Source organism: Melospiza georgiana, chromosome 13, assembly GCF_028018845.1.
Source record: "Melospiza georgiana isolate bMelGeo1 chromosome 13, bMelGeo1.pri, whole genome shotgun sequence".
In the NCBI taxonomy this organism is placed as follows: Eukaryota; Metazoa; Chordata; class Aves; order Passeriformes; family Passerellidae; genus Melospiza; species Melospiza georgiana.
In genome coordinates, this window is record NC_080442.1 from 17,359,436 (window position 1) to 17,479,233 (window position 119,798).

The 119,798-nt window shown below is 43.2% G+C and overlaps 2 protein-coding genes across 6 annotated transcripts; one reads left to right on the forward strand and one right to left on the reverse strand.

Annotated features, from left to right (window-relative positions):
- Positions 1 to 17,897: 17,897 nt before the first annotated feature.
- Positions 17,898 to 96,177, forward strand: MEF2A (myocyte enhancer factor 2A). 5 transcript variants are annotated; one of them, XM_058033812.1, is made up of 12 exons: positions 17,899 to 18,201; positions 51,519 to 51,716; positions 56,161 to 56,364; positions 73,078 to 73,209; positions 73,275 to 73,412; positions 76,287 to 76,506; positions 76,710 to 76,769; positions 86,468 to 86,658; positions 88,222 to 88,245; positions 91,786 to 91,915; positions 94,633 to 94,759; positions 95,168 to 96,177. In XM_058033812.1, the coding sequence occupies exons 2-12, from the start codon at positions 51,663 to 51,665 to the stop codon at positions 95,511 to 95,513; spliced, it is 1,626 nt and encodes a 541-aa protein (XP_057889795.1). In that variant the 5' UTR covers positions 17,899 to 18,201; positions 51,519 to 51,662; the 3' UTR covers positions 95,514 to 96,177. The 5 variants fall into 5 exon arrangements, with proteins under 5 accessions (XP_057889792.1, XP_057889795.1, XP_057889790.1 ...); XM_058033807.1 differs by lacking the exon at positions 73,078 to 73,209 and having other exon boundaries at positions 17,900 to 18,201; XM_058033808.1 differs by lacking the exon at positions 73,275 to 73,412 and having other exon boundaries at positions 17,902 to 18,201.
- A 3,530-nt stretch (positions 96,178 to 99,707) lies between these two features.
- LYSMD4 (LysM domain containing 4) lies at positions 99,708 to 106,337 on the reverse strand. The gene is made up of 3 exons (XM_058033813.1): positions 106,274 to 106,337; positions 104,861 to 105,151; positions 99,708 to 101,502 (listed from the first exon to the last, which is right to left on the reverse strand). Exons 2-3 carry the CDS (start codon positions 105,131 to 105,133, stop codon positions 101,008 to 101,010), a joined length of 768 nt encoding a protein of 255 aa, XP_057889796.1. The 5' UTR covers positions 105,134 to 105,151; positions 106,274 to 106,337; the 3' UTR covers positions 99,708 to 101,007.
- Between the last annotated feature and the right edge of the window lie 13,461 nt (positions 106,338 to 119,798).

A 119,798-nucleotide genomic window follows, 5' to 3' on the forward strand; every position in this document is an offset into this window, starting at 1 on the left:
TTGCTCTCCAGTGTCACATCATGTGTGACACACTCTTTCATACCAACAACTCGGAGCGCTCTGCACTCCCGTGTCACTCAGCATTTGTGAGCCCGACCCTGCTATTGACAGATTGCCGGTCTGTGAGACGGCTCTGACAATACAACCTGGCAAAAATGAGCCTGCAAATACTCAGGAGCTCGTTGCCATGGGCAAACCTGGGGTCCCCGAGAGGTCGATGTCAGCGTGCGGGTGAAGCCATCCAGCAGGATCGGTTAGAGCTCGCACGGAGCGTGAGCTGCTGAGAGGGGACTTGGCACTGCCTGCTGCTCAAGGGCAGCGCTGGAGCAGCCTGTGAGCAGGCAGCTCGCCAGCCAGACAGGGCACGGCTGTGGACAGCTCACAGAGCGTGTGTGTGCGCAGGGCAGGCAGGATGCACAGCTGGGAAACGGGAAAGGGATTTCTGTAAACTTCTGCTCCGAGGGGGAAGAGCACATTCAGGCGATGCCAATCCGTGGAGGAGTAAAGAAATGATTTCTGGCAGCTAAGACAGGTTTTGGGTCTGGCTAAATCTGACAGAATGCTGTGGGGGAGAACTGGAGATGTCATGGTTAATGAGTATGGAAATTATATCAGTAGCTTGGCCATCTAGGTTTTAAATGTTGTCAATCTATAACATGCAATACTTCAGTGTAACATTTTCTGGCTGCCTAGTTTAAGGCATAAAGACAGGCAGCCTCTCAGTAATGAGTCAGTATCTATAGAGAGCAAGCTGTTGATAGCAAAGCAGAAATCTTGGCTTCTCATCTCAGCAAGTTTAAATTAATCAAAAAAGATGGTGGGCAGGAGAAGAAGAGGGGTTGTTTTCTTTTGTTTTCACATTTTTGACACACCTGACAAACTGAATTCCCCATGATTTTTCTGCCTCCCTGCTCAGCCCACGGGAGCATTAATTCCTCTCTCCTCTCTGTGCACTCCAGCCCATGAGCTGTGCAGTGACCCTCCTGCCCAGTTCACCCTGGCATCCTGGAGTGCACTTAGACTCTGCACCACGAATGCTGGGAGAAGGCAAAACCTGTTTACTGTAAACACTTTCTCCCCAGCACTGCAGTCCAGCGAGGGATAATTACCGAAACTCCGGGACAAAGGTGGTGTGGATCTTTTTACTGGTGGATGGAAAGGATCCTTGTCAGGTCTAATGAGTCTGTGGCTCTTGCAGACGTCCAAGTGGGCCTTGCTGTCTCCAGAAGAGACAGAAAGTAACTCTGGGAAGGCAGAGTGTGGAATCTGACACTACTGCGTAATTGAGGAAAAAGAGCTATATGCATTATTTATGAGCAGAAGGCTGGGCTCAATGTTAACAAGTGAGAAGAATGTGGCTTCAAAACACTGGCTTTCTGCTCTTCCCTGTAAGAAAGGCTTCTGATTTAAATTGCTTGTATTTGAGAGCAGGAGGGGAGACAGAGCTGGTTTTAATACCGAGCCTCATTCCGTGTGTGTGGAGCTGTAGGAGATTGAGGGAGAGGCAGGGATTGCCCGAGGAGAGCAGCCTCTGCTCACTCAGGCTGTGGCCAGGATGTGTCATACATGCTGCCCTGTAACGAGCTAATCCCGATCTGCTCCAGGCAAAAGATTTCACTGCAAGACAGAAGCCGGCAGAATTGCTACTCTTTTGGCATTTCCATTGGGCAGGGACGATTTTAAAAAGCTGAGGAATTTTCTCTGAATCACTCTATCCACCCCATGCCCTCCCTTGGCAACCACTGCCCAGTTTTGGGGTTGGATGAGTTGATTTTGTGGCTTTTGTCCTCTTATGGGTCCCCCACCAGCAGGGTCTGCCCTGTTGGGTGTTGTGGTCGGAGCTGGAACTGGCATGAGCCATCCAGCTCAGGCTGTCACAAAATCTCAGTGTAAAGTTACACAAATGTGCTGGGGCTTTTGGGTTTTAGCTGTTTTCTGATTATTTTCTGAAGAAACCAGGCCTGGCTGGCTAATGAAGTTTTGCCCTTCATGATGACAACGTGTGATTATTATCAGCAAAAGATATTATGTTCCAAAGAGTACAGGATGCTGAGCTGCCTTTTTTCCTAGGAAAACACAGCGTGGGCTGAGGCAGGGCAAGTCCCTCCCTGTGGAGAGATCACCTTCATAGCTGAGCAAATTATCACCTTCATCACTGTCTGCATGGCAGTCACACCTGGAGGCAGGAGCAGGAGCTTGAACTCTCCCTGGACCTTTTTGCAGCTCAGCACATCCATTAAGGACCCCACCAGAAAGGGGTAAAGGCTCTTCCCACTCCACCCAGCAGTACATGACATTTGCTGCAAAATATTTCCCTGCTGCTGCTGCAGCCCTGCTTGGGCTGGGAGTCCATGCTTGGCATGTTTGTGCTGCAAATCTGGTACCCAGCACTGCTTCATGAGCTTGTATTTGCAGAAGTTCCATGCTTTCATTTTCTGCAGGTCCCAAAAGGTAAGAGACCCTTCCATTTTCTTCCCTTTTTAAAGGTCAGCAGTTTCTCCCATCCCCATTTCTGCATTATAGCCAATGTCCTTTCCATGGTATAAAATCCTGACTCCTTCCTGCTGTGATCTTGAGCAGCCAGGACTTTATTTCTGGGAGGAAAATTAGCTCAGTGGGATAAGATGAGAATAACTAGGCCTCTGTAAAAGTCAGGAAGCAAGAAGTGAACAGCATTGCACTGGAACTGATGGGGGAAAAGCACTCTGTTCCTTGATTTCTAACACTGGCTCATTGATTCTCCTCTTGGTTCAATCAGCAGTTACTGCTTCTCCTTAATCCAGGTTCATAATTTCTTAGTGGAGCGGGTCCTTAACAGAAATACCCCTGAGAAATCATAACAATGGCTGGAGGGGAAGCTGAAGAACACTGGGATCTTGCCTGCATCCCAAAAGGATGTATTGGAGCAGGAATTGCTGCTTCTGATGGGGTTCCCTGGAAAGCCCCTTGGCAGCCAGGTTTGTGGCTGCACAGCTGTGTTTGGTGTCCAGAGGAGCCAGCACACCTCGAGCTGGTTGCTGAAAATGAGCAGCACCTTTTTCTAAGGAGTACTGCTAAGTTTTCCCTGTCCCCAGGCTTCTCATAGCAAAGAAGGTAAAGGCAGGAAGGACTAATGAATAAAGATGATTTTTGTAAAGGTGGGATTGGAACAGGAGAGGCTGGAGGTGAGGCACAGCGGTGGGGGAGGAGGGAGGCAGCCCGTGTGGGGACTAGTGAGTCATGCATCCTCCAGCAAGCACTGACTCACTGGGAAGATGATCGCTCTGCTGTTCCCTTTCTGCTAAGCATGAGGAATAGTCAGTCGGCACAACTTTATTCTGCGAGCTCCCGGGCTGGAGAGTGAGGTGTGGAAGGGAGGGAGCTGGAGAGCTGGAGCACTGAGGTGGGAGGCAGGGGTGAGCCCTGGGGCACAGCCTGCAGCTGGTGCTGCTGCTGAGGCTCCTGCAGCAGCTGAGGGGAGATTCCCCGAGCACGGGCTGCCTGTGGAGCAGAGGCTCAGCTCCCCCAGCCTGGCCGGCACTGGGGGCTGCAGCCCCCCTTTGTGTCCTCTCTGCTGCAGGGGCAAGGCTCAGGTGCTGCCAGCACTGCTGCTCCCTGCGAGGCACACAAACTGCTTGGAGTGTGCCAGCTGGGACAGGTGTCACCTGGCAGAGATGTCACATGGGAGAGGTGTCACCTGGCAGAAATGTCACTTGGGAGAGTTGTCACCCTGCTCCCCTGTGGCCAGTTAGGTACAATCTGTGGGGATGCAGTTCTATATTTGTTATCTCCTGCCCAGCTCATTATATTTGACAGATGAGGAGAGCCACCACTGAATCTATATTATCTGCAGATTTCTAAAAGGAAATACATCTTTTTACCTGTTGTGTACACAGGAGAGTGATTCTGCAGGGCTGAGGAGAGGGACCAGAGGCCCATGTGGTTTCTTCCTCTCGGAGAAAAAGAGGAAAGAAAATGGGTAAGAAGAATCCAAAATGACCCCAAAAGCTGATTCTCACTCAGATTGTTGCAGTTTTTGTATGAGTGAAATGCAGAAAGCCTTGATCCACAAAATGGTTCTGTCAGGAGTTTTGGAGCAGTGAAAGGCTCCAAGTGTCTCTGTGCAGCCAGCACTGAGGGCAGGGGCTGGAACTGCCCAGCACAGCCAGTGCCCAGAGCTGGGATCAGAAACTGGGAGAGCAGTTGTAAGTCAGAGCTGCAATTTTCTTTTGCTTTACAAGTTTCATGTTGGTAATGTGAAGTAATTAATGAACCAGAGCAGTGCTGCAGAGGGGGAATAATTTTAATGCTCCTTTTAAAGAGGCTACTAAATCAATGGGGCAGTTTAAAAAGAAATGATAGCCTGGAGATTAGGAGACTTAATGGGAGAAATTAGTCAGGGGTTTGAGAGTGATCGAATCTCAAGTAGGCAGGTACTTCATGAGCTGCAGTGTGGGCATTTGCATGTTCAGCACAGGCAAGGACTCACTGGGTTTTAGGCCTGACTGGTCAGACTGGGCAGCCGTGCTCAGACGTGAAGGTCCCCAGCACTTGGAAGAGACACTGAGAGACTGTAAAGCACAAGCTCCTCTCCTGCTTCCTACTGTGCAGGAGCAGTATTTTTCCACTCCTGTCACAGGTCTTCTGCCTACCAGGCTCAGCAGCGATGTCTACACGGGCTTTTGCAGGCAGATACGAGCTTACTCTGGCTGCTGGCCAAGAGAACCAGAAGCCATGGAGCTGCAGCTAATGTGCTATATGCCCAAATTACTGTGGCCTGCTGAGAGGCAGGATATTAGCTTGAGCTCAGGGCTCTGGCCAGCTCAGACCATGAGTGAAATAAGTTTTCCTCTGTGTGCAGAAAGGCATGGAGACAAGGATAGACAACTTGTATAGGATTCAGAAAGCCATTTTCATAAGGGCTGGGGCAGGTTAGCTGGGCCTAGGAAGATCAGGCAGACACAGCTCCCTGTGCACCCTGCCCCAAGCACAAAAAGCAGCACCACATGGTCGGCCTTGGAGCTAGCCAGATCCTCCTGGCCAAGGAAAACTGCTTTGGGAGCTGCATCCAAATTCTGTGGGCCTCCAGTTGGCTCTCCCTGTCGCAGGCATACCCAGCGTTTCTGCTCTGTTTGGGATGGCAGGGACTCGCTGTGGACAGGGAGGGTTTGAATTCCGTCCTCACTGGCTCTGAGTTTCTGCAAGAAAATGTTTGTACAATGTGACACCTGATGGGCCATGGTGAATTCTGAGCTCTGAAGGTGGACAGACATCTACATGTGTCAAATTTGGACTAAGATGAAAGGCTGTCTCCATTTTAAATGCATATATTAGCTAGCTGGATTAGCAAAATTTTTTTTTCTATTCCTAAAATTTTTTACTTTCTCAATTTTGGAGACTGCTTTTCGTGAGAAATTTTACATGTATTCAATGTTAATGGAGGAGGAACTGTGTCTGTGTGTGCATGTATGTGCATATGTACACACGCAGTGTACAAGAAAACAGGGATCTTTATATGTAAGTACACACGCAAAATTCAGTCTTGGTTATCTTAGAATGGTACATAAAGATTTCAAGGATTTACAGCAAAAAACTGTGTGCTAGGCAGTGTCATGGTGCAGTGAAGCATTTTAAAAGCAAATTTGAGTAACTGCCTCAGTTACTGAGGATAGAACCATAATTTGAGCAGGAAGAAGCTTTAATTAAAACAGACCCATCAGGTGAAATCCTGGCCCTATCACGGTCAATGGCACGACTCTGATCCTTCATGGAGTCAGGATTTTACTCAGATCTTGTGACATTTGCCTTTTCTGAATCTGAGGCATTAGTCCTCGAACAGAATATATAAGCTAAAAATGGAAAACTGCCTGACCTAAAATAGTTTGACATCCATATCATAGTGCTTATTGTCTGAGAGTACATCTAAATGACATGTTGATTAATCCTGAAGTGAGGAAAATGCGATTCGTTGGAAAGAACTGGGATTGTACCAATAATTCAGTACCAGAAGCTACACAGCCATCAACTCAGTGTGCAACGTTTCCAGGAAAACTTTATTTGCAAGCTGTCAGATTCATCTGCCATTTTCCCAGCGACTTTGCTTCCCTTCTGAGTGGCCCGGACAAAATGCTCCAATCCAGTTCATGTGGGCTATCAGCTACTTTGCTAAAGCAACTTTCCTCCTGCCTTTTACTGAAAACAAAACAGTCACATCAAGTCAGGTTGCTGTGAGTGGCTCTTAAGAGAGATGTCAGCTGCACTTAGTGCACAGCTGGGGCCAAAGTGAAGCTGTATAAGTGCCTGAGCTGTTCAGCTGGAAATTACATCTTGTGCAGGAGCCTAAATGTCAAGTTCCCCAGTCCCCCTCACAGCCAGAACTCCAGCAACTCCCCTTTTCCCATGACTTTCTTCCCTTTCCTACAGATGTAGCTGTGTTTTCTTTCAGACACAATAAATCTTATATGGGAACGCTGCAATGTAAAGCAAAGCAAGCTGTCACCCAGGACTTCAGATGACACTTAGCCACATTAACGAGTAAACAGAGCCCACAGGAAAGATGCCTTTTGAAATGCACTGTTTGTGTCAGCAGTGCTAAATCTAACGAACCAAAACAATGAGGGGAAAAAGGGGAATCATCAGATGCACCTAAAGCTATAGGCTACAAAGTCAGATCGGCTGAGAGCAGCTCAGATACAAGCAAATCATTGGGACAGTGCATAAATTATGATTTCCATAAGCAGTAAGACAGCGACTACTCCCAGCCTTGTGATGGGAGGAAAGCACTAAAAGAAAGGCTAAATGCAACCATGTGAAAAGAAGGGAGCAGGAATGAATGTGCTTCTTATTTTGGAACCTTCTCATGGCAAACAAGCAAGGCTGGAGCCAAAATCTCCAGGACACAGAAGGAAGTTGGAACTGTTACCCCAGCGCATGGCTCACGAGAGAGCTGGCACGGAGAGAGGGATCAGCTCTGCATTGTTCAGGAGGAGCCTCACAGAGCATGCAGCACAACATGCATCCCCAGGGCCTTTGGAGGCAACCACTATCAACAGTCAGTGGAATCAGTCCAAAGTCAGAGAAATGTTACTAAATGATAATTTCACCCTTGATGATGGGGAAGCAACACTGTGCACCAGAAGAAAAGAAATGAACTGATGGTAGGGTATAGAAATGGTGCTGTGGAAATGGCTTTGCTCTGCTTGCTGGAGGTATTTACTCTTCCATTGAACCAGTTCTTAAACAATAATCCTCTGAAGGAACCTTTCAGATCACTGACATGGTGAGAGGAAACCAGTATTAGCTACAGTGCTTACATTCGTGGTTGCTTCATGTTGACACAAACAAAAGCGCTTGGTCTGGAATTGACAATAGCTATGGTTTAGGTTTTCTTCTTTCAGTGATCCCAAATTATGCCTGCCTGAATAATTTGGTACTAGAGGCAGAATAAACATCAGCTCTTAATAGCTGAAGTTTTAAGGTTAAAATTGAGGCTAAGTACATAACATTTATCTTCCTCTGAAGAAAGCAAGTGTACCCTGGTTAAAGGGGAAGGTGAAAACCATGTCTGTGAGAGCAATGGCTGATGGCTTAGTTCTGCATGATAAAATAAATAACTTCGATTAACTTCAAGCTCCAGTACCTCAGATGTTTGTTGTCACAGAGGAGCAGCTTGGCTGATTGGCAGCTCTGATTTAGTCGACATGTGTTAACAGAAATTGCTCAATTTACATGGAGTACTTCAATCTGCTGTTTTAGGAGTTTTTGTCTTCCATAGACTGGCATTTCAGCTTTTGAATAGATGGAGGACTTGTAAGGGTCATTAAAGAAATTGCTAAAGCTTCTGCAAATGCTTGGGCCAGATTGCTGACTGAGATGCAGAGCATGCACGTGTCACTGCAGATACTTCCCAGATAATGGTGCTGATTGAGATTTTAATCTGGACAGAGTGCTGGAGGCAACTTTCTTTCCAACACTCAATTATCCTGATAATAATATGCTTATTTTTTTCCTGTGTTCAAAATGTGTGGTCTGCTGCAACTGTGCAGTGTGAGTACAGTGCTGTACGGAGGGGGAAAAATCAGGGAGCAAAAGTGACTCCACGGCAAAGGGCAGGGACAGCACAGTCCCATAGTGTGCAGGGTGCTGTATTTTTACCTTGAATGGGCTGAGTAACCACCATGAGAAGGGGCTGCATTCCTTCCCACAGGCTGCAGGACAACTCCTTGGTTCTCAACAGCCACAGAGGAATAAATCTGGAGCACAGCCTGCAGCCAGGACTACGTAGCATGTTGTAGGGGCAAGACTCTCATTTTACTGTGCATTTGCATCTCGTATCCTCCCTGGTGGGATGCTGATCCATAACAGTCCTCTAAAATCTCACACAACACAAAGAATCCAGACTAGTTTCCCACGGACACTCTCCATGAAAGAATTTCTTAGAAGAGATAACTCAGCCAGGAAATGGGAACTAGGGGGCCACATTCCTTCATTCAAATCCATCTCCCTTTGGTAAAGGATTAAAAAAATTGTCCCTATATGACTAATCCCAGCTATATTTCCCTAATTTCTAGGGAAGCAGCAGTTTCTAGAGATGAAGAGTAAAACCATTTGAGGAAATGAAGCTTTATTTGCTTTTTAGTAATTAGAGAATTTTCTGCTAGATCAAATTACTAATAACATTTTGGATATTAAAATGTATGAAACCTAGATTTACTTTTCAGCCTCTGTATCATCTTCTGATCCTTAATACTTTTCATCACGCTCAAGGAATGAAAACAAACTCAGCTGTTTTGTGTTTGTTCACAGTTGACTTTTACCAGGGTTGTGTTAGGGTTGTTACATACTTGTTATAAGTAAAGGCAGAGCACACACTTCTGAGACAGCACAGAATATTCACCCTCCCTTTCAGCAGGTCACAGCCCAAAACAAGTGTCACAAACCTGCCAGGAGAGCCAGAGAAGGTTCTGCTGCTTCTCTGATTGCTGTTTGCAGGGATAGCTGTGGATTTGACTCGCTTGCTTTATGTGTCCAGTTGTATTTGTTGTTTGAAGTGAATGCACGTGCCCTAAAGCAAGGAACATAAGATTTTTGGCTTTTTATGATCGGTTGAAAGTTTTTCCATATACATTAGATTCAGCTGTATTGAATTTAGTTAAGCTAGTGCTGGCTACCCACTCTTACTCCGGACTAGGAGTGATTTGGGTCAATTTGCTTTCAATCCATCCCTGACTGACTTGCCCTGCCCTGAGCTCACACCGGATTGAGGCTCTCAGTTACCGCTCCTGGACCAAGAGCTCGGGGATGCTGTTGGCTGCCAGCACCATCAGGACACCGCAATCGCAGCATTCCCGCAGCAAACGTGAGCTCCCCGTGTCAGCGTGACCCCGGGCCAAGGAACAGAGAAGTCTGAACGGGTTTCTTCCATCGCCGGTGGCCACGGGCTAAGAGCAAACACACACGGTCAATTAGCGAGGCTCAGCTGATGCGCGGTGAGTTGTCAGGCACGTCAGGACCTGAATGAGATCGCTCATTCATGGATCCAGCCCCTGAAAGTGTCCTTTTAAACTGCTGTTCTATAAACAAGTGTAACTATGGCTGTGGACACCGGACAAATTAGTGCGGGGATAAGGAGGCTCTGTGTGTCAGCTGTTCCAGCTGCATACCTGCCGGGTGAGCCGAGGTAGCCTCTCCTCCCTCCCCAGGGGAAGGTGCAGCTCGGGCATGGCACATCCAGAGCCTGCCTTCCTCGGCAGTCAGGGGTTTAGCCTAGTTTAGAGCAGTTCAGCTCGGTTTAAGTGGAGTAAAACAGATTTAAGCCACTTTTACACCAATTAAACTGTACTTATTGTGGATTTTGTTCATTTGCTCAAATGGTGCAGTTGTGCAGGTCAGATCTTTGAATCAATGAGACTTTCCATTGACTTTCTGGAGCAGTGTTTTATGGAGGAGTTTGAAGGCCTTTCATTTTGGAATCTAAAATGGGCTTGCATCTCAACAAACCAACCACAAGACAACAAAGAGAAACCCCACAATCCCAAACTTTCAGCTTTCCTCCCAAATAACACTCTGTTTCTTACTCTGCCCTGTGGGAGATGGTCATACTTTCCAAGAAGAAATTTGCTTCTTCCCAGTGAGGAACACAACAGGATTTGCTAAATTGAAATTAAAGTTTCAAAAGCTCCAAACACAGTATGTGCTTGGACCCTTTGAAACTGAGACCAATGAAATGCAGGATCAAACACTGGAACTTTGGGTTACTTTTCTTTCTAACTCAAAAACTTGAATTCAATCTCAGTTCATCTTTCATATGATGAAGGGGAAGACATTTGATTAGGCTATGTGAGATCACGTGGATGGATTCAACACATGGCTGCAGGACCAGGCATTATTATCTTGGACACATTTTGAACACTGCTTCTCACTCTGCTATCAGCCACCGCCACCTCTGCAGTAATGTGACAGCAAGAGAAAAAGGATGGGAAGGCGATAAAGTTTGCCCACGCAAGGAGAAAAGAACTTTCTGTCCAAAGCCAGCTGGCTTGGCTTGGGAATGAAATGGCATTTTAGGGAGAGGTGACCTGTTTACATGAGCTTTGTCTCAGAACACTTGGCCTCGGTGCCACAATGGGGTCTGAGACGCAGTTAATCACAGAAAACCACAGAAAACAGGTGAGCTGTCTCCGTGCCAGTTTGTCTTCTAAACTGTTTGACAGATAAGAAACCATCCTCAGAGATTGCAACAAATGTGCTGCCGCATTTCATGGTAAGAACCGAGCATATTTTTAGTAAAGGGTTGAGAAAGTATGCAATAATCCAAAATCCCAGCCAAGAAAACCACAAACCCCGTAACAAACGCCTGGTGGGATTCAGAGCTGGGAAACGTGCACCAGTTGATCCACGTTAACACTTCACATTTTCAGCTGATTTTTCCAGACTCCAAGAGACAATCCATGACTTTTTTTCCTTTACATGGAAGGGGCAGGGGGAGCAGGGAAGATGCTGGGTGCTCTTTATCCTGTGGGATACAGACCAACCATCCTGCATGTGCTCCCAAAGAAATCAATGGGATGTGCACCAATGAAATATTTATACTGAGGAGTCTGTTCACCATTATAAAACCCCAGAATATACCTTGTAAACTGCCCAAGTTTAAAAATTAATCTTTATTCCATAAGTTAACTGCTTTAGAAGTTTCTTTGTTGTGCCTTGCACACTCTAACAGATCCTGCAGAGCCACGGTGGGCTCTGGGTATGAAGGCTACCAGACCAGGATAAAAAAATGTATTTTATCCTTTTTGTATTGCAGTTTGGTCAGTGAGTTTAAAGTGAAGCAGACAAAATGCAGGGGAAAAAAATAACACTTAAATTTGCATTTTAAGAGCAACTTTAGCTGATTGCAGAGGGAGCTGAGGATGCTCTGCACAACTCAGGAGAAACTTATCTGGCTTTTAAGAGTTCCACAAGTCTTTTGTCACTTGAAGAGGCCCCATCAGCTTCAAATCTACTTTAAAAAAGTAGTTCAAAAACGTTTCAGGTATTATGGTCTCCTATATCTATTTCTGTCCCTTTTGTTTCCTAACAGCATGAGATACTGACCACACATACTGCTGTCAAATATAGAAATTAAACTTACAGAAAAAAGGAGCCATTTTCTCTTTAATCTCTTGGAAATTTTTCCAGACTAAAGCATAGTTCTTAAATTGATAATATCCCTTTAAGAATTTATTTGCCAGGTAATGTTAGAAGAAAAAAGACTTTAAGGTCAGTTTGAACATTAAAAAGATCCCCTTTAAAATAAATTTCAAATCTATATTGGAGATAATGGCAAGCAGTATTTGAACAGCTCTCCAAATTATAAAATATATTTTACACCTTAAAAATGCAAATAGCTTTAAAATCCTTTTAAGTGATTTCCAGCTCCTTGGAAAAAGGTCAAGATTTATCCTAAGAAATACTTTGTTGCATAAAAATAATACAAATAGTTTAGTGTTGCAATATATACCAGTCATAATATGTATAAAGCTACAAAATTATTAACAGATGAGGGCCTGTAAGTTTTGAATAATGCAGTAAACATGATTGTTTTTGAGGGGTGAAATAACACAATGCTGTCAGAAGAGAAAATTACATTTTAATAATGAAAATATTGAACATAACTATTTTTCTTTAGATCTGCTAAGCAATCTGTGTGTTCCCTATGAGATGTCAAACTATAGAGTGCATATGAAGGCTTTGCTCCCTCTATAAATATACATGTGCACGACACATTGCTAACAGCAGCAAGCGAGTGCTGGGGAAATACAGCAACAATGAAGTTCCTGAGAGAGGCTTATTTTTTCAAGTTATTAAAAGAAGGTGGCAAGCGTTCATGAGGATATGAAAATTTAAAGCCGTCTGCAGGAAACTCTGAAAACCTCTGGTTAAGGCTGCTGCCAAAAAATCTCAGCTATGTTATGTCAGAATGTTTAATTGCAAGCTGCAACTTTAATGAATGGAAAGATATGGCAAAAGCAGGAAGTTTCTGAAGCAACATGGAGCAACCATGAAAATAAAATACCAAAGGTTGTAATCTGGAGTGCTGTTGGAAGCAGGAATTTCCATCCACGCTCTGCCTCCTTTCCCTGCTGTGCAGGGGCTGCCAGCTGAGGGGAGAGGTGAGAGGCTCTGGATATCATCTCCTGGGCTCAAGGCAGCACTTGTTATGGCCATGTGAACAAGTCAACCTCTTTGCATTTGTCATTAGGGGTGTTTACAGGAGTGCAGCTTAGGAATGAGGGGAGGAAAGGCAAATGTCAGAGTGCATTAAATAACGTATTTTCTTTACTTTCCAAGAAGCTTGCTCGCAGCATGATGTTGCTATTTATAGCCCATCTCCTAAACCCAGCTGTTGGTTCATGTTAACATGCAGAATGGTGAGAAAATCCCAGCAGAAGAGCGTGAATCCCAGAGAGACTTGTGGGACCTATAAAATATCACAAATTTTGCTGAGGTCCGGGCTGGGTGTGCCCTCGGTGAGGCAACGCCAGCATTTCCCTGTTGATCCTCCAGTGTTAGAACACCAAAATGTAAAGTTCCAAGTGCTGCAGCAGAAAACTTCAGGGAACTGAGCTCACACCCCTGGCTGGAAGAATTTGAAAGAGTACCTTTACCTGTAACTCAAAACTAGCAAATACACTGTACACCCACATAACAGCATTCTTAGACAAGCTGTGTCTGATCTAATCTTATGTACCTTGGCCACAAGTTTTGGAAAAACAAATATTCCCAAGGCAATCAGATTAGTGAGTATACCATATAATGATGTGGAAGTACGAGTGGTTTATAGGGAGCAGTTTATGGGCTGGATTGAGTGAATTTAATTCATGCATTGTCAGGCAACTTGGACTTCAGTAAAATAAGGAAATCTTGATTTTATCTGTGTGTAGTGGAACACAGAGAGTAAGAGCAGCACTCCTGAGCACAGACAGGGAGCCCAGGGGACTTTGTTCCCAGGCAGCTCCCCGAGAGAGGACAGGCAGTGCTTGTGCTGAGGTGACCACGGGGTTAACAGGGTTACCCAAAGCCTTAATGGCCAGGAACCATTATCTGCTCCTCTCTGATTTCCTGCTCCCTAGGTGGGAGTCCCCCCTGCCCCTCGCCTTTGTTTCTAATGCGAGTTCCCATCCTGAAATGCTGTGAGTACAATTCGGTTTTGTTGCAATCAGTAGTCCCTTACAAAATCTTCATTCACAGAGTGTTTCCCCCATTGTAAGAGGAACAATGTTAGGAATTAATCTGGCCTGTGATTTGTAGAAACCTTGTTCTGAAAACCTTGTTCTTAGACCCCCCCCTTCCCTTTGAAGGGTAACTTAATTGTTTGGCAAACATGCAAAACCTACATAACATCCCCTACTCCTCTTAGCTATGATTTTAAAAGTCCTGCATTTTGGTTTTATGTAACATTCACCTCTAGAAGCATGGGGATCAGATTCTCTGCTCCAGGACACAAGATTAAAAAGCTGATTTCCGGAATATAAGGAGCATTTGAAAGGAGGAAAAGCCATGGTACATCTCTGGAGTGGATTGTAAGAAGGTCCTAAAATGTAAGTTGAAAGTTAGTAGAGGTCTGATTTTGGTGGTAGTGCCTCCAAAATACCTTGAATGGGTGGGTGGAAATGCACTGAAATAGAGATGCAAGGGAAAGCTTTATTGCCATAACAACTGCTGGATGATGACTCTATGCAACTCTGAGGCTATTCAGTTAAAATTAAGAACACTGCTATCTTTTTTCCTTATCTTTCTTTATATTTGCTATTGCTCTGCTCTGAGTTTATTTCTCTTTGGATATCATGGAAATTGCAGTGCCTGCTATTTGGCCAAGGGAAGAGATTTCAGGGGGCTCTTTTCAGTCTCTGGGTTGTACCTCGGATGGGCAGAAATGCAGTCAGTGGTTGTTCCCTTTTCTCTCACAAGTGATCCTGGCAGATGCTTGTGGTAATTTTTCCCTTGTCATATTGACACTCCAGTGTGATGTTCTCTGGGGCTTTCTTATGTTGCTGCTTCTCCAATCTTACAAAGATTGCCATTTTTTCTCAGCAGTGTACATTTTTCTTTATTACCTACAGTTTTGCACCCTTCGTATTATCCAGGAGAATTTGGTCTTTGCAGTTGTCCTGGAAATCAAACCCACTGCAGCACCATCAGGTCAGGGAGTGATTTCAGGATTTTGATGCACCAGCTCCTCTGTGACTTTATTTGTGTCAGCCTGAGGGGTGGCATTTGTCACTCACTGTGACACATCAGGACATCTGTGCCCTCCCCACCACCCATCCTGGTTCCCCACCAGTCCCAGGAGGGTTCTGCAGGAGCAGATGCGGCAGCACATCATCACACATGGAAAAAACATCTGGAATTTCAACTGCAACCTGAATTCTGCACTTCCTTTTCTCAATTGTTGCACAGGGCAGTGTTTCCAGCAGGGCAGGAAAGCATTTCAGTGGGAAGGAGGCTGCTCTGTGCCTCTGAGGCATTGTTTGCAAGGCTCATAGAGAAATCCCTTGAGCAACACATGCTCTGCTTATTCTTGTGGTGCCACTGAAAAGGACAGATTAGAACCAATTATTTATCTCTTTGGCTTCCTGCTCTATTTTTTGCCAGCTTGGAATAATATGTACTGAAAATAATTCATGAGTATATCCAGAAGTCCTTGCTCAGGCCTTGCTTCAATGTCTTACTCAGATTCCCACTGACTTTTATAAGTTAAATATTCAGTATTTTATCTTAACATCTTCTCAGCATATTGCTGTCAAGAGAGGATTTTGTGGTATTAATCATTAGATTCTAGTAATAGACCTTACAGGTATTATGGATGATAGGTATAGTGAGGAAGGAGAGAATAAATCTTATTCATATGAAAATCAATGACATTTAGACTGTTCATCTTGAAATTGAAACAAAACTGTATGGATTTAAATATCTTCCTGATTATTACAGATCAGCAATAAGCAGTTTGGAAATATGATTGTAGATGGCAAATATTTATATTTTGTTGTCTTTTTCACTTCTTGCAATCTTTTTCCTAGATCCACAAGAAGTGTCTATTCTTGCACCTCTGTTTTGAACAAAAGGTGGATGTTTCAGAAGCTGTTCAATTTATTCACTAGCTGCACTCTTAAATCCAGACGAATCTGTACATTACAAACCCTGAACTCCAGCATTTCTGAGAGCTGAGAACTGCTGTTTCCATTTGTGCTAAACTTCTGGAAATGGACCAGAAATTAACATTCACTTTTTGGGAATGGTCATGGAGGATCCACCTTTTCCCATCCCATGGCATGGTCACCACCCTCCCCGATGGGAGTTTCTGTCATCATTCCTGGCATCCTATTCCCAACCTTTTGTGGAGCCACCTTTTTGTCTTCAGTTAATGACACCATTCTAAAATACAAAGAACCCCTCTGATCTCTGTTTTTCAGAGACAGCCCCCTTGGTTCTGGTGTCCTGATTAGAGATGTGCCCTTTGCAGTGATTTGGAGCTGTGAAATGGCTCCTGTCGCTCCACTCTGAGCCTGTGGGTATCTCACAGGATAAATCTGGAAGAGCTGTAGAGCGCAGATGATTTTTGGCAAGTATCATTTTATCATCAAAATTTTATTTTTGGGTCGCTCTTCAGCTGCCGCCTTCTGTGAAGGAGAACGACGCCCATTTGATGGCTTTTATTCTGGATTCCCGAGCAGTCTCCTCTGCTTAGAGCACAATTAATGGCAGCTCTGGCTGAGATAATGGGAGGTGGGGATGGATGCATGGAGCTGGAACTGAGGTGGACTGTCACCTTTGTCTGAACGTGGAGACACAGCTCATGTCCTCAGAGCTGGGAGAGTCACAGCAAGCCAGGCAGAAAATATATTTAATTTAAAATTAATTTTAATTTTAAATGAATTTTAATTATTTTAAAAAGTATTATTTTAATAAATTAATGTTAATTTAATAATTTTATTTTATTTTAAATTATTTTTAAAATATATCTGTACAGTAGATAGTCACTATACTTACAATTAGGTATATAGTATACAATTAATATTTAGAGTAGAATTAATATAGTGTGTATTTACTGTATACCACATGTATTTATAATGCATAATATGTATAGTATATATGCTATATAAAATATATATTTATATATTTAATAGTGTAATGACTTTGTATTAATAGTTTCGCTTTTACAACCTTGTCCTTGTTCAATTTTACCAGTGGCTATTTCTCACAATTATATAATATCCACTATTATATATATATATAATATCATCTATATAATAGATACGTATATACCTAGTGTGTATATATGGATAATACATATATTTTATATATTGCATATATACTCCATATACTAGACACAGTGTATATAGATACATCGTATATAAAAATGTATCTATAGAGAACAGAGTGTGTATTTTTATATATACACATACACTATATATATGTGTGTGTGTTGGGGAGGCGACGGTGGTTTCAGAGGGTGACACACAGGGCCAGCTGAGCTGTTCATCCGCGGGGGCAGCGCCGTGCAGCGGGCTCGGGAGGGGCACCGGCCCCACTCCCCGGAGTCGCTGTCACTGCCCCAAAGCCTCGCTGTTACTGCCCCAAGCCCTCGCTGTTACTGCCCCAAAGCCTCGCTGTTATTGCCCCAAACACTCGCTGTTACTGCCCCAAGCCCTCGCTGTTATTGCCCCAAAGCCCTGCTGTTATTGCCCCAAAGCCCTGCTGTTATTGCCCCAAATCCTCGCTGTTATTGCCCCAAACTCTGGCTGTTACTGCCCCAAAGCCTCGCTGTTACTGCCCCAAACCCTCGCTGTTATTGCCCCAAGCCCTCGCTGTTATTGCCCCAAACACTCGCTGTTACTGCCCCAAAGCCTCGCCGTTACTGCCCCAAGCCCTCGCTGTTACTGCCCCAAGCCCTCGCTGTTATTGCCCCAAACACTCGCTGTTACTGCCCCAAGCCCTCGCTGTTATTGCCCCAAGCCCTCGCCGTTATTGCCCCAAGCCCTCGCTGTTACTGCCCCAGAGCCGCCCTCCAGCCCCGCAGGCCCCGCGGTGGCGCAGGCGCCACTCGGGGCGGGCCAGGCTCGCTGCGTCACCGCCGGCCCACCCGGCCCCGCGCTCTGCGCATGCGCGCCCGCCGAGCTCTGGCAGGAGGGGCGTTCCCTTCCCAACGGCCCTGCCCCCACTGGGCTCTAATTGGTTGTTGCTTCCCTCCCTCCCTTTCTGATTGAGCGCTCCCATGTCACTCAAGGCGTCCACGTTTCGCTACGCCCCGCCCACCAACTGCGCGCTGATTGGCGGGCTGTCCCGTGCGGGCGGTGCGATTGGCTGTGCACGCCGTCACTCCGGGGCGGGTCGGCGGGCAGGAATGTAGGCCCGGCCGCTCCCCGGCCCAACAAAGTAATCCGGCAATGCCTCGAGTGCGGAGCACGGCCGTGCCCGTCCCACCGCCCGCCGCGGGAGCACCGCGCCCCTCCCCGCCATCCCCGGTCCGTTCCGCCCCTGCCCGGCGCCGTTGAGCGCCCTTGGCCCTGCCGGAGCTGCGCGGAGAAACGTGCGGAAGGACACTGAAGAAGAGTGTGACGAGCTATAGTTCCGGCCGCGGTCGGGCCTTGTTTCCCAAAAATAGCGCGGCGCGGTATCCGTGCGCCGGTGTCAGTGTCTCCTGAGGAGCCGCGGCGGGAGCGGAGCGAGCGGGGAGCGGCGGTGAGCGAGGGGTCCCGGGGTTCCGGCTCCGCGAGGCCAGCGGGGCGCGTTCCCTCAGCCCGAGGCTCGGCCGGGGCCGGGGACAGCGGCCGAGGGGCTGGCGGGAGGGGAAGGGGGAAAGGAAGGAGGGTCCCCCCCCGCCGGCCCCATCCCGCTCTGAGGGAGCGGAGCGGGGGGAGCCGGCGGGGTCCCGGGGTGGGCGAGTTCCCGGGGCCTCCACAGAACTTCCCGCGGCAGGGGATGGGCATTTACGGGCCAGGCCGGTAGAGCTGCCCGGGGACCGGGCGGGAGGGAGCCGAGGAGGGTGGGGTACGCGGCCCTGGAGCGCCCGGGGTGCGGGGAAAGGACCCTTTGTGCTGGGTGTCGCTGGGGAAGGCGACATCGCAGCGAGCGGGGAAGCGACAGGAAAAGGCTCCCCGGGAGCCCGTCCGTGGAATGCGGGAGCGGCCGGGGGTCGGCCGGGGGAGCTGCGAACGCTTCAGGAGTTGAGTGAGCGCCGCAGGAAGGTGTGCTGGGAATGGCAGGGGGACAAGCGCTCCGGGGTGAGAGCCCCAGGCTGTTGTGTCCGGGGGGAGAAGGCTGAAGGTACAGCGGGGCTGTGCTGCCGGCAGGATTCTGTGTTCGGCGGCAGAAGTCGTGAGGAAAAAGGACTGGTCCGCTGCTGACTGGGAAGACTAATTTTTTTAAGTTTATGGAGCTGTCTTTTACAATAAATTTTTACCTGCTTTTGAGATGCTAAGCGGCGAGGAGAGTGGAATTGCTCAGAAAAACTGACCATAGTGCCTTGTTTGACAGGTGACTAATTTCAGAGTTGAGAAGGGGAAAAAAGAGATAATTTAAGAAGAGGGTTTTTAAAAATTGTTTAGTGTAAAAACATTGTGTCCCATAGCCATACAACGACTAAAATTGTTATGAGCGGTGGGGGAAAGGGGTTTTGGGAAGTACAAAGGAGGAAGGAAAAGGAATAATTTGTAAACAGTAGTAAGGAAAATAAAGTGGTTTGGTATGGAATTGATAATGTAAATGTATTTATTTTAAACCGTTTTTACAGTCTGGGAAATTTTTATCTAACATGAAGAGGGCTATGAGCTTTCAACCTTTATTATGTGAACTGTCTACACACAATTGTTCCTTATGCAATTTTTTTTTTTTTTTAAGAAGTAGCTAGCTATATTTTGTTAGATAATTCTGGTGTCTTCTTATTGGTATCTGGTATTGAAATACCTGTGCAAAAGATGTCAGGGCAACATTCCTGTCATCTCTTCTGTCTCTACTTAAAATTATTTAAAATGCCTTTTACGTATGAGAATGTAATATTTAGGTTTTTTCCTCCTATCTCACAGGTGATTTGCATTTGGGGGAGAAGTGTGAAGTTCCTCATTTAAACTATTTTTTTTTCATTGAGGTGTTAGAATATGTGCAAAATGACATGTTATTCAATTACATAATTTAGAGGGATTATAATAAATTATAATAAAGGATGTAATGTCGGTGCCTTTGTTCACTAAAGGGTATCATTATTCAATGATATTTTAAAATTCTATACTTGTTAAGCCAGCAAATCAAAAATAAGAGAATGGAACAAATTGTCAAGATATTAAGGGATTATGATGGTGCTGTGCAGCTGGAGATGAGCCTTTTTTGACTGAGGACATTCAGTTTGGAATTTCATAAAGAAAATAGCCCAGTGCCCTGGTCAGTTATTTCTCTCCTCCGTGATTCTCTCCCACATCTGGAGCTGGCGTGGTCCCCGTGCAGGGGCAGAGGGGGAGAATCCCTCAGTGGCAGGGACAGCTCTGGTGTGCACGGAACTCCTTCTCTGAGGCAGCTGAGCCTTGCAGCGTTCCTGGGGTTGGTTGTGAGCAGACATTTGCAGAGGGTGGTGGGAATGCCTCAGCTCTTTGGCTCTTGGCTTGTCCTGCTCTGTTTTCTCGGTGTGTTCGAACCGATGTGGTCACTGCTCACCTCTGAGCGAGCGCTGCCATGGAATGCTGTGCCTGTGTGCAGATCCCTGCTTTTACAGCACTAGAATGTGAGTTTCTTTCTCTGGGAAAGCACAGATGGAGAAGAAAGCGAACATTGAGTTTTATGAACTTAGAGAAATTGAGTCATGTTGGTCTAGCACAATGAGGAGGACATGGCTGCATGAAAACTTGAAATAATTCTGGAGAACAAACCAGCTCATTATGGCAGAAGACTCATCTTATTTAGGAACCTTTGAGCTGAAGTGTGTGTGGTTCACCTTAAACTGGTGAATGCGGGCAGCAGAGATTTTATGGGTTTATTTTAGAATGTTGGCCACGTTTCTCAGATAACTTGTTGATGTCATTCTGTATATTCTGGGCCCAAGTGCTGCTTCAGAGAGCCTGGAGGCACCACTCTGCTCTGTGAACAATGCCATGCTACCTTGCCTGCTCCCAGCCATGCTCTCCCAACAAAACACAGCTGATTAGTTCTCCAGAGTACTGAAAGAAGTGTAGTTTAATGCTGTGTAATGAGCAAATCTGTATCACTTTGGCAACTTTTTTTCCTAAATAAGGAATATCTTGAATTAGTTATAACTGTGGTTTGTTATGCCTAGCTTGAGAGAGGTCTGTGGGGTTTAGTTGAATTTCTAAAAGTATATGTTTTCTAAAAATTACCATTAGCACATTTTACTCGCCTCACCAAATTCTTAATTTTTTATTTTTAAAGGACTAAATATTCTGGTAAACCTTGGGCTTTAGGCCTCCTCAGTTCCGACAGCAGCCTGGAAATGTGTGCAAAGCACTGGGATCTCCTTTTCCTTCTCATTGCAACGAATCTTCCTTTGAATTAATTGGAACATCCTGTGGCAATGGATGTGCTTCTTATGCACAAATCACTTTAAGGTTTCACATTTATTGTGTTGGAAAGACATTATTTCACATGTGTAATAATGTGTTCTTCAATGGATCAAATGGAACAAAAGTCAGAATCTGTCTGTGATAATATGGGTGAATTTGGTGCTTTGTGTTCAGGTTTGGTTCCTTCAGTACCCAGGGGACATAAACACAGCACTCCCTTTTGCTGCTGTGCCTTCCTGTGCCCTGCGAGGTGAGCAGTGATGCCTGGATGGCTTTGTCAGGTCACTGAGGTGCTGCTGATGAGGGGATGGATGGTTTAACTCTTGCTCCTGCCACTGGAGTCAGTAAGGACTTTGAAGGTGTGTAATGCTATGAGGTTTTCATTTAGGGGCCTTGCATTTGTACTCACAATCCCCGTGGTTCAAGGTGCAGTCAGATGTGAAATAACTAAAGGCTGCTCTTTCCCTGGATGTTTGCAAGGTGGTTTGGGAGATGACACAAGACATTCTTTCACTTCTCCCCCGAGTTAGCTTTGTTGGCCTTCCAGTAAAAAACTTGAGGAATTTTTTTTGGACAGCTGATGAAAATACATGTGAGGTCCTTGATGCAGTGTCCAGTGTAAGAGGACAGAGTGGGATGACTGAGAGTGGAGCCCAGCCTGTGTGAGAGGACAGTTCCCCTCCCCCTGCATGTGTTCTGAGGCACAGCACCAGCTCATAAATAATGACTCCTATCTGCAATAAGAGATTCTGCTTCATTTATTTGAAAGTAAGCATCTGATCTAGATTTCTACCTCTGACCACTCCCCTCATCTGGTACTTTCTTTATTTTAACACTTGATCTTTCAAGTTGCTGCTTAGGGAGTTGAAAAGAAGAAATTTTTTTCCTCCATATTAAGGCATTGATGGTTTTTTTTAAATCAATGGTATTGTTTTGGCTTCTGTTTAATTGTTCTGCAGCAATGTTTCTAGATTTCTGTATATTTAATATATAACTTTCTTTAGAAATATAAACCCCTGTACTGTGTGCTCTCATTTCTATTTGACACTAAAGAGGAATTAATGTCTTGCAAGACTCCTCTGTTCCTGAGATTTCACCCCTGCCTGTCCGAGATAATCACCTAGTTAGAATATTTTAAATTATACATAGAATATATATTTATATATTTTCTGATTTTATTCTTAATGTGTGTCTACAGTGAAGAATTAGGAAGGAATTTTATTAGAATAAGGCAGGCTAAATTTTGTGACCAGTCTTTTTCAAAATTGTAGTGCAGGGGAATGCAGAACCTTTTCTGTGGGAGCACTTTGCTTTTTGTTCCATGTGTTGTAGCAGTACAAGCGTGCCTCTATGATCAGAAGAAAATACATCCCTCTTAATAAGAGTGTGATTAATTGAATTATTTTTCAGGGAATTAACTACTTTATATTCAAAATGTTAGTGATGCTTAATTAGGTAGGTCTCCCAGTTATATTTGCCTCTGTCCCTGGAGAGGTTTTGAATTCTGGCAAAGTCCTTATGGGCCAACCTGGAAACTTGAAAATGTGTTCTGCATTGCTCTGTGATTTCTCTGGGAGCTGCTGAGAATTGTTGCATGCCTGTTTGAAGTACAGCAAGATAGAAAGTAGGTGCTGGGAATTAGCACCAAGCTGAGTCGTGGAAAGGTGCTTGCTGTAGGTGTCTGTGCACCAGGCACTGATGACAAAGCAGCTTTTCCTTTTTTTCTAATCAGGAGCAAATTGACTCAGAGAGAAATGTGTCATGGTCAGAGATCACCTAGGAGTGGGTGTGTAGTGTGGATGGGTTTGTGCTCGTGATACTTTTATGATGATAATAGAGGTGAAGAAGGATTTTTCCCATTTATTTCAAATCTCCTTGAGTGTTTGTGTAACTCAGTTTCGTTTGAAAACCAGATTGCTTCTGATACTGTAATTTAGGATTTCATGGACTGGACTGGTGTTGTTTTTATTGTTTGCAGGCTCACCATAGACCTGTGACAATATGTAAAGCAGATGTGTCATCTGTACGTGCAGTGACACTTGCAGGCTGTGGTCAGGACCAGAGCTGAGGTTTCATACCAATGTACACAGGCCTGATCTTTTAGTTTTGTGTGATCACTTCGTGTTTGGAAGGTCAAGGGGATTAAATTATTAAACTTTTAGCTGTATAATTGTGTAAGCATGTCTGTAACTGAGCTGTGCTGGGGCTGTGCTGTTACACATTTCTTTCTTGAGGGTTGTGGCATACAGAATTGAGAAACAGAATTCAGAGGAGATTGTTTTAGTGTTCTTTATGATATGGAAGAATTAGAAACAGTTGGAAGAGAAGAGAGTAAGCAAGAGGCTGAACCTTCAGGGGCTCAGATGCACACACATGTCCTAAAGGTGAGGGGTCACAAAGGGCACAACAGCCTTGTCTTGGCAGTGTCCAGTAGAGAAACTTATGGAAGCTGTCAGGATAATGTGACTTTACACCCTGTATCACACCAAATCTGCAATAATTGAGTCCAAGAGCTGAGAAAAAAAAGTTGTAATATTTCCCCCCCTCAGATATCAAAGAAAGTGACTGTTTTTAAGTGGTTATCTTTCTCCAGATGTTTTGAATTGTATTTAATAGACAGTCATGTGGAAAACTTGTATGGTATAGCTCAGATGCATTGTATGAGGTTATCAGCATGAGGGACATCTTGGTTTTGGTATCATTCTTTCACAAGCAACTGCCTCTTCCTGATATGAGTGCATGCATCCTGTTTTAAAAGCTGTGAGCTGACAAGAATGACTGCTAATAATTTGGTGTATAGAGCAGTTTTAAAATGTTGCTTCTTCCAGTGTGAGCTTTCAAAGCAATGAGTCTTCTGAGAGTGTTTGAGAAAAGGGGATGTTCCATCATCATTGTTCTTTTATTATCTTGTCAGGCACTGAGGGTAATAAACTGAAATTTTCAGAATTTTTATTTTTCCTTGAAGCTGTTGAAATTATTGTGTAATGGTATGAGGTTTTAATTAAGTCAGGTGTCTTAAATTTATATTCAGAATCCCCTTGGTTTCAGGGTGAAGGAGGGGAAGTCAGAGGTACAGCACAAGATAATTTGTTTCATTTGATGCCCACAAAAAAGGAAAAGCGCTTTCTTCTACAATTTTTGAGCCTATAGGCTGTCAAATTATGTTTGTTAGTCTGAGTTTAATAATACACATATTTACTTGAATAGTTGGCTTCAGGGATTTGAAGCTTTTGAGTGCAGGAGAAGGATTTCCTCCAAGAGACTTTGTTAATATCCTCCTGTGTTTCTTTTGAGTGTTGGGGTTTTTAATGTTTTGTCTTCTTGTTGTCCTCCTTATCTTTGTTCATAGCATTCCAAATGGTGGCGTCTTAAATTTTTGTCATTGAAATGTATGTGAAGATCTTTGCTTGGAGAGATGTTGGGCTATGAAAAAAGTGCCAGCAGTACAAATATTAATGGTTTCCATTAGGAAGCACTAAATTAGAACTCCTCCTTCAGGGAAAGGAGACAAAGTCGTGGATGGCTGAAGAGAGATGTGGTCAGTTGATGGAAGCAAGAATTTGTTGAATATTGGAGATATGGAATAAGGGTGATGTGCAGAAGTTGTAATTATGAACACAAATGCCCTGAAAATTCCCGAGGAGCATGTGGAACATGGAATGGCTGTGGATGTCATAGAATAATCATGAGTTTTAAATAGGTGCTTGTTGTTTCCTTTGTCACAAATATAAAAACTGCCAACCTGAACAGCTGTTAAAAAAAAGGAAAAATTATCAATTGGAACAACTGAAATTTAAAAACTATTTTATAAAATCTGTATTACAAAATCATGTAGAAAGCACTTGTTCTTAGGGAAGCACAGAGAAATCTAAGACGACTCTCCAGGCTTTGTATTGGGTTTAATACGAGATGAAATTTGAGGAGGGCAGAAACAGCAAGAATTATCTTAATTGATAAATTATATTTTTTTTTCCCCTAGAAAAAGGAAAAAGCTAATGGTCAGTGTTTCTATTTATCACTGGTAACTCAGTATCTTCGATAAACTAGTAAAATGTGGTGTTGAAACGATTGGAAACTCTGGATTTTCAAACGGAACGTTCCTCATTATTGGAGTCATTTAGGTGCCGTATGCAAAACAGGAGGAAAGTACCGTAGAGGACGGAGGGTTTGTTCGGGAGGTGAAGCGGTAATGGCAGAGTTGCGGATTCCAGCTGTGTCCTGCCGTGGCGGTGTGATGCTCCCGGTGCCTCCGGGCTGTGTCCCCGGGCTGATCTCCGCAGGGCTCCCGGTGGCTGCGGTGTGACCCGGTGTCCGCAGCGATCCCCGCGCTGCTCCCGCTCCGTGTCCCTGCGGATCCCGGCCTGCCCTCAGCGCCCCGCACACCCCGGGCCTGGTCGTAGCTTTCCCCTCGTGGTTTCGCTGAGGAGCTGGGCTCCCGTCCTGCCGAGTTGAGCCTAGTGGTGACATCCTTGTTTCTACACTTCTCTCCTGAGGATGCCCTGAACTAGTCCTGTTATTGTCACACACGTATTTACAACCGGTCGAGTGTTAGCACAAGGTGCTTATGTAAAACTCGCACCAGATTCCTGCAGGAAGTGACAGAGTCATTCCCTTGAGAGGGGATCGGAAGGTTCCTACAAAGAGACTCAAGCCAAAGCTGCTTTTTTCCCAAGCTGAGGGCAGGGCTGGCCCCCATCCCCGGTGCGGCCCCGTGGGAGCCCCCGCAGCTCCCTCTGGTGATGCCGGCGTGCCCGTGCAGCCCCGGGGGCTCGGCCGGGCCGCGGGTGAGCGGAGCCATCGGCTCCTGCCGCGGACCGAGGAACCGCTTCAGAGCGAGCCGGGCTGCAGCCAACCCGGCGGGACTCCTGGGTGCCATTGGGTCTTGCTGCCTTTTTGTTTTATTCTTTTCACCACCTGGTTTTTGTCTCGGGGGAGATGGAAGTCATTAAAGGATCTGTAGACCGTCCTGTTAACACTGGCTCTAGGCGAGCGTAACCAGTGTGATTGCATGAGATAAAAGGATTCCAGCTCTATGGCTGGGTTGCTGAGGAGCATGGTATGGGGAAGAGGGAAGAACAAAGACAGTGCGTATATGAAAATTTTTATTCTGTATTCTGTAGCCCATTTCATTTATGTTATTAAAATATGGAGAAATGGTGGAAGTACATTTAAAAGTGGTCCAAACTGTAATAGTAAATAAGTGATTTTGTAAATAATAAAACCTGGAGAATTTCCATTTCCCTTATTTTTCAACTTTTCTGTTATTCCCTGATCTTTTAGAGTGCCCCCTCTTTTCAGTGTGTTTCTGTTCAGTTCTCCACATATGTTAAGTGTGTGCCAGCTGTGGCCAGGCTGAGCACAGGGGCCTCCTGACTGCCCCAGCATCCCCCAGGACCTGCTGCCTCTGGGCACCGCAGGGCTCTGCTCTGCCCAGGGCTTCTCTGCTAATGCCAGGTCAAAAATTCTGCAGCACTTTTGGGAAATCTCAGAAATAATCGATGCATTTGCTATAGCACTTGGCTGAAAGTGACCAATATAATCAGAAACCATTAATGAGGGAGAATAGACTGTGGTCAAGCAAACCTCATTTTATTAAAAAAGTTATAAAGCTGTGGAAATAGTTCTGTCTTCAGGGTTTTAATGCCATCATTGATGATGCTCTAGTCTAATATTAGCAAACTCTTATTTTAAGTGTTTTTATTTAATTTTATTAAGATAAAACTTAAAGTTTAGGGTGATTTAAAACTGCATTCAGTTTCTTAATTTGCTTTGGTTTTAAAGTATTTGATTTGTTCTAAATATCATGTTAGGCTGGAATTCATTCATTCAGCAAATAAATATAGCTTCATTTTGATGAGGCCTGCTTGTAAGTGTATGGGAAGATAGTTTATGTGATGCTCATATCTGTGCTTTATGTAGGACTTTCTGGATCCAATTTTTTTAACAAGTTTTTTTTTTTTTAAGGGCTGAATTGTTCTGGAATAAAACCTATCAAAATATTGCTGGGTACTGGCTGAGTAGTTCTCAAAAGAAGTTTTTACCTGCTTTTCAGTCATTCAGTCCTTGAATGAAATGTTAATGAGAAGATGATCTGATAAACTTCTTGAAATCTTTCTGTGCAACAAAATCCTGATTGAGGATTTTCCTTCAGATCTGTTTGTTTTAAGGCACCTAAGTTGGTTTCTGTAGCTGTCTTGCATGCATGTAGATAATGCCTACACGAAAACCACAAAGGCCTTGGTGTGTTGTTTTTCTAAGGCTTGAATGACTAATTTTCTGAATGTGTAAGGAGCAGCAGCCTTTTGTGTGAAGTTCCTTTTGTGCTTGTTAGGACTGTAGAAGCAGGAGAAAGTAAGCACAGCCTAAAATTCAGAGTTGCAATCTGCCAAGGAATCCTGCAGGCTTATCTGCAAGAGCTGAGATCACAGTTCTTGCTTCTGTCTAACCTGTGCTTCTCTGCTTTTAATTCTTCGTGGTCCCTCTGCTTAGTCTTAGTGGCTTAGAAGATTTTTCAGTGGCATAATTAGCTTATCTTAAAATAGTCTGATCTGGTGGCAGTATTGGGACAATGCCGGGCCAGCCCAGCCCCAGTCACAGCTGTCAGCCACAGAGATGTGTCAGTGCTTGGGCCACTGGCAGGAAGGGAGGAGTAGGTGAAAATCTTTTGAAGATAGAAGTGGACCTTGAACGTGAATGATTCAGCTCACCTGTGCTAGGATTTACACGTTCTCCTTCAGGAATTTGGCAACAGCCTGATCAAGTAACTAGAAAGCAGCTTCTCTTTGGTTTCAACCAAGATACAAATGGAATGGTAACAAAAAAAAAAAAAAAAGTTCCAGTTGAGTTCCTTTCCTTGGGTTCTTTTTTATGTTTGTAGCTTTAGTGTCTGGCTGTGTTTATCAGCTCACACTTCAGAGAGAATCATTTTACCTCAGATGCCTTGGTTCAGGCTTACCAGTGTTTCAGGTCTGAGACCTTTAAAGTTTGCAGTGTCCGACCATTAACATTTATACTTCCTTGAGACTGTATCTCTGGGTTTCATACTTTCTATAATTGTCTTGTCTTCTGGCTTCATTTCCCTCTCTCTAGACAAATACAAATTTAGATAAGGGCACAATTGCATGTGTTATGAAGATTGTTGTAGGTGCACCAGTTCTGAGGGGTAAATCCACATTTAAAATGCCTTTCTTGGAAAAGCTGCTGCTGCAGTTGCTATTGTGGTTGCTACAATCTTGAACAAGGGATTAGAATACTTTTTGTTTCTTGTTACTATGCAGGGAAAGGAGCTTGATCTACAGTACATTCAGGATGTTGCTTGTGATGTGATTTGTTTTGTATTTTCTGTCCCTTTCTTTAGATTTCAGTAGAGGAGCATTTTTTCTGAAATTCATAAACTCCCTAAACTTATGTGCCATTACCATGCTTTTTTTTGTTGATTAAAAATGGATTTCAGCATTTCACAGCTCACTATTTGTTGAAATAGTGGCTCATTCTAGGGCACTCCAATACTGGCTAGTCTTGACTTCAAGGAGAAGATTTAGTTCTGTTATTTCTATGTGTAAAATGCTTTTTAGGGAAGGTTTGCTTTCTTTGGCTTGATACCTGTTCATTCTGGAGTCTGATGAAACTTCTGTGTTTACACTTCCAGGTTCTGCATTTTCATCTCTCAAACCCTGCAAAACAATCTACTAAGAGATGCTTTTGTTACATTTGAGTTTGCAGACCTTCATTGAAAAACTAATTTGGACTCTGTAAGACATAGTTAAAAACAAATTCTTCTGGTAATGTTTGAGCTCTTCTTCCAGGTGGATTTGATGTTCTGCCTCCATGCAGGAGCTGAGAAAAGGAGTTTTAACTGTGCATTAATGTCTTGCAAATGCTGCAGTGTTCCTTGAGCTTGTTCTGTAAGTGGCTGTAGCCAGGCAAGTCCTCTGTGTAGTTTAATGTTTAACTCTGGTTTTATTTTGTTGCAATTGCTGGTGCCCTTATGCATGCAGATAGAGTTCACTGTAACTGAGGCTGGGAGGGGGAACTTGCTTCTCTTCCTGTTTCAGCTGTGGATCCCAAAAGCTTGGTCTAGGCATGATTTTAGTCTGGTGTAGTTTGTTACTAAAAACTTAGTAACAAATACTTTACAAGGTCCACTTATTCCAGTGAAACTTCCTGGACTACTTTAGATCAAGTCAACTTCAGTGGGATTTGGGACATTTCTTGTAATGCTTGGTTCTTTGTGTTGTGTGTATGGAGTTGGGCTTTTTCCTTTCTTTTTTCCCTGGTTTCTCCCACATTCATTAACTGTGCTTACAATGAGTTTTCAGTGAATTAGTGTCAATGTTCCAGTGAAATCCTTGGCTGTCCTGATGATGTAAGTGATGGAGATCTTATTCTGGAATTCTTTCTGCTGTCGCCTTGTGTCTGTTAGACCAATTTAGATGAAAATGCTGCAGGCCAGGGCATTGCCTGTGTGCTGTAATGTTCATGTTTATATCTTAGAGGTATTAGTGGAGAGATTATTAGGAGGGGAAGTCTAGCACAGAAAAGCTTCCTGTGGATGACTTGCAGTAGTGGTGAATTCTGACAGGGTTCCCATGGTAGTGAATGTGTTTTCTTTAATACACATTACTCAGATCTTGCTATTGTCTTCTGTATAATGCAGCGTGGTGCCTGTATTATTGTCAATACACAAGTTGCCTTAGCAAAACCTTTTGAAGCGCTGTAAAAAATACGTGAAACCATGTTTGGCAAAAAATGCTGAAGGGTTGTAATGGTTCCTGAGTGTGTAGGGAGCAGTCTTTTTTCCCCTTTTGGCAATCACAAGGACTTTTGAATCCAAGTCTTTGTCTCCTTCTCCTCTGCTGTATTCACATACAAAATTAAATAATTTAACTTTCATTTTAGCAATAGGAGACAATTTGAGCATAATTAAAGAAATGTATCTGTCTAAATGAGTGATACCTAATTGGATTAGCATTGTTTAGAGAGCATGTGTGCAGTCATTCTTTGTGAATCTGTACATTTCTCTTTTAGATCTACAATAAATATTGAAGTCTCACTGTTCAATCTAATGAACAAAGCTTTAGATCTGCACTTTGATTGCCACTCTCAGGTTCCAGTGGGTTGAGATGCTGTTCTGCAATTTCTGGTCTCAGCCTTCGTACTGCCTGGGGTTCATTTTCTGCCTGTGGGGAGATGGACTCAATCTGGAGATGCTCAGAGTCATTTGGATAATGAGGAATGATAATATCTATACCATTTTAAGAAAATTTTTAAAAAGTGTTTCTGAGTTCTAGTGCTCTTTTGCTAGTCTCAAGCAGTTTATGTATGAAATCTAAACTAGAAGATCCTTCAACCACATCTGAGGTCTGTGTATCCTATTCACAGGCCTTGCCTATTTTTCCTGTACAGTGCCTTCCTGGACTTATCTTAATAACACTGTCATTTGAAAGACTTGGCAGGGCACTCTACTGAAGGAGAATACAATAGGAAAAACATTACTCATTAGATCTGCCTTCTGGATTAGTCCAAATTTGGGGAAGTAGTCTGTGTGATCCCCTCAGAGCTCAGATCCCTCTGAGATCAACAGTAAAGCTCTGTTTGATAAATGTAGCTGGGTAGATGCATACAGGACACTTTAAACTCATTTAATGTACCTGTGCCAGTCAGTGGCATGTTAGGATAGCTCACAGAAAGCATTTAGCTCATTATCTCTCCTGCTTGAAAATCCATCATTTCACAAAATGCTCGTTAGTTGTAGCACCTAAATGGGGCAAACCTGTTTCTTAATGAAGAACATGTTTTCAGTGTCATATTTGTCATCATTAAGGCTTTGGGAAACTGGGTTAATATGTTCAGTTGTGATTCTGCACTAGCAAGATGTGCATGGCAGTGCACCTGCTTTTTGAGGTGGATGCATTTTCTCACGTGGTCTCGTGTGGTTTGGAGCTGTGAATTCCTGTCTCAGCTCTTCTTTACATCTCGAGCGGAACAGTGCTGAAATTATTTGATGTGTTCCAGTAAAGCAAATGACAGCACCCACCAACTTTTACTCTTTTTCCATTTGTTTCTTTATTAGGTGTGTTTTGGTCATTTTTTGTGTGTTATGAGAACATACTAATGTTTTTTGGTGTAGCAAGTGTTGCTGCATGGAGTGCCTTCAAAAGTAAATTAATGTGGCAAATTTAAGTTAGTCATCCTTTTAAAAACTGAAATCTTGTTTATGTATTTAATTTAGGTGATTAAACTACAATGAAGCTTGTGGCTTTCAATAAAACTTGCAGTTCCAGAACTTGTCTGTGGTCTAGATTGATGTTTCTGTTCTAAGAAGGATTTGGCTCAGATGGCCTTTAACAAATTGGGAAAAACAGGGGATGGAATAATTTCATTTAATGTGGGTATTTGTGTGACAGAGGCTTCTGGAGTGCAGCACACAGGTCTGGGGGTGTGGCAGTGGTTGGGGGGTGATGGTGGCACTTTCTGCCTGTTGTAATTTGACCTGACCAAGTGGATGCCTGACTCTGAGAGCTTTAACTGAGGGTTGTATTCTGCCAAGTGCTACTTCCATCAGCTCTTGCCATTTATAAATATGCAAGATAAAAAATGATAAATTATTTTGTAGTGCAAGTGCTGTGTTTTTGCGTTGGTTTCCAGTTCTCTAGTTGATACCTGTAGGTTGAGTTAAAAGTGCAAATTGTGACCTGGAAGACCTCAGTACCTCAAACTTGCCTGCTGATCCATTAGGTTAGCAGCATGTTACTGCATTGGCAGAATTTGCCTTGTTTTGAGTATTTTTTTGCCTTTGAGAACATTTAGATTGGTGCCTTGCCTCTGCAGTAGTGGATTCCTTGCTGGCCCTGTGCAAATGCCTGAATTTCATCTCCCTCCTGGGTGCAGCTGAACAATCTTGAGCTCTGTCCTGTGTCAGTGAGACAGGGCAGGAGTACGGGAGGTGTGGGGAGATGTGTGACTTGGCTGAAAGCAAGTGCTGCAAGCAGCTGAAGCTGTGTTGCCTGAGATTTTTGGTGTGATGATCTGGATGAGTGAATATGTTGGATTTCAGCTGTTTATATGTATTTTTTTAAGATAGTTGCCAGTAAACAAGAAGTATTTCCACCACACCCCCTTCTGTTTTCTGTGCTATTTTTTGGGCTTTCTTTCATTTCACTTCCTGGTGGGTAGAGGGTGAGTTCTCTGGCACATTTACCTATTAAAGTGCTGGTGTATTTTCTCCTGAGAAAGCAAATATAGTGGGCTCTACTCTTGGCAAGTATGTATTTTTATTTTTCTTAATATCCTCCATTTCTGGTATGGCTTTTAGCGTTTCCATGAATACAATTCTACATCTGTCAGCTGGGTATGTTACAGTAACAGATTTTTGTTTCTTCTTTTCACCTGGGGTCTTGAAAAGCAGATGCTCCAAAACTGACTGATTAGGTACCAACACTTCTGGAGAAATAAAACTATTATTATCTGCTCTGAAAGCCAGAGCATCTGCCTAGTTTTACATTATGCAAGCTCTACTTTGATTGATAATCATGTTGGATAGATTTTGATTTCTGCCTGTTGTTGATGGTTTTTGTTTGATTCTCAAGTAACAGTAACCTGTAGCACTTCACAGCTGCAGATAATTTAATTCCAAGTCCTTCACCAAGGTCAGTGGGATTTTTTTGTGCTTTATATAATATTGAGCATTTATTTTTCTTAGTCAAAACTTGTTGCATGTGATATGTAAGATTGTAAGGCACCTTAATATTATTTGCTTACAGAAGAAACAGTGTTTAGTTTTAGTTTTTACTGTATTGATAAAATTTGGAAGCTGCTTTTTAATTGTGCAGTCAGAAACATGTTCTTTAAAAAGATGAAAAATATGTTTTCTGTAGACAAGTTGTAGATTCCTAGTTTTGTCTTTGTATGGAGCCAGCAGACTGGTTCACTTATTTCATGACTTTTCTGTGGGGTTTCTTTATCAGTGCAGTTCTTGGGTTTAGTTCTGTGTGTTTGTGAAAGGAATCCAGTGTGTGTGTGAGTTATTGAATGCTCCTGGTGTGCTGGGACTTTGCTAATAGCAGGTCACAGTGTTTGCACCTCTTAAGTCATCAGTGTGGGAAAAATACCAAATAAGATGTAATGAAAAAATGGGTTCAGCTCTGGTGCAGGTAGGAAAGGGATGGCTTAAATATTCGAGCAGCAGCAAGTCAAATGCCAGGTTTGGAAGGTGGCAATTCAGCCAGGCTCACGTTAGTGACAGCTCTGCAGAGGTGAGGAATGCTTCTCCAGGAGGATTTTTCCTTTGCTCTTGGCAGCGACAGCCTCGGTGCTCCCCTGGCTCGGGGGGCGGGGCGCTCTCCCAGCAGCTGCACAGAAAGCCGGAGTGCAGCCCTGGCCCAGATTGCGGCTGGGGCTGCAGGCACAGCTCTGCTCTGTGAGCTCCTGGTCCATGTGACGCCGTTTGACCGGATAAAGGCTCTCAGTCATGTGCTCATGTGTGACACTGCATGAATGCATCTTCTCTGGGTACCTAAGTGTTTCTCCTGCTAAAAAATAACTGCCTCCTATATTAGAAATGATTTTGTGCCTCCAGCATGGTGCCTTAGAGCAGAAGTTCTAATGTCAAAATGAAACCTGGTCAATATATCAGGACCATACTGCAGATATTTTACAGTTTGGTGCTTAACCTTTGGGTGAATAAAATTAAAAGTGTTATAATAATTTCCTTCTGTAAAAATGTGGTATCCTGTATCTTTGTGACAGTGTATTATTTGATAAATGCTGGTGTGCTCTGCAGAGTAATTAAGGGAGGACTGAATAATGAGTTACTTTAAAATATCATCTGCTCAAAATCCAGGCATACCTCTACCTTGGTTCATAGCCTGTTCTCTTGGTATGCCCACAGCAGATCTCTGTTGTGGGTAAGCTGGTGCCTGCTGGTAGTTCTGTCTGGTCTCCAGCTGTCCCCACCAATGGAAAGGGAAGATCAATCAACTATGAACCATCTCACAAAATTTCTGTTTAGGAGGAGCAGTGTCAGGATGTGCTTCTGGGTTGCAGCAAACAGGCAATTGCAGCTGAAGTAGGTCTGTGAGAACTTTCACCTACCCCCTGTGGATATGGTTGCACTAGAGAAGCAAGAGTCCAGGATTTTTATGTGGGCTAGCTGCCTAAATATTTCCCAAAGGTCTGTATGATTCCCCCTGCCTCCAATGTCAGCTGGAGCTTGTTGTGATTACATCCTTACTGATAAGTGTTGGAGTTAGGCTTTCCTCTGTGCTTAGGAAGAGAAGAGGATTAATGCATATTCCTCCAGCAGAATACAGATAACCTCCCTTGACCCTGTGATCAAGTCTGTTCCCCTTTTATCTTTGCATTCTGCAAGGCACCAATCTGAGGCTGTGGAATACTTGATCCTCTGTTGGTCTAGAGGCTGCTCTTAGAAGAGTTTGCCTTCCTTACCCCATGGTGCTGGCATTCTCTGCAGTGGTGTCCCTTTGTAGTATGACATATTAAAGCGTTGTAACAGAGGATGATGAAATATTTTTAGGGTGTGCTCCATTAATTTTGACAACTCAGATTTGTTTGTGCTTTTTATATGCCAGTGTGTGTATTTCTAGACATGTCAATATATATGTACAGACAATATGTGGGATTTTTTAATATATCACTGTCTTTTATGGAGAACATCTGCTCTGAAATTGTTACAACAATATGCAATGATGCTTATTTAAAATGTGTTCTAGTAGTTACTGTGAATCCAGGCAGTTTTATTAAACCAGTAAAAGATTTCAAATGTAGTTGAATAGCCTACCCAGTTAATGATACTTAGTGTTTGCAGTTTCATCAATCTGAACATGTCACATATTATAGACTATAATTGTGTGACCTTTTCCTTAAATTTTCATAGCAAAAAACTATGACAAAGCCATTAGCTTTGGAGTCTTGAATCTGAAAAATTCATAATATAGATAACATAAATGCAAGGCTTGCGTGTGTGTGTTAAAATAGTAAATGGGTTAAAGTAGCACAGGCATACTTTGTACTGTGTTGGCATAGTTTTCCCCTTCAGATGGTAGTTTGGAATGTGAAGCCTCTTCCTATATGTGCTGGAGCAGAGCTGAAGTCTAATGTCACTTACAGGAGAAATTTAATACAAGCAGCTTGTGCAGAACTGACCTGCTGCCATGGTAGCATGTAATATATTTAGCATGCATGTGTCTAGTAACCATGTGATCTTATACAAGTGAATAAAACAGAGAAGCTCTCAAAAGTTAATGTTTCTCTGAATGTTTTCAGAGTTCTGTTCATTAAATAAAATGTTATAAAACTATTTAAAGAGACTCCATTTATAACTGGGATGTAACCAACTCAAAATTTGGAATGCCGCAGCAAGGTCTCTGCATATCAGTGTGAGAGAGATAGAATTCCAAAATAATTAGATTTTTTTTTTAATCCACCATAATTTTTGGAGTGTTTTATTTGGCTACTACAGTTCAGTTTTCTGCTGCCATGATGACCAAAGATTAAATTCTAAATAAAATCTGAAAATAGCAATCTGATCCTCAGGTACTTAATCTTTAAGAAAGCCCACAATTGTAAATTTTGGCAGTGCTGTGATATTGTCAGACTGTCTTGGTATCATCTGTGCTTAAGAGCTAAAGTGTCACTTATGTGCCTTCTGCAGATTTAGCAGGACACCATTTGGGAGATGATAAGCAGGGAAGAGTGGCACACATAAGTCCTCTATCAAGACAACATTAAAAAGTGGATAATCTCTTTAATGGAATATAATCTTGCTTATGCAAAATCCTAATAAAATTTAGTGTTTTCCCTGCTGATTTGTTGCAGGAAGTGTGATGTTGATGTTGGTTTACAATTTAGGGGTTTTGGATGTTTGGTGCTGAGCATAGTGAGGTGATTTGCTCATCATGCCGTGTTTTGTTGCACAATCCCATTTTCCCTGTGCTTCTTGCACAGCAGCTGTGGGCCCAGGTGAGCAGAAATGTCCTGGGCTGGATCCAGGCAGCAGAGTGGAGTTCAGTACTCCATGTGGGACATGGTGTCTCTACCAACACATTGCTGAAGGATTTCCTCAGCCTCAGGCCTGCGTGGTTGTGTTCCTTAAGCTGGAGGATTCAGGTGGGTTCTCAATGCTTTGGGGGCTCCTTCCCTTCCCTTCCCAGGCTGGGTGGCCCCATGTCCTGCCAGTGAGGCTTGTCTGAAGGCAGAGGGGTGAAGGGTTCCACCTTCCCCAGCTGTGATTTAACATGCCTCTTCCAGCTATCAGCTTTTCCATCTCTTCCTGGTGAGAAGTCTGTGTAGGCACTTTCTTCTGAATAACTGGTTGTTGGATTTGAGTTTTTATTGTATTCCAGATGCACTGTCATTATGGACCAGTGAACTCCTTCAAAGATTGAAGATGCTTTCTGTGGATTTCTGTAGTTTTGGTAGATACTGCATTTGCAGAAGAATTGCAAGGAAGCACAGTAGATTTTGTGTAATTTAAGGATGCACATAATAAAGTGGCATTAAAATGTCTTAAGCATAGTGGAGAACTGAAATTTATTCCATAAAGCATCCATTCTGTCCCTTAGCAATGTCCTGTTTCTAGCCCTGGAGGGTGTAGCTGTGTTGGAAGCTGTGGTTGGTGCTCCTGAGTTAATGCCCTATGAAAACAACGAGGTCCCTTTGGAGTTCCCTTTTTTTTTCCATAGCAGCCTGGATCTGAGACACTGCAGAGCCACCACTGCAAACTCAGACCTCTGGCAAAAGCTCCAGCATCTTTCTTGTGGGTTAGTCAGTGTTATTGACAGATATTTCTTTGGTTTCATGATATGCTTTTCCTTTCCTCATGGATGTTCTAAATAATTTTTTTTTTACAAGAACTGAGTCTTGTGCTTAATTGATTTAATTTTCAGAAGGCCAAGGAATGCCATGTGCATCCTTGAAAGACCTTCCCTTAAGGTGAAATCCTTGAAAGTGAATGAAAATCAGTTTCTTCTTAATGCCTGTTTGAATCTACTAAATTGAAAACTCCAGGTCTGTGTCTTTGTTCTGTGCTATCAAATTAGATAAAATGTCACAGACAAACTTATTGTTAACTCTTTCTGCTGCTGTCCTCTGTCACACTCCTGCTTTTGAGAACCTGCTCTTCCCTTTACTGCCTTTCTCCCAGCTGTGCATGGTGAGCATTTTCCCTGAAGGAACTGGACTAATTGAAAAAAGAACAAAGCACTGAGTGTTAAGAGCGTCACTCCTCTGTATGGGAATTTTAAGGGGATACTACCATCCTCTTCAGGAATATTGTGGCTTCAGTTCCACCTAGGCAGGGGCACAAATCCTCTCATTTTTGAATCAGAGGATTCACTAAATGCACTAAATAATTCTTCCTTTCCATGCCCAAGCTGACATCTTGCAGCTAATGCAGATGGAACGATTTGGCAGCAGCAGGGTGTGAGAGCAGAGCTCTTGGTTTACTCTGTTTAAACCAAAGCTCAGTGCTGCTTTAAATGCTGTTATTTATCCTGTGCATGGATCTGGTTCATACATGCAGATCTCTTCCTGAACTGGACACTGGTGGTGGCCTTAAGATTTTATGTGGTGCTGTTTCTGTTGTGGAATACTAAAGGGTTTGTGTTATTTTGGGTAAGTGAAGCTTACAAAGGGGAGTGCCTGCCACCTCTAAAGGCTTGCTGAGGTTGTTAATCAGATATTACCATCAAAATGAAGCACATTCAGTGGTAGACAAAGAGGAAGGAAACCTACCAGAAGCTAGAAGGAAGAATCTCCAGAAGTGTTGGTTGATGTAACATGTTAAGAGTGGTGTCTGCTAGAAGTACAGGGTAAGCTTGTTTTGATTCCTATCTTGCTTTGAAAGTAGGCAAATGTTTATAGTGTGGAGAATGTCTCCACCCCTCCCTCCGTGGAGCTGTGTGCTGGAGAAAATGATGACACTGGATGTTGGTGAATTCTTACAAATCTAAACATAGCCCATAATCATAGGTGTGTCTGTGCAGGGATAAAAGTGTATGAGCTCCAGATGAAATCATAAGATCAGGTTTTGAGAGCTAGGTCCAACTCAGTGCTCACCCTTCTGGGTTATACTAAGAAGTCTTTGTTTCAAATCTCAGTTTAAAAATCTGTTAACTTGGCAGCAGGATGGAGTCTGCTAAAAAACCAACTAGCAATCTGTAATTCGTCTGAATTGCTGGAAAAATCCCTTTCTCCCAGTGGGAAGACAGAATTTTGTAGTCACTGTGTTTTGTTTTCAATTTTCTTTAGGCAGGTCTGAATGCATTTCCTTGCAGCTTCTATAATCCTGCCTCAGAGTAGAGAATATGAGGTGAGAATTGAGGGAAAAGTAGAACTCAGTCATCAATACAGTTTCCTAATTAAAATCCACTTCACTAATTCCAATTCTCATGAGCTGTCAGGAGTAGCTTGTATTTTGGCATATGGTTGTTGCAGTGTTTGCTCTGAGTTGGCTGTTCAGTTTTTATTAAGCAATGTGTGGCCTCATGTGCAAGACTTGCAAAGCATCACCAGAGAGCAGGACAGGGCGGAACTGGGTGCTGGAAGTTTCTCTCAGTATAATTTGTAGCCAGTTAAAACTTTGTTGCTGTGTGTCTGTGTGGCAGTGAGCAGATTCAGGCTCTCAGGGTGGTAGAGAAAAGCAGGTATGATCAAAGCTACACCAGCATTGGAGGGGAAAACATTTTCAATACAGGCCAGAGCAGCAATAATGGAGCTGAAGAGGCCCTGGGTGTGCTGTCCCTTGCAGGCTGGGTCTTTGCTGAGGCAGGTGAAATTGGAGAGCACAGCACTGCTATCTGCTGTTTGCCAGCTTGCTGTCAATATTTATTGCTTCAGCTGCTGCAAGACTTCCAGTCAGCATGTGAGAGAGAAATGCTTTAATGTCCTGAAGGCCCAGAGTACTCAACAATGAAGTTTTTTGAAGAGGAGTTAGGGTTTCTTGCAGGTGCAGGAATGCTTCTCAGCAGGTTCTTGAAAGCTGTGTATAAACTGTGTCAATTTGCTGTGGTTTACTTTTTGTTCATATAACTCCATATAATCGTGTTCACAGGTTAGTTACCTAGAATGAGTAAAATGAGATAATGTGAAATAATTAAATTAGCATCTGATTCTGTACAGAATCCACTTTAATAAATGCATTTAATATCTAATATCTGAGTGGGTTTTTTCCGCAGATAAAGAAGTACATAGGGTTTTTCAGAAAGACAAAATTCCTTATCTTGTGAGAAAGGAACAGAAAAGATTGCAGATGGCTTTCATGTGTGCTCTGATGATACTGGTAGATAAATGAAAATAATTTCTGTGTCTACATAAGTTTGTCTCTTCACATGAGGAGTTTAATGCCAGCTTGATCTCACTTGTCCCAGCTCATGGGTTGACTGAGGTGAGTGAACTTACCCATTGCACACTTTGAGCTGCCAGGGCTACAGGCAGCATCCAGGTTTTATGGTGGAATGCAACTGCTCTTAACCACAATACACCTTCAAGAAGTCATTCACAACTAACTGCTTTGTATTTGCTTTGCAATTCAAATAAGGTTCCTAAGGGCTCTTAGCTAGGGTTCTGTCAGGGATGGAGGGGACCCAGCACTGTGTGGAAATACTGCAGTGTGTGTGTATGTTCCAAGCAGGTTTAAATCAGTGATTCCTTAATTAAATGCTGAGATCTCCCCCTAATAGTGCAGGAGATCATGCAGTGTTCTCTTCTGTCAGGTTTCTGGTTGATGTTTCTGGCAGTTTGTTTTCTCATTTTTACTGTGTAACTGAGGGTCTGATGGAGAGCTGTAGTTACAGTCTGACTCCTGGTGGAGCCTGGTCATGGGCAGGTCTGGGCAGTCGTTGCATCAGACACTGCTTGGCCAACCAAGTGGTGAAGATGAAGATGTCTCTCTTCCAGTTTCAAACAGCTCACATTTGCATCTGATGTTTCATGTCAAAGGGAAATGAATATACTTGTTTAAACTAAGAGGTTTTCAGTAAGGGAAGTCTACAATAATCTGAAACTGTCTGAGCTTTTGCTGCAGATTCCTGGCCACTTAATGCAGTTGTGAAAACAGCCCAGCTGCCTTTCAAATGCATTGAGAGCCAACTTCTGTGGCTTTCTTTTCTCAATATTCCTTGCTCTTGTTGGGCTCCTCAGTGATGTAATACATTACTCATATAGTAGTTTATCAGAAGGAATTTATATCTATGTGTGAATCACTTAACTGGTTCTTGTTGAGACCTTGTTTAAAGTTTTTCTGGCCCTTCACTTAAACTTCTGTCAGCTGCATGTTCTAATTCACCTTTTTAGTGGCCTCTGCATGCAAGATGTTTGTTTGACAGGAAAATAAATTGAGATATTTTTGAAGTTTTGAGGATTTCTGTTATTAATACAATAATGGGAACAAATGGATGAGAGTTCTCACTTCTTTTTATAGTCATGGAGTATTTCACTGCAGAAGCTGTTGAATCAGATATTTGAATACATGTTGCTATCTAACACTTGAATCACATAGCTTTGCTGTGAAGCAGTGATGTTACTTAGGGTCAAGCAAGTTAATTTTTCCATTTGCAGCAATTGGCAAGAAAGAGCAAATGGTAAAATCTAATTATTTCACCTGTCTTACAGGTAATAACAAGTAACAGAGTTACTGCAGCAGCCTGAATTTCAATTTCTCAACTAAACCATATTAACTAACTGTGTGTGCTAGTTCCTTGCTAAGGACACAATAGTTTTGAAGTATTTGACAAATCAGTGTTCTATTATCAGTGCAGTTAAATTGACGTTTTTGCAAGAGAATCCAGGTGGCTGGGTTAGTCTTAATGGCTTAAGAGTGCCCAGACTACAGACATCACCTGCCAAAAAAGAAAAATGTTTATGAGCAGAATATATTTTGAATAATATTCTTGGTAAAAATGGAGTTTACCACACTAAGTTTAGGTGTTGGGGTATGGATCCTAATGTACTAAACTTCTAGTTTTAATGACTTACCTGTACTTGATTAGGACAGTCTTAGCTCTTGATTGATTTTAAGAATATGGACATCCAGATGGAGAGCAGTAACTCCGTTAGGATGGAGCACTTGTACTTGGATCAATAAAATGTTTTGGGCTGTAAGGAATTTCATTCTAGGCTGCTTTTAAAAGTGGCTGCTGGCACTGGAGAGGTCGTGGGAGTCAGGCAGTTCCTTGCCTGTGGTGCCCAGCAGCATTTTCCCCAGTTCCTTGATGCTGCCTAAGTTCTGCCTGTGTGGAATCCTTTTGCAGATTATCACAGCTGGGGTGTAGCTGAGTGGATTCATCTCACTTGTATGTTGTTTTATTATTTGCTACCTGTCTGCCTTGGATTCTGAAATGTTTAGATTACAAGGAAACTGTCTCCATGCATGTCTGGAGAGGACCTGCTCTGTGATCTGCTGTAGCTCCCCCACCACCAACAATTGTGGTTTATTTTATTTAAATGTGATGGAACTATTTGCTTAAAACGGTGCAGAGACAGGAATCATACTTTGAAATGTGGTTTTAATATCTTAGAAATACTAAGTATATATAGTATATACTTAGTATAGCTTTTAGTAATTGTTATTTAGAAGTTTGAACTGGTGTATCTGAATTTTAAAAGCAGAGATTGATTTTTGAACAAAGGCTGTGGCAGCCACAGAGTAAGAAACTTGCCACTAATCTTTGTTAGAAACACGTAGGCGTCTTTATGGTTTGCTGAGTGTCTTTCTGAGGCATGCAGGCTGCTGGAAGCATTATGTTGTCGTGTCTGTCTGGTTTATAATTGTTGCACTTCAACAATATGACTGCATGCTGTCATTTAATCAGACATCGAATAAATTATCAAGAAAGCTTTCTGGATAATTGTTCAGTGATTTAAAGCTTCTTATAGATCATTGATGTGTGTTCTCTCTTGTATTTCTTCTTGGGTTTCCTGTCCTATTTCCTCTAAAGGGGGGGTGCCTGTCACATGGAATCCTTGGGAAGACTGGAAACGTGTAGTAAGAGAGAGCAATGGCACAGCCTGGCACAGCAGGTAAAAAAAACCCTAGCAAAAAACCAACACAGATGGGAGTTGTGCAAGAAGCTTGGAGCCTGTGGCTTGTGCAGAGCATGAGGAGAAGCTGATCTATAACATCAGGAGGAGGCAGATAACTGAGGGTGAGCCAGACCTTGGGAAGATGTTTCCCAAGTACAGAACAGGAGCGCGCAGCGCTCTGCGTCACCAAGCCACTGTTGACTGAAGCCAACTTGGAAGCCAGAACCCATCTTGCAAGGGCACAGTGTGCAAGGAAGAATCTTGTTTATAATCCTCCTATTTTCCATTCTCTCATCTACTCACATTTGTCCCTTGCTGAGAACTCCAGTGAGATCTGGCATTGTTGGGTTTGAAGGCTGACTCGAGGAAGCTCTCTGTAGGATATAAGGTATAAGCAAAGCCATGGAATGCTGTGGCTGCCTTTGGATCCCATTACATTCCTGGAGTCAGCTGTAAATATTTTTGATTGCTGTAATGTTTGTTCAGGAACATGTGTTGAAGTTGCTGTCCTGTGGCTGTTTGTTGTATTACCTCAACAGTTTGTACTTTGCAGGCACAGGGGACTGTTTCCCTCTTCGGAAAAGGTAACAAAGAATTACTAGAAGTTTACTCACTAGTTAGTGCTCACACGTCATGGACTTCTAGAACTCCTGCTGCAAATCCAAAACATCAGTTCACTGTAGTACCAAATTGGCTCAGTTTTCTACAATAGGGAAATGCTGTGTTAAATAAGATTACCTCTTAATTTATGTTCTGTTTTTTTTTTTTTTTCCCAGTAGAAGAAAGTAAAATACAGACAGAAATGCCTTTTATTTACACCTTTCCTAGGGAGAAATCTGCTGTGGTTTCTGCTCTTTCCTTGAGAAAACTGTACCAGTTATGCACCAGTCAGTTTGAATATACTTAGCCCAGACTCTGCTTTACCTGACTGCAGAATTGCTGCTTTGGCATTTGCTATGAGGAAAGTGAAGTGCAGCCTGCAGAATTTGAATGCAATGTTAAAGAGAGTATTTGAAGGATAAGAGTAATAGATCTCATAACATTGCCATACAGTATGGTCTGTATTCTGAGTTATTTTTTCCTGCCTGTCTTAATTTCTATGCATTTCAAGTCTTATGTCAGGTTGCTCCTTGATTTAGCTCAGCTGGCACCTTGTTTAATTTTGAACTGTGTGTAAAATAGTGCACTGTGTTTGTGCTTTTTGGGTGTTGCTTTTGTGTGTTTATTTTTTCTGCAAAATAATCTAGTGTGAGATGTGGTTATGATAAGTCAGAACTTGTGTAGATGGATATTTTTATATAGCTTTGGTTTATGAAGGTTCAGTTCTTTACATGTAGGTTATTGGTTGAGATTCTAAATGGTTGTACAATAGTGTTCCCCCTCCAAAACATGCACACAAAAAGCTTCAGTACTCCTCAGAAAGGATGATCTACTTAAATCATGTTCTCAGAGACAAAAGGAAGATCAGTGCTCTGTGTAGGTAAGGATTTCTATATAGAAATGCCAGGAACCTGAATTTAAGTTTAGTTGGACATATTGTTGCTTATGTTTAAAATGCTCCACCCACTGAATTCAGCCTGGCATGACCATGTTTAAAAAAAAAAGAGCAGAGCAAACCTTTAAATTAATTATCTACAAAGGGAGGAAGAAGATTAGTGACCACATAGGCAAAAAGAAAAAAAAAAAGTATGCTGCTTATCTAGAATTTCACAGAAATCTGGCCAGGTGAATTTAGGACTTTGCAGCTGAGTTCTGTTCCAGGAACTGTGAACCATCTCCCGTGTGTGTACAGTGAGCAGCTCGGGGATGGCAGTGCTCTGTGCTCTGCTGATTGCCGTGGAGATAACCAGAGATGTGACAAGTGGGGCAGAGCCATTGAGAGCACTCGGAGATAATGAGCTGCACCTTTGCCAAATGCATGTTGCTGAGCAAAATAAGATTATCTGTATTCTCTGATCTATTGATAAAGTTAAATTGAGATGGGAGAAGTAATGAGCCAAGGTAGCAGTAATTAAAGCTTGAGTGTCACTGCTGTAACTGATGAAATATGAAGACTTCTGCAAAGAGATTTCACAATGATAATATTTTTTCTTAAAGCCATGACTTAACGGTATGTTAAGTGTTATCTAAAGATGCATCAGTGAGCCTGAAAAAGATTAATGAAGTATAAAGATGTTGCAAAACCAGAAAGTTCCGTTCTGGTTGGTAAATATATTAATAAGAAACTGAACAGTGCTGTGTAAGTATTTTATTCTCTCTTATTGTAAGATGAAGGAAAATATGAGAATTAATCTTTTAATTGATCACTCTATTAGTTGTTGTTCATTAATGACCAGTGCTGTGTGAAGGTGTTTTGTTCACCTGACTCTTACCCAGTCATTGTTAGGCTGCTTTTAAACCATGAAATTTATTTTCCCTGCTGAAAGGGTTTGGTGATCCCCATCCCAAGACAAATATAAAAAGTACATTTCACAGGGGTTTGTCTCCTGTACAAAGGAGTGCTGTTTTGTGGCAGCTTTTTGTTGTGGGTCCAGGGGTGGATAATTTAAAGCCATCTCTGGCAGACGTGTCCTTATCAGCATTTTGGAAGGTTCCTGTGGTGGCTCCCTTGGTTTGAGCCCAAGAGGAGCTGTAATAACACAAACGTGGCTCGGTGCCACTTTTTGGCCACATGGTAGTTAAGTTCCACAGCCATTACAAACTCCTGATAAGAATGAGGCAAATGCTTTTGATCTTGAAAAACATTGAATGTGTTTTATATGTATATTTTGCTTCAGGAAAGAAACTTTCCTTCTGTGGCTTATAATGTACAGATGTCTATGGGGTTAAAAGCTGGGTTTAAATGCTTTGAGTTGCACTTTGAGCTTGTCATTGTGAAAGCTGTCAAACGTCAGTTTTGCACTAATTAAATAGCTGCAAATGCTCTTCTGTTATGGAGCAATCATATCTAAACTTAAGTTTAGATTTCTGCATCTAGTTCATTACTTTTCCAAGAGCTGTAAATGGAAAAAAAGGGGAGAATTTATCTGATCAAAAGTTCTAAAATTGTGATCAAACTGACATAGTTGTTGTAAAAGCTGTGGTTCATTCACTAGGAAATCAGTCCTTTTGCCCTCAGCTTTTACATACTGGGGTTTGTTTTGTTAACAGTGTCCCGAATCATCTTTGTTTGTGGCTATTTTTGTATACCGTGGAAAAGGCACTTCTTTCAACAAATTACATGATAAATTAGGAGCAAGTTTCTTGAGAAACTCTCTGGAGCATGTTTTCCAGACAGCTATTCAGTCATGCAGTTATTTTCTTAATCTGTTTGTAGAAGTCTGGCAGGAGAATTCTTGTGATTACTTAATATTTTATATTCTACTTGTATCTAAAATTGGATTTTAATCCAGTATTGAAAGTTTAGTTCTCTTTCTGTGGTCTTTCTCCACTGTTAGCTCAGCAGTTTCCAGATCTCATTTTCTAACTATATGCTAATGTATTTTTGAGAATGCAATGATAAATTAGTTTAGAAAATGCCCAAGTTATGGATGGCACTAATAAAATAGAATTTAGTGTTACTTGAAAAGATGTAGTAACTATGTACATAGCTTGATAATGGCTGCTTTGGTTCCAGGGAGTATCAATTATAAATACTCAGAATAGGGTGATAGAGATTTTTTGGACTGAAGAGTAGGCCAAGAAAAAGTGTATAGTCCGAGTATTGAGTATTGTTAAATCTTAAGCCATTTAATTGAAAGTAACTGAGCAGAGTTCCTGGCTGCCCCTGGTCCTGGACAAGGCCACATTTGTCACATTGTCTGGAAATGCATGTGCTGTCATAGGTGATGCTGATAGTTCTGGAAAACTGGTCCGTCAGGTCAGGAAAATCTAACCTGAAAGTGTATTCTAGGAGTAATAAAACTTGTTTTGAAACAGACATTTGAATCTTCATTCATTTTTGATACAGTTCAGATTTCTGTAGTTCTGTGTGCAAGAAAATGGAGTTCCTCCACTTCATGTTAGACAGGACTGAGTGCATGGAGGAAATGGCAGAAAGAAAAGATGTTGCCTTTTCCAGCAACAGTCGATTTAAGGAGCACTTGGAAGGTGCAGTTCTTCAGCAGAGATATTTTTTGAAAAAACTTCATGATCTTTTCTAATTCCTTCAAAATATAATTTGAAAAGCTCTGTTACTTACAAACCAGGAGCTCAAAAATAGATTTGATTTTAGCGTGGAAGCTGAGACCATGTTTGGTTGCAAAACTCCACAAATCTTAAAAGTACAATTTATTTAAATTGTCTTGTACCAGAGATGTGCATTATTCTTCCCAGCTGAAAGAAACAAGTATTTTATGATGCATAAAACCAGAATATCAATAAAGAATTGTTTATGGTTTCCTGTTTTTTACATTGTCCCACTTTAAAAAAAAAAAAGTAATTTTGGCTAAGGGTTATATTATTGTTTTATAACAATGCTTGTGTATCACTTGGTGGCAGAGGACCTTGAAGCTGTGAGGCCACTCTCATTTACTGAGAGGCTCTGCTTGGATGGAGAAGAATGGCTTCTAAACTCAGGATGGAAAAAAGATTTATTTCCTAAGATTGTGGTGCAGCAAGTAGGGAGAGATAAATGACAGCATGTACCCTTGTTTTGGAAGGGGAGCTGTGTGATTGTTTAACAATTACATCTGACATTACTTACAGCAATGTATGGTGACAGGGCTATAGAAATGTGGCTGCAGGAAACTGCTTTGGGACTGGTTTTGCACACCTCTGCAAAAACCCCAGCAAGGATCTGAGTGTGCCTCTGTTAAGAGCAGACATAAAGGTATGTAAAAATCCCTTTGCTGGGAATTTTCATTTTCAGATTTAGCTTCCAGGTGGTAGCAGTGAGTTTTGGAGCAGGGCTGGTGGAATGCCTAGAGCACAGAGGTGACGTCCCATGGACCTCAGTGTGTGTCTGTGCAGCCATATCTGAGTGAACATATTTTGTGTCATTGGTACGGCATTTAGAAAAGAAAGGTGTTTGCAGTTGTGTACTTACTTTATATGGTTTGCATCTCTTTGAAATTCTGAAGAAGAAAATGTTCTTCTTTCTCACTTCTGGACAGTGAAATGGAGTCTGAGGATCATGTTTGGCTGTGTTCCACACAGCCCTTTAACCTTTAGATAAATTACTTTGCTGAAGACACTCTTTGACTCCTTTTTTTTCCCCAGCTACTTCTACTCATTGCTGTGGGGCAGGGAGAGAGGACACTGACATTTGTCCATTATTAGTAGTGTGGAAAAATGAGATACTCTGTGTTATCTGCCCTGTTGGTGTGCAGCAGCCAACACGTGTGGGACTCATCTCCGTGCTGCTGTGAATGGGAATTTTTATATTCTGCTGATGTGAGTGTGCAAAATGTCAGAATAACCAGCAACTGTGCAATTCAGCTGTGATCAGGCTGAGGGGCCATATCTACAAAAATATCTGCACAGCTCCTTTAAGACTAGCAAAAGACCTATTAATCTTGGTTCAGTACAAATGACTCGGTGCTGTTTAGTAAGGCATAGCCAAGGCTTGTGTAAGATGCATCTCTGCGGATCTGTGTTTTCATGCAAATGATCTGACGTCAGGACACTCGTTCCTTTGTGTGCATTGCAGTAAATGAGCCGTGAGGAGACGGGACTGTCAGATGGAACCTGTAACCATGGTGGTGAAATGGAAGTTTCAAGAAAACAGAGTCAGAGGGAAATAAAAGGAAATTAAATGGAAGGAGTATGATTCTGACACAGTTTTTCCTAACCTGTTCTGCCAGGAGGCTTCCAGACCTTGTGCAGTTTTGCACAGATATAATGTGTTTCCACTGAACCCTTGAAAGAATCTTTTTAAATAGGTCAAATACAGTTTCCTTGCTTTAAAGTTACATCTCTCTCAACAATCTGTGAAACTGAAAGCAATCTTGACAACAAATTCAGATGAGCTCCTGAGATGTGCAGTTGTGAGGATATGTTTCTGCATGTGGTTCTGTTGTCTGTCAGTAATTAGTGTGCTGTTTTCACGGGTTTTGGGGAAGGGAATAAATCCAGAAAATTTGGAATCATTTACTTTGAAACAAATAGGCTGTTATTTGGACAAGACAAATATAATTTTTCTTGCCTTTATTGCAAGCTGACATTATGTTCTATTTGAAGTTCGTAATGAAACGTGGGATTTTTTCCTTCTTTTTCTCTTCTTACTCTAATTATTTTGTTTAATCTATACCTGAAGTCCTTCTTTAAGACAAACTTATTTTTGCTTCTGTGTGCCCATGCAAGTAATGTGAAGCAGCTTTGGTGGCTGTGATTGGATTGTGTCACTTCAGGAAGTAGAACTTTACCTTCATTGAGGTTACTTTGTGTTAGTTTCAGATTTAGTCTCAGATGTAAATGTGGGTTGATCTTCATTTGTATATCAGTAGGTTTTCCTTTATTTGGGCAAAAGTGTGTTATAATCTACATGAAGTGGCTTTGTGAATTAAGAGCTTCACCTAATGTGTGTTTGTAATGCAACTATGATTTAGCAAAATGAAACCTTTGCTAGTTACATTTCTGATGGAACCCAGTGTTGGACCCAGTTTTATATTTTATCTTACATAGTTTTGTTGCTAGTCAGGATAGAAAATAAAACCACAACTGTGACATGATCAAGGATGAGTAAAAGGAAAAGTCACTCTTCTCATTAGAAATGTAAGGTGCCTTTGTCACTGGCAGTAACTTCCCTTTGGGATGTTCTGGGCTTGCATGGAAAGTGCCTTTTTACTGCACAGTTTTCTGTGATTTTGCAGCTGTGTCAAGGTCCTTTCTGCCCTGAGCTCAAGCCAAACTTGTGTTTCAGTTCTGAGCTGTGCAAATCACCTTGAGTGGGACTGCAGGATGGCAGGGATGCTGCACCCCAGAGCTGGGCTGCCCTTGGAAAATGGGGTTCCAGGCAGGGTCTGGTGTCCACAGCAACCTGTGGGAGGGAGGAGAGCCCGACCAGGCTGGGCACTGCACACAGGAATGGGGAATTTCTGAGTGGTACAAGTGCTGAGGGCTAAGGAAAGTCAGCCCTGGGATGAGGGAACACTGAACTCTCATAAATAGGGGAATAGCTTGAGGTTTTTATGCCTTATAGAGCATAAGCATTGTAAAAGACCTGAAATGACACCCCAAAGCTGTACAATGTTGGTGAAAATTACTGTTTCCCATTTCCCTTTGTGTGGCAGTGCACAGAGCAGATAACAGTGCTTCCCTGCTACTGTGCCTTCCATTATCTCATACAAAGCATTTGTGCATCTCTTATTTTGTGTTCTTTAGTATATATATTGCATAATCTCACATCATATTTATCTTCCTCTCTCCCTTTTCCCCAGAGTTCCTTATTTTATTCACTGCATAGACTTGTTTTTGAGTATGTGTTGCAGGAGGCAGAAAAACTCCACAAGTTCCTGATTCAAAAACCACCTAATATGCGGTTTATATTTTTATTACTCTTCCTGTGTTCTTCCTTGGCCATCCTAGTGATATCTACTGGTAGCCACAGATAAAATGCTGCACCAGATGGATCTTTGACTCGTGCGGTGGCCATTTCTGTGTACTGGTGATGATGGGGTGCTTTTAAAAGCAGAGCAAGGACCCTGGTAATTCTGTTCTCACAGAACTGTTTCAATAATACATGGGAGGTTTAAAAAATGAAGCCACACATGTAGGAGAAAACAAATTTTAAGAGTTGGTTAGAGATCCTTTGATTAGGTATGTTCAAGGGATGCAACCAGATTTTTCCAGAACTAAATTTAATGTGTGATCATAGCATGAGCTGAGAAATTTTTTTTAACCAAAAGTGAGATAAATCGATATGCCAACTGTTGTTTCCCTGGAAGATATTCCCTGGGTGCTGTTGGTTGTATAGAGGCTGATTCATCTGGTCTCCACTGTCTATTAATTACCTTCTTAGCAGCACCTTGGAAGAAATCCTTTTCATGAAGAAAACAAAAGCAGTGCAGTGTTGATGGATGTTTTCAAATGCTTTGCTTTATAGACAGTGTTATCCAGTAGACCAGTGGACATCATACTGTGTGTTGTTTTAATTTAAATTTCATTAAATAGTATTTCTAAATACTCTTGGGCGTTTTGTGATGTTTTTTTAAAGCAGTCCTTTGTTGCTGTCAGGTAAATAGAAAATGACATCCCTTCATTTTGTCATGTTCCTCCACCTCTGTGTTTTCCTCCCAAGAACATCATGTCTGTTTCCTCGGTGTAAATTGAATGTATTGTGAAGTGTAGCCTGTGACTAATCGCCTCTTGCTGTCTCTGCTCATTAACTGGCTGATGGTGATGTGGTTGCACCACTTTCTACACATGGCCTCAAGGATATGGCATGGTGACACCCAGACTAAAATATGCAAGGCTTTACTTCACAAGATGTTTTGGGTTGGGAAGTTAGAGAGGTTATCAGCTACTATTGGGGCTGCTTTTACCCCTTTGAATGAGTATTAGGTGATAATAAGATAAATAGGTTGTACTTATTTCATGTCTGTACATTCTAGTATATTCCTTATGTTCTAGAAACCATTTGATTTAAATTTATCTCCACTTTTCTTCAGCTAATGTTGTCCTACAATTTAAGCAATATGTCTGGATTATGGTTTAGCAATTATTTACTGAAAACACATTAGAAGTTTGTTAAATATCAGGTAGTTCAGTGCAGATTTAAGTGTGGTGGCACAGAGGCTTTTCAAGTTTCCTGCACATTTCTCTTGGCGAACAATAGAACAATGAAACAGGTGCTGGGCTGCAAATGGGTATTGGCAGATGTGGCACTTAGAGGTTATTGGAGAGAGAGAGAGAGGAGCTGTGTTGGGTCTCAGCTCTTCCTTGGTGTCATGGTAACCATGAAATACTTCTGTTGCAAAACTGTTTGCTCTGGTCTCTTTTAAGTAGGGAGATTCTCTCTTTCCTTCTCCTTTTTGTTTCCCAGTGGAACCCCAAGAATTGGCTCACAAAAGGAGATGTAATTTGGCTTAGGGACAGAAACTTGATATTCTCATGGCTTTGTTTTGTTATTTTTGTGATAATTTCAGAAGAGAAAACAAGCAACGCAAAATGTTTCTTTATAAGGTTTTCTAAAATATTGAATGGAGTTTACCAAAACTTGTAAATGTGTGAAACCTCAGATAACTAAAGGCCTAAAGCTTAGAGTGATGAGCACCACCCCTTTGATAATTGTATTTTTGAGGCATTCAGTTGGAAGTGTGTGAAATTATTGGTCATTTAAAGTCTGTAGTTTGTACGTGGAATGCAGCAAACCAGTGGGAGTTTAATTAGAAGACAGTGTGTAGTATAATACTTTAATGAAAACACTTGATTTCTCACTGAAATTTCATGTTGCACATGTTTTTTGACTCTATGGGTTTTTAATGATACTTCCTTTTTAGTAATTTGTACATTAATATTTTCGATTTTTTTTAGGTGCTTATAAGAAGAAGTAGGAACCATTTCTCAAGCTGAAGACAAAGTAAAAGAAAACTGTATCATGTGTTAGAACACTGAAGAGTGACATTTCTTGGATTAGTTTATTTCTGGATTGCTAAACAAAAGAAAGAAGAGGCGAAAATGGGGAGAAAGAAAATACAGATCACGAGAATAATGGATGAACGGAATAGGCAGGTGAGAAACAAGTCTGCATGAACAGGTCCATCAGTAATCTTAAAAATTCATGGAAAGTTTGAATACATTCATCCTAATTCATTGTTCTAAAGCTGAGCTTTGTCTTCATATATCCACAGATGCCCTTGCCAGAATATGAATAAGAAACCTCAATGATTTTATGTCTGTTTGAGGAAAAAATGTTATTTATAAGTAATAACTCTTACTATTTAAAATTTAAAATTGCTGTTCCTATTTAAATGGTATCCTGCTGTGCTAGCAGTAGAGTGGAGGGGTGTTTTAAAGACACATGGCTTGATCTGATAACTACTAGGAACACTCAGGAAGGATCTAGTAAAGATATTTTCTGTAGCACTTTGACAGAGGACTTTGAGGTAGCTGTGGGCAGTATCCTCAGTCCTTTGGATACAGTAACAAATTCTGTTAACATTCTGTTTAAAAGCATCGATTTGTATTTCTTGTAAGAGCTGTTTGCTACAAAAGTCTTTAAAAATTGTCAGTCAGAAGGGAAGAGGGCTCAAAATGAATGTTCCAGGGAAAGCTGCTCACTTGGCTGCTGGTGCCCTAACAGAGAGGTGCCCTGTGAACTTGAAAAGCACCAAAAATTGATGACTCTTGCTGTAATGTTTCCTCTTAATTTCTGAATTGCTGCATGAGATGCAAAATAAAATTTTAATTGGATACTGAAATATAGTAGTGGGATAACTGGAAGCTGTTGTTTTTAAGGCAAATTATTACAGGAGTGGCTTAAGGTCTTTAAGAGCAGTGCTGGTGGCTGAGGCCAAAGGTGCTGCTGGGCCAACGTCTTTTGTCCAGCAATGGTCCTGAGCAAATCCCTGTGGGCTGGAGATGCACATGTACCCGACCCTGTAATCCTCTTCCAGCTTTTAACTATTCTTAGCTCAGGGATTTCCTGAGCTGGATGTGGTTTCCGTATATTTAGTAACCATTAATGGGTTTTTTTGTTTGTTTTCCCCACCCCCCACCAGGGAAGTTGTTCAGTTATCCTTTGAGCCTTTATAATGTTGCAGCATTTACAACGTCTTTTGTCAAGAATCTCCTACAGGTCTATTGCCTGTTGTTTCAAGAAACACCATTTTATTTGCCTTTTGTCATGGTTCTGCCAGTTATTTAGCTCTTGTATGGAAGAGCCATCAGTGACTCCCTATCTAGGGTCTGTCCACACTTGCTTATTTTCTCTTAAAGTAAATTTTTTCAGGCTGTAGCTGCTTAGTTGTTTCAATACAGAATTTGTTTCACACTCCTTGCTCCTATTCCCTGAAACCTTCTGGAGTATTACTCCATTACTTTGATGGCCAAGGGACCCAGAATTCAGGGTGCAGGCAAAATATGGACTTGTATAGTGTTGTGCTGCTGTTTTGTTCTGTTCCCTTCCTGCTGTTTGATTTCCTTTTTTAACTTCTGAGCAGCAGCTTGACGTTGGGGTACTGTCAGAATTCCACGGGACTCTCTTGCTGCTGACACATCAGCTCAGAGCCCATTGTTTTGTTGGTGAGATCAAGATTGTTTTTCTCCCTGTATCACTTTAAAGCAATGTAAACTCTGAGAAGTCTATATATAGCAAGAAAAGTATTATTGGAGTTTGGGAGAAAGCCAAGTATTGTGTTTGAACAGCTTTAATCACCCAGTGACTTTATGTTTGATGTAGATAAATGTCTTAAGTACACGTAGTAAAAGTAGATGAATTAAGGACTTCAGTTCTTTTCAGATCTTGCTCTACAACTTAAAGCACATGGAAGAGATGGGAATTGATCCCACTTACTCCTTTCTTACATGAATCTGGATTAAGTTGGGCAGCCTTGGTTTTGTTCTGCTTGAGGAACAAATAGTGTTACACTTCTACCCTGACTTTGGGATTTTTTGTTTTTTTTTTTTTTTTTTTTTTTTTTCCCAGGAGAAATTGTTTTTTGTTTTTTTTTTTTTTTTTTTTTTCTTTTGAATCCCCATCCCATTGTTCAGATTGAAACAATGGAGAGGAAGAGAATCAGTGCATTTGTATAAAATCTTAGACCACTTACACCATTGCTGTGACTGAAGCAAAATAGGGAGATGAAATTCTAGTTTTGTTTCTGGCAGGTTTTTGCCTAGCACCTTTTTGGGCTACTTAGTGATGAGGAAGAGGATTTAAGCTTTAACTTAAAAGCAGAATTAGGCTTGCCTTACCCTTTTTCTCTGGAAACTCAGATGAAAACACACTGCATCTTTTTAAAAGGTTTTAGGGAGATTAAGTAGTTTTTGTTAGTGGAATCTTACTTTTTATATGTAGAGGTATTGATGGCCTTCATCCCCACTGGTGTCCTGTGGTTTTGGTAGCCAGGATATGAAATTTGAACATATTAGAATGCTCTGGTGCACTGGGCATTTATAAGATATTTACTGGAGATACTTTTTTTCATTGATCCAGATAAGGAGGGCATGCAGGGTTTGTTCTGGACTGAAAGTGTAGTTCAGTCATGTCCTGTCAGATTTTCTATGGCATGTCTGGCTGGTGAGTTGGTCACTCATGGACATGCCTGTGATGTCCTGGTTGGGTGTTTAGTTTGAGGTTTAGATTTTCTGTGTTTGCAAATAGAATGGGACAGAGCTTTACCTGCAAAGCAAGTTCATTTAACTTGTGTGGGAAGAAAAACTACTGTTTTGTCAGAAGCATCTTATTTCTGATGGGATTGTATGTGAGCTCAAAACAGAATATATAGACCATTCCTCAGGGGGATTATGATTGTCATGAGACTGTCATTGTATTATTAATTAAGCAGCTTTATCTTCTTGAATGAGCTGTAGGACATTTATCTTCATTAAGCTGAAGAGAATCCAGCACAGTAAATTAGATATCAAAGGAGCTCAATCTTGCTGCCTTTGCTGTCTCCTCCTCACCCATTTTTTTGCTAAGCAATATTAAAATAGTACTGGGGAAATGATTTACCTGCAGTAAGGAGACATATTTTTTGAGTTTGATGTGGTCCTAAATGGAGCAGGAAAAAAAGAGAAATTTAGAGAACCAAGACTGCTTTTGGGTTCTGAAATGAAAACTGAGTTTAAAATCATCTCTGTGTGTTGAAGTAAGGCTCAGGGTGCTGTGGTAGAGGGGTTTGTGCTAAGCACTGTCCAGGCACCAAGAGAGAAGTTGTTGCCAGCTGAGAATCTCGCAAGTGAAGCAGCCTTACAGGAGGTGAGAAAGATAAAATTCCAGTAAAGAAATGGAGGGCTTTTGTCCAGGATCCTGCTGGTCCTCAGTGGCAGCAAACCTTCATTCTTTTGTCTGAGGACTTCTCCAGGTGACACAGCACACACACATTTTGTTTATGATGCCTTTTTCCTGACAAACACTAAGCAGTAATACCTCTCTATACCTGCTCATACTCAGGTAATAACCTTTTAGGTGTCAGAAGAACAACAGCTGTGTATCCTCTGAGACAGTTAACATGGTGGGAAGAAAAGAATATACTTTGTATTATTAATGGTATTAAAAAAGTAATATGTGTGAGATAATGAGGAGAAAAAAGCCTTCAGGTGTGTATATACAGAAGAAGTTTCCCATCCATTTTCCCAAAAACTTGCTGTACAGCTTGGTAATTAAAGTAGAGACACCCAGAAAACAGGTTTGATTGTTTCTTGTGTCTTACTTCATTCCTCTCGCAAAATCTCACTGGCTGTTGTCTGTGGGACATGGGGATCACTCACCTGTCACAGAGGCTCGTGCTTGCAATTGCAATGGGGGGTGTCAAATGCAGTGACACTTTTATATCCTTACCTGCTGTCTTATGAAAGGAGTGATTTTTTAAAATTTTTTTTTAATCCTAACTGATGATCACTTCCATAACTTTCTCCTTCCCTGATGGGCAGGTGCTCCTGTGTGATGGTCTGTAATGGATTTGTTTCCCCACAGCAGTTCTAACTGGACAGAACAATTGTTTCTTGATGTTTCCAAGTGGCAGAAAACAAGTCAAATTATAAATGACTTAATGGCAGCAAAATAGCAATATTTCTTAGCTGTACATAATTAGGAATCATAGTGCATAGTAAGTGTTACTTCCATTGATTGTTCTGTTTTCTTTGATTTTATAATAATTAAGGTTGAGCACTACAGAAGAAAATATTGATACCTGGAAAAGTCAGTCTATTAAACAGAGGAAATAAAGCTAAATTATCCTATTCTAACTAAAACTCTAACTAAAATTTAACTCTTGGTAGTTATTTACCAGTGGAAGAGTTGGGGTGTTTTGTAATTGTTTAACTTAGTCTAATAGAGAACATTGGGCCCTGAAATGGGCACCAGATATTAAAGGCAGTTTTTGTGTTAAGCTGCATATTACAGTAGGAGTAAATGCTGTAGGCTCCCTCAGTGTATACCTTGATTGTTTTCCTTCAAACCCTTGTCATGTGTTTAAAAAAAATAAATCAATCATTCTTCTTTCTTCTCTAGGTCACCTTTACAAAGAGGAAGTTTGGATTAATGAAGAAGGCCTATGAGTTGAGTGTGCTCTGTGACTGTGAAATAGCACTCATCATTTTTAACAGCTCTAACAAACTCTTTCAGTATGCCAGCACTGACATGGACAAAGTTCTACTAAAATACACAGAATACAACGAGCCCCATGAAAGCAGAACCAACTCAGATATTGTTGAGGTAACAATCTGAGAAGACACATCAGTCTTCTTATCTCCTTAATAATTAAAACATAGAGCAACATAGAGCATTTTAAGATATTTTAATCAAATGCTTTTAAGTTATTTAATACTGTGTTATAAAATGTAAATTACTGCTTTTAGTCTGGTTTCTCTAAGGCAATAACTTCTCTTTACAGCCATGTTGTTTTCCCATCTGCCCTCCACCCCCTGCCAGTTTCTGGGAAACATGTTTGATTTCAATCACATTTGGCAATGGAAATAGAGGTGTGAAAAATGGTTGTTTTTCTGGGGAAGGAGAGGGAGAAATGTTCAAGGTTTTAATGGGGAGAAAAAATTGACTGAGTGGGAGAGAAAGGTCAGAAGAGTGCCCTCAGCCTAACAGACAATTATAGTTGGCCCCTTTTCTCCTCTGAGGTAGTAGCCACTTTACCAGTCATATCTTGAACATGGATCAAATCAGCCACCACCTCTGCTGCCCCTTGTTCAGCAAAAAAAAAAAAAAAAAAAAAAGCCAAAAAAAGCCAATCTGTGGAATAAATAAACGAACTTAATTAAATTTGTTGTCCAGTGACTGACAATTAAAATAGCAGCAGAACGACTGCAGTTTCTGCAGTAATAGAAGAACGTGAATATATTTACTCCAAGGTATTGGTTTCATCTACTTTTATAATGCTTGAGCTTTAAATAGAAACTCTTTTCAGTACATAATTTCTAAATTAGGTGCAGTAGAATTCAAGGATTTTCTTGGCAATTGGAGCCTTGATGTACTGTAACTGCATTTCAGAGCATGTCTCCAGTAGTCCTGTAAATAGACCAAAACAGGTGGCTGACTTAAGGGTTTAATTTAAATTCTGAAGTTGTCTTCTGAACAAATGCCTCGCTTTTTAGGAATGATTTCAGAATAATGATCAGCCTTGAATAGCTGAAGAGTCTATTGCCAAGGGGATCAGAGTACAGGGATGGTACTAGCTGATCTTGTACATGAGTGTGCAAGCAAAAAATCAGATTGACAAAACTGAGATACAGACAAATGCTTTATATTTCTTTCTGAGAAGATTCTCTGCTAATTTGTCAACTGTCTTTTATGATCAGAAAAAAACCCTCCCCAACTTCTGTCTTCAGCACTGAGTTCTCAGGAGAGGGATAATACAAGCCATGAAGAGCTGAAGGCTTAGTCACTGGATTAGCATAAATAAGGGATGGCCACTGGAGAGGAAGGGAAAACCTAATTCCTGCAGAATGAGCTTTGGATGGTGACAGACATGGGTTTGAGACAGGGATGCAAGTTCAGCTGGGTTTTGTTGTGCATGCAGGGCCTCTCTGTGTTGTGACTCATGGTAATGGTGCTTCTTCACATCACGAGGACTGAGGACCTCATCCAGAATATTTCTGTGCAAGGCTGCTTTTTGGGGTTCCTCTTGTTGGTGGGTTTTTTTACCAGAGTCAGTTTGACCCCTGACTGGTACATTAAAAGTGCACTTAGCACCCCAGGGCAGATGTGCTCTGGGGGAACATGCAGGGACTCATCTGCAGATTCTTTCTAATTTTCTGCTCTGAATTTAATGTTTTATGATAGTATGAAATTCAGGACTTTATTCCCATTTTTCAAATACAGTGTAATTTAGGAATGCAACCTCCTATCTTTTCAGATAAGCCCTGTGTGCTCTTTAGCCTGGTTGTGAAATATTTTTGGGTTTTTTCTTTCTGGATTGATGGGTGCTTGGAGTGTGATAGATGTTTAGTGACATCACCAGCATTTTGGAAACATGCTGAAAGAACACTGTAAAATGGCTTCTCTTTTTTTGTAATGACATTGAAATTCTATTTTAACAAATGAAAATTACTGCAGCAAAGCACCTAAAATCTGTCAAGTTCATACTAAACTGAATTGTAAAAAGTAATTCCATTGTATGGAGTTACAGCTAATGTATAGATGTTTAGTAATTAACTTGCCTCCTTGAATGTGACAAATGGCATTTATTGGGACATTGGCTCACCATGGAACTATTCTGGAGCCACTGTGGTCCTGATGTGCATGACAGGAGGGTGAGTTTTCCTGGGCTAGAAGGAAGGTAATTCCACACAGCTCAGAAGCTGGGTGAGGGTGGAAACAAATCTGCTGCTACTCATTTCCAGTACTGGGTAGATAGCAATATTGTAAATGATTAAGTGAAATCGATGAGACATCTTCCCCTTGTAGTTGTCTCCTGCTTGGTTTTGGCATAGGAATTGCTTTCATATGCCCAGAGCCTGGTGTCTTCTGTTGCTGCTGGAATGTTTGTGAAAACATAGTGGGAGGGAGAGCACTGGCATCTTAAATGAATATTAGAAATTTTTTTTTAATGCATGCAGTTATGTCTTTCACTGAACATGTTATTGTAGATGGCAATGATCTGTTGCTGTCCTGTACCTGTTCTTTCATGAGGTTACTGGAGTGGAAGGTAGTGCTCTTGCACAGCATAGATGTGCCATATAGAGATACTGAAAAGAATGAAATTTTTATTCAGTGTGTGCTTTGAATTCTTGCAATACTGGGATCATGTATTTGGTTTTACAAACCCATAATGGCACAGTTGTAGATTGTTATGCTGAAGTGCTGTCTGTGATTTGAAGGACTTGCTGTAGGTGTTAAAGCATTTGATGCTTTAATGTTCACGGACTTTTTTTCTGTAACAGATTATTCTTGACAAGTAATTATTTTTCCTGAAGAAAGAAGTATTTCTGCAAAGTAAAATGGGAAGAATTTCAGGTTTTATCAGGATTCTGTATCCATATGGTCATCAAAATGTTTTCATGTATAAAAGACAATTTGAGACCTTGAGCATTCATTGTTTTAAATCCAAAGGAAAAGAGGGAGATGAACAGGCACTGTATATTTTCTTTAGTGCAGGATGTTAAGATTATTGCAGGCTATTTACAATAAGATATCACTTCCATTTTGGGTCCTTCTGCCCCTCAGTAAGGCCTCAGAAAGCAGCAGTTGCACAGTTGTTCCCTCTCTCCCAGCCTCACTTCTGGGAGTCAAGGGCTGAAGATGGCTCTTACTGCCTGTTTAGCTCAGCTTTTTATCTTTTTTCCATGTTTTAATTTTCCTTGACTGATACAGAAAACAAGGGTTTATTTCACCTACACTTGGCCATGGTGGGTTTTGCTTGTTCCTCATCTCACCTCATCAGACTGAGGTGATTTGATTTTTAGGAGCCTGTGTAAAATGTGACCTACTTTCCCAGTTGGCATCTGTGCCCAGGAGAATTCCGGGTGGGTGTCAGTTAATGAGCCTCTCCTGTGCTCTGTAGCTCAGTGCTGTTTTCAGTGTGGAGTAATGTGCTGAATAAGGCTTAGGTTATACCCCAGATATTGACAGCTGTCCTTGAAATAGGTAATGATCTGTAATAAAAATTGTAACTAGAAAGTACAAAAAAATCTCTTAAACTATGGCACATAATTATTGCAGTTGTGCTCGTTCTTGTGGAAGGACTGCTCTGGTGTAAATTCCAGCAAATGATTTGGATGTTTTTATTAAATACCTTACCATGGGAATAGGTGGCTATAATGGGCAGTAACATTTTTGATGGTTTGGTGTGAGAGTGGATTTGTCATAGTTCAGCCAAAGCAGGTAAATGACCCTGCTGCTGCTTTCAGCAGGGTCAACAAGCCGGTTTAATCTTCTGCTGGAATCAGCTGTTTTCTTGCATTAAAATCCATTTCATCTCTGCCTTTTCACCAAATGTTAATGGAGCTGTTAGAGGAGCAGTGCATGTTGTGCAGTCAGGAGCATCTCAGGGATCAGAGCTGGGATTGTTGGCTCCTGGCTCCGAGTGAGCACGGAGAGCTCAGCTGCACGTGGAGAGCCTGCAGCAGGAAGAAGCAGATGCATCTCCCCAGCCAGATGGAGCATATGCCAAGAGACAAGTGTAACAGTGTGGGGAGCATAAACAGAAAAGTTGGTGTTGAAACACTGTGTTTATAAACCAAAAGCTCTCTGGTTTTGTTTTTCATCCAGCTTTCTCCACCTCCCAGCATTGCTTCTTTTCCAGGCTGGGAATAACCAATGTGTATTTTGAACTGTTGTTGGTGCGTAGTAGTTTGTTTTGGTAGCACTTGAATTGGTTCATTGCTTCCTTTTTTTTAAATTTGGGTTGACTTCATGTGAAAATGAAGATCTGGGAATTGTATCTAAATATATACTTGGATGCACACATACAAAATTAGATGAGAATGACCTTCAGTTAATTGATCTTGTTTCCTTCCTTGGTGGATACCTGGTGTATCCGATCTAGATAAGGATTTGCAAAGCAATTTGGGCTTCCGTATCTTGCTATTCAAAGCTAAAAAGTAAGATGGTGGAAACTGGGCCAAATTCTTAAATAATTATTCCTTTGAAATGTTTTATAACACAAGCTGCACCATAAGTTTTTAAATTTATTTTTAAGAAGAAAGTGCCCTGCAACCAAAAAAATGAAAACTGATACTGAATGTATGTGACTAAAATCTCCAAATCTCTGTGAAATATCAGCACAGCTTTACAGAACTGTGAGGTGGCACCAGGAATGCTGATGGTTAAACACACACTGGAGATTGGAGGGAGGCTGGCACTGAGATGTGTTAACATTGTTTTGCATTCCTGCCTATTTGATAGATGGAGAACTGCCAGAAGTGAGCAAAACCTGGGGGAATAAAGAAAGAAAAAAGCTTTGGGCTGATAAAAGAACATGTATTGGTGTAGTATTATGTATTTTTGTAATTCAAACCACTTGATTTGGTCTCCAAACACTGTGGGAATAAGTGGTGCACATTTAAAAGAAGGAAGAAGCTTAAAAATTATTTCAGTGAAGGAAGGAAAAGACTTGGTAATCTGCCCATGATGCTGAGAAAATGTAGGCATTATTGGGCTTGATTTGCTAAATGATTATGTAAATGTAATTATACTGCATATAACATTTCAAATAATTTGAGATGGCACACAAATACCTTTGAGACATTTTAAGGAGGTGGTTGAGGAGGATTTATGTATGGTTAAGGACTAAAATTTTCTTTTAGCTTACCTTAAAAAGAGGGAAAGTGCTTGAAAGCTGAAGTGGTCTGGAATGAGTCATCAAAAGCTTTTATATATATGTATGTATACATACATATATATACACACACATATGTAAATTTTTATGTGTCTGTGTATAGTGGTTTGAGTCTTATTTTTTTTCTGGTAGAAAAAAATAATTTTTTCTAGTATTTTTTGCTATAAACCTGACTTATAAACAGGTTCTACCTAGGGATTTTAGTTCCCGCTCATGGTTTAGGAAAAAACTACCTTGAAAAATTTAAAATGTGGTCAAGATAGCACATATTTATTTTCAGTATTGTGACAGAAGACAACTGTGCATTTTGTGCTGAACAGAACAATTGCCCCTCCTGATGATGTCTTTGTCTCTCATTTCTCTCCCCTCCTCTTTCTTTTTGGTTTGGGAGATTAAATTCAACTCTTAATTCCCACAGTATTTTTTGTAGCTGTTTACTGTTATTGATTTTTCCATATCTTGCATTTGGTAATACCGTTTTACTCAACAATGTTATTTTAATTCTTTGGCTGTGCTGAAATTGCTTTGTACATACACATGATTAACGTACCTCTTTATTTATTTATTTCAAAATATCAGATTACTGGTGACTTTAGGCAAGCTGACAGTACTGGCAAAGAGTTGTTGTTCTGAGTTAATGTTTTGCATTCCTTCATTGCTGATATATAAAGAATTTTCAGAAGTAAGATAGATTTTTGTTTTTGAAGCAGCTTTGGTTCGCCTGCAAATAATCTAAAACTGTGCTTCCCTTGTATCTAAAGCAGTGAATAAATTTAGTGTTTTAGGGTTAAGAATACATTATTTCTTCTACCTCTTTAAAACACTGCCGGTGCCTTAAAATTACCGTGCTCTGCTGGTATTCTGAATTTTGATGAATTCCAGATTTAGTCACTACTTAAAGCATATAGATATTTGAAGTTTGTCTAGAATGCATCTTTTTATAGAAATTTCTGAAGTCTTGCTAATAATGACTGTACTTGGCTGCTGTATTGCCAGCAGTGATTTTATGTAGCTGCAGTTCAGGGTGCTCTCTGTCCTACGCCAGCCCTGTCACAGTTACACCAGTGACATGACTTTAAAGCTGTGAACTGAAATTCGCTGTGATGTTCTCATTTTTTAATAAACTACCAGAAAAAGCTGATCACTGAGTGATGAGTGGCAGCTGACTTGGCTGTGCATCATTACAATCTCAGATTGGATCGGATGCTCCTCTGGAGGCTGTGCTGCTGGGAGGGCCAGGATCCTAAATCCCTGTCAAATACTGCTACAGAGCTTTTGTGTGCTCTACCAAAAATTGCTACAGAATCAGCCCTGAAATGGGCAGGGACTGGATTCTCCTCTGTCTGAAAATTGGTTTTTTTTTTTTTTTCCCAGCTGCACAAGCAGTGTTTTTCCAACTGTTTCTGCTCTGTGTTAAGAGAATATTTTTATTTTTGAAATTTATAGGGCAGACACACAAGGTCCAGTTCTCACACCCACTGCTCGGGAAACGCTTGTCAGAGATTGAGTTCTGGGTTTAGCTGTTCTGGAGACATTGTGTCAAGTAGGATTGAAAATTGACTCCAAGAAAATCCGCAACAGCTCATTGCTTGTTAGTGCTGGAGTTCATGCAGGCAGTCACACAAAGACATAATTATTGTATGAACAAGTTCTTCAAGCTGTGCTGGTCTCGTGTATTCTGCAGCCCTTGTGTTGCTGCAGAATTCGGTGCTTTTGAAATTCTGTAGTGACAGAAAAGTGTATTTTTACTTTGCAATTTCAAAGTGAGGACCATGGCATCTGTTGATCAAGAGAGAGTGACTTTACACAAGCTGTGCGTGGAAAGAATAGACCCAGAACAAAGCATCTCCTGCAACTACAGCAAGATGAAGGACTGTTCTTTGTGTGGTAGGCTTGATTTCAGAGGACACTTAATGTAATCCCATCTTTTGACTTTGCTACAAGACTTGTGTCTTGTGGCAGGGATTATCCACCCTGCAGGAGGGACAGCAGCACTGCAGCCTCTTGATCGTCTCTGTTCCTCACGTTCGTGTTTGAACATGAGCTGCCCAAAGGAGGGGAGGGTCATCTCCTGTGCTCCACTACTCCCTGCCTTTTGGCCCTCACCATGTCTGCACTTTCTAATATGTTGCTTTTGAATAATTTTAATGTGTGGGCCACGAGCTGATGGTGCTTGTGCAGCAGAAGGCTCAGGGAGTTTGGGCCTTGTTCCGTGCCAGGGTTTTACTGCAGGTGCTGTGGCCCATGGGGGCTGTAACACTCAGCACCCACCTGGACAAAACACTTCCCTTGTGATTGCTCCTGGGGTGGTTTGGGGACCAGCTGCACCTGAGGAAACAAAATACTGGTGGTGGCAGTTCCTGGGGTACAGACCTCTAAATACCCTGACAGCCTGTCACATATGACAGGTGACACACAACATGTGACATGCTTTTCTTTGCAATACTTGCAGGCAAGTGCACATCCAGTTCATTTAGTGACTTACTCAGTTTTTTTTTGGTACATCTTATTATGTCACATCAGTGATATGATATTTCAAATGGGAGCCCTGTATGTCATAGTGTAGACTGTGCAATGCTAGGCAAGTTAGTTCAATTGGCAGTAGGGCGAATTTTAATTTAAATTTTATATTGTACTGGAAATACAAGGTAATTTCAACAGGAAGTGAATAATACATTTTTTATTAAAAAATCCCAAATATTTTGGGAATGTTGTGAAGATTTTTTAGATCAAAGCTGTTATACATTGTCCCATTGTAAACTCTTCTATAACTGTAACAAATGGGTACCATTTAAAGCCCTGCTCTTTCCTGCAAATAAATTAAAATTCAATGCTTGCTGATTACAATGACTTCAAAAAGAAAAAATCAAGCATTCCAGAGCCAGTTTTATCTAATGTTGACATGAATTACATGATAAAGCTTACTCAAATTTCTCTATCCCTGATTCCTGTACAGCCTTTTCTTTCTACCTCTTAAGGTCTCACCTTTGATTTCTCACCCCTTTTCACATCAAGTCAGGACAGTCTTCAAAGTGGTGCTCTGGCTTTTGAATAATTTGCACTAAATGGAGGCTATGCAGAAAAAACTTGTTAAATGTATTGTGTTGACACACAACTGAGAAGTTCTGCATTTGATACATGAATTGGGACATTATTAGAGCTGTATCTGGAAGTCCCACATTCTCATTATTTTAGTTCAGTAAAACCAGAGATGTAATTGCTTGTCCCCTATTTCCTTATTTTTGGGGAGACTCTCTGTTTCCTGTTGTACACACTGATCTCAGCTGGTGCTTTCAAATACCTGCTTTCAGTTGTCTTATTCAGCTGGATTATTTTTGGGGTGTTCTTTGGTGAAACAAGGTGGTTGCTCCATACAAATATTAAAGGTGTTAGAGTTTATTCTGGGAGATGTAGCCAGTGCCCATAATCTTACATGTGAACACTGTTTTAACAATGGCATAAATCCTTGGAAATATTTTCTTTGGGAATGGTTGCCATTCGTGTTGTAATTACTGTTTTGATAGCACTAAATTATCTTGAGTACCAATACTCTGAAACAGTTCTGTTATCCTTTCCAATTTTAAAGCTGTAAAGAACTATTCAGGACAAAAGGTATTTGTAATTGCAATACTACATGGGCAGGTAGACCTAAAGAACCCCATTCTTTTTATTAAACGAATTCTAATCAGAGTTAAGCCATTTTTTTTCTTGGCAAACTCTGAGTAGGAGATAATATTTTTCCTAAAGAACTTCTAAAAGATTATGAGGGATATTATGCAGATGGATTGCTGCACTTGGAAACTTTTCATGTTCCATATGGCTTATCTGCAGTGCACTGTTGCTGAAAGGAGGCCTTCAGTCAGCTACTGCTGCTGCTGATTTATAATTTAACCATTGCAAGTACATGAAGATCTGCATTTGGGAGCTGAGTTTGTAGCTCTATGTGTTGTTATTTGGGTGAGGGCTGAAGTAAAGCATTTATGTATCATGAAATATCTCTTTGAATGTTCTAACATAGAGCTGTGTTTTGCCCCATTTTACCATCAGTTTTGTTTGTTGGCAAATTTATAATTCCTGGAAGGACTATAAAATGTATTTAATTTATATGCTAGGGAGTAATTTTTGCTTCTCGAAGATGAATATCAGTCTATTTTGTCTTTTTTGTTTTAATAAAAAGATTGAAAAAGATCGAGTTAAACTGGCACTTTAGTACTCTTTAATGGAAAAATCTAGTTGATGGTTCTGTCTGTAAAACAGGTAAAATGCAAATCTGCTCAGTGATATAAAATTTAATGATCTACTGAGTTGGATAGAAAGTGAAACAAAGACAAATGCATCAAAAATTGGACTTTGAGAGCTTGACTAAGCTGTCACTGTGGAAACAGCATTATCAGCGCTAATGGATTACTAATCATTTTAAGTCTCAAGGAGTTCATTTAGGACCAAGCAATCCAGCTTGTTTGTAGGTCAGCAACTGCTTTAAAAAGTCCACAGTTCACAGATAGTGTTTCTCTAAAATCACAAATACAAGCATGCAGCTGCCTTTCTCATAGCTTCTAGTCCAGAGCTGGGTAATATTCTGGGGGTGAAGAGTGGATTTTATAGCCCAGAAAGTTCTAATTCTTTAGTAATTAATGCTTGTGGTTATCTACTTAAAATAATGTTTCACAGCAAAGATGCTTCAGGCTAGAATTGAAACTTCATGCCATATCAAGTCTAAAAACCTTTTGTATGTGTTATTTTATATAAATGAGAGTTTGAATCCTGAGTGCCATCTTTATCATATCTGGGAGGAATTTGACAGCTAGCTTTCATGTTTGGCAAGCCAGGGATACATGTTAAAATTTGCCAGATACTGGAAGTGGTCCAACATTTGAAACAAGACAGTGTCTTTTCTTAGAGTGGTTTATAGCAGGGACACTGATAAAATTTCAAATCATGAACATTTTTCATTTGTAAATGCTGAATACCTTTGCCTGAAATTGAACATAGAGCATGGCTAAAAGGGCTCTTCTTTTTCTTTGTATTTGTATGGATAATGCTAGGCAGGCTTTAGAAGTTTTTTATTTGTAAAACCCTGGAATAAGTAATTAATCCTAAACCTCCTTTTTTTTTTCTCCATAGCAGGCTATAATATTTGGCCAAGAAATACAATAGCTGTAGCAAGCTTTAAGTACTGCACTCAGAATTTTTCATGTCCGTGTATTTTTGCATAATGTCAATTATTTGCTTTTTAAATATCACTACTAATTGAGCACAAGTATGGAAAATATTATTTAAGTAAGCTGAAAGGAGAGTAAGTCAATAGTTCAGATTTTCTTTAGCATGCAGTATTATGGCTGGGGAGCCTGCCAGAAAGATTGGGAAGGTCTTGTTCTTTAAGAAGTTAAGCTCTCCAAGTTGCTTAGCTCATGGAAATGTCTGTCATAATCTAATTTGGCCTCCTGTGCGTTTCAGGGAAGTTTTGAAAGCTGGGCACCACTCCTTCCCTGAGCTGGTTTGGGATGGATGTGTTTGTGGCTATAATTAGAATGTGAAATTTGAACTGATAGCGTGGCAAAATGTAATTGAAAATGTGTCAAGGATACTGAAAGGAGCAGTATTAGGGCTAAATGTAAGTAGCCTTCCAACCCAAAGGACAGGAAAACAGCTCCATAAGGAAATTTGCAGATGCTTCAGTGGTTGAAGTTGAGAATATTAATAGAGCCTGAGGAAAATCTATCGAGTTTGTAAACATCACATAAAACAATACACTACATCTATCTGTGAAAAAAAGAGTTTCAGCCTACAGAAAAAATGTTGATGAGTTTAAATAGACAAAATGCCATTACTGAGTTGAATTATTTGGTTTTTCTCTGGCTGTTCTCATTTGATGTTTGTGGGGATTCACTCCTGTTTGGATTTTAGACAGTGGTAAATTCATGTACAGGGCGCTGTAGGGTCAAGGTCTGACTCTGCAGAGCTGTGTTGTTAATTTAGAGAAAAGAAACAGCAGTGATGATGCTTCTGTAGCCAAACTGACCCGCAGGAAGTTTAAAAACTAAAAATAGCTTTTGGTGACTAAGAATAGTCCTTGGGTACTTGAATATGTTTTATACATAATAGGGGAGACATAATGATATCTAAAGGATGAGACACCTTTCTATTGTTCAGGCTGATGAAAGTGGAATATATTGTGTTTGAAAAGAAGAGAAAAACAGCCAGATTTTAGGCTCAACTTCTTGGCAATAATATATATCAGGAAGCAAATAATAAAACAATTGTCCTGCTTTCAGCAGGATGTTTCTGTGCATGCAGAGCCTGTAGTGGTACAAGTGGTCCTTGCCTGCTGAGGGAAGGGAGCTGAGCTGCAGTAAAGGAATATGCCCTGCTTTGTCTCACTGATCTTTCATGTATTAAGAAAGAAAACTGGGTGGGAATCTGGTGCTGTGACTGCTTTATTTGTCCTTCTTTCTGTGACTATCACAGAAAAAAAAGGTGTGGCTCTTGATGTAGGATGTGACTGTCAGTGGTGGTGTGGCTGAGGTTTGCTGCTGCCAGCGGGGCTGGGCCAGTCCTTCTGCCTCCTCTGCCCACATGTTGGCCACCCACCTATTCCTGCTGCAGATGAGGATAAACCAGCAAAACCAAGTTAAATAAAGAATGGACAAGGAGAATTTTTTTTCATTTTAGTGAGACAGAAATACTCTCCACTATTGAATGGCACCTCCAGAGCATCAGGGAACTTTAATCATTTGTCCTTTTGATATCTGTGGTGGAGGTGCCTACCAGAGCAGCACTAATACTTAGCAGTACTGGTACAGGGCTTTTCCATTACTTCAGGCCTGAGGAATATTTACACTTTAAAAAGTTATGATATTTAAAACATATTTACTCTAAATTTGTGCTGCTGTGCAGCTTTTCCATGCTCTGATTGCAAGAGCAGAAGGAGAACTAGCCACAGGATTTAAGTGAAAGGGTTTGTCTTTTCCAAGGGAAATCACTTTTCATTTCAGTCTTAGTCAAATTTTGGACATGGTTTTCCCAGTGATTTGGGATGAAATACCAACAAAAATCCTCTCTGGCCAGCTCCAATAGTAAGTGCAAAAATAGAGCTGTTAACATGATACATGGTAGCTTTGACAGCAGCAACCATTTCCTTTTTGTGTAATATTACAAGAAACCAAGCACTGAGTGTTTTGAATGACCTGACACTTTTTTACACTTCATAACACTTTTTACACATGAGGTCATCCTAAATTCTTGCTTTAAGGCAGAAAAATATCATTTCCTGATGTGACAATGAACATAATCAAGTTCTTTACAGTTCTGCCAGGGCTGGTAAGGAGCCCAGATCACAATATCAGAAGTCTTGGCTTTTTAACCAAACTCACTGATGGGAGCACAAAACCCACTGATTGTGCTCTTTAATCATCTGCAGCATTTCCTTTTGGAGTGCGATGGAAAGCCAGGGTCTGGCTGGGAAGGGGCCAGCTGGGGCTGTCACTTGCCCTCTGGAAGCAGTGACCCATCCATGTTTGTGGGTTCAGAGTTCCTGCTCCCCAGAGCTGCCCCTGAGCAGTGTCTGGAGCCCCTGGGAGCCGGGCTGGAACAGGCCTGGAGGAGGTGCTGCCTTCATCTCCTGCTCTGGGGGCTCAGCAGCCTTCGGGCTCCTGCCTTCCATGTGTCTCTGTTGGATTTGTGGAAGATGAGATGGTTGAATATCAGCTCTGCTTCCTCAAGAATCAAACAGTAAATGACTTTATTGTGCTTTTATACTCTTTGCTATTTGTATTATCAGTTTCAGTAAAATTTATATTGAATCGTAGAGAGAAGCCAGTTATTCCTTTCTGTTGTTGTTTTGCAAGAAGCCCTTCTTCTGTTCCTTAGATGCTTCTTGCCAAGGCATGGTTCTTTTCTTAAATTAGCAAAATGCTAATTTTAATTGCAAAGTGCAATTAAAAACTACTTTGCATATGTGTGGGGAAGTTCAGGAAAATATTGGGGCTCATGCACCATGTGCTTGACTGCAATATTTAAACCCATCATAGCTGGTCCAGCCATTCTCATACAATGTTTTCTAAGCTCTGCCATTCGAATCAAAATAAATCAGTACTAGACTAAGAGTGGCATAGAAGCAGTTCACAGCTCCTGGGTCATTCTGCAATATCAAGATGACCAAAACTGTCTGGAACACTTGTGTAGTGACTTTGTGTGTTGCAAAAATGTATTTATGTGTTTCCTTCATTCTTTTAAAAAAGAGATTTCACACCTGCATTGGTTTGTTGTAAATACTTAGCATTATTTTCTGAGTGAAACCAATATTTTTCTCTCATCAGTTAGTGCAGCCTGAGATCAAAGCTGCACAATCTTAGTTACTGGGGCACAATGCAGTGTGTTGGCAAACACGTTGGAACAATTTCCAGTAATTTTGGCTAAGTCTTAGAGGAAGTGGAAAGTAACACAAATTTACTGAAAGGGCTACACATTCCCTTACATGATCTGGAAAACAAGACTTCACACCAGAAGGTAATTGCAATGAGCATCCAATAACAAAACCTGAAATTAATGTTCTTTTCCCCTCTTGCTGTGGTAAGAAAAAATTATGCCTTATTTCTATTAGTCTCCACTGCAAATACTATGATTTTGTTCTAAACAAGCTTTTGTATCAGAGCAGAGAAATAAAACTCTCTTCATGTTACACAATTTGGTCTCACCAAATTTTTCCTCTGAACAGCCTCAAAGTTAATAACATTTTGATCTCTGTGTTAACATCTTGGAAATTGCTCAGGGAGCCGAGTTATTTACATTATTTGGAGAAACAACAAATTTTAGCCCTGGAGAATCTCGAGGGCGGAGTCAGCCCTTGTTTGTGGATTTGGCTTTGCCGGGTCCCCGCGGAGCGGCTCCCAGAGCCCAGGGCCGGTCCCCGCCGTTCCCTGTGCCGGGCTCTGTGGGGCCGTGCCGGGCTCTGTGGGGCCGTGCCGGGCTCTATGGGGCCGTTCCCTGCAGCCGGGCCGTGCCGGGCTCTATGGGGCCGTTCCCTGCAGCCGGGCCGTGCCGGGCTCTGTGGGGCTGTGCCGTTCCCTGCAGCCGGGCCGTGCCGGGCTCTATGGGGCCGTTCCCTGCAGCCGGGCCGTGCCGGGCTCTGTGGGGCTGTGCCGTTCCCTGCAGCCGGGCCGTGCCGGGCTCTGTGGGGCCGTGCCGTTCCCTGCAGCCGGGCCGTGCCGGGCTCTGTGGGGCTGTGCCGTTCCCTGCAGCCGGGCCGTGCCGGGCTCTGGCGGGGCTGGCTCCCCTCGGCCGCGCCTGCCCGTGCCAACAGCTCGCGGCATTCCGTGCGCAGCCCTGGCCACCGAGCAGGAATGTTTTACTATTGTGTTACTGGGACTGATAAAAGTTCGCAGGCTTTTTATGGTCAGGTCCTCCAAGTGGCACTTGGTGTTTTGGTGATAAGGAGGCAGAGCTCTGGCTGTTGGACCCAGCCTTATTATCTGTGACAGGGAACTGTGGCTTAAATCCCTCCACAATGACAGGAACCCCATCTGGAGTGACGGTTTCCAGAGCCTGAAACGGGAGATACTGAGGCATTTTCCTTCCTCAGGAGTCAAAGCAGAGTTAACCCCATTGTTAGCAAAAATGACACACAGTCACCGAGAGGAAGGAGGCATTTTTACATTTAAATCTCTTCCTTTTTGTTTAAATCGGAGGAGGATAATTTACCGTTGGGGGGGAACGAGCTGGCAGCATTACATTTAAAAGCTTTCACTGGATTGCTTTAGACAATCGAAAGGAGCTCTGCTGAAGCTCCTTGCTGCAAGACTTCAGTTGCCTCAGCGTGTTTGTCACAGAGCTGCACTCTGTGCATGTCTTGCAGCCCTTTCTTTGCAGAGCCTCCGTGCAGCTCCGTCATCGTGTGCCGGGCACCGCGCGCTGACGCCCAACGCGCCTAAAGACATTTGGGTTCTATTTGCAGAGCGCTGTGGGCTGCAGGGGTTAAGTGTAATCCAGATTACCCAGCGTTAACATTTTCCCTGCTGATATCAAAGTGTAGCAGACTGGCAGGCTGACTTGTTAGGAAGGGCTGCGAGAGGGATAACAGGCTCCGACCTTGAGAGGCCGAGCAGCCGGCCCTTGTATGGCCAAGTCCATTTGCGTGTCCGGCTATTGGTTGGAGGAGCGGCATCGGAGCTGTGACAGGTGCTGGAGGAGCCTACACCTGTTTTCCCCATATGCTGATTTAGTGATTACATTTTTGTGGGAGTTCCAGATACTGTGTGGGATACGTGGAGCAAGCCAGGAAACTTGAGAAGGAATTGCAGCTTATGGTGAACTGTGATATTAAAGAATTTCAGGCAGCGAGTTGGATTTTCAATTCCTGCTTTCAAAGTGCGGTAGAAATAAGCAGGATTTTGCATATATATGAATAGTGAGGAAGTAGTATGTATTTTTTATTGTACTAAAAAATCAGTTGATGGTAAAAAAATGCTGGTGAATACTATGAGCTAAAATGTTTTGTAAATCAGAATTTCGGTGCGTAATGGAAGTTGCTTCTATAGGAAAACACGGGGGTTTTTTACGGCACTGGAAACGGCAGCTTGCCGATTTCTGATCTTTAGGGTTTTTAATGTAAAATTCATGGAATATAGAAAATTTCTGACAGAAAGAAAGTATGCAACTCTCTTGTCCCTGTACAGTCCTACTGCTGCTTTATGTACGAATAACATATATCTGTTTAAAATTTTTATTGCTTTACATTTGAAACCTTAAAAAAAAAATTAAAGATTTTTTTTACAGGTAGTGCTTTAAATACTGTTTTGTTACAAATTAGAGCTTGCAGAGAAAAATTTCTGATTGTGTAATAGGGTATAAAAGAAAAACAAGAAATACAAATATATCTTGTAATTTGGTCACGAGACCTGTAGTTTCACATCCTTTCTTTAATGGCTGGATTGTAGACAAGCTTGTTTTTTTTTTTTTTCCAGGGGATGTTGATGTGAGTTCTCCATCAGAAAACAGGAAGTAGCTCCATAAAGTTAGTCTGAAGGACTCTGAAAAAGCTTATATTTAGCAAACTAAGTCATTTTAGAGAGGCATTATGTAATTTCTTTTTTGCGGTTCTTGTTATCATGCAGGATGACAGGAAGATCCTGTCTTTGTCAAGTTTCGAGACCGAATGTTACAGATATTAATGTTCTGCAGTTAGTTAACTGGATCAGAATTTTAGCCACTGTGTTTGTCACAATATAACTGTATGCTCTTTAAAATGTGAATATTAAATTGGGATGCTAAAATCAATTCATTAAAGATCCAGTAAACCGGCTTTTAATTACCAGTGAATACGTGAACTCCTTTGCCACAAGCATGAATGTTCCTTGTCAGGCGACTTCTCTCCATCGGCCAGTGTCCAAAAATGATTTTGCTTGCAGTGCTGGGAGATGAAGTGGTTGTAGGGGGAAGTTACCTGCGAGATGGAGCCTGGGTGAACCTTTTCTTTTTGTGTACTTTGCCACTATCTTGAAAGACTGATTCTGTCTGTTGCACAGTGAGTTTTGTCTGTGAAATTTTAATGTAGTTTCAGGGGCTCTGAATGATTCAGTAGTGTACAAAACTTCTTGGCAAGTTAGTATGATTTGTATGTGAATTTTCCAATTGTATTTCAGACCTTAAGAAAGAAAGGCCTTAATGGTTGTGAGAGCCCTGATGCTGACGATTACTTTGAGCACAGTCCACTATCGGAGGACAGATTCAGCAAACTAAATGAAGATAGTGATTTTATTTTCAAGCGAGGCCCTGTAAGTACTTTTATTTTATCTCTACTTTTTATTTGTTGATCCTTTTTATTAACTTCATTATTTAGGCTCTGAACAAGAAGGAACACAGAGGGTGCGACAGCCCGGACCCTGACACTTCATATGTGCTCACGCCACATACAGAAGAAAAATATAAAAAAATTAATGAAGAGTTTGATAATATGATGCGGAATCATAAAATCGCAGTGAGTACTAAAGTATGGTTTGTGCTTCTCTTACATGCATGAGAATTTTCATGGTGTTTGCTTACCACTGAAAACCACTTCAAAGACAAGAGGATTTAATGGCTTGAGAAGGGAAAAGGACTTCTGAGGAAAAATGAGGTTGTGATACCTGATCTTGTTAAAATACATTTTATTGTAAAGAATAAGAAGAATAATGTCTAGCTTGGATTTTGCACTCCCAGTTTTTCATACCTTTGGAACAAAAGACAACATTTCAAAATTTCAGGAGCCTACTGCATTACCTAATCCTACCTAAAATATATTTACCAAGATAGGTTTTTGTTGTGGGGTGTAGGATCATTTATTTACATCTTGTAGGTCTTCATCTGTCTGGTGATCAAGATTTTACAGTATGTGACAAGCAGGCACATAGAATTGGATTAATTTTGTCATCTAACTAGTAGAATTTATTTTGCTCAAGTCTGGATGTAGAAAGTTATTTAGATATTTAAAATCAAGGCTGCTGCAGAATGAGAGCCTCCAAAGATTGCTCCTCTGAAATTCCAATGGATATTTCCTTGAACACTGAAGGATATTTTAAAATTTTCTGCCAGGTGCCAACCCAGTGTGCAGCCATAAGTCACTTGGCTCCAGAACTTCAGTTTGGGGATAAAAGGAGTGGAAATGTTGCATGTTTTTTGTGGAGGTGTTCACAGTGACATTTAATTTCCACCTACAAAAATCAGTTAGTGTTGAGTATTACTAAGTATTTTCTAAGCAAAATAATACAGGGCTCTGGCACAGCCTTTGAATATTTTAAGAATGCAAATCTTGTAGCAGTTAAAGGAGATGAACTGGGTGGGTTAATCTGCACAGACCCTGGGGCACTTGAGTAGTGTCTCCAAATGACTGCTGATATTGGAAATCATTTCATCGTTCAGGCCTAAGAGATCTCTGGGGACTGAACAGCAAACTGACAGTCATGACACCCAGCATCACTTCTGTTACGTGATGAATAAATATAAAGCCAATATATTTTGGGTTTTCTTTGTTTTGAAGATTCTCATATCTGACATTTCCGTGTTGAGACATCTTTGGGCCTCGTGTCTCAGTATGTTACAGCTAAATGGGTTTTTGGGGAGAAGCCCAAATGTCTGTGTGAATATCAGTGTAAATAGAAAGGGCAACATTATCTTTTAGCTCTACAGCTCTGTATTTGTAACTCAAATCTGACCAATTATGTGTTTGTTTCCAGTACTTGTGGGGCTGTATAAGAACACAGTTTCTCTTGTTCTCGAGCACTCATTGCTGTCAAGGGATAGGAATGAGGCAAAGCGTGAAGAATTCGGTCGTAACCAAATGAACACCATAGATGGGCAGACAGCCTTCATTGTAAGGTGTGGGGGGAGGCTGTCACTTATTGGTTCTGTATTGAGAAACCTACAGAAAAAATGTTCCAGCTGTTCCCTCCTAGCAGTGTGTTCAGCATACTTCAGGTATTTCCAGTTTAGTTTGAGCTGCTTGACAGTGTGCTGTGTAAAAACACCCTGGGTTTGGTAGATACTGAGTAGTTTCCAGTAGTTTCCCCTGAAAACAAGCACCAGCAGGGCTTGTCATTGGTTAGATACTGTGAATGATTTGCTAGCTTTGTGTTGTTCTGCTTCATTAATTTTTCCTTCCATCTGTGCCAAAAATTGATGATTATTCTTAGAATGCTTCAGTAGGGACATTGTTGTTGGCTCTCACTAGTAAGAGGTTTTGTTTCTTGTAGAGAATATATTCTGCTCTCTGAATTAGTATAGTTATTGTTATATTTCTTGTATTATCTAACTTTTCATGCAGAAGTATCAATCTAAGTGATTTTTAAGCTACAGATGATGAAATTGCATTTTTTAAAGTGTACTTGCTAGGTCATGTGTGTTGGTCATTTGCCTTTGACCCCTTAATCACAGCCATCACCTCTCTCTATTCTGTCAATAAATACTACTAGGGTTTTGTCCTTAAATTATACCTGTCATGGTTTTGTTTCCAGTAATTATGAGAGTTGTGAAAAAAAACATAGTCCCTTTTGTTTCAGAAACCCATCACTGTCAAAGGATAGGAATGAGACAAAGGCCAAAGAAGTTAGTCATGACCAAATGAGTACCATAGATGGGCAGGCAGCTCAGCTTTTGATTCAATAGCTGTTGAATAACAAACATATATACTGCAGAAAAACAGTTGCCTTTTAAATAATGCTGTAAAAACTAGAATTAAAAAAATTAGATTTGCAAAAAAGATGGAATGGTTATTAAAGCAGGGGTTTGGGGAGCCTGAAATGTTTAAATTCAAATTATTGAACTTTGTGATTTTCTAAAGATCTGTTTATTTTTTTAATCTGTTGAAAAAAAAAAGTGTGAGAGATTAGTAGCAATATATTGGCAAAGTTATTACTAGAAAATGTTATTACTAACTTGTTCTTTTTTGTGTGATAATTGTTTGTAATGTGCATGTTTATGCTTACATTTTGAAGGTACAACAGTTCATTGATTTGTAGACATGTTTAGCTTGTCATTGCTTTGTAATAATCCAAATTAACTGTTAGATTTATTGTATTTATAAGCTTGTGAATTCATGTGAATACTTTTAGTTTTCTCTGTTTGAACTTTACATATTTGAGAAGTTGGAGTAATTCTTTGGCACTGTAAATTATGTGATGTATAAGAATTTAACACCATACTTTACAACAAATGGATGTTTTAAAACTGTACGCTTAATAGAGTTTAAAAACTAACAGAATTAACTTTAATAAAAACCAACAAACTGCCATGACAGAATTTTTCTGATGTGCTGTTTGTGCAAACACAGTTCATGCTAACGGCGCTGTCTCCTTGTTCCTCGTCCTCTCTCCCGCAGCCCGGCCTGCCCGCCCAGAACTTCTCCATGTCGGTGACGGTTCCGGTGTCCAATCCCAACACTTTAACCTACAGCAACCCCGGGAGCTCCCTGGTGTCCCCATCCCTGGCTGCCAGCTCCTCTCTGACGGACACCACCATGCTGTCCCCACCCCAGAGCACCCTGCACCGCAACGTGTCCCCCGGGGCGCCGCAGAGACCGCCCAGCGCCGGCAACGCAGGTGAGGCTGCTGCTGCTGCTGCTGCTGCTGCTGCTGCTGCTGCTGCCCCTCCTTCCACACCTGCCCATCCCTGCCAGGAGCCCTCCTGAGTAACAGGCTCCCAGTGCTGCCAGTGCATTTGCACAGCTCAAGTTTTGATGTACAGAATTCCACGGTACTGTAATGGGGCAAGTCAGTTTAATGCTCTGGCTTGTTTTGATTAGGTGGAATGCTGGGGACAACTGATCTCTCAGTGCCAAATGGAGCTGGTACCAGTCCAGTGGGTAAGTGCCGTACCGTGTCTTTGTTATAAAAAATAGTCTCGTGGTTTCAGTTTCTCAGTTTTTCAAAAGCAATTTTTTATTTTTGACTCTTTGGAAAAAGTGGCTGTGGGAGAGCAAAGGTCGTAATTTTTTTAGCTGCACTGTTATTGTCAAGTTTTATAAATTATTATCAAGCATTTAACTTTTTACTGCTGTGCCCTTTCCACTTCAGTAATATTTGCCTTTTTTATTTTAGTTGTTTTCAGTAGTAGTGTGCTGCTGCTTTTGTGTTTCTCTACAGGTGTAATTGCAGCATTCTAGAAACATCTTATGTTTGCCAAATCTGAACTATTGCACTAAAGGCAGCTCAGCTCAGTTCTCAACTCCAGTATTTGCAGGACCTGGATGTTTGATGCTGGTTGTGGTGCCAATCAGAATGAAGCAAATACAGACTGTGTTGTTTGTATTGCCATGTGTATCTTGCTAATCATTTTCTAGCAATTACCCGAAGAAAGCAATAAATCTTGGAAACTGATAGCTAGGATCTGTCTTAGTTTTGGATGATGATCAGAATTTCTTTTGAAAACAAATTAGAGATCTCGCCAAAAATCAAATCCACAATATTTTTTGGCCTTCAGTAAAAATATATGATAGCACTTTTTCATTTCAATAATATTTTGTCTCCCCTAAACAAAATTTAGCACTCTGATAGAGGGGCAGGCAGCCACTGAAATGTGTCGTGCCACAGACAGACAAAATAAATGACAGCTCACCCACTTTGGTCACATTCCTGCTGTGCCTCTGGAAGCTGTGCTGGCTGAAGGTCAGTTTTGCAAACACACCCAACTCCCCTTGGGAAGTGTTCATAGCATGGAATTAGAGAAGCAACTGTTGACCTTTCAGTGTTTGCCCACTGGCTACTTAGTGTGGCAGCTGGGAAAAAGTTCTTTGAACATAAGTCAGGCAATTGAATTGATGAATAAAAAATGCTGCAACTCTCCAAGGCTGAAAGCACAGGATTGACTTTCCACTCTTTATCCACTCCTTGGCTATGTGCAGCAAAGATATGAAATATTAAAGAGTGGTTTCCATCAGGTAAGCAAGATTTTAAATGGAGGAAGCTTCCTCAGTTGAAAAAAGATTACTATTTTTAGAAACTGTAGAGGTCAGATGTTGATTTCTGTAGAATTTTTCAAGTCAGGCTAAATAAGTTTATTATCAGGCTGTTTCAGGCCTCTTTTCCCAAATCAGGCTTTATTAAGAGAACCTTCAGATTTCAGACTCCTTCCTTCAATAAGCAAGTAAAACAGTGGTTATAGGGTATCAAACTCTAGAAATGCCCAGTTATAGCAGCTTGGGGGACATATTTAATGCAGTAAAATGTTTTCCCCCTTGCATTTATTAATAGTTTATGTAAAAAGTCAAAATGCATCACTTATCTCTTACATTGCAGAATATCACACCCAAGATGTTATACATATACCCACTCACTTCTAGAAAGGTTTGTCATGCAAGTGAGAGTTGTGACTGTACAAGAACAGGGGAGCATCTTTAGTGAAACTCAAATACCTGCTTAACACCAGAATGCTAAATTAGAGGGGTACCCAAAGTTGTCAGAGCTCCACTTGCTGTAAGTTCTGGCATAAAAACTTTGTAACTATTGACAGGTGCACAGGAACCTTCTCAGTTACAGCCACAATCAAGAAATCATACGTAACCAGATTGACTAAATCTGCTGTCAACTTGAGCTTGACAGCTGCTGTTGAAATGTATCTCATGTTAATTATGTCTGCAGACAATAATGGTTTTAGTTTCTTACTGCACTTATTGTAGAATTCACTTTTAAAAAATGTATTTTCTGCTTTTAGCTTCCAGGTTGTTTTTTTTTTAAACTTCTCAGGAATGGAGAATTCTCCTGTGGGTTTAGTGAAAGGTCACGTGCCAAATTCGCAGCTCACAATTTATAGGAGTGATGTCAGAGGTAAAGATGGAGTACTGGCATATCCATGTTCCCATATATTCTCTTACAAATAAAGGAAAACTCCATCTTCTTCAATATTATGAAGTTCTTGGGAATCTGAGGTTTTGTTCTCATTTTCTTGAAAGACACTTACATGCCTTTATCTCTTAGTAACAAGCAAGTAAAGGTTATCTTGCTTATTTGGGACCCAGTTCAAACAAAGATGTTGCATAAAATGGCTCATATTGAGTTCACACAAGTCCTTTTCTCAAGTCCTGTGTAACTTGATTGGAATGGAAATGATTTGCTTTAGCAGTCAATCTGCCAACTTAACAGTTTTTCTGTGGAAAATAACTTTGAGTAAAAATATCTGCATGTTGTAGCAAAGATTGGTAGGTGGTTTTTTATATCCAGAACAGAAAATTTTGTGATCACTTTATAATACTGAGAGCTTACTTCACATGCAGCTGTCATAACTCTGAAAAAGCATTTTCATTTTGTAATATTTTTAAAATTCTACCCACCACATAAAAAACATTTGCTGAAAATTTTTACTTGGCAAATGTACCAGTTTTGAGAGGGAAAAAATGTCCAGCGTTATAATGGAGTTTGCTCTAGAGCTAATTTATTTTTTTTTTGTTAGTTAGATTAAATGTTTCTGAGCTAGATCATTGATGACCTTGTTGCTCCTGGTCAATGTTCAATGGACATCAAACGTGCTCCAGGAGTCTCAGATCACCAGGATGGGGAGAACACTTCAGGCAAAGTAGAATCTCACATGCCCAGATACAGGGGAGAGTTTCTTTGGCTTAGAGATGGATGGATGGATGGATGGATGGATGGATGGATGGATGGATGGATGGATGGATGGATGGATGGATGGATGGATGGATGGATGGATGGATGACATTCCAGTTTGCCATGAGTGCTGCTTTGCTGTGTTCCACTGGATTGGTATCACCCCATGAAGCATCCCCAGGTTCCCAGTGGAATGCACTTGCAGTGACCTTGTGCCATCCTGAGAACCAGAAAAGCTCAGAAGTAGCACCACAGTTACTCAGTCTCTGCTTTTTCTTCCACACCTTTCACGTGTGCTATTGAGCCAGAACCATGCCAAGGACCTGAGCTGGTTTTCAGTGCCAAGGCTGCATGAAAACCATAAACCTTGAGACCTAAGTTCTTCCCAGTCCCAGGGGATTCTTAAGGAATTTTTGGAAGTGGAGGCTGTTTATGAGTTCACAAAGGCACAGTATTTTCTGTCTGTACATTTCTGTGTCGGTGAAACAGCCCTTCTGATCAATAATGCAGATTAAGGACACAGTTAATCTTTTGGAAAAGCAGAAAAAAAGAAGAAGAAATTATCTTTCCTCTTACATTTTTACCAGGAGAATGGATAAAAAGATCTGGTCTGCTTGAGTACTGAATTTCTCCTCTTTGTTCCAGAGCTATATGTTCTCTAATGTCCCCACTAATCTTTATGTTCTGAGAATGTGAAGTAACCTCAGGAATACTGATTTTCTTTGGAGCAGAACTGAAGGGTGTATCTGCTGGAAAAGCTGTGAGCTGTTGGATCTCTACTAAGAGTCATTGTAGATCATGTGTGGTCTTTTATCCTGGCCTGAGGAGGGGTTTTGCAGAGGTGCCACTGACAGCTTGCACACACCTGTAAACTGCTTGGAGTTGCCAGAAAGGGATCAAGACAGAACTGGGAATAGCCACACCTGTAAATGGTTCCCTTTGTCTTGAGGGCTTGGCTGATGGGGGAGGATAAAAGAATCTCTGAGCTTGGTTTTGCACAAGTCTGAATCTGCAGCGATCTGGAGTGCACAGAGGCTTCAGTAACAGAAAGGTTCTCTGTGCACACCTTTCTAGTCCAGTGTGGTTTGTGGAATGAGAGACACTCCAGCAGGGGTGTCCAGCTGGCTCCTGAGAAACACCTTGTGCAGTTCCAGGCAAATATTCTGCACTGATGCTGTCAGCATCTTCCTTAAGAAAGCAGCTTTTTTCTGCCTCTGCCCCACTCTGACATTTCCACAATGTCCCTTTGCCAGCCTGTTAACCTGCATCAGCTCCAGGCCTTGGCCCTGTGGGAGAGCACCACAGAGGAAAGCAGCTGCAAATAAACCCTGAGAGCCTGTTCCTGCTTCAGGCTGTGCTTCCTGTGCTGTTTCAGCTCTGGGCTTCCTCCAGTGTGGCAGGTAGGAGCAGTCCCAGGCAGTGTTTCCCTGGTGAGAGCTCCTCACTTCCCAGCTGTGTGGAAGGGATCTGACTTGAGAGTGTTGGTTCAGCTGCTGCCAGATGCAGCACACAGAGGTTCCTGCTCTCAGCCCTGTCAGCCATGGTGGCTTTGCCTTGCTCTGTCTGGCAGGACAGGTCAGTGCAGCAGGGAGGGGGCTCAGGCATCCCCGAGGAGCATCCAGCCTGTGGACTGCTGCAGCTGCCAGGCTCTCCTGGAGGAAAGGGACTTGTGGGAGTGGGCTGCAGAGCAGCTGTTCCACAGGGTGTGAGCTGAACCTTCTTTGCTAACAAAGGCTCATCCATCCATCCATCCATCCATCCATCCATCCATCCATCCATCCATCCATCCATCCATCCATCCATCCATCCATCTCTCTGTGATTAAATCAGCTCACAAGAAATGAGTGGCTGAAATCAGCATTAAAAATGTGCTGGCAAGAAGAAAGAAAGAATTTGATATTTTTTTTACTGTAGCTCTTTCTCCTTGGAAACCACCCATCTGCATGACATGAGGTCAGTTCAGCCCCTGAACTACCCTTGGTTTCAGTTGAAATTTCATATCTTGCTGTATGTATTTGTTATGTTACCAAAATTTCTGATTTACTGAGAGGTACGTGACAATTCTGGTTAGAATTTGCTATACAGAGAACAAATTATTAATCTCCCAGCTGGGTTAAAGTAAGTCTCAACATTTACATAATGTCCCCTTGCTCAGGATACAGTCACATCCCAGGTTGTTGTAAATATGTCATTCCTCTCCTCCTTGCTTTGCCACTTTTTACATTGGCTTTGTATAGACACACAGAAATCAGCAAGTTTAGGAAGTAAACTGATGTAATTAACTGTAATCTGTCTAATTGACAGAAGACCTAAAGGACATCCAGTTGCTGTTGGTGATGTTTCACTCAGCTACAAGACCAATATGCCTTTATTTAGGTTTGCTATGGCATTTTGAACAATAACCACCCCTTTAAATTCTAAATATCCTTGAAAATTCTTTCTCCTTTTATGTAGCTGTAGGCAAAAGAAAATTTCCAACAACCTGGGAAATGAGCTCTTTTTAAAGTTCTGTAACATGACTAAGCATTCCCTTGACATTTAGTCATGTGTATTTCTTTTTTGCTGCCTTCTAATATCCAAAGTACAGCCTTAGAAACATAAATCTTACATGTTAGACTTATTTCAAGACCTTATATTACTATCAAAGTTATTGATTTGTAAAGATCAGTAGGAATACATTTATTTCAGATTCCTTGAGAATTAAATTCTTTCCAAAGCTAATATAGAACTGGAGCTTTTTGAAACAATGGTAGAATCAGCAGTGAGTGTTGTACAGAGCTGAAAATGGTAGGAATGGCATATGCTGTTTTTAATTTGCACTTGAATCTGTCAAACTAACCCCAAAGTAAACAAATTGAGCAACTAATGCACACAGAAATGCTGTTGTTGGTTTTACTTGCAATATGTTCCCCTGCCCAAGGTTCTTCATGTCAATGTTTTCCTCCAGTAGATCTTATCTGGCCCCCTGATGCCTTGTGAATCAATGGCTTGTTGCAAACACGATTTTCAATTTGCTTCTAATTGTGTGACGTCTGTTGGCTTTTATGATGTCACTGGAGGCATAAATATTTATTTACTAACAATCCTTACTTTTGTTTAATCTTACATGGCTTAACTGCTTGTCCACAATTACTCCAAAACTGTGTATAACTGTGTTCAGTCTTTCTCCAAAATGAACAACAGCAAAAAAACCAAAAAAACAAAAAAAAAACCAACAAAAAGAAACAAAAAAAAACCCACACAAAACCAAACAGAACCCAAAAACCCTAAAAAAAAAAAACCACAACCAAAAAGACACCCCAAAAACAACCAAATAAAACCACCAAAAAAGAAAGATTAATGGCATCAATGCCTGTAATTTATTCCTTGAGTAGTAATAAGTACATGGAGTACTTTCCAGCCACGTGTGTTCATTGTTTCAGCTGATGTGATTTATACAGTGAAATATGAGTCTGGCTCATGTAATTGAATGCTGTGTCTTGGGCTGCAGGACAGTAAATGAGATTAAGCTGTATTATGTCTCTGAAGGCAGAATATCCAGTTGGTATCATGGGTGGGTTGTAACATTTCACTTCAGAAAAGAAGTTGCTTCAAAAGTAAACACTTTCTGACTAAACAAGAAGTAAGCTAATGTACTTTGGCAGGTTTTGTTATCATCAAATCTAATTAAATTATGATTCATATAATTGAGAGCTTATATTTGCATTGGTGTCTGTTTTCCAAAGGACTGTTTTGAACATGCTTTCACGTCTGTTTTAAGGAATTAGAGTTAAATAAAACTCTTCCTTTGGAATTAAAAACAGTTGTATTTTTACACATATGTGGGATTTTATATTCTGTTTCGATTTCCAGTTTGAAAACATTTTAAAACATAAAGTATTGTCTTTGGGGAAGATCTATAGCAGGTCAGGTAGAAACAATTTCTGTATTATATGAAATAGTAAGTAGAATTTATGGGGTTATTAAGGCCTTGGTTTGGCAAAGGGCTGTGTAGTTGCATCATCCTGTACTCATTATCTTTTTCTGGCTCCTGACCTTGCTCTAAGAAATACCACACATTTAGTTATCCTTTCACTCTTAACTGGTAATTTGATTTTCTTATTAGATTATTAAAAGGAAAAAGGCTTGAAGTTTCATACTAAAAAGGAATATTCTGCACTCTTATTGCAGCCCCAGCATATGATCCTTCAGGTGATCAATACAGACACTCCAGTGTTTGCTCAGTGTTCAGTGCCAGCTCTTTATCACAAAGGGCTGCTATTGGATTCATACCCATGGTATTGCACACTTAGGAGATTTTTTATTCCTGTTTCTCTCATTTTAATTTATTCTAAACACTCCTTTTGAGAAGTGCTCAGCCTTTTGTCAGAAGCAATGTTTTGACTGCCCTGCTGCCGCCTGATACTGCGCAGAGCAGGCAGTGGCAGAGTTTGTTGTTTTTGACAGCAGCACTAAAAGCATGAAATGTTTCTGAAGGATTGGCAGAGCCCTGGAATAAGGGCTCAGGAAATGACTGGATTGGGTGTGGAAGAGAGACACTGTCCAGATTTAACACACGGGCTACCGAAATACTTGAACCAGGACAGGAAATGGTATCATAGGATGGCCCAAAGTGTACAGAACCCCACTGTTTGTACAGAGTGGGATTGTTGGGCAGCTTAAACTGCTCACAGCCCTGCCTTGGAAAGGTGACACTGACAGCCCCAGTGAGTAATAAAATGCTATTTATTGTTGCATTAAAGCCCAGACTTTACTTCTGTTGTAACAGTAAGTTCTTTAAATGCTCTGGCATTTTTGCTGAAAACGGGAGGTGCCATAACAAAGTTTCAGCTATAATTTGGTGAAAATTATGCCATTTTCTGACATTTTTCCTCCCTAGAGTGTTTGCAAATCCATTTAATTTTTACTCTGTCCATTGTGGAGGATGTCTCTCAATCTCTGCAGGCTGGCTGTAGCTCATGCTGCTCTCATTTATAATGGATAGGAATTGATGCATAACTGTGTTAACAAAATCAAGATTCTACGAAAACCATCTCTGTTTCAGGAACCTTAAGGGTACCACAGAACTAAATTTCTCCTTTTGGCTTGTTGGTTTTTCCATGTGACCCAGCTGTGGAGAGTTTTCTCCTACCAGTCAAGAATATATTTAGCTCTAGTGTGTATTCTCAGCTCCAACCCAGCTTCTCAACCACTCCACCTAAATTTTATCACTAACCTAGAAGCATCTGAATAAATTCTGCTGTTTTCTGCTGAGGAATGTGGATCCTTTAATCACAAAATCAGTTTCTGCTGTGGGTTTTAATACAGAAGGAAGAATGCTGACATAAAAAACTTGACTTTCTACTGTGTTCCTTCTTTCCTCCATAAGTTCTGAGTTAAAAGTCATATTCCCATACCTCCTATGCAAATGCTTCAGGAAAGTACTAAATTAGAATGACTCCTCCTTGCTCTGTTAACCTTGGAAAACTCAGGGGACAAATCACATCATCCATGTATGGTCAGGCTTTTGGCACAGTGGGAAATGCACATAGTGAGTAAATCCAGAGGAGGCCTCCTCACAGCATCCTGGTGAATTCCCATTGAGGTTCTCAGTGTGCCCTGGCTGAGTATCTTGGTGGTACCAGGCACCTCCATGAAGTTTTTTGCCCTTGTTGAGACATGTTGCTGTTCTTCCTTCTTGCTGTACTTTTAAAGGCATTAAAAATGTTGCTAAAGAAGGTAGAATGTGACACTGACAACTTTCTTATTTTAATTGCTTTTAGATTAATATGTATTTAATGCAATAAAATTGGATTGGGCATAGGGGCCTATTCAAATTAGAATAATAATGCAAAATTCATGCCAGCGTGGCGCTATGGGCGATTAAGAGAGAATTTCCCACACAGTGAACTTTGTCTCACAGACTTTTCCCTGATTGTGCCTATAAAAGCTGCTTTCAGACCTGCAGTGTTAGTGCAAACAGAATCTTACTATGAATTGTGTTTATTTATACACACACACACAGGTTCTGTAGGGTGAACTATGGGGTTCCCTGTTGCAAAATTCTCCTTAACAACTTTTTTTCTGTTTGCAGCTGAATAAGGTTTGTGTATTTTGGGAATTGTTGCTATAAATATGTTTCTGTGATTGGAATGTGGCTTTAAAGTTTTTTCTGAGAACTATATTTTGGTTAACATGATTGGTGCTTCTGTCAGGATGGGAAAATAGAATACTGGGCACTTGACTGATTTACTGCCTTGGTGCTGTTTTCTGGTCAGTTCTGAGTGTGAGCTGAGGCCTCTACCTTGAGCGTATTCAACTCTTGGAGATTTCAGTGCTGAATTCTGAACCTGTAGGCTTTGGCTTGTCCAATTTCTCTTAAAATGAGACAAAGACTTTGTTTAAGAAACTTATGGGCATAAATGATGTGTGTATCTGGAATGAATTTGAAGGGAAAGGATTTGTTCCCCTCATTGTTGCTAAATATAATCATCAGACAGTAAGTATTGATACTGAAATTAGTCCTGCATGTCTTGGAGGTATATAAAGAATAAATTTTAGGGACTTTGCGAGCTGATCTTTTGTTCTCACAGCAGCAATTCAGTGTGGTCCATGCTCTCTCTGTGGGGGTGGGGACCAAGAGGAGTTGTGCAAAACGCTCACTTTTCTGCAGGCTCAGCCTGGAGGAGCTTCAAAGGGCAAACTAAACACAACGGATGTTATTAGAAATAGTTCTTTGGCAATTTGCTCTTCTCAGCGTTTAAGCTGCCACAGCGTGCCCTTGAAGTGATATTCCCTTTCCATATTGATCCTCTGGCCAGAGTGGTTTGTGTTTGTTCAATTGTTCAATACTCAGCCCCTTGTGGGAAGTTTGTTATCGGAAATTTTACGAAATAAATATTTCATAACTGCTACGTGAGCACCAAAATTTTGTATTGTCCTTCTCCTCAGTCTTACAGTCCATTTGTTTTTCCTCTTTCAGGAAATGGGTTTGTGAATTCCCGAGCTTCACCAAGTCTACTTGGTACCAGTGGTGGTGGGAATGGCCTAGGCAAAGTCATGCCTACAAAGTCCCCACCTCCACCAGGAGGAGGAAACCTTGGCATGAACAACCGCAAACCCGACCTCCGTGTCGTCATCCCACCCTCCAGCAAGGGCATGATGCCACCACTGGTGAGTTCAAACATTTACAGTTCTGGGTCTGGCTTTGTGGAAATGGGCTGTTCTGCCCACATGTACAGGGAGAAACTGGCTCACCTGCTGACCATAGGGCACAGGAATAGAGGGGTGTTTGTATACTGAAATGCCACTGATGAAAGTCAGAAGTACAGATTGTGATGTGGGGAGAAGTTCAGCGTGTAAGGAATTTTTACAGCTGTAAAACAGCAGTCTGACCTGAATGTGGTAAGAGCACAATCATAGAGACAGGGCTGGGGTGTTTTGATCTGACATCCCTGTGACTGGGTACTGAGAACTCCGGTGGTTTGGAGGATGTGGGTTTTAAAAAGGGTTATCCATTATTCTGTGGAGGAATGGCTGATCTTATTGGTGATGTGAGCTCTATTAATGTGCCCTAAAGCACATTTTGTACCTGTTTTTCCTGGGTCGTAATGGCTGTGGGATGTGAAGTGCAGCTCCTGTGGTGAGGAAGGGCTGAGAGCAGCAGTGCTGTGATGTGGCACCGTGGAACGTGCCCTTGCCTGTCCTCGGGGCTCTCGTGTCCCCAGCAGGGCCATCAAAGGGCCCCGAGTGCTCTGCAGGGCTGCTCTGCTCCCTGGCACCACTGTTTGTCCAGCCAGGCTGGGAGCAGCACACAGGGCTGTGTCAGCCATGAGGCAGCCACGGCCTCCAGCCCAGAACAGGTCTTGCAGGAAGTGTTGCTCTGTTTTTCCTTTAATTTACTTGGCCAAATCCTTTGGTCCTCGTTTTTTGCTGCCATGTAGAAATTTTCAGTGTCTCTGTGGATGTTTTCTGTATATGGAAGAATGGGCCATAACCAGGAGGAGCAGGATATAAACAACACAAGTACTCTCTGTATAATTCCTATTTGTCTTTAAGCTACAACAAGTGCTTACATTTGTTACTGGTACTCATGATGAATAATGCCAAATTAATCCAAGTAACAAAAGCTATAATTAGCCTCAGAGTAATGATTCTTGAAAAAAAAAGGTTTTTCTAGGAATACTGAAATGTAGGATAGATAGGAAGTACACTGGCTGATCATTACAGTGACAATTACACTTTTAATTAGAAATAGAAGCATTAATGCAGTTCTGGTGTTAGTGGTGCACAGCACCTGTTTAATGTTGTGTTGTGAAGAACAAAATCATATTCAGCTTTGGGTTTGTCTGTGTTTTTGGGGGAATTAGGAGATGTCAGAGTAGATGCTGGCATGGAATGATGGTTGTATGTGGAAAGTATTTTGTTGCTGAGCTGGTTTATTGGATCAGTGCAGGCAGAGGCTGCCGTGCTGCACATCCCCGTGTCCTTGGGGTCACCAGGCTCTTGCTGCACCAATTTCCCCAAAGCCATTGTTCTCAGTGCAGCAGGGTCTATGTGACACCAATTTCATCAACTATTACATTTCTAGCAGTATTATCTACAGAATCAGCTAGCAAATCCACATTATTAATTAAAATGAATCAAAATCCTGAAGCACAAACGTGACTTTTTCTTTCATTTGAAAGCAATGCTATTTTTAGTAACTGTGTTATCCCTCTTGTTTGCTGAGTACAGTCGGAGGAGGATGAATTGGAGTTGGTGAGTTTGGGCTGCTGTTTGCTGAGAGACAGCAAGATGCTGGAAATGTCTTTCACTACAGCTTTTTAACTGTAGTTTCATTACATATTTTAAATAATTCCAGTGTTCCCTTGGTAGCAGACAAAAATATATTTGTTTTATCAAACTAAAAACCCGACCAATTCAAGTTGAAAACACGTTCAAAGTCAGTGCTTGCCATTTGTAAACTTCCAATTTTTTTTCCTGAAAATGTTTCTGTTTTTCTTGGAGGGAACATTGGAAAAGAGCCTTACAAAGTAACTGTCCATGTGTATAGGATGTGTACTGCCTTCTGTATGAAATACAAATAATCACTTCCTATCCCCTCAATTATTGGAATTTTTTTAGGAAGTGGCTTCACTTGTGAAGTTCAGATTGTAACACCAGCCCTGTGTTACTTCTCTTCCTTTCCAGGAGATGACATCATTGCTGGTGAGGTCACCTTTTTGGAGGTTAGAATTATTTCATCCTGCGTGAGATTATCAAACCACAGGGGTGTTCCCTGTTTACCAAAAGGGACAGAGAATTGCAAATGAATAATTCTACCTTTTTTCCAGTGGAAAGACATTCTGCTTTTAAAAGGAAACTCTTGGGATTTGAGTGTTTTCTATTTTTTTTTCCCTAAAGGTTTTAACATTTGGCATTCTGTCTGGAAAATCAACCTAAGGCTAAAATAATTCGTAACTTATTTTTAGAGCAAATTTCAAATTGTTTGGCTGCTGTGGCACAAACCAGGCACAAGATGCTGTGTCAGAATCACAGAGAAATAAATGGACCTATTGCAGACCTTGACTTCTTGTTGAACATGGACCTGTTGCTCATATGAGGCTCTAATTGCATGAAAGCATGGAAAAACTAGTGATTTAGATAAATTTCTTGATGAATGCATGCTGCTGGTTGATTTTTACTTTAAACATGAGAAATAGATTTTAAAAGTAAGGGAAAATGTTTTTTGAAATACAAATTGAAGTTTTTAAGCATTATTGGGATGTCTTGCTAATTGAGCAGTGAAAGAGCTCTCCCACTTTCCTCTTGTCTTCAGAGAGGTTTTGTCTTCAGTGCCTGGTTTTCAGTGCAAGAAGGAAATCTCTGTAAAAACAATTGGTCAGATATCATTGGAATTGGGATTGGGATTGGGATTGAATTGAATTGGGATTGGGATTGGGATAGGGATTGGGATGCGAGCCCTTGGCCCTGCCCGGTGCAGCGAGCGCGGATGCCGCGGGCGGCGTGGGCCATCTAGTGATGGAAGTGGGAGCAGCTCTGCCGGGAGCAGCACAGGGGGAAGGTGCAGGGTCTGCCTCAGACGTGGCAAACAAACACAGCCACACCTGCGGGCTTCAGTCTGGTGCTGATCCCCGTGCTGGAAGCAGCTCCAAATCCCAGCTGTGAGCACTCGCTCTGTGCTCGGAGCTGAGCGCTGAATGTGAAAAGCAGCGGCCAACGGTAGCAGAGCATGAAATAAAGATACTGAATTCTTCCTGCTGCATTTGCACCAGTTAAAAAGATTTTTTAAAAAATCCTGAAATTTGTCATGCAAGGACAACAAATATTGGGCTCATCTAAGTATTAGTATTGCTTAGTGTCTTTGTGTGGCTGCGTGTTCCAAGAATTATATTCAGAAAGAATTTACCTCAGAAAACCACCTTTATTAGCCACTCAAAAAAAAAAAATCCCATAAGGAAATCCTTTGGTCTGGATTGTTTCCCAGTATATTCCTCTTTACTTTTCCATTATGCAGTAATCCCAACTTTATAGGCAGCCATCCAAGAAAGCTTTGGAGAAAGGTCAATTCCTGACAGACACAAAAATCTGCTCTAATAACATCTCTTTATGCCAGATAAACTTGGTCTAGCGGAGATTTTCAGAAGTACGTAAGTGATTTAAAGGGATCAATTACAGAAAATCAGAGGGACTTTCTCTGGGAGCTTTGAAACCTGGGAGCTCTGAAGCAGAGTGGGCACATCTGCCACCGTGTGTGTTTGGCAACAACTGCCAGAGAGCCCCCAAATCCTCAGGAGGCTCAAAGATGGGAATTCAAGAGCAGCCAGACACAAGAGGGATCAGAAGCTGGCAGCCAGTGACAGCTGTGGCTAATTTTAATATGGGAGCTGTGATATATATTTCTTTCTTTAAATGGGAAAGATACAAGATTGATAACCCTCAATTCATCTTCATAAATTTAAGCTTAAATTGAACACAGCCCCATTTCTGTACCTGCTCATTCTGATATTTTTAAGGGAATGATGAATTTTTAATGCTGCTCGTTCTCTCAAGATTAGAGTGGAGAAAAAATTTAAGTGCTGCAGATCCTGAAATACCTGTGTCTGAAATAAAGGAAAGGAGTAGTAACTTCAGTCTTGTAAAGTTATGAAATGGATCCCTACCAAAGAGATGAGAAGCTGCTCCTTTTGTAGCAAATATTTTTTCAGAGATAGAAGTTTGCTTTAAGAAAACGTATTTCCAGCAGATTGAATCCCAACTCCTTGTAGAAATACAGGGTGTAGAAACTACTGCTCTTTCTAAGAATTCTGCAGATGAAAGCAAATATCTGTTCTTGAAAAATAAAACCCTAGCATTTTGTTCTTGACAGTATTTGTCATGGCCAAATGGTGTTGAACCTCATATTTTCCAGGAAGATTTGCAGTTATCACTGCGGAGAGCAGAACATTCTGTGGCAGCAGCTTTGCTGTCTGGTGCTGTTCACCACAGTGTTTAATTAATTTTCTAACCAGCAAATTTGGTTAGAGCTTATTTCAAGTGATATGTTTGCTGCAGATGTTCATTCCAGTATATAGGAAGGACTATTATTAAAAAGCCAAATTGTGCCCACAGTTGAATTATCTGAGACAATCTAGTTTAGCTATTTTCCCTGTCAGAAAAGCACCGTTGCTCTTTGTGAACTCCAGTGTCATTTGCTTGGAAACATATCTGCATTATAACAAGTGCTCTCTCAGTTTCTCAGGAACCATGGGAACAGCAAGATTATTTTATCACTGAAGTCTTATCAACACAAATTTACAAGATCTCTGTGTTCCTTTCAGGACAGGTGTAGTCAGCACAGTGTCAAAACTGGCAGCTGAAATTTGGAAAATTGGATAAACAGCTGTGAAGTGGGAGAATCTCTTCTGGTGGAACTGCACCTCACCATCTGCACTAAAACCTCTTTAAAAATAAGACTCAAAACTCTTAAATCACTTAAGAACTTCTGAGAATTGTTGTGTGTATCCCTAAGAAATTGCATTAATTTTTGTGTGTCCTACAACGCTAACACTGTTGAAATCTGCATGCTTGGGAAGTGGCCCAGTGAGCCTTCAATTAATTTTTCATTTCAGTTTGGCAAGATCGTTTTGGTTGTCTTGAAATATTTTAGCTTTTTTAGAAAACCAATCCTGACAAAAAGGATGCGTTCCTAACTCAGACACAGCAGAGCAGCGGGCTGGGATGCAATGCTCTGTTACTGGCACTGCATTTCCCGTTGTTCTCCTGGGCTCACAGGGTTTGTTGTTTCCATCCTTGCAGAACACCCAAAGGATAAGCAGTTCTCAGTCCACGCAGCCCCTGGCCACCCCTGTGCTGTCGGTGACGACCCCGAGCCTGCCCCCGCAGGGCCTGGTGTACACGGCCACCTGGGACAGCACCCCCAGCACCGGTAAGTGCTGCTGGCCTGCCTGCAGAGAGCCCAGGGCACGGGCACGGCTGTGCCCACACCTGTGCCCACACCTCACACCTGTGCCCACACCTGTGCCCACACCTGTGCCCACACCTGTGCCCACTGCTCACACCTGTGCCCACAGCGGGTGATTTCAGCTCTCCTGGGATCCGGGCCACGCACAGGGAGGGACGGGGTCTGTGTGGGGCTCCAGGGAGAGCCTTTGTTGAGCTCCTTCCTCAGAAGGTGCAGGGGTGAAGGCCCCTGAGGCAGGGAAAGCAGGGGGTTTATGTGGGGAGCTGGAGGGGTGGGACAGAGCACCCGAATGGGATGAGGGCACAGGGGTGGAACAGAGAGGAGGGACCGGTAGGATCCATCTCATCTACATGCAACAGCAGGGCATGCTGGGAGAAGCTTTTTTGTCACCCTAAGAGTGGAGGCTGTCACCTGAGGGGTTGAGGGGAGCGTTGTGGATTCTTTTCCCTCTTGGCCCGCTGGCCTCCACAGCTGGGGTCAGGGCTGGGACTGCACACAGGAGTCAGAAGCCCAGGAAATTCACATTTCTGTGACACCTGACTTTGTTTTCCTCTTCAGTTCAAATGAAGGCTCTTACTCATCAAAACTGAGCCTGTAGCAATCCTGCTGGGAACTGGAGTGCCTCACGTTTGGGCAATAGCTGATCCTTCAGTACTTCTTCAGATACTTTTATTGTCTGCAGGACCTTAAAACTACTTTTTATCCAGGCTGGGTGTGATGTAAGGCATTTGGTAATGTAAAAGTGATGAGTGGTTTGCTGGTTGGGAAAGTAGTTCATGAAAGTCAAGTACTAAGTGATGGAACATGAGGCAATGGCAGCCTCAGGTTGCACGAGGGGAGGTTTAGGTTGGGTAGCTCTGGTGTTCAGTGGCTGCTCAGAGCAAACCCTTGTGCTCCCTGCTCAGAGGAGCCTCAGGGAGTTTCACCTGACACAGCCCTTCTGTCCAGGGCTGGGTGCATCCCTCACTCAGAATAACCTGGGAGCTGCTGCTGCAACACCAAAAGCTGAGGGGGGCTGGAATCTCAGGAAGCAGCAAAGGCACTGGGAACTGATGTCCTGCATAATGGACAAGTGCTGGGCTGTGATTTTAAACTCCAGCCCATTTCCTTTGAGAATGCAAATCATTTGTGCAAAGCTTTCAGCCTTTAGTGGTTTTCACACACTTCAGAATCATTTCTATTAGATTGAACCTTTCAGGGGATTTGCAGGAAGAAATTTGATGTTGAAACCAAATTGTTGCCTGGGGATTCTCAGGGTAGTCTCCACTTACAGCACAATTTCAGTTTTGCAATTCAAGGACTAAGATAAAATTTAAATACCTTAATTGTTTTTCTGGATTGATAAGGTTGGTTTTTTTCAGGACTGGAAGGGATAGCTTCAGCTCTTGCATCCTTAATTAAAATGTTAGATATCAGTTTTCCACAATCACCCTATTTTATATAATCTGTTTTGGTATTCTGTAGATTGTTGGAGGAAGGGCCCGAACTAACTGAGTTATTAAAACAATCCAGGTATTTAAAAAAATATTAAACCCCTTGCAAGCAGTTAATTAATAATTGACACCTGGGCAGAGCACACCAAGCCATAAATTCCTGGCTGCAGGTCAGTTGTTTTGCAGAGGTACAGACTTGCAGTGCTGCTTGTGGGGGCACAGCAGTGATGGCTTCTGTGGTGCACGAGGTGCTCTGGTGTGTGCACCTCACATCAGGTCACTCCTGCAGCAGGGCTGTCCTCCTGTCACTGCCAGCAGATGTGGGATTATTTAGGGAATTAATAATGCAGCTAATTGTGTAGTGACTTGTGTGCTCTTTGGAAAAATACCTCCTCAAAGCCCTGGCACCAGACACATTCTGTCTGAAGTGTCAGAAGTTAATTGTCCATGGTCATAAAAGCTGTAATTGCAGTGGAAATAATGACATGGGAACTGAATTCCTATCAGTGTTTCCTTCAGGTCTGCTCTGACAAATCCCATCAGCCCAGCACATCCATCTCCAGGGCGTGCCTGGGCTGCACTGGGCAGGTGTTGGAGGCCTGGCTGCTCTGCAGGCTCAGTGCATGTCTGGGTCACTGCAGGGGCTGCACAGTTGTTAGTTTTTCTTTATTTTTTAAATTCAATTTTAGTCTTGCAGAAGGGGCTTTTTGGGTCAATCATCTTAGGACAAACCTTTCTGAAGCTATGCAGAAATACGTGTGAGGGTTTTCAGAGTTTTAGTAGAAGTGACAACTGAGAAGAAACGAAGCAAAAAGAAAAAGGCAGCCCAAGAAACTTCACCTGCTGGAGCAGCTGGGACTCCTGAGGCCTTCAGGAAGAGTCTTGCAGGGATGTGTGTGGGTCTCTGACAGCACAGGGCCAAGTCTTACTGTAAGGTGCACACCTCTCTATGTACACTGCATTAATGTGTTGTACCTGTGGGTTTGGAACAAGCTCCCAGACAGCAACATGGAGAACCTGAAAGCAGAATGCAAACATTTTTCATTTGGAGCCTCTGTACTGTTAAGCTCCCCATGAGCTTGGCAGGATTGCTCTCAGACTTCAGAGTTTTCATGTTTGGATTCCTTTGGATCAGCTGCCTTTACTTGTTCTGGGCAGGAAGCCTTTGTATTTGTGTTTATGTGTATGTGTTATATATATAAACCCTCCTATATATTATTTTGTTGTTTATTTGTTTCTCCCTCTCAGATTACTCCTTGACTAGTGCAGACCTGTCTGCCCTGCAGGGGTTTAACTCCCCAGGAATGCTGTCCCTGGGGCAGGTGTCTGCCTGGCAGCAGCACCACCTCCGTCCCGCGGCCCTCAGCTCTCTTGTGTAAGTACCCAGGGCAGCACTGGGGGGGCTGCAGCAGCTGCACCAGGGGAATATTCCGCACATTTTCACCTCTTGTGTGTGCTGGAAAACATTCGTGTGTCAGGGTGTTTGTCCCTTCAGTCACCTCCAGCTTCCAGCTAATGAGCTGTGTCCCTGCAGGCTCAGCTTCTCACCAAGGGGGACCTGTGTGGTGACTGAACTGTTTGGCAATAGAAAATATTTGTTCTGAACTTCTGTAAACGCAGCTCAGACCTTTACTTAATGATTTTTTCACCTTTGCTCTTCCCAGTAAACTGCATTTGTTTCTGTGCCGAGCCCCAAGCCCTCACCATCACAGACACGTGAATCGTCACTTGGTTTTCACTTTCTGCGTTTTCTGATTTGCACCTTTCGGTTTTCCTTCCCCAGCACCGGCAGCCAGCTATCTCAGGGTTCAAACCTCTCCATTAACACCAACCAAAACATCAACATCAAGTCGGAACCGATCTCCCCTCCCCGGGACCGCGTCACCCCCTCGGGGTTCCCGCCGCAGCAGCCGCAGCAGCCGCAGCCGCCGCCGCCGCCGTCGCGCCAGGAGCTGGGGCGCTCGCCGGTCGACAGCCTGAGCAGCTCCAGCAGCTCCTACGACGGCAGCGACCGCGAGGACCCGCGCAGCGACTTCCACTCGCCCGTGGTGCTGGGGCGGCCGCCCAACGCCGAGGATCGCGAGAGCCCCTCGGTAAAACGCATGAGGATGGACACGTGGGTGACATAAACCCGCCGTGCCGCCTCGCAGCTTTGTGTTCTCAACATGAACTGTCCTGACATATCTAAATTTATAAATAAGGACGTGAATAAGTATATTTATATGTATATACATACGTGCATATATATATCTTCACATGCATATATATGTGCTAGTGTGTGTAGCATACACCAATCATCAGGCACTTACGACAAACTCTTGTATAGCTGCAGATGTCCCTTGGTAAAAGTAACAGAACAATCCCGTAGGTTTGAGCTCTAGTCTGGCACTTACCTGGACTCGTGTGTGACCCCAGCCCGGCCCGCGCACGGCGGCGTCCCCGCAGTGTCTCCTCCTCCTCCACACCCACCCGAGCGAGGGCTCGCCTGTAGTACCGTCCCTGTGTGTAGTCAGCTCTATGGTTACTCGTAGTTAAGAAATAATTGCTTTGTAGCAGCAGAGCAGTAGAAAAGCAGGAAGAAGAAAGCAATACTGTACATAAACTGACCTTTCTATTACCCAACCTGGCATGGGTCTCTATTGCAGAGGGTGCATGGAGAAGGGCTGATGCTATAAGAAATAAAAATAAAAAAAACAAAAACCCTGTTTTGCACGTGCAAAAAAAAAAAAAAAGTGTATTGGGTCAAAGAAGTGATTTTTTTAATGAGTGAAAGAGAGCATAGAGAACTCGCATGAAATATTCAGAAAATATTAGCCTAGAAAATAGAACATTAACAAAATAAAATTAATATATTAAGTTATAATTGGAATATGTTTGACAAATTTGTTTTTACGTTCATACCTTTGAAAAATATAGAAACGGATTTTAGCTCATGTATATTTTATATTAAAGAAAACAATACCCTAATGAATTGAAGACTATATATAAAGTTATATACAGTACTTTTGAACACATTCTGCTATGAATTATTTATATAAGCCAAAGCTGTATGTTGTAGCTTTTTTGTAGAGTATAGTTTTATCTTATTTTGACTTTCTAGTTTTTGCTTTCAAAGATGAAAAGGAAAAACTTGCAGGCGGAACCTTGGGGGAAAAATAAGCCATGAACACTTATATGTAAATTTAAATTTGAGCCAAACTCTTTGTGTATATAGCATCCTAAATATATTATCACCTTTGGTGTAAGTACCTATGTATTGTACGGTCACCAGATTAAAAAGTATATTTTTGTGGATTGACGCCAACTTGAAACAAGGCGAGGTCCTTATTAAGTAGAGTATTCACTGTTTAATATTTACTATTTTGTTAAATATACTGTACTTTCTTTGGATTTTAATTATTATTAATATTATTATCCAGATTTTTCAGAGGGTGTATAAAGGGGTTGGCCCCCTCACTGGTGGTGAATGTGTGCCGTTCAATTGTAATCTCTGTGCTGTATGGTTAAGCTTCATTATACATTTTATATATATGTATATAAATAGCAAAGTGGCAAAAAAAAAATCCGGTGTTAAGTTCATCCTGCATAAATATAAAAAATCTGTTACAACACATTTTAAGGCATCATTTTAAAGCTGCCTCTTCTGAGGAGGAAAAAAAACCAGTGGAAAAACTTGACCTAATTTCTCATGATAGGGAAATGACACATATCAGAGGAGCACAAAAGGTTTTGTGAGTTGGCAAGTGGTTTGGGAAAAATTTGCTGCTTCCAAGAGAGGGAGGAATGCAGAGCCCCCTTGTGCCACGAGACTGGGCTGGGAGCAGGTTTGGTGTTGGATGCAGGGCCGTGATCCCACCGGTGCTCCCGGTCACCTCCAGGCTGGCAGTGCTGGTGCTGGTGGAAGCTGCAGAGCCCTGGGATTGCCCAAACTCTTCAGAGTTAGCCCTGATATTTATTACGGTTTTTGCTTGGGCTTTTTTTTTTTTTCCCAGTTAGGAAAAATCCCTTGCTGCTGTAAGGGAGGGGTGAGAAGGGGGTGTCCCTGTGGCCTCCAGCCCTGTCTCGCTGTCCTGGCACCTTCAGAAGCCGCAGGGGCTGCAGTGCCCTCGGGCCCTTCCCCTGGAGCTGCTGCCCCTTCCCTGGGCTCGTCCCGGCTGGCAGGAGGGTGCAGGCAGGAGGGACACGCTCCCATGGCCGCTGTCCCCAGTGACCCAATCCACTTGCTGCTCCCTGGAACCTTTTGCTGCTCTGACCAGTGATGTGAGTTCCATGATTTATGCACCTGTATGAACTTTGCTGTACATCCGAGTGGGAGTTCTGCATTCACATTTACTGTCTATTTTCTTGTGTGCCTTATCAGATGGCTTTGCTGACTGTATCTCAATAGTCTTTATTTCTATGCAGGTTTTTAAACAGTACTTAACTACTGTTTTCTTAAAGACAAAGCTACACAAGGGTTAGAGTTTGTATTGAAATTGCACCAATGAATTAAAAAAAAATAATAAAAAGAATCAGTTCTAAAGAGCTGGGCAAGGGAGTGGCCTGTGCTGCCCCAGCCCCAGCAGAAACCTCCTTCCACAGCCCTCCGGTCTCGGGGAGCACCTCCTGCCACCGAGGACATGGGAATCCTGGTTTTTAATAACGACTAACTCACTTTGAAACATACTTTTTTAGAAATTGTAAAAATGTTTTATATAAAAAAAAGAGATGACATAGCACAGATATTTCAACAGGTTAAAAAAAAAAACTTTTTAAAATTATCTCTGCTGACTGAAGTGCAAGTGGATCCAATCCTGGGCTGAACCCAGTCAGGTCTGAATGATTTAAGATTTTTATCTCTGTTGTGACAAATCACCTCCATCCTCGAGCTCTCACGATAGTTTTGAGAACGCCACGTTGTCAGGGACTCGTCAGAGAGAACTGCTTTAGCCTTGCCTTCCCTCCAAGGACACTAATGCATCAGAAACTTGCGAGTTACTGTGCGCACAAGAAATACATAGTAAATAAGGAACAAAACAACTCCTAACAATTGATCCTGGGCAGAAGTTAAATCCGAATGTGAAAGAAAGACTTAACCAATGTAAACATTTAAATCTTAGTAGAACCTTTCTTCACTTTGCTGTGCAAGAGAACACTGCTTTGCTATATTTAAAATGGCTTTTTTAAAAGAGATTTATGTATTTGGTAAATGTTTGTAGTCAACAGTTCACAAGAAGCTGTTCACGGTTTAATGCTGATAAGCCGTTTGGCGGCACAAGCTGGACTTTGTTGCCATCCTTGAGACGAATCTTTTAAGAAAAAAAATAAGTTAATCTCAATTTTTTTCCCTGAATGTGTTGTTTTTTCTTCAATATACAATAAATATTCTAGTGAACTTTTTATCAAATGGTTAAGAAAATGCTAGAGGTTGTTGTAAAATATTTGTATCCTGCATTCACTAAAGTAAAGATACTGGCTTTTACTGTGTACTCCGGCCTCTCTCGTGTTTGCAGAGCACTGGTCCCGTCCGTCCGTCCAGCGCGTCCTTGTCCCCTCCAGCTGTCAGTGCAGGTGCCAGGTGCTGCTTCTGAACTGCAGCCATGAGGGTGCTCATCAGCAGGGATACACAGCTTGTTACTGCACTCAAGGACTGATGCCTGCTGAGAACCTTTCTATAAAACGTGGAGAAACTGGCAGATGAACCAGGGTCCATTGGGAGTGCAGAGCCCAAGGGCAGTCCTGCCTCGGTTCCTCCTGCTGCTCCCAGTCCTGCTCACTGCACAGCCTGAGGTGGGGCTGCAGGGGCCCCTCGTTCTAAGGCAGCTGCTCAGCTGTGTGGTAGCAAATAAAGCACAGGCTGTGCCTCTTGTGCTTTTATTTCATGTGGCTTTATTTAAAAATATAAGAACCTGGTCCCGCCCATCCCCAGAACAAAGAGATACACCTCTTCACAGAAGAAAAATACAAGATTTTGTTCAGTATAAGATGCTTTGGAGTGTTCATTTATAAAATTAGGTTCCCACTTTTGAGAGCTGCAGGGAACACAGGTTCTCATTGTAGCAGCACAAGGTTGTGCCTGTGTGGTGTGGGGTCCTCACCTTGCTGGAGACCCTTCGATCCTCCCTGTCGAGGCAGACAGTGCCAGGCAGAGGCACAGGGGCACAGAGGCAGTGTGTGTCCTTCAGGCCAGGCTGAGGCCACACCTGCACAGCAGGTGCTCCTAGCACAGCCCCTCTCCAGCCCCTGCTCTGCCCCAGCCGGCCTCAGGCTGCCAGGGGAAGCTGGGCTGGGCAGCTGCAAATGGGGCTGGGCCACAGCAGCTTCCTGCTCCTGCCCGCCAGCGCTGCCCTCACCCTCAGCACCAACAGCACCTGCCCACACATGTAGTGGTTGGTTCCAGGAAAGCCTTTACTTCTGCCCACAGGCCCAGAATTTGCTGAATCCAATTTCTGAGGCAAGTTCTTCTGTTTAGCAAAGCTCCCAAGGCCTCCCTTGCTGCTCCCTTGCAGCAGGTAGTGTTTGCTGAGTGGCCCTGAAGGGCACAGCCCTGGGCTGACCAACACCTCCACTGCCCTGTGAAGCTTTTCAGTGCACGTGCTCAGTTCACAGAAACTGCCACAATCAGCAGTGTCACAGTCCTCTCCAGAAAGGCTTCACCCTTCTTTCTTCTTGGGCTTCTGTCCTGGGCCTTGCAACCTGCACCCAGCTCCCACTTCACTCCCACTCAGACTGCACACGAGCAAGTAATTCCATGCCTGAGCCTGGGTCTCTGAGAAGCACCACTACAGACTATTATTAGTTTTTTTAGCAAATAATACTGACTAGAGCTCCTGCCAGCAAATGAGCCCTTGAGAAGTGCCTGTGACTCCTCTCTCATGCTCTCCTGTCCTCATCCAACAGCCCCTGCAGGGCTGAGCAGCACCCTGGGACAGCACAGATCCTGCACTGAGATCTCTGAGGAATTTCACTGAGGGGAAGAGGTCTGGGCTCACCCTTGCCAGGGTTGGGCCTGATGCATCTCAATTGAACACAGCACAAAGATTTGCTCAGGGGGTGACAAGGTGGGGTGCTGGCAGCATCATTGTGCCCTGGCACACCCAGCTCAGAGCTCCAGAAGGCATCATTAGGGTCAAGCAGGCCACCATGGTCTGCAAGAGACAAATATGACGCTTCTGAGAAAAAGTGTCCCCCGCTTCTATTCCAGCAAAAAGTGTTTCCTTAAAATGCAGACAACCCCCAACTTTCCAACCACATTAATACTGCACTCTCTAGCTCATCAGCAAAGAATTTGCTTCTAGACACAGCATTAAGAAATACCTGAAGCAACCATAATGAATAAATTGCTACAAAATACTTTCCCTCAACAGAGTTCCCAACTCTGAAGCCACCTGGGTGATGATCTCTTTAAGCAACAAAGCATCCTCGTTTTTCTATCAAAATCACATCACCTCATTTTCAGTCAAATTCAGGATTACATCATCAGCTACTTATAAAAATAAAAATAATCTGTATTGTTGTATCCCCTCGGGTGCACTTGAATCAGTCACGAGCATATGGGCATCACTGCTGGAGAGGCTGAAGTGGGCTGCCCTTTCACCTTAGGATTTTTTTTCCTACAACTGAGTCTTGTGGTAATTTCCCTTCCTATCCAACCGACGAAACATTTGAGTTTGTCATGTTAGAGGTGTGGGCCACCAGGCCTTGTGTTTTAAAATAGATGATATAAAACACTGGCAGGACGATTCCTATCAGGAGCATAATGAACACGGCGTTCCACCACTGGATTCCGCAGTCCGCGCCGTTCCCGGCTTTGTCCCGCTTCCCCGCCTCGGGCAGGGGCCTCTCCAGCCCCTCCCCGCCGTACTCGGCGTTGAGCTGCACCTCCACCTGCACGGCGTCCTGGATGCTCTGGTCGATGCCCCTGAAGTAGTCACTGACTCGCTGGCCGCCAGCAGCGCTGCCCGCCCCGGGCTCGGGCGGCTCCGTCAGGCCGGGCTGGGCGGGCTCTGCCGGGGGCGGCCGCGGGGCCCCCGCGCCCTCCGTGAGCAGCCCGTGCGGCCGCACCGGGATCTTGATGGACTTCAGCGCGTACAGGTCCTGCTCCCGGATGAAGTTGTTGACGCGTTTGATATCTGCAACCTGAGGAATCCAGAAAGGACACAAACAGTGAGGGCAGGACGGCCCAGGAGTGAGGCAGGAAGCAGCTACAAAACCAGTGTGCAAGGAGCTGTCAGGGAATAAAAGCAGGCCCTGGATGCAGGTGGTTTGATGTTCTGAGAGATTCTCCAGCAATTCCAGGGGTGCTCCAGGGCCTGCAGGGTAGAGTCAGTCCCCTGTGAAACCAGTCTACAACCTCCGTCTCTTGTAGCTGCTGTATTCTGCTCCATACTGCTCTTCCTTCTCCTTGCTTCCTTTGCCCTTCTTTCAGTTAAGGCAAGAAGAATCTTTTTAACTATCAGATCCTTTTAAAAACTATTTTCATACCTTACATGAGTGCTTAAGGTGAGAGCACAACACCAGTGTGAGCATCCCCTGCTCAGGAAATTATTTCAGAGTGATCAGAGCTCCATTTTGGGAGCACACCAGTTGTGAAAGCAAGGGCACGGCCTGGAGAGCAGGTGAGGATCTCCCACGCAGGCACAAGCACCCTCTGCTCAAGGAACACCTCTCTGCTGCAGGACAGAGCTCATCCAGCCTGTTTCTCCTGAGCATGTCCTGCTGAAGGACAATCACCTCTGTGCTCCTGTCACCACCTCTGGTGGTTCCTGTCTGTGAGCTGTGTCCCCACCCAGCAGCCACATGTGCAGCATCAGGCACAGGCAGTGCCAATGCAAGGACAAAGGCATGGCAGCAGCCCTCAGTTAACATTAACCAAGAGAAGATGCTTAATGCAGTGGCCACTCACAGGCACCCAGCAAGCACAGCAACTGCTCAGTGCCACTAAAGCCTCTGGCAAAGGAAAGGAACAGGATGTCAGCGTGTGCCAGGAGCTCTCCACTGCAGCCAAGGAGATGGGAAAGAACCTTGAGGAGAAGGCTGGAGGGCACATAAACCAGTGAGAGCCAAGGCAAAGAGAAAGGCAACACAAACAGGTAAAGCACCTCTCATCATCACAGCAGAGACACAGCACAGGGACTGTGCTTTGCTCTTCAGAAATCACAGGTGACCTGCATTCACTGCACACACGCTTGAGGCTGCCAAGGAAACTGGGGAGCTAAAACAAAAAAACCCACTTTGCTTCCTAAGCACTCTGCTCAGAGGTAGAGAGGAGAGGAGATGGAGGACTGAATCACATGTTTACTCTGCAAAGCTTGAGAACTCTGAAAACAGCACATTTAATCCAGGACCTGATCTGGGGACCCTGAAGCAAAATCCTCAGTCACTGCTTTGGGCTCCTCACAGCCAGCCCCAGTGTCAGCTCTGGACTTAAACCCTGCAAAATTTCTGAGTTATGAAATAACAATCTCACCCAGAGCCTCCTAACTGAGGTGCTGCTTCAATTGCTGGATTTGTTCCAATGAAAACAAATTACTGGGACAGTAAATATCCCCCGTGGTGTCTGCAATCAAATACTGCAGTGTGGTGCTAAGACTCTAGAAACAGAAAGTGGAGCAGCACTCACACAGAAACAACAAACAATGTTGATGGGAAGCAAGAGAGAGCTTGGGCTGCACAAGCATTTGGGCTTATTTTCTGTACTCATTTTTTGGCTGCAGTGAGCTCCTCTTGTCCCAGCCTAAGAACAATGCCAAAAGCAAGCCAGGACTATAAATGGTCAAGAGTAAAAATGAGAATTTTGAAGTGTTTTGCATCTCTGCCAAGTTATCTGTGGCATACACACACAGCTATTTGTTGCACTGTGTTACTATCCCCTCCCCAAGCAGATTCTGAAACCAATGTCAAGTTCTCATTGATTTCAAGGAGAAGTTCCTCCGGGATTTTTACACACATTTGCCTATATAGATGTGGTTACAGTTCTCACTGCTGTCCTGGTGACCTTTCAGGAGCTGTTTAATTGTGCAAATAAAATAAAACACATGAAAACTGTCATGCCAGTCTTTAAAGATACCAGTAGACAAATCTCCTGCCATAAGGACTTCTGTATCTGTTCAGTTTAACTGGAACAAGTCAGAAGTGCCCTTTCTGGAAGGGAGGGAGGCAGCAGGACAGTTTTTGTCCTGTGGCAGGAGAACACTGACTATGTGGTGCTCATCAGCTTGCTTTTCCCCTGGGCAGGCCCAGCAGCCTCCAGAGGGGCTGAAAGACTCCAGGAATGGAGCAGCAGAGGACACAACTGAGCCACAGCAGGGACAGAACTGGGTGACAGTGCAGAGGCACAGCAAGACTCTTCATAAACCAAAGAACTGCTCAGAATCCCCCTCCTCTGAGTTCACCCAACTGCTGTGTCTGCCCAGGTGCTGCTGAGAGCAGCACACAGCTCCACACCCAACCACAGCTCAGCTCTGCCTTCTCAGGCTCTCCTGAGGCCAATCAAGGCCTGTTCAAGCCCTACCAGACTCGCTTCTCCACACGCATTGGGCTCGTCAGCACAACCTACAAGGGTGCCTTTTTTGTTTTGCTTTTGTTTCTAAGGACACGGGAGGGGAGGAATTGCTGCAATCCCTCTAAGGCCTCTTGCCTCAGCTGCACCATCCAGCTGCTGTGTGGTTAAGCAAGACAGACTGCACTGGCAGGGCAGCACTGGAGCCAGAGCTGTGTCATTATCCCCTCTGTGGTTACAGGCCAATTGTTTCATCATGGAACTCTGAAATCACAGTCCAGCTTGCAGATAAAGGGGGCTCTAAAAATACAGCTCCAACTGCTGAACAACGGGGGGCTTCTAATGTTCAGAGCAGGTAATTCAACTTTCCAGCAGTTTTGCTCTTTGTTGGAACAAAGAAAACGTGCTGTGTGGTTGTTCCAACTGAGAAATCTCCCTGTGCACACGCCCTCCCTCCTGCCCAAGGCACCTGAACTGTGCACGCTTGGGATGACAGCAAACAACCAAAACCCAAACACAGACAGCACCTGGACTTTGGGACTGAACTCTGGTGCCTCTCCACGTCCTCCCCTGTTAGACTCAGACCTTCCTTGCAAAATGTAAGCTGATACCTTTCAAAAAATAAACAAAAAACCCCACCCATCACTGCGGTGTTTCTTTGTGCTGCTCAATTTGCTTCAAAAACTCCACTGTTCCTTGAGAGCAGAGCCCTCATTTCTATGCTCAGCTCCCTAATGTTTGCCCTCACTGAAATAACTTGGTACAACCTGCACTTAGTCACTGAAATTAAACAGGAAAGCAGGTCAGGCAGGGTGTGAGGCTGACAACATCTTCCCAGGCTTTTGGCTGAACAACCATTTTTTGTGTTTGTCTGGGGTTATTTTTGCCCTTCTCCAGTTTTACAGACAATGACCATTCATACAACGCTCAGGGCCAGCACCTGCCGGTGTCAGAGCTGCCAGACACAGGTGAAGGCCCGGGGGGGTTGAGGCTCACCTTACAGCCGTACTGCAGGGCCAGCTTGTTGAGGCTGTCCTCCTCGGTCAGCTCCCTCTCCAGGAGCACCACGTCCCCCGGCCTGCCCCGGGCGGCGCTGCCCCGCTGCTGCTCCTTGCCCCGGGGCCGCAACTCCATCACGTTCAGCTCCTCCTCCGAGGACTCCTCCGAGTCGGAGCGGCCACTGGGGAACACGAAGAGCTGCCGGCCCGGGAAGGTGTGCACAGTGGCAGGGGCCTGGAAGGGTCTCGTCCGGCTCTCGTGCAGCCTCATCTTTCACACCGGCAGCACCTGCAACAAACCCCAGACACTTTCAGTTTCCTCAAGACCAGCGTTTAGCTCTGCAATCAGTAATTTTTTCCAATTTGTTTTTTTTTTTTTTTAGTCTGCCCGTGAACAAACCACCTTATAACTATGTTGCTCAACATTTTAAATGTTACATCCTATAATTTTATTTAAAAAGCTACATTCTATAATTCTATTTTAAAAGCACCTTATAACTATGTTGCTCAACATTTTAAATGCTACATTCTATAATTTTATTTAAAAAGCAACACAGTCCCTTGAGCAAACGGTCTTTAATTACAGTCAAAACATACATCAGGTCTACAAACAGACATTAAAAACTGAGCAAAGTTATCCTTTTCATAAGTCCTTAGCTCTCTACACTTTAGCAATCCACATTTTAAGCTCTTGGAAAAGCACTTTTTTTTTTTTTTTTTTAAGTAAGGACAGCTCATGCTATACTTAACTTCAACCCGAATAACAAGGCTTCATTTTGCTGCATGAAGCCTAGAACCTGCCTGAGCACTTTAATTATTGCTCAGCCTACAGCTGCGAGTTCGGGTTCGTTTTGTTGTTTTTTTGTTGTTAGGATGAGGTATAGGTAAGAAAACCCCACATTGTTATGGATCCTTGACCTTAACGTTCTCCATCTACCCCTAAGGGACTCCTCAGGTGAAACCACTACGATTTAATGGCATTTCCTTGGCCCCGGGCACAGCTGCGGGCTGGGCTCGGCTGTGCCGAGGGAGCTCAACCCTCAGGACCCGGCTGCTGTGGGACCCCCCGGCCTCCCCGGCACAGCTCCCTCCTCAGGGGCTGCCGAACTCTCCCCAGGCTCCTCCGGGGACCCGACCTCGCCAAGCACTTCAGGGGGACGCCCTGCCCTCAAGGGAGCCCGGTCCCCTCAGCATTTCGGGAGTCCTTCGCCCCTCAGCTCCCGCTGCCCTCGGCACCTCGGGGGTCCCGGTCCCCTCAGCTCCCGCTGCCCTCGGCACCTCGGGGGTCCCGGTCCCCTCAGCTCCCGCTGCCCTCAGCGCTCAAGGGGGTCCCGGTCCCCCAGGGGTCCCCGCTCCCCTCACAGGGTCTCGCTGCCCTCAGCGCCTCAGGTGACCCCAACGCCCTCAGCACCTGAGGAGGGTCCGGATCCCCTCAGAGTGTCCCGGTCCCCCGCGGGGCCCCGCTCTCCTCAGCGCTTCATGGGACCCCGCTCCCCTCAGGACGTCCCGCTGCCCCCAGCACCCCCGTTCCCCTCAGGACCTCCCCGTTCCCACCCCCCCAACCAGCGCTCCCCTCACGGACCCGCCGCCATCGGCCCCGCACCAACCTGGCCACGGTCTCGCCCAGCGCTCCTCCCATTGGCTGGCGGGGCCGGGAGGCGGGACCTCAGCGCCGCTCGGCCAATGGGAGCTCGGCAGGGGCGGTGAGGAGGGAGGAGATGAGAGGGCGGAGCCAGGACGGGCAGGGGGCGGAGCCTCGGTTAAAGGGCCCGCGACCCCGTTCCGGCCGGGCCGGGACGGAGTCCTGAGCGCTCGGGGGGACCGGGACACACACCCGAACAGAGGGACACCTGAACAGAGGGATATATCACACACCTGCATAGCCCCGGGTGAGATGCCACTGCCCCAGGACACGTCACACACCGGTACAATGGCTCAGGCCACACACCTGAATGATGGGTGATGTCACACACCTGTACAGCCATGGGTGAGGAGCCTCTGCCCCAGGACACATCACACACGGGTACAAGGGGTCATGTCACACCCTGCAGAGCCCTGTGCTACAGTAACATCTCAGTTACTGCATTATTAATGTGTAATAACAGATTACAGTGTGTCCATACTACAATGTGTCCATATTACAATTTGCCAATATTACAATATGTCAATTTTACAATGTGTCCCTATTTCTGCCCTGTGGGTGCCTGCAGAGCTGACCAGCTGTGCTTGCCTTGTCCCATCCTGACTCATGGCTGATGTTTAAAAAACAAGCTCAGGACACGCTGCTGGCAAGTCCCACATTGGAAGCTTTTCTGGGTGCAGGGACAGCAGGAATGATGCTCTCCTTGCCAGCTGTCAGAATTAAGCAGGCACTCCCCCAGGTGCCCATGGGGTGAAGATCTCCTGCAGGGGCAGCCTGGGGTCTGGCTGCTCTGTGCCCTACAGGTGATGGACAAACCTGCCTTTAAGTGAAATTAAATAATTAAACTGGCCTTTAAATGAAATGAAAGCTGAGTGCAGTTGTTGCCATCCCTTTGCCTTCCCCTGTGCAGCCCCAGTGCTGCAGGCAGGAGGGGAGGGCATTCCCTGTCCAGCTCTGGCTACCCCTGCATTAGATGCAATATCAGTTGATAAATGTGACACACTGAGGGGAAAGAAGGCTCCTCAAGCATCAAGAATCTCTTTAAGCAGCAGCTGTTCTTCTCAGCTCTTACCTGCCCACACACCTTGGTGGGGCTGAGGGGTTTTGGCAGGGATGGAAGGGTGCTGGCACAGTGGCCAGGCAGGACTGGCTGAGCCAGCTCCCCATCTCCCAGCAGGATCTCCTTCCCTGATCATCCCAGGAGCAGATGACTTTGGGCTCAGGCAGCTTGCTGGCCCAACAGATGGTGGATTTAGTGTGCTGGTGAGGGCTTTACAAGCACAGGGAGTAGATGAAAGGTGCCAAAATGACTTCCCTGAGCCACTTGGAGCCTCTCTGTGACTACTGAGGTTCAAAAGTTACAAGCAATAATCACATTTTGTCAAACAGATCCAGGTTACTCAGGGTAACCTGTCAAACCTGGAAAATGAACTGCTGAGGAAATGCTGGAAATGTGGGGGAATCAACCAGGCTTTGCTGACAGGGTTCAGTCGGGGCTGGATTACTGTCCTCGATAGTGTCTAACAGGAAATAACTGTTTTGTGGGAGTGCTGATATTGGATCTGGGTCAATTGCATGAGTGATGTCATCATTGCAAATAATTGGAATATTTTTGTCGTTAGCAGACAGACTGTGAGAGCTGCACAGCCCCAAACAAGCAGAGTCTGTCTGAGAGCTCAATGGTTCAGTCATTATCTGCACTCAGCCAGCACAAGGGTCATTCTGAAGGTGCCCTGAACTTCAGGAAGAATCCTCCTGCCCTGACTGAGATCAGTGCACAGGGTGACAGAGCTCTCTGCTCATTTGCACTCAAGGCAAAGAGCAGTGTGTCCATGGTGCTGGGCACCAGCTGGAATTCACATCCATGCCAGCTGCTGCCCAGAGTTAATCCCTGTGATAAAGAATCAAAACCTTCATGAAGGTCTTGGCTCTCCAAATAATCTAGAACAGGGCTCCTCTCCTGTGTCCCTGTGATTCCTGGGAGCTCTTGCTCAGACCCAGAACTGCAGTTTTCCTCATCACTTGGGATTTGTCCCTCTTTCTTCAGGCTCATTTCAGAAGTGTGAGAAGTGTCAGACACACATTCCCTGTGTTGTTCTGTGCTTCTCTTTCAGCTGCATTCTAAGCTGTGCAATGAAACCTTTCACTCAGTGACAGGCTGCTCTCCACCCTTGAGTAAAGAGTAACTTCAGAAAAAACTTCTTGAGCATCTCTTTAGTATCAACCAATCACTCCTGCTTAGTTTAGCAGATATCTGGGAAAGGCTCCTACATAGCACTGTGAGGAAGCAGGAATCTGCTGGTATTTCTGAATTATACACACAAAAAGAGAAAAAGATTAATATTCCTTTTTACCTTCATTTCATTGTTCCATAGTGGGAGACTGAGAAAGCAGCTGGAGCAAACCCCACCCATACTCTGGACATGGCATTATAGAAATTATGATGTCTCTCCTGCAAATAATGAATAAGAGCTGGGCTCTGCTCTGGCTTTGGACTAATGCAGCACAACCAATTTTAGTGGAGCTACCCCTGTGTTAAGTCAGAAGCACAAGCCAAATACAACAAAATAAACCTCTCCCCTGGTACCTGGAGTGACTCAGCTTCTGTGGGTACTGCATGTACATTTGATTGAATTATACACACAGCCATAATTTTAAGAGGTTCATATAGTAAGCACCCAACACAAGGGGGAAAACCTCAGCCAAATTATATTAATTACAGGTAAATACTTAATTGAGCTGTGGAGGTTACTCAGAGTGCATGTTTGGTAGCATCAGGTTACACCTTGTCTCTTTCAAGGCCCTTGGAGCTTGTGCAGCTCAGCAGGTGCCAGACTCTGCCATGGAGCACAAGCCCTGTAATTGTCTGCCCTGGGAGGGTCTGGGGCTGCAGGAAGGAGCTGATGGCTCAGGTGGTGACATCAGGAAAGGAGCACAGAGCCCCTTCCCTGCAGGGACATCCCTGCTCAGGGCCAGCCCAGGTACAGCCCTGCCCCAGCCTCTGCAGTGTGAGCCCAGCCCCTGGGGCAGGTGACAGCCACTCATGGCGTCCCTCCATGAGCAGAGGGCTGTGCCACCTGAGCCAGGCTGTGAGGAGCTGGGTACCCAGCAGGTGACAGCCACTCATGGTGTCCCTCCATGAGCAGAGGGCTGTGCCACCTGAGCCAGGCTGTGAGGAGCTGGGTACCCAGCAGGTGACAGCCACTCATGGTGTCCCTCCATGAGCAGAGGGCTGTGCCACCTGACAGAGGGTGAGGAGCTGGGTACCTGCACCTCTGGCTTCTCCCAGGGCAGAAGCAGCTCCTGCCTCCACCCTCTCAGGCTTCCTCTCCTGTCTGGAACAGAGCAGGTGTGACAATAAAGGCTCAGCTTCATCATTCATCTCAGACATCAAATTACTCCCACCTAGGGGACTACATTTGCAACTCTCTCACCTATGCAGTGACTCAGGAGTGGGACTTTTATCTGGGGAAGCAGAATGCAGATCTGAATGGCACTGCTGTCTCCTGGAGGAGATAAGGTGTCTCTGCTCAGAGCCCTCGTTCTGGGCTTGCCTTCTATCACACAGCTCCGTTTGGCAGGGGCTGCCTGGTGTGTGTGATAGCAGGCACCAAATTACTTCAGAAAAACAGACTTTTTCTTTCTATAAAAACAAATGACTAATTAAAAGTGGTTTTAATTTTGTAATTCATATTTCCTTGGGATTGTCCCAGACTCTGGAGTCCATGCTCCACACCCTGTCCTTCTGGAGAAATTTGGCGAGGGAAAGCACCGTGAGATTTGTTCCCTTTCCTCTCTCTTACTCCTAAAATCCCTCCTCCCCCTTTTCCCTTCCTGCAACTGGTAAATTGTGAAGAACAGGAATGTTCCTGGGAAGAAACCCAGGCAGAATTGCATTCAGAACAAGTCAAAGATTTCTTGCATAGCTGAAGCATGTGTTTGCAATCCCCAATTGCTGGAGCACGTAAGCCCTGCCAGCGAGTGCTGTTCCCTTCAGATGTTCTCAGAGAGCTCCAGGCAGTGTCCAGGGCAGCCTGTGGACAATCTGAGCTGAGGAATTGCTCCATGGCCCATCTGTTCATGGTGCCATGCCAAAATGTTCTTGGTGAAAGGATGGCAAAGGGCCAGTCCTACCAGTGCAAGGAGCTGTGCTGGGGATGGTCAGGAACGCTGGGACCTCCCCCAGCCACAAACTGGTTCCATGAGAGAGCTTGGCTGCTACTACCAACCTGTCAGCCCAGGCTTCAGGCAGCTTTTGGGATTGATGCTCTCCAGAACAGTCAGCATGTGCTACCCCAACAAAGGACAAAACAAGATCCCAAATTGTAACTGCTGGGAAGCAGCAGAGAGCCAGCAACTCCAGCCTGCTCTCCCTTCAGCTTGAGAGGTGCCACTGATCCAGAGAGAAAATTACCTTTCCAAGGGGTGCTGTTCAAACCTTGAACCTGACAGGGCCAGGAGGGATGGGAATTGGGGGCTGGGATGCTGGTTGGGAAAAGCAGCTTCAATGTATTTGTGAGGAAGCTTTTGTCCTTGGCAGTACACGGAGCACGGGATGTTACAGGAGCACAGAGGGAGCTCTTGGTGCTGATTCTGGGGAGAGGCAGGTTGATAAAAGCATCACTTGTCTTTCCAATGACCTTCTCATGTGAGCTGAGCCTGCCTAGAGCTGTCTGTCCCTGTGTGCCCTCGTGGCCTGAGCCAGGGCTCCTGGATGCTCTGTGCCGTATCCGATATCGCTCGGCATCGCTGGGAGGCTCCCAGGGCTCACACACATCCTGCCTGGGGCCAGGACACCTCTGAGCTTTGCTGCCTCCAGATCATCTCACTTCCAAACAGGCCCAATCTGATTTTGAAGGTTTTTGAGTATAAGGGAGCTTCAGGGATGAACAGAAGGAACAGAAGATTCTTCCAAAGCAAGATCCTTGACCTCCAGAGCTGTGTGGCTGTGCTGGCTCCTCTTCATGCTTCCCAATAGTGTTCCCAGGTCTTTACTGGTATGTGGCAACAATAATGAGCAAGCAACACGTGGGGGCAGCAGAAGGCTTTGCTTCCTTGTCTGGGAAGGTTGGAGCATCCTTGCAAGGGTCCTGAAGAACCCAGGTGCTCCCAGGTTTGAGGGTCACTGTGGTGGGCACAAACTGCAGCTGCTCAGACTCTGGGACAAGGATGTTGTTGGACAGAGGGGCTTTGTGGCCTCCTGGGACAGGATGTCAGCACTGAATCCTGGGATTTTGTCACTGCATCTGGTCCTGCTCCAGGTCCTGCAGGCCCAGCCCAAGCACTGCCGTGCTCATGTTCAGCCAGAAGACAGACACAAGGTTGTCCACTATGGAAAACTGGCTGGAGTGAAAATCCCAGAGTCAGATCCCACTGCATCCCACAGGACAAGCCCTGCTGAGCTTGTTGCACACAGCCAGGGTGGGGCCCAGCACATCCTTTTCAGTGAGGAGAAGTGAAAAAAAGAAGCTCTTACTTCATCCCTGTGAAGAAAGATCAAGGTTTCAGCTGCTCTCATTTATTCTCCTGGAGATTTGGAATTTTCAGGTAACAGGAAGAAGCCTTGATCTTGGCTGTAGAGGTATTGAAAGCCAAGTTTTCAGAGCAGGACTATTTCAGACAGGGAAGTGGCTACAATTTACACAGTATGGCTCCAAGATTTTCTGGCAGGGCTATCTCCAGAATAGGTGTCATTTTTCCTGCTCTGAGTGAGCAGAAATTCAGGAATTGCTCGTCCACTCTATATTTTCCTGACTGCTCACATCAGTCTCCCCATCATCAGTAATGTGGAGTCTGAGTGGTATTGGCACAAGCTGATGGAAATGGCAAGAAATAAAAATTCCAACAAAAGCCAACCTTGTCACCAGAAATGATGATGGATTAATTATAATAAGGGGTGGGAAACAAAACACCCCTGTGCTCCATGAGTAATTTAAAAAGAGTAAAATCAGATACATTCCCAGATAGGAAAAGCATTTTCTGTAACTGAGGCTGCTACTTTAATTGGAAAATGCTGTTAACACAACTCTGACCGAGGCGAGGGCAGGAGCACAGCAGGGCTGGTGGAGATCTGCAAGTAAACAGCTGAATTGCTTCTCTCAGCCTCAATCTGCAAATTTCTGAAGCCAAAAGAACAGCTTTAAATGTAAAACTTCTGTTGGAGCTCATGCTTCAATTGGGCTGTGTGCCAGGACATGCAAAGACTTAGGGCATTAAAAGTCTCATGGAGATGAAAAGACAGTGGGGAGTCATTTGAGTTGGCTTGTAATGCACTAAGCTATAGCAGGATCTGCCTTCATTCCCTTTAAACCAACTTGTGGGGAGGCAAATGGAGAAAACTGATATTTTATCTCTTGTAATTGTTACAGCAAAAGCTAAGGCTGAGCATGGCCCTGATGGAATCCCTGTAGAGGGGTCCCAGCCCCAAGCTAGCTCAGCCTTTCCAGTACCTGGGAAGTGAAGTACCCCCAAAAATGCCCCAAACTATGAAATGACCATCTCTAGGGATGTGTGAGCTTCTCTGCTGGCTGCTGTTTTCACTTCAAACCATCATCTCAGACATCCTTTAACCCCAGAGTAACAGAACAGGTTTGCACCTACCCTGGCCCTTCCAAGGAGCTCAAAGTGCTTTAGAAGTCCCCAGGCAAGCAGTGCTAGTGTGGTTCCTATGGCACAGGGGTCCCTGAGTTACAGGGCAAGGCACTGCTTCACCCAATCCTGCACAACATGCTGGCATGTCAGGACAGCCCAGATCCTGGGAAGCTGGGATGAGCACCCACCAAGAGAATGAAGGATGTGTCTGCCTGTCAATAAACACTGGAAAAAGCTGTGAACAGCAGCAAAGTATCACAAACACAGGGTGGTCACCAGGCACCACCAAAGCCCAGCTGGCCAAACCCAGCTGTTGTAAGGAAAAGGAAGAGGAGCAGGGCCATGTCTTTCCCTGGTTAATGCTGCAGCTCCCTGCATGGGCTGGCTTCAGGTGGGCAGCCTGAGCATCACTACCAGGCTCTGGGAAATGCTTTGCTGGGACTCTTCACTGCCAGGAGCTGCTTTACAATGTTCCCAGCTGCTCCCCTAAGTATCAGCTTGGACAAAATTAAAGGCAAATTAATTCCCTCGGGTTTCCAGGACCCTGGGAAGTCACTAATCAGGTTCCTGCTGAGCCAAAGGCAAGGAAGAACATTGTTAGCAACAAACACAGAAAATCTTCTCTAATTGGAGCCATGGAATGGGAATGTGCTTCTGGGGAAACCTTTGTGTCTCTCAGGAGCATGTTCACCACAAGGAGAGGAGCCCCAGTGGGCACTGGGGACTTTTATCATAGTGCCAGGAACCTCCTCAGCTGACAGGAGGAAAAAAAACCACACCAAAAGCTTCATTAGCCTTAAAACCCCACCCTCAATCTTTGTCCTGGTCTGAAGGGGGAGGAAAGTGTTTCCATTTGATTTGAGGTTGGTGTTGGGAAACTCTCCTAAAAGCCAAGGGCCAAATGCTGCTCTCTCTTCAGGAAACAGTCCCAGGGAATGTTCAAAGACACCAACCACACAGACTTTGTAGGTCCAAGGCCTGGGTGCCAGAAGGGAGTTTCACCCTGGTGTCCTGCATGAGAACCTGGCTCCAGGGTCACACTCACAAGGACACCCTCAGTGTGGGATGTGGGTGCATGGGAGCAATATTGGCCTTTAAATCTGCCAGGATCCTGGGAAAGCCATCCCAGGCCCTGTGCTTGGAGTGCTAAAATCAGAGCCTGTATATGAGACAAAAAAAAAAGAAGAGGAACCATTAGAAGAATTAAAGGGACACATGAGCAGATGAAAGGTGCAAAGTGCCATCTTTTGTGTTCCCAGGTTGGACATCACCAGCAGCAGAGGGAGTATGACAGAGAATCAGTGGGAAGTGGATCAAGCAACCCCCACCTCACTCCATTCCTTAAAATGCAAAACACACAAATGCTGAGCTCTTGCTCAAAGCAAAGCACAATCCTCTCCTCTCATTGTTACCTGTAACCCAGAGCCTGTGGAAGCAGCTACAGTGAATTAACTTGAGAGAAAGGAGCTGGATTGAATTTGCTAAGGGAGACAAAAACCCCCTACAGGCATGTTGTTAAGAAAGAATGAGCACTAATTCTGTTTATTCTGATTTGTTTTGTGTGATTGTGCTTGATTGTGCTTGCCCTAGGAAATGTGAGAGCTGGTGGGGATCATATCAGCAAAGAAAATCAGAGAGCAACAAGTTGATGGTTTAGAGTTCATGCAAACATCGTGCCAGCCACTGAACCAGAAGAAAAGAGCTGGCTCAGAGGCAACCACTTATCTACTGATAAGATCCTTTTGGGGAAGAATCTCAGAATGATGTGGAAGAGATGGGAAATTGTGCTGCAGAGCTAAGCCCAGCAGTCAGCAGAGAATATGGCATTGTTTGGGTTTTTCTTTGCTTTCCTCCCTGTTCTTTCCCATTTATTATCAGAACAAAGAGTATTTTTGCCTGTAAAAATCTTTGTGCCTAAAGAGGTAACACTGGGGTGCGCTCCTGCACCAGAGCTCAACTTCTGGGTAGCTTTGATTTAACTTTCTGGAGAAAATCACAGTAGAACTCTTAGCTATGGATCTCTATATGATCATTATCTCAGCTTTAAACACCTACATTTGCAACAACTTGTTTGTGGAGATAAAATACATCACCATGGTTTCAACTCACCAGAAAGTCTCTCCCAGGGGCTGCTCTGTGGAAGTGTCAGAGGAAGGAGATCAGGTCCCAGGTGGCCAGAGAACACAAACTGTGGCTGGCCAGGAGCAGAAGCTGGCAAACATCAGGCATCTGGAGAGGTGAGGAAATTCAGGACAACTTCTTGGTCCAGCAGATCAACCTTCCTGCCTTTTTTACAGATGTGATGTGCTTACAGATGTTCCCTGAAAGGGGCAGCAGAGACCAATCCCACACAAAGAACAGAGAGAGCCGTCCTAAATGAGGAGAAATAAAAATGAAGAGCAAGAATTATTTGCAATGTTTCTTTTCCTTGGCATGCAGAGGCTCCACCATGTGTCCACTCAAATAAAAACAGCTTGGACCTCTACAGGCCAAACTGGGGCTGCTTGGTAGAATCTTGATTGACTCTGTAATCACTTCCTTCAGCTGCTTTTGAGAGGAAGGCACCAACCCATGGGTGCTGGGTGTGCAAACATTGTGGAGCTCTGGATAATGCACTGATTAACACCTAAGCCACTAGAGCAGCACAGCAGCCTTTGGGCTGGCAGGGGGATCAGTGTAATTTGGGAAAGGTTCACTAACAGGCTCATGAGTACCTGAACCACAGCTCATCACCCACACATTTTGGCTCCCACCTAACCTTGAAAGAGGGAGATGAGGAAAAATGCTGATTAAATTATCAAGGTTCCCAACATGTTGGTGTGAAGGTGTAAAGCAGGGAAGCCCACCTTGGACCACCTCTACAATGTCTCCAGGCTCTCTTGAACCACTCAGAGTTAATTCTAGAGATGATCCAAGCTGCTGCCTGGAGAAGAAGACACAGTTATTTACCTGCAGCAAATCCCATCTGTGTTCCTTCATCTAAGTCTCTTATCCCATCCTGTCCTGTTGTTTTAATTGCCTTATGCCCCTCTCCAGCACTGTCCACAATTCCCAGTGGAGAGGATGTCCAAGAGCTCCAACCATGGGACAAACCACAGGCACAAAACATGCACAATTCTCTCCATCAAGGCTTTGAAAGAGGCCTAAGGTTTGAAAGCAGGGAGGGGCCAGTGTGAGGTGAGAAGGCAGCAGGGGAGCTGAAGCAGCAAGGGCTTTATCAGGAAACCAAGAACCCTCTCTGCTCCTGCTCTCAGGATAGAACAGCACACCAGCAAATCTGGCTGCAGACTGAAATCTTGGCTTCCCCTGAAGCCAATGGCAAACATCCCACTGGCTTCAATGGGAGCAGCACTTCATGCCAGATCTCGTGCTTCCCATTCCTCTGCTGTAGCCATGAGAGCAGCTTCCCTTCCAAGGCTGTGTCTGCAGCTACAGCCTCCAGCAGCAGGAGAATGGCTCTCCTTGCAGCCTGAGAAGTATCAATGGGAAATGAAAGACTTATTTTTAACAGAAATGGTGACTCTCCTAGTGAACAACTTGCTTAGAGTTATAGGGCTCTCTGGAGCCATTTCTTTCTCTCTTAAAATTTCCCCTTAGGCTTTAGGTGCCCACAGGGTGCCCAGCAGCTCAAGCACAGCTTTTGGCTGTGCTGAAATCACGAGTGTGGGAAGTGGTTTGAGCTGGGTTATGCAACTATCAACACTCATCTCCCCCAGTCTTAACATCCCTCATTCCACACCTGCTCACACAGCAGCACCTGGACACAGTGGGACTTACAGCCTCACAGCAAACAGGCAGGGGAGGACCAAGTTTGGCCACTTCTGTTTTTACCACAACAGAGCTGATGGAGGGAGGGATGCTGGGAGAGCACTGACCACACAGGGCTCCACGTTTGCTCTGGCACGAGCATCCCTCTGCTGAGATGAGCATCTTGAGACCCCCAAGCTGTTTGGGAGGTGGCAAGGTCACATCTCTCATTTCCTGAAAATCTTTGCTTTCCTTGGCAGAAATGAAGGACTTTGTTAGGGAAATCTTGGTGGGTGTTTTGTGATCAGTCAAGCACAGCAGATGACTCGAGGGTGTACACAGGACCTCCCGTCTTCTTGACGTAGGAAAACGATTCTGCTTGCTCCAGAAATTCAGGAGTCACCAGCATGGTGCTGACCACCTGTATTATTCCTTAGGTCACAAGGCATGTCTACTGGACAGATTGATGTCTGTACAGCTGACTGTTTGCATATCAATTCTAGAGGCTAAGGAAATTCTTCAAATCCCAGAGCACAAATGTGCACTGCTACAGAAAAGCAGGTGGAGATGTGCCAAGTTACAGCTCCTTAGCTGCTGCCCCTGTAAGGAATGCCCTGCGAGGAAAACTGGAAAATATTTCATGAAAGAGCAAAGATAACACAAGACAATCTGGCAAAGGGTAGAATTTAATATTAATGGCTTTCCTTTAGTCACTGTATTTCCTGTTCCTAAGTTAACCCCCTAAAATCAGTCATGGTCAGAGAAAGGCTATAAAGTTTTGCACATCTTAAAGATCTTTCACTGAAAGATCTCAGAGCACTTTGCAAATGTCAGGGACTGTGGATGGATGGCTTTTCCCTGAGGAGATTGTCCATGCAGCCAATGGGCAGATGCTCCTTTGGCTGCTGAGGCCAAACACTGAAAAATTTGGCTACTCTGTAAGAACATCTTCTTTCTTTGCCTCCCAGGCTCCTGTCATCACAGGAACCCAAAAGTGAGAGGAGCTGGGCTTCCCTTGAGCTCAGTGTAAAAAATCCCTTCCTCGTGGACAGATGGGTAACAGACACAGCAGGGATGTGCTGGTGTCATTGCAGCCACTTCAGGATCTTGTCCCTGCAGATCTCAGGGTTCCATGGACACAGCTCATGGCTGTGCCTGGCTCAGCTGCTGGTTATTGAACATCACCATTGCAGCACACTGAAACCAGCCTTGAAAGGGAGCTGGACCAGCCCCATCTCCCCAGCCTTCCCTGCCAACTGCTGCTTGCCTGCAGGAGTCCAAAATGAGTCCAAGCAGATAAGAGATGGACAATGTGGCTCCTCAGAGTCCCAGGCTCCTTTGCTCAGAGGAGATCCCTCTATGCCCACCCACATCTTCCTCTAACCTGGCAAAGTACCTGAGTTACTGAGCTGACTTGCCAAGAGAGATTTAGGCTGGAAGCCTCTCTAGAAAGATGTCTCTCATTAGGAGCAGGGAGCTGGCTGGGGCACAGAGCTGGGAGAGGAGTGTTACTCATTCCTGCCTCACACTGGGCCCTTCAGACACTCTCTCCTGCAAGATGCACTGTTCTGTGACTGCTGGCAGAAATTAATGAGCAGAGCTGGTTGAAAAACTTTCCATCAAAACAGTGCTTCTGCTTTGCCAGAAGATAGTTGAAAAATTAAGTGGAAAAATTAGAGAAGAGAGCCTGGGTTTTGGCTGACATTGTTGGTCCAAAAATCCCAAACTTGGGATTTTTTAGCCAAAAATGGAAGCATTTGGGGAAGGCAGGGGAGAAAAGGGAGGTGCCTGGCAGGATTTAGTGATACCCTGAAAAACATCTACAAAAATTTTGACAAATATGAGGGTGTTTTTGTCAATTTTATCTTTTTTTTCCCCATAGTGAAGGATAATTCTGCTTTTAGAACCATCCTATAGGGAGGCTGAAAACAAACAAATAAGCTTTTTCTTTCTTACACATATGGCTACACATATGGATCCCCCATAGCTTGTGGCACAAGCACAGGCAGCAACTCCCCTGCAGAAGGAGCAGATCTTTGCTAGGAGCTGCCCCAGAGCTGATTACCCCCAAGTGCAGCTCTCAGAAAGGGACACCCACAGAGCTGGGGCTGCTGTGAGTTTGTACAGCTGATGGGAAGCTCGATAACCTCTCAGCTGCCTTGCACACAAATAAACTGAGCCGTGGGGACAGCCAGGGAACAGGGCTTGTGATGGAAGGTACTGTGCACACAGCTGCTGCAAAACCACCCCTGCTGAACACTCAGGCAGCCACAGCACAGGCAGAGTTGTTGTTGCAGGGAGAATGGCACATGAATACCCACAGAAAGCTCTTTTCCATCTTGCTTACACAATAATGTAAGTTTTCCTTTTTCCCCTTTAAAATTGTTTCTTTAGCAAAACATGGTTAGGAAAAAAATTAATAAAACAAAAAAGAAAGAGATGGAATCTTCCTTACCCTCTGGGAAATGTGGCTGACAGCATTTCTTGGGCTCAGTGTCACTGTCCCCTCCCCAAGGCATTGCTGGCCAGTGATGTGATGGGGGGAAGAAGCCTCGAGCGAGAGCAGCTCCAGGGTGGTGATGCCTGAGGAGAGCAGAATTCCAGAATTCCAGCAGGGCCCTTCTTCCTCAACACAAACCTGGGCAGGGAACAGAGCTGGCAGTGCTGAAGCCAGCACAGCACAGCACAGGAGGCACCAGCTCTGTGAGAAAACCAAATGTTGTTATTGAGCAGTGGGGAACAGGGGAGGTTCAATTTGTAGTAATTTTCTGAGGAGTGAGACCATGATTCTGGACAGGATTTCTATTTTATTCTTTAAATTCAGTCTAGATGTGGATTTCATACCTTCTCCTGAATGAGAGCAGCACTGGAGGAAGCAGGCTCAGGAGTTCAGATGTGTCCTGGCAGGGAATTGCTGCAGGTCCCCTTGCTGACAGCCTGAGCTTGACTCTCGTCC

Coding starts and splice junctions, on each gene's coding strand:
- LYSMD4 (XM_058033813.1), bottom strand. CDS start 105,133: ATGAGGCTGCACGAGAGCCGGACGAGACCCTTCCAGGCCCCTGCCACT. Junction 101,503..104,860: donor CCCTGCAGTACGGCTGTAAG/GTGAGCCTCAAC, acceptor TGGATTCCTCAG/GTTGCAGATATCAAACGCGT.
- MEF2A (XM_058033812.1), top strand. CDS start 51,663: ATGGGGAGAAAGAAAATACAGATCACGAGAATAATGGATGAACGGAAT. Junction 51,717..56,160: donor TGGATGAACGGAATAGGCAG/GTGAGAAACAAG, acceptor TTTCTTCTCTAG/GTCACCTTTACAAAGAGGAA. Junction 73,210..73,274: donor TTATTTTCAAGCGAGGCCCT/GTAAGTACTTTT, acceptor TTCATTATTTAG/GCTCTGAACAAGAAGGAACA.